This window comes from Lagopus leucura, unplaced genomic scaffold (genome assembly GCF_019238085.1).
Source record: "Lagopus leucura isolate 7727_CA_CO unplaced genomic scaffold, USGS_WTPT01 Super-Scaffold_810, whole genome shotgun sequence".
Taxonomy (NCBI): domain Eukaryota; kingdom Metazoa; phylum Chordata; class Aves; order Galliformes; family Phasianidae; genus Lagopus; species Lagopus leucura.
The window spans coordinates 8,262,295-8,406,473 of NW_024962261.1; the positions used below are offsets into that span (position 1 = coordinate 8,262,295).

General features: G+C 41.9%; 2 protein-coding genes across 5 annotated transcripts in view; both read right to left on the reverse strand.

Moving 5' to 3' along the window:
- Nucleotides 1–15,349: 15,349 nt before the first annotated feature.
- Nucleotides 15,350–96,389, reverse strand: PIGG (phosphatidylinositol glycan anchor biosynthesis class G). Of its 4 annotated transcripts, none has more exons than XM_042866158.1 (13): nt 96,373–96,389; nt 91,763–91,968; nt 90,496–90,705; nt 89,029–89,217; nt 86,701–86,842; nt 83,959–84,171; nt 76,878–77,095; nt 73,679–73,960; nt 63,644–64,101; nt 56,748–56,939; nt 50,986–51,295; nt 39,397–39,560; nt 15,350–16,643 (listed from the first exon to the last, which is right to left on the reverse strand). In XM_042866158.1, the coding sequence occupies exons 2-13, from the start codon at nt 91,853–91,855 to the stop codon at nt 16,418–16,420; spliced, it is 2,697 nt and encodes an 898-aa protein (XP_042722092.1). In that variant the 5' UTR covers nt 91,856–91,968; nt 96,373–96,389; the 3' UTR covers nt 15,350–16,417. The 4 variants fall into 4 exon arrangements, with proteins under 4 accessions (XP_042722092.1, XP_042722089.1, XP_042722090.1 ...); XM_042866155.1 differs by lacking the exon at nt 96,373–96,389 and adding an exon at nt 96,123–96,222; XM_042866156.1 differs by lacking the exon at nt 96,373–96,389 and adding an exon at nt 16,833–16,953 and having other exon boundaries at nt 16,555–16,643; nt 91,763–91,945.
- A 33,756-nt stretch (nt 96,390–130,145) lies between these two features.
- Nucleotides 130,146–144,179, reverse strand: part of GAK (cyclin G associated kinase) — a 67,855-nt gene continuing 53,821 nt past the window's right edge. The window contains exons 23-28 of the mRNA XM_042866223.1: nt 143,896–144,030; nt 143,420–143,539; nt 139,735–139,947; nt 137,917–138,065; nt 136,672–136,848; nt 130,146–135,202 (exon numbers count right to left, since the gene is read on the reverse strand). Coding sequence (XP_042722157.1) covers nt 135,101–135,202; nt 136,672–136,848; nt 137,917–138,065; nt 139,735–139,947; nt 143,420–143,539; nt 143,896–144,030 — 896 coding nt within the window. The 3' untranslated portion in view covers nt 130,146–135,100. The remainder of the gene's footprint in view (nt 135,203–136,671; nt 136,849–137,916; nt 138,066–139,734; nt 139,948–143,419; nt 143,540–143,895; nt 144,031–144,179) is intronic.

Below are 144,179 nucleotides of genomic sequence, written 5' to 3' on the forward strand. Positions count from 1 at the left end.
ACCAGAAGGCCCAACGTATCTACTTGGCTGCCTATCCCACTGAAAAGTGACTGAAAGTTTCTTTGTAGTAAAGAGACACGCAGGGTGGAAGGGAAGAGAGAGAGAAATTCGACCAGGACATAAAAAGGAGGTGAAAACTTGATGTCAGGCACACAGATGACACATCTGTTAGGAAGCTTTGTAGTTTGTTTCCAAGTTGCTGCTGCTAAAGCCTGTGGGAGATGTCATATTCTCTGGCCTTTTGAAAGCCACACTGCACTTCTCAGCTTATACATGTGTTTTTAAGCATCTGCCCTTCAGCGGGTGTTTCGCAGCCTCCTGTGAACTATCCCTTCCCAAGATTCAAGGTATTGTCTGTGCCCAGACAGGCACGAATTGAGATGCAAAGGCCAAGAGATTTCTATGCAGAGGAACGTCAAAATCCCGTGTCTTTTTGAGGGTGTTGCTTGGCATATTCCCCTGTTCTCCTCTGAAGGACATCTCCCACCAGCTGCGGCTGCCTGCCAAAAAGCAAGCAGGGTACAGCACCTGTGTCAGCCCCACAGAAGCAGCTGCCAGGCAGAGCACTCCCATCCCGGGTGGGCCCAAGCTCCACGGGCCTCCAGTGCAACACTGCCTGTCGGGAAGGAGTCCCCACAGCTGGAGAGGCCTGAAGGCTGACAGCCTGCTGCTGGAAACCACTATGATCAGTCCCACCAGAGACGGGGAGGCCACAGCAGGCCTGAGGCTGTGCTTCTTCCCTGACACTGTGCTCGCTGTGGGACCACCGCACTGCAGCTCTCTTGGCACAAGCACAGTAACCAAACCCAAAGGGCTGTGTCTGCAGAGGCCGGCCTTCTTACCGAGGACCTTCAGAAGTTCCCAGCATCTTAGCCCCCTGGGCTCAAGCCAACATTACCCAACTTACACATCACTATGTGAGGCCCCCAGGTCAGATTGCTGGGAGACAAAGCAGCAGAGATCTCCAGGCAGTGCCAGTGCATAGCATGGTACATAAGGGCTTTCTGTCTTCCCTCATGCTCCACGTATGCCAAGGCTTTGCACTTGAAAAATAAGGACTCCCAAGCCAGCATTTACACGCCTGAAGAAACAGTGTATCTTTCTGTACAGAAGGAGCCAGCCGCACAAATTAAGAGCTCTCCACCTGCCATTTTAGTTATCAAGTCTCATCCATTGGCACTCTGGCGTCCTCCAAGTAGTTCCCAGTGAACTGCACTCTCCCCTGCCAGCACCTCATCAGCCAGCTTCCTGCTTGCACCGGCTGTGCTCTGTGGGGCAGTATGCCTGCCAGCACCCACATTGCTGGATTAGACAGTGAAGTTCCATGCACACCTTCAGGTTAGTCTGTTCTGAGCGGACCACATGCCTGTTGTAATACCGTGCAGTTTTTCTTTCAGGCTTTCTCTTTGCATCATGCCATACTTTTGCTCATTCAACACAGTTGTATGAAAACTCTTGCCTTTTCCTCACAAATCGTGTGTAAGATGGTGAGAACACTTGGTCTTGCTATCAGGAAAGACTTCAGCAGCTGGAAGAATTCATCATCACCTTGCCTTATTAGGCAAGAGACATTACGCATGCCTAGACACACTTGTGATTTTCAGACATTCACAAGTCAAGATGGACCTAAGCCCTGCCCCAAATGTCACTCATCTAAAGCCCCTGAAGGGATCACAGAGACCTTCCCTTACCAAGACTTCCTCCAGCCCATCTATGCTGAAGCTTGGTGGCCTCCACCACAAGTCCTTGCAGAAGGCCACACACTGGGAAACGTCTTGTTTGGCTGTGTATGCTATTGTGCCACTGGAGATAGATTGCAGCTTCTCACTGTGGTGTATTTTAGAGCAGACCTTTTGGAATCAGTAAATCTCTTTGCTTTTAGGGAAAGAGCCTTTATTAAAATGCACCTATGGACATCACAGTGGAGGAGTAAATGCTTTATTTCCTGCCCAGTGCTTAACTCTCTTCCCAGCAGTTCCATTCATAGAGCTTTGAGCTTTGCTTTTTGTTTTCCAAGGGGTAACATCACTGCCAGTCACCTGCAGGTTTCCTTCATTAAGTCTTCTGCTGACACACCCGTGGATCTCTGAATCCACAAATTCACTGATGGTGATCAAATGGGATGAAATGATAAAAGCTGAAACTGCACATCTGCAGTTCCCCACAGACCTGTACCAGAAAACAAGGCAGCTCCAAGCAGGTTCCTGTCCCTTTTCCCACTGGTATATCCTTCATATGTACATATAATCCTTTGTGTACACATGCATACAGTAAGAACTTGGCTGATTTTCACCAAATAAAACTCATTATCTCTCTCTTTGAGCCGGTCCTTATCTCTCTCAGCAACACTGCCACAAGTCTTGCCCTTCCTCACTCAGACCTGCCAAACCTGTCCCCGTGCACAAAGACATCTTACCCAGATCCCTGCAGGTCACAATGCAATCTGTGCTAAGGGTAGATCTCCTTGGTTCCCACAAAGACTTTCAGCTTGCAGAAGACAGCTCTCTGTCAGAGCCCTACCTGGTGGAAAAAGTTCTCAGTTCCAGATGCCTAGCTCTTCACTTACAGCCCTCATCTCTCCTCCTGCAGGATTGAAGCTGGACACTGCAAAGCTGTGCTTGCCAGGTAGCAATGTTCCTTCTGCCTCATCAGTTACTAGCCTCAAATACTCATGTTTTCATAAGTCTTGTCTCAAATGACATACAGCAGTTATGAGGAGGCCTGCAGAAAATGCTGAGATGGATCACTGTCATTTAATTTACTGGAATAGGATCCCAGCAGCCTGAGTATGTACATACCCAAAGGCAGTAACTACCACGTGAAGAAAAAGACATGAGCTATCTAAAAAGCCTTCCCTGCTCTTGAATCCAAGCTGGGCTTCTTTCAACACAAATATGTGAAGTACAGAGAGGTGAACAAACGCATGCACTGCACTGAAAGGCAGGGACAAAGCTGTGAGATGGACGCTGGAAGAAGTACAAGACATTGATATTCCCTCAGGCTGGCTTATGTGTACCTGAGTAGCACAAAACTCAGTAGCTGCAGCAGTAACAGCAAGAGAGAGCAGAAGATAGACGAGAAGTAGGAGAGCTGTCAAAGAAGTATAAAATGCGAGCCATTGCATACACTGAGTTCCACTTGCAGTCATCCTGCATGTTCCTATAAGAGAACAAGTCCAAAAAGCTATTGTTTTCTTTCACCAGCAAAACCCTCTCACTTTAAAACAAAAAATTCCCAGCTGCTGTCAAGACTTTGGGTTTGGTCTTTCTTAAAACAGGCCTACCTCCTCTATTTGCATGGGAGGGCCTTTCCTCAAACGTTACCTTTAAGGAGCGAGCAACTCAGTGAAATGAGATCCATAAAATTGCTCTTTTGTAAAACATTCATACATGAAAAAAAAGGAAATTGTTCCATACTATTAACTCTCGTAACACTCAGGATATAATTTCCTTGGATATTGTGTACTGCATTTACAGTTTTTCCAATCCCTCCCTGTTTTTCTACTGAATACATCTGTAGCTGAGAGGGTGACTATGGCAGGATCCCATGATGCTATGGCTCGTCATCAAACCAAGCTGAAGATTAAAAGGCAAGACAAATGGATCATCACGGTAAGAGTGTAATTGTGAGAGAATGCTCATGAGAAATCATGCAATGTAGAAATGAATGAGTATTTCTCAAAATAGGGATGGAGAATAGGGTGTACAGTAAAAGTAGGGAATCTGAATTGTTGGCTCTTATTAATGCTACTGCTCTTCAGACTGGTCCCATTTTCCAGGCCCGCCCTTCTTTTCTAGGTATTTCAATTGAGCAAGATACTCTGCTGAAGCTAGTCACAACAAATCTTTCCTAAACGTCTTGAAAAACAATTTCAACCTAACATTTTCATGTTGCCTTCAGAAGGCTGAAGGATCTGCTCTGACCTTTGATTCACACATGCCCTAGTCCTCCCTTAAATGTTCTCTGTCCATTTGGCTTCTTGTTGTTTTCTCTGCCCTATCTGGCTATTTCTGTTTGATTTCAAATACTTCATCCCCTTTTCTCTTCTTCCTGCAGTTGTCCTCAACGGTCCTTCTCCTTCCCCCTGCAGAACTTCTCCCTACAACCAGCAGTATTGCTCAGGGAGGACACGCTGTATGCTTCTGCTGGATTCAATCTGCTAAATATGGACCACAGCCTTGAATACAAGAATAGCTGGATGCCTGCATCTTCCCTTGAGAGGGCTTTCTCCACATGCTTAAGCATTTGCAGGATTTGGATCTTTGATTCTCAAACCCTTGAGTCAGAGGATGCATCATTCTCTTTGCATGATCAACAGCACTTAAGGCAATTACACTCAGAAAATAATACTAAGTATGCATATGCCTACATAAAAGCAGCATGACACTGACATTTCAAATGCAAAATTAAACTGATTTGGTCTTTATTTTCTAAGAGTACTTAAGACATTTTAAACAATACAGCATCAGACAAGCAAAAGATTTCAATGAGAGGAACTAGAAATGATTTGCATGTTAGGGTTCTCTTGGCAGCGTGAACGCAGCTCTCCTGGTTTCTGTGGGAATGGAGCAAGGCCATTGAACAATACTATTAAAAAGCCCATCCTGGGCAAATTATATCTTTAGAAGGCTTGGGCGGGGGAGGGGGGATGACGCAGGTATAAAGACAGCAAGAAAATCTTGTTGGTCTAAAGAAGAGGATCCAACAATTTGAGTTAAGTATCGCACAATAGGTGAAACCCTACCAGAGAAGTTACACTTGCTCAGTATTCAGTAAAGGCATTTTAAAACCATCACATACAGAAATACGAACTAATTATAATCTCTGCTTCAAAGAGGAAAACTGCCCAATCTCTGTGCTTTTGTTCCAGCTCATCTACGTTCACAGCACTCTTCATGCAAATGAGTGCATTTGTTGCAGATGGAGTAAAATTACTTTGCTAATCATCTAGTATTTTATCATCAGAATTTTGGGCTTTAAATAGCTTGTTTGTGCTGTACCTGTCTGCTAGGCATGCTCTCTTTTGGTATCTAACATTGGTTCTTCCAAATTCACCCAGGGCAAGCAAGCAGACTCTACACGAGAATTTTCCAATGTAGGCAGAAGGAATGATTGACCAGTACTGCAAGTATTGATGATAGGTGGACAGTAGGACTGGATGATCTTGGAGGTTTTCCAACCTTGATGATTCTATGATTCTGTGATCTTTGTGCTTACCTTTAAGGTAGGAGAGCCCTGTATTATAGTCCCTGTTGGTAGCAGACATCCCCCAGGAGCATCCTCACAACACTCTGTAGAGGGGAAGAGGCTTTCACTGCGACTCACATTCAAGTCCCGGCAGGTAGTGTGGCACTTTTTGAGATGAAAGTGTAACGCAGATGTTTACTCAGATACCAGCAGGTGCAGCAAAGCAGAAAAGGATGGAAAAGTTATCTCAGCTCTTACCCTACACCTGTATTCAGGAGGCAAAACAGGTATTGGCTATCCAGACTTCACCACAAGGCTAAGCTATGGACACTGCCCTCACTCTGAGCTAAGCCTACATCACAAGCCCTGTTACTGAGGCACATTTGCCAAAGAATTCTTGCTGCTTTTTTTCTGTCTGGAGTGAATGCGTGCAGAAACTTCTTCAGTATGTATTTAAAGCAAGCTGTTCTAGGGCCTGGGGAAGCAGCAAAATTGGTTTTCAACAACTGTGCTTTGCCCAAGGTATACTTGCATGGTCTGGACAGACAGCTGCTTTTGCCCTGAGTGGATGCTAGCCAAATGTCCTTAGCAAGGCCCTGCCCTGAGATTCTTCAGAGGTACAGGAACTCAGAGTGATCCTAAGACCTCTGCTTTTCTTCAGGTTTGGCTGAAACAGGTCAGCAGTTTGTTCCTATGTCCCCTCTCCCTTCACACACACCGGTAAGACTATTTCTCTGATGCTAGGACAGAAGCAACTGGAAGGCAGCGATTGTAAGTTTATGTATATATGAAGTACTGCTCCCAGTCAGTTTTTTTCCCCTGGGGTTTTCATAAAATGGCTTCATTTGGCTCACTCAGAGATGCTATGTGTGTGACAAGGGCAGATGCGATTTGCTGCACCCTCCCTGCTGCCTACAGTCTCTTACTTGTTTTGTCCCTGCACCTTCCTGGCAGTGCTCTTTCTGTCCCACCTGGTTTTCATCTCAGCTGTCACAGCACTTCCCCAGCCTCCTGCCAGACCTGAAGGATGTGAAACAAGGACACCTTCTGAAAGCTGCCTCCAGGAGCCAAATATGTGAGAGGAGGAGAACAGTTCCCCATGCGTTTGTTTTCAGTGTGTTTCATGCATCAGCCTGCCTGCGCTTTGTAAACCAAGGCTGTGTCCCATGCTGCTATTCACCAAAGGATTTATCACACACAGGCATCTCAGTGCAAGTGCCTACAAGGCGTGCTGTGTTGCAGCCTTCTTGGCAATATGCATGCCTCCCTTCAGTGGTACAGAACCACAGGCTATCTCAGTGAGTTATGGGAGGGCAGGAGGGAAGCTGAGAGTTCCAGCAGACAATGCTGGGCTCTTTCGGTTGACACTCAGAGCGGAAAGGAGGTGTTCACTCCCGCAGAAGCACATTCTTGGCAGGGCTACAGACAGCAAAGAAACTCACTGTACACCTTCAGCTGTGGCAGTCCTTGCTACCATTGGGGAGTAAGATGTTGATTTCTGTGCCCCAAGGCATGCTTCAGCTGCATGTCTTCTTTAATTTGTCCTTATGCCCTGCCACAGAAAGGACCTGCACACTAACTTTACTCAGCAACTGCTTTGCATAAATGGTGGCTAATTAACATGAGACAAACCAACAAGCCTAAACTCTCCAGCACCACCTCTGGCACCAGAGACCAGCTTCTTCACAAACAGCTTTAGCAGCATGACAGATGCTTGGGGTGATGTAGGGTTATTTTGACCCATTGTGAAGTTCTACATCCAGAAAGTGCTGTGCAGTCAGCTTCCATTTTTCATAAAAGGGAAATGCTGAACCATGTAAGCCTTGGTGCACATTTGCTGCATGTGTTCTGCATCACCAGTGGTTTTGCAGTAGATATTGCTAAATACATTGCAATGAAAAAATCAGAGGAATAAAAAAAACCATAACAGATGAAAGCTTTATCATTTATAGCCAATTTAGAGACTAAATGCTATCCTTAGTGAAGCCCGTCTACCTGGAAGCCTCATTCTTGACATGACAACAGCCTTGTGCAAAAAGTGTGTTGTTTTGAGCTATGGATCAAATTTAATCTTCAGTTTAAGCTAATGTGATGCTGAACATGTGTCCTCCTCATTGAGAGGGGCTGGGAAGGACAGCAGTGTTACAGAGTGGAGGAGACACCTGCTGAAAAACACGGTTGCCCTGATAGCAACTCAAGGGTTTTACCAAATACTAGGTGTTAAAATACTAGGTGTTAAAATACTAGGTGTTAATAGGTCCTTCGGGATGACCTTATGTACATTCCCCCTCAGGCAAAATGCAGGAATTAGTGTCCACAGGCCTAGTTCTCAGATGGAAAAACAGCTTCAGAATGTAAATCACCTGAATGTGCACTACTCCATGAACACTGAATTGGGCCTATAGAGATCACAGCTGAGCCAGAGCTCCCATCTCAGGCTTGGTGGGAGAGTTGAACACTTTGGGGGATTGTCTGTTTCACAACAGCAGGACCAGAGGGAAAATGGCATGTTTTAAGAGCAGAGGGCATAGGATCTTTCCTTATTCCAGGGACTCTTGCTTCTTGAATCTAAGGTAAAAGTGCAAAGCTAGATAAAATAAAATCAAAGCCAAGCATGAAACACTGTGTTTAAGCTGCAATGTTGGCTCCTTATTTTATATATATATTAATATATATATATAAATATATTAATTTATATTTAATGTTTTAATTAATATTAATTTTAAAAAATTAATATAATTATATATATATAAGTTGCAGAGTTGCAGAGGCCACTGAAGGGAAAGGCGAATCAAGCCAATTTGCAGAGGTAAAGGCTGTCCAGCTGGCCTTAGATGTCGCTGAACGGGAGAGGTGGCCAATGCTCTATCTTTACACTGACTCATGGATGGTAGCAAATGCCTTATGGGGGTGGTTACAGCAGTGGGAGCAAAATAACTGGCAAAGAAGGGGTAAACCTATTTGGGCTGCTGAACTGTGGAAAGACATTGCTGCCCGAATAAAGAATATGATTGTAAAGGTGCGCCATGTAGATGCTCATGTGCCCAAGAGTCGGGCTACTGAAGAACAGCAAAATAACCATCAGGTAGACCGAGCTGCCAGAATTGAGGTGGCTCAAATAGACCTGGACTGGCAGAACAAGGGTGAATTATTTCTGGCTCGATGGGCCCATGAGACCTCAGGTCATCAAGGGAGAGATGCAACATACAAATGGGCTAGAGACCGAGGGGTGGACTTAACTATGGATGCTATTGCACAGGTTATTCATAACTGTGAAACATGTGCCATCATCAAACAAGCCAAGAGGATGAAACCTCTCTGGAAGGAAGAGTGATGGCAAAAGTACAAGTATTTTTTGCCACAAAATCAATGATAGAAATCTCTGACATCAGGAATACCCTGTAAAAGACTCCATTGAAAATAGGAGAGTCAACCTTAAACATAATAAAACCCCAGAATCCTTGAAGATGTTGTCTGGAACAGCCTCTGCAATTCAGCTCAACTCAGTACAAACACTTGCCCACAACAGGTCCAATTAAATGAAGCTGTTGAAGATCTCTAAGTTAGGGAGTGTTTCAATAGAGCTCAATGTTGGAACTAATAAGGTCAAGTCCATATGGTTAAAGATCAGGGGGAGGCCAACAAGGCTGACATCCTGGTGGGATCTTCTATAGACTGCCTAGCTAGGACAAACAGGCAGATGAAGCATTCTTCAAGCAGCAGGCAGAAGTCATGCAGTTGCTATCCGTTGTTTTTGTGGGTGACTTCAACTTCCCTGATATACACTGGAAACACAATACAGCCCAGAAAAAACAATCTGAGAGGTTCCAGGAATGTGTAGAAGATAAACTTCCTGACACAGCTGGTAAAAGAGCCTACTAAGGGAGGTGGCATGCTAGACCTGCTATTCACAGAGAAGGACTGGTGGGACGTAAGGTGGTCATAAGCTGTCTTGGGCAGAGTGACACGAAATGATAGAAAACAGGTTCAGCAAAACCAGTATCTTGGACTTCTGGAGGGCAGGCTTATGGCTTGGGCAAGTACACTCTTTGCTGTGTGAAGAACAGACTGGAGGGCTGATCCCAGAGAATGGTGGTGAATGAAGTTAAATCCAGCTGGTGACCAGTCACAAGTGGTGTCCCAACAAATTCGCAGATGACACCAAGCTGAGTGGAGCAGTCAATACGCTGGAAGGAAGGGAAGCCATCCAGAAGGGACCTGAAGAAATGGGCTCATGAAAACCAAATGAGGTTCAATAAGGCCAAGTGCAGGGTTGAAACCAGATGATCATTATGGTCCTTTTCAACACAGGCCATTCTATGATTCTATGATTCTATGATTCTATGATTCTATGATTCTATGATCCTATGATTCTATGATCCTATGATTCTATGGTTCTATGATTGAGTGCATTCTCAGTAAGCAGTACAAAGCTTGCTGCCCCAGCGCTTTCCAGGCTGTCTAATGTGGGTCAGCAATGCAGGAAGGCAGCAGACTGTTTTTAGTTGGGCCTCAACCTGTGTGTAGATGGACTATGGGGCTTGTTCTACTGGAGTGTCTTGGGCCCACATGGGGCAATGTTCAGCTCAGCTCACTGCCGCATCCCAGGGAGATGCAGGCAGGATGAAGTGGATGGTAAGTCCAGCCTGCACCCCACAGCCTGCCAGGCACTCAGCTTTCTGGTTCATCCCTGCTGGGGCTGGCTCCAGCAACTGAGCCACACCACCGTGATGCCACATTCCATGGGCTAAAAGCAGCAGATGGGGGCACAGAGCTTTTAATTGCAACCTGTCATCGAGTTCCTTACGAAGTTTTAAAAACAAATCTGTCAAGCTTTGATGCATAAAGCCCCTCCCTGAAGCTCCCCAAGCAAGTTCCAGCTGTAGGTCAGGGCTGGAAGCCAGGGCTGAGGAAATGAGCTCCAATGTTTTCCTCTTTTTCCTCTGCCTTAGCCAACATCCTGGAAAAAGCATCGGAGGCGCAGGAAGTGAGGCTCCTCCTGTTGGCAGCTGGGGTCAAGCAGGCTTGAACCCAGGAGCTGCCCAGCAGAAGTTTGTCTCCTCACAGCTCTCTGCCTTGTTGCAGCTCTCTGAGCCTGTGTAGCAATGAGGAACCCCAAGGGCAGCACATTCTGTGACTGTGGCACCATGTTGGCCAGGGAGAGCTGAAGCAGTAACTCCCTGTCACACCACTGTGGATGATATGTTCCTTTCCTGAGGCTCGGGGACCATGCTGGGGTCACACCAAGGCCTGGCAGGATGCAGTAAGGAGCTGGCTGAGTGTTGTGGAGTGTCATGTCTCAGCTGGGAAGAGAGGGAGTGATGACCATATTTGCAAATCCTCCTGGTTAGATTAAGGTAAAATTAACACTCAAGTTCCAAACACAATCATTAGTTTTAATAAGAATCTCTGTGCTACAATTACATTAAAATATTGGCATTCTTACAGTTCTGTCTATGCTATGAGGCTAAACAACATGATTTTACAAGACATGTAAGTCGTGCATTACTCAGCAACTGCAAGAGAGAAAGAGAAAGAAGAGAGAGATGGGTCTCAAACACTTCAAGATGATCTGAATAAAGCAGATGGAATGAAAGAAGACAAAGAATGAAGAAAGTGGAGAAAAAAGGAAGAAAAAAGAGTATGAGAGAGAAAGAATGAGAATAAATAAATAAATGAGAGTATTCTGGAAGTCACATCACTTATGACTATACTAAATCACTGCAAATAGGAAAATACCTGAAATCATAATTTCAGTATTTACAAGCCATTCTTCCCTACTCCGTGAGGCTTAAAAAGCTGAATGAGGAATCAGTCCGGGATTCAAGGAATTGATCTGAAAGCTGCATAACTTGAAATGGCTCCTTGGTCTTTCTAGGATGTCTCATCTTGGCACAGGCCTCCACACTACGGCTCAAACATCTCAGAATTTATCTTGGGTCATTTTGTACATAATACGTGGAAAGTAAAGAAGAACGAGCAAGCACTCTTTCAGAGTAGAATTTATCCTAATATCCAACCTGAACCTCCCCTGGCAGCATGGGGGTTGGCCTCTTCTCCCAGGTAACAGTAACAGGAGGAGAGGGGATGGCCTCAAGTTGCACCAGCAGTGCTTCAGTTTGGATATTGAGAAGAATTTCTGTTCAGAAAGAGGGGTGCTGCAGTGGCACAGGCTGCCCAGGAAGGTGGTGCAGTCACCGTCCCTGCAGGTGTTCAAGAACCGCGTGGATGTGGCACTGAGTAATATTGTCAGTGACATGGTGGAGATGGGCTGATGGTTAGACTTGGTGATCTGAGAGGTGTTTTACAACCCTAATGAATCTGTGATATCCAAGGGTGGAAGCAAGGGCCTGTTCCTGTCAGTAAACCCCTTTCTATGCAAGCAGGTCTCTCTGGCTCCCCTGCAGTGCTTCACCCTGCCATCCATGCTGTTGCCTTTGGGGCTGTCCCTATCCACTTAGAAGAGTCTCATCTGCCCTGCAAACTGGTGGCAGCCCAAAGGGTCCCTTGCCCAACAAAGCACAGATCTCTGTGAACTCAAGTGGTTTTAAAGACTGTTCACACTTAACACAAGGACTGGAGAGGTCAGATGAACAAAGACACGGTGAGGATCTCTTCTAACCTCAGTGCTTAATCATTAATTTGACTATTAATTTAATCTCTCACTAAGACCTTAGACATTTGCCCCTGGTGTGGAGCCCATCAGTATGATATGCCCCTGGCATACTGAAGGAGGCTGCTGCCTGAAGGGCTCATAATGGGAGGCTCACAATGGGACATGATGGGAGGAGTATGTGGGGACTCCTTAAAACATATTATGGGATACTTTTAGGGGATTGAGAGAACACACAAGAGTTACTGTGTGACACTTAGGGGAAGAACTCAAAGCGGGGAAAAAGAACCATCAAGATTGCTTGGAAAGGAACAAATGTGGGAAAACAGGAAAAAGTGGATAATAAGGCCAGCTGAATGTAAATGTATGTTATGTTTGCCTTACTGCTGGCATCTAGACAGAGGTTTGTGTCCGTGTGTTCCTAGTGCTCTGAACAGGACGATGAACAGGATGAAGAACAGGACTGGGCTGCCAGAGTTGCCCACCGTTTCGCACGTGCTGTGTGTTTATGTGGGTGCTAGAAAATCTCTGCTTTCTTTATTAGTCTATGCAGTTGTGTGCAGCACGGCACTGTGCTGGTGTGTGCCTACCAGAAACACACTGTCTCCCCGCTGGAAAGTCACGCTCCAGTACTTCCTCATACAATAAATCACAAAATGGCTTGGGTTGGAAGAGACCTCAAAGATCATCTAGATCTAACCTCCCTGCCTCCTCATCCCTGTGGCCTCCACTGTATTCACTAGTCAGTGCTACCCTGGGGAGCCCAGTCTGGGTGCAGGGCTCCCTCTGGTAACTGTTTACTATTTGGGTGGGAAGGACCTCTCTGACACACCGGCTGCCCATGCTCTGCAAGAGCAGCCCAAGCCATAATGGGCCCCCAAAACTACAGGGCCTCTCACTAATACACGTCGGGATCCCTTGCTGCTCACCAGGATCCTGGAGCTGTTCTCTGCCTGTGAGCCCCATCTTGCAGCACCATCAGCCTGGAGCAGGGCTGCCACTGGCTCTCCGAGAAGAAGTCTCCCCAGGTTCCTCCAAAGGGTTGCTGCTGCATCCTCTTATTCTATGACATTGCAGTTGTGGAGACAAGTATAATTCCATCTGCATATGTTTTAAGGAAAATTCCAAAAGAAGTGCCCCGAATTCTACTGGTAGCACCACACGGGAGAGTGGCGCAGTGGCATGCCCACTGCCTGCTCCAAGGGCTGGGACACAGTTTCAGTGTTCTGCTGGCTTATGTGGAGAACGTGGCTTTCTCTACAGAGAAGAAATACGGAGGTATACTATGTGAAATACAAGTAAGAGGAATTACTTTTTTGGTCGACTGACCAAAACTGAGGAACACACTGGTCTCCATTAACTGGATGAACGCTGCTCTGACCAGTAAAGATGCTGAGTGGAAAAAGCTACTGTGTGCCAAAACTTCATTGCAGCAGCAAAGTCTGTCCTTGTGCATAGAGCACTCCTGAGGAAGCTGCAGGCTAGGGCTGATATCACACTGGAGCAGAGACCCGCTGAGAACTTGAGCCTCAGAGACCAGAACACTCCGGACAGCAGAAACTGTTCATGTTCCACTGCTGCTTCACTCATTTCTCTTCGCCTGAGGGCTTTGGAGAAGATCAGCATGATGATCTTGGCAATCTTGGCATAATGATCATGACAAGGGCAGCAGGAATTAGGAGGGGAGGGGAGAAGCTAACTACTGTACAATGAGAACCTGTGTGAAAACATCTGCAATCTTAGATGAACTGACAAAACTTTGTTAAAAATAAGATCATTTTTTAGGTGATTGTTCAGTTCATCTGCCTGAGGTGAGAACCTACTCATTTCTTCCCTGCCTCAGCTTTGTATGCAGCCCAAGAGCTGGTTAAGAGTCAAAACAGAATTTAATTCACTTGAGTCGAGAGAGTCGAACACAAAGGTCAGGGAGAAGAAAACTGATGATTTTGAAGCCAAAAGCACCATTTTTCTGGAGGTATTATCTGTACTCGTGTTAACACCTCATAGAATTGTGGTCAAAATTTCTCCTTCCTATCCTGAAGACTGAGATAACAGTTTTTCCAGGCCATTTGTTTCCTCTTGGATTATGTTATGAATATTTTTCAGTTTCAGAGAAAGGAGACAGTATGATTAATTAAGCAATCCAAAGAAATTCAGAATTAATACACAGACCAATTTAGACCCAAATGTTAGATACTGTCCCATAGATAGACTAGGAACAGCAAACAAAATTAGTAAGGAATGAAGGATACTGTGAATGTAACCAATAAATCCCTGATTGCTTTAAGATTGTGCACCCCAGAAGCACCTTCTCCCTAACCCCTCTCATCTCATCATTACCACCTTTGCCTTTGAGGCAAACCACGTAGATACACCTTCTATAGTAGCATTAGGAATTGCTTAGGATTTAACTAAGTAAACAGTGGTTTTAATAATCTCCATCCTGTTGCTAGGCAACAAGTTACCAGACAATTACTGAGAGTGATGACCATGGTACAAGCATAGGACATGCCAAACACAAACTATTTTCAATATTCCATTGTGATGGTGTGCTTCCTACCCCAATGTCCTCCTCTGGCTTTCCCTGCAGCTGCAGTGTGATTTCCATCCATCATGTCCACAAGTTAAATGAAAAACAATTTATCTAAAACACTGAATTTTCAAGCTCATAAGAGGTCACCGTGAATGATGCTCCAGACCCAGCAGATAGGTGAACAGCACAGCACAGCAAGAACTCTTGAATTTTTACTGTCATACAGTCCAAAACAAAATTTCACTAGTGATCAGGATGGCCTATTATTAATATAGGTGCCATGTATAAATACCAGAAAATTGTTTTTTAGAGACTTGCTGAAATACAATATGAAAACCATCTAAGTGCTCCTTATAAATGTGCTGTCACTGACCTAGGGCTTAAAAGCATTTCAATTTCAGATTTTCAGCAAACATGAGCTCCTCTTTTGATATACCTCTAATATATTTAAATCAAATCCTAATGGTTGCTAACATGGACAAAAACATGAGGGAAAAAATAAAAGTAAAGACTGATGATCAGTCTTTCCTTTATCCTGATGATCAGGATACCTATCAGTGTCTATCTTCCTGACAGGAGCAAGGAAAATGCGGTCAGGAGTGTGTGGTGGCTACATATGACACTAAGAGGAAGGTGATGTAGACATACCTGGTATCCCTCTGGTACCTTAGCTCACTGAGCTTTGCCCCTGCTCATGGTTTACAACTCTCCAAACTAGAAAACATGACCAAACCTTCAGTGCAGCAGCCACCAACCTGGTTTACCAATTAAATGTTAATAAAAAGAAATGCAATGTTTTAGCAGTAAATGAACTCTGTAGAAGATTCATTACTTTGTCAGTCCATTACTGTTTCTCATCCAGTGCCTGAAGTACAGAAATGCAGATGGAAATCTATCACAGTTAATGACTGCACTCAAGAAGAAAATACTGCCTTTGATAAAAATGCTGTCTAGGTAACAAAACAACACAAAAAAAAAAACCAACAAAAAAGCAAAAAAGTCTCTTACCTGAGATATCTGTATGAATTATTTAATTATATGTTTGATACACAAGGAACAAAACAAAACTTATGGCTAATGAGCTCTGTTGAACAGCAACAAGACATCTTGCATATTTTTAAGATGCCATAGTCTAAGAAGCTAAAAAAGAAATCACATGTGCAAAATATTTTTTCAGTGCCTGTGATCAGCTGCTTCATACCTACATCAAGAACCACCTTTTGAAATTCAAATTGCATTTATGTGTATGCAATTATTTTAATTAAACCAAAAACATTGAACAGTTAGGCCTTTTTTCAAGTTTCTATGATCAAATCACTTAGTGTTTTGGGGTTTTTTTGTCTACACTCACTGCCTTTACTAGTGCCTTCTTCCTACATGTTTATTATATAGATATGTGAAACAAAAATCTCTCATTGTCAGTGTCTTGGAAAAAAAGAAACCACATTCACATTTACAAATAGATACAGACTTCTGATTTAGGGTTAGCGTAACCCATATATAAGGCTACAAGATTTGGGGGGGGGCAGCATTTAATGAACTTTTGCTTCTTCATCTTCCAAGTCAGTGAAAAGAGCCAGACATAAAAACTGATGAAAAAAAGCCAGAAGCTCAAGAATGACTTAATATGAGACATAGTGTTCATCTTTTTACCAAAGAGAGTATCTTTCTTTAAAACTCAAGAAAGTTCATTTAAATCTAGCCTCCAAATTCATTAAAGAATTGGGGAAAAAAAAATCAGTGTTAGATATCTTTCCAAGTTACATATTAAAAATACAACTCGATATTTGGCATATAGCAAAACTGACTGTCATGTGATAATTGCAAATCAGTTATTCAGGCATCGTCATAATGACAGCTAAGGAACAGAATTATCTATGATAAGTTAAAACAGTTTATTTCAATTCAGCATTTTTAAAGCAAACTGTAACACGGGACAAGCCCTTCAAGCCCTATGTGGAACTGGCTAAAATACACAACACTGTTCTTCACACTCTGCACAACAATTTGAAACCACTGTCGTCCTTCCATTCCAGAGACACACAAGGCATTGCAGTACAGAACTGTGTGCTACACACTTATTTTCAGTCTTGCACCTTCTGAGAGTGGTTCTGGTCCATGGCTGTAAAGAACAAGCAGACAGCGGCTGTGATGAACACATGCACTCCCTCGTAAAGCAGCTTTGGTGAGAAGACGCTCCATATGAACAGGTGGTACCGCAGGCCTGTTACCAAAACGATGTAGATGGCAACTGGGATGGAACGCATCAGCGCATAGCAGAAACACCCATGACCCACTGCTGCAGAATTCCTGCAAGAAAAAGCAGAGGAGCTCATTCTCAGGCAAAACACATCCTGATTCATTCACTATATTCACAAATCTCCACTTTGTGTTAGAAAACTGATTACTGGTGCAGTGATGAAACTAGGAATGCTTTTCTTTACCACCTCTATATATCCTGCTGTGTGTTAATGATGTTTAGTGTTTGCAGTAGTTCACCTCAGATGTAGAAGTTTCTTTGTTTTAACACACTTTGTTCTAATTGTTTAAGACTCCATTAAGTAGTTTCAAGACAGCTTCATCTCTTGTTGGCCTTCCAGCGCCCTTCCACAAGGTCTGCCTGTCAAGGCAGAAAAGAAAGACTTCAGCACCCCTCCACAAAGCTGCCTACCTGTACAGTAGATGATCAGATGGAGCCAGCTCTCCTCATAAAGAGCACAAAAAGTGTCAGAGTGCACCGCTGCCCACAACCAGAAACATATAGAGCAATATAAAAATTGTACTATCAAAAACCTTTGCAAGACCAGCTTAACCACCCTCCGGAGAACGCTGTGTTCTTAGGCTCACATGAGCAATATACTATGTTCCTGTCAAAGGAGATTAGCTAGGGCCACATCATTACAAGGGATGGCCATCCCACATCAACCTACATGGGCCAAATATGCCACACTGAGGTATTCTTGTGGTTGATGGGAGTCAGGTAGAAATGGAAGTGAAATGGTTTCCTGCACTTCAACTGTTCTCCCTCTTCTAAGGTGCCAACATCTTGGCAATGGTACCAGGTTGGCATGTGTCCCCTTTCTCCAAACCACATCTGCTGTGACTAACTCACAGCAAGTTCAGATGCTTACCTGTTCAGACAAAGGGAAGGAACAAAGCTTTTTCACAGGATTAATGCACACAACATTTTTCTTCCCCCAGCAAAGTATTTTACTTCATCAGTCCACAAAAGAACACATCGGCAAAAAGTGGAAATGATTTACACTGAAATTCTTGTCTGAGAATCTTTCTGCTCCTCCCAGTTTCTAATTATGATCTTGTTCCAAATAATAAAAATTTGAGATGACTAGCACTTCTGTGAGATGCAAATTAGTCACTTATAACTAAGCAAGCAACAGAATGCAGTATTTTACATGAACCACTGAACTTATTATTCCTTAAATCAAAATAATTAGGATACAGTCCTGTTTTCCAGTGAAATCAAGAGTAAAATTCCCAAGGCTTTCAGTGGAAGGAAGAACTGAACAGATCATGAAAGCAGAGCTGAAAAATGAACTCAGAACAGCAGGAGCAAATGACTGCAAAGCATGCATTCATTTCACAAATAACCATTTTCCTTGCTGCTTAGCCAAAGGGACTGGGGAGTGAATATGGCTCCTTCCTTCTTCTGCATAACTACTTTAGTCTTCAGTGAGCTTGTCCAGATAACTAGCTTTATGATTAATAAGTGACTTTGCTGACAAAGAGTAAATAAGCTGCATTTCACTCAGTCTTAGCTGTTTTCATGTTGCTATGAGTAAAAGCACTATGTAGTAGTTAGATAATACAACTAAATAAACAAAGGAAATGTTTTTTTGAGTGAGATATGCAAACAGGACATTTTAAAATCCATTTCTTAGAATTAAAAAAAAAAAAAAAGCATTTGATCAAACCTAGATGAAGGCTATTGGTGGTTGTGGCTTTTCCATTTATTAAGTTCCACAATAGGATTTTCAATGCAATTGTAAAAGAGAGAAGTTATATATCTACGTCTTATCAGAACCCTGCTTCTTAAATGTAATTTTCAATTCATATATTTTTCCCAATTCATGCTTACCTAATAACACTGTTAGTACTCCACTGAGAGAAAGCTCCTAATTACAAATCAATTATGACTTTGTGGCATTTTTAGTGGCTCCTTTTAAAATCATAAAGAAATTGGTTCTAAGGTTATTTTGAGTGGAATTTACTTTTTTGACTCAAAAATTAGGCAGATAAAATATTTCAGATACTCACATTTCATACTGGAACAAGAGCTCACAATAATCTTGATCATTAACATTTAAATTCTCTAATTTTGGATTATGATTACTAGCAAGCAATCCCCAAGTCAGTAAGTGACTGCTACTGTTCTTTCTCTAGTTTGATGCAGTAAAAATAATGAACCACTTACTGCTTGGATAATACATTTACTTGCAAAAGGTCTCAGCACTCAATTAATCTCTGAACAAAACACAGTCACCTACCTGCAGAGGGAAATCTCAGGATGGTTTCACAGTACCATGCAGCAGAGCTATTTAGAGAAGGCAACAGAAGCAAACTGTTTCCAAGTTAAACTGTTAGTGAGGTTCAAGAGCGAGATAATTAGGTGTACGTAGCAGCTGGCATGGCAAGTCACAGGCCCGTTGTTACACTGGAATTTCTTAGCACAAGCAGTTAGTACCACTCTGCTACCCTGATGCTAAAGCAACACCTTAGTTCTTCTTAGGACTGCACCTGGTGCCTCTGCTGGGCACCCACTTTGCTGAACATCTAAGTGTCATGGCTTTATCAGCTCCTTCTCCTCTTTACACACACAGAGAGTGACAGCAGGGTATGTAGAGGGCTTAGCAAGGCTACAAGGAAATCAGTGCCCAGGAATCAGGCTGTGGCTACTAATGTGACCAAGGCAATCCAGTTATTTCAGCTGGATTCTGTTACTCCAGAAGAGCCACTAGGAGAGCAGAGAAGGATGGCTGCAGAAGGTCACGCACCTGCCCTACCATTTGGCAGCTAGATTAGCCAGTAATGAATACCCTGGTAATTCCTCTGTGCTTCCAGAGTGAAAATAAAAGCAGGAAGCAGGACGCATCTAAAGCATCAACCTGTAATTTCTCCATACTGAAATGTCTCTGCAGCAGTTAGTTCCTTTTCATATTTGAAGAAGAGCAGGAAGAGAGGGATATAAATTAGATATACTAATCCCATGTTCTAATAGAACCAGTTCAATGTCTAGACATACATAGTGCAGGAGGTTTGTTGCTTTGTTGCAAGCCCAACCACTAATATAGAGCTCATTTAGCAAGCTTAATTGAAGAGGCTGACAATGCGTACCCAAATTTCATATAAGATTGATGCTCGAAACTGTTAGATCTATAAAAACAAATGCTTTCAGAGACTTAACTCACATAACAATACAGATTGACATTATCAATCTTTCTGTATATTGACTGCAAACAGTAAAAATAGTCTAGAGCATATAACGGCTTCCAACAAAATCCCTTTCTTTTAATTGAATATTTATTAAACAGAAAAAGATCGCCAAGGAATTATACTAACGTTTTTCCTGCTTCTTTGTATCTCCTAAATAATGATTGCCAATGTACTGCCAACAAATCTTTCACCTCTCAATCCCCGTGTCTAACATACTATTAAAATGGATTATATAAGGTCTGTAAAATGAAAAAATATGGTGTCAAAATCACGAAAGAAAAAGCACCCCTCCTGGAAAAGCACGTTTCCCATTTATACAGAATATCTGGCAGATGGAACCACAAATTTTGTAGTTTTAAATAAAGCTAAAAAGCTCCACAGGCAGCCCTATGAATGCTTCCACAGGAATTCAGAAACGCATTACTCTACACTGTTTTCATATTTGACCACAAAATTAAATAGACATTTTAGGAAAATGCACACATATCAGTGAGGAATACCACAGTGTTATCACTGTTTGAGATGAAGAATGTATGTCAGGAGGGTTCACTAAGAATACTTTCAGCAGAAGTCAAACCCCAGCATTTCTGTCCTTCCATCTCCTGTGTTCTGGATGCACTTCACTGCGTTGATTACCTCTCACTGGGGATACTGAATATGCATATTTGTAGGTAATTTTTACTGTATTGGATTTTTTATTATACTAGTGTTATTTTCTAGTCTTCCTGCAGTTTCACATTACGAGATCTCTGCTCAGTGCTCTCTGAGAAACAGTTGGTACTCTGTTAACCTGTCTTCTACATATTAGTTAAAGGTTTGAGCCAGAAATAAACTCCACAGCACTCCTCCTGTCAATTTGAATGCAGAGTATCTATAATCCCCAAGAGTTCCAAGTTCTAACCAAATACCCATTAGTTTTGCAAGCAAGAATAAATGTGCCATGTTTCTCCCACATGCCCTACTCTCATCTAGTATGATTCTGGGCCAGGACTGAATAGCAACTCTTAGGGCAAGACACCAACTGTCCCTTAATAAAGCCTACAAATTCCTTCTAAAAATTGACCAAACAGTCTTGAAAGATGCCCACTTTCCCAGTTCATGCCTTGCATGTGCTCATTTCCCCAAATACTGATTCTTCATAAAGGAATGGACTTCTTTTGAACTTCACTGGCTCAGACTCTACCTTCTCTTAGAGGAAAGAGAAAGCACTTCACTAGCACAAATGTCCAGGTCTGTTTCAGGGTTGCAGTCAAAGAGATAGCTAACCAGTACTCTAGACAGCACTGCAACACAATCCTCATTTCTACAACACATAGAAGCCACTCCTTTCCAACAGTTATCTTCGACTCTCCAATCCCCCTTTCTCCATTTAAGCTGTGACAGCCAATGATGAATTCCATCCCTCCTTTAAGAGGGAGTCACATGAAACTGAGTGCTCTGTTTGATATGTCTTCTCTGTCACACTACTTCTGTGGTGTATGTGTATCTAGTGACTGTATGTGCCTGTTGCCATGCTTCAAGTTTCCCCATCAACCTCTACTCAGGTCAATCCTTAGGAAGTGTTAACATGTTCAGCTTCAAGAAAACCAACAAAGTTAAATCAGGCTGCTCTTGTCACAGGTTCAGACTTTAAAGCAATAAGGTATAAGCAAATAATTAAAATTCCTAACAAGCAAAACAAAACTCCTGATTATTTTGAAGCTCAACATTAGTCAATTTTCTGCAAGTATCCTCCCAAAATCCACTTAGCATTTCTGAAAACTCCCAGTAGAAAAGAGCCTGAAGCATTTTACATCAGCATCACACAAGCAGGGAACAAGAAGGAAATTTTTAGCTTGATTTTCTGTTAAGGTGCACCTTCAGGCTTTCCTGTCCCCGTTGTAAACAAACAGCTCTTTATCATCTCAGCTGAAGGTGTAAACAAGCATTCCATCCAATGACTGTTCCAGACAGGCAGGCTATGCAGAGACTTAAAATAGTTTGTTACCGTGTTAATTGAATTCAGACTGACCAGTTTAGAATATACCGTCCAACAGGGTAAATGAACAGTGGCACAAGGCATTTCTAGGGAGAGGAGGCACAAATTATTTAATACTCACTCTTTCGCACAGAGGACAGAGTCAGCTCTTTCTTGTATTTTTCCATTACAGTAGCTATTTTTAATCTTGTGGCTTAACTAATATAACAGCTCCCTCCTCAAATTACTCCTGCCGCCCCAATAACAACAAACACATTTGAGAAGAACTTATGCACTTTAAGAAGTAGTGTGAGAAAAGTAGATAGGAAAATCCTGGATAAAAGCAGGAGAGCATCCCACGTACAGTCCTATCCACAGCTGCCTGAGCCAAGAAGTCCATTTTTGTTGGCCGCAGCACAAAGACTGAAAACTAATGGTAAAAAACAACAACAACAACAACAAAAAACAAACAAACAAACAAAAACCCTGCAGCCAGAATAGAAAAAAATTCTGCTCAAATATAAGCAAAAGTTCTCTTACTTTTTATAGTTAATGTTTCCTGCTGACCAAATGCTGTGCATCAGACCAGAAGGGAATGTCACTTCTGAGAAGCTCTACAAGTACAACAACTGCTTCAGCAAGCAGTGCTCAGCTGATGTTATGCAGATATGGAAGCCACTATAATTCTTCGCAGGTTGTCACTGTACTCTGGAATTTGTATCGTCAGTGAAAGGAAATTCAGCCAAGACTTCTAACCATCAGCCAGCACAACAAAGGAGAAACCTTCAATAGCACGGAATAGAGCAGACCACTGCATACATCAGCAGATGTGGTCCAGAAGCAGAAGCTGCGATTAGCCATCTTGGCTTACCACGGTCAACATCCATGCATTCCCACACCTCCTGCATGCTACTGATTAGACACATCTGAAAGCCTCTAAACCTCTAAAAGAGAAATGGAGCACTAAGTGTTGGCAGTTAGAACCATGAACAACAATGGACTGAGGATTTTCTAAGTTCCAAATCATATCATTTTCATTTGCCATATTCTTTCATGTATTACTTCTACAGCACGTATGACTAGATCATTAGACAATGTGGATAAGTAACTAGCACACTGAAGACAAAAGCATAAGCATTTCCAAAATAATTCATTTTAATTCTACCCACAAATGAGTAGTATACATCCTTGTTCTCCAGTGACTACAAAGGAAGTTTATCCACTTGTGGTTTTATCTTAGATCTGCCACAGTTAATTCTAATATTTCAATATAAAAGCTGAAATCTGCTTTGAACTTGGATTTCAAGGCACTTTCCAAACATGATCTACTTAAAGAAAGACGTGAAAAATGTTCTTTCCTTTTTGCTTTGTTCTGAACATTGTTTCACTCATCCTATCCACCTGAGAATTAATAAGAACAAAATTTTAATACTTGTCTTATTAGAAGAACAAATAATTCTTCAGAACAACTATCAGACCCAGTAACAACTCGAGATTATCTCATGGAAGAAACTCAAGAAAAATGAGGGAAATGCAGGAAGATGCTATGTGCAGTCTGTTTGCAAGTTTCTTGAATCCTGCCAGACTGACCATGCTTTGTAACATTAAGCTTTGTTAAGGACTATAAGGACATGCTCTGAGCTCAAATCCCTAAGTATCAGAGAGTACTGTGATAAAATTTTGGCTGCTCATATCCCATGCATTTGACAAGCAAAATCATACCAGCTAGCAAAGAACACTGGACCAGAAGGAAACAACCATGCTGACCTGTCACACATATGTGCCAAGTAAAACTGGTCAGAGAAGAAGAAAAGAACTCAAAGCCTTTCTGCCATATGGCTTCATGTAAATGGCAGCAAGCATAAATTGTATTTTCTTAAAGAACCTCATCACATTACTTAAAGCAAAGACCTGACAGTGTTATTCATAAGGTTGATTTCACTTTTCACAATACCTAACAACAATAACCTGACACACACGTAGCTTAAAACCTCAACATGATTGTAAGCGTAGGCTGCTGTCTGAATTCTTGCAATGTGATTTAAAATTTCAGCAAAATCTCCAGCAATGTGCGAATATACAAACTCAGGAAAAATAGCAAGGCAAGACCATGAACAACAGCTAACGTACAGCTTACATCTAAAAACATTTCTATGTAAGAGGAAATGTACAAATATGGCTCTCTACTTCAGGAAGCACCCTTCTGGATGACAACATTTCTGCCTCAGCAGGATTATAAACCACCGAGAATCCAGCAGCATCACACAGCCCCTGCTAATCGTAGGGAAGAAATAAAGTTGGTACTATGCTTCAGCAGAATATTTCTATTTCTGAATTATGAGGAAGAAATTTCCAAAGTACCGAAAAGAGAGATGAATACAGCTTCCAACTTTCTTCAGTTTTCTCTTTGGTGCAACATGCAGTAGACTCCTCTGCATAGCCTCATTATTCCTTGTAGAGCAAGGAGACATACTCCTGGGATTATGCAACGATGTCACTATTAAGCCTGAGTATCACACGTTCTTTTCCTTTGGCAAGTTTACAGGAGTGTTGGAGTTATGAATAATTTGCATGAAGTTGAATAATTAAAAACAATGCTCAACAGTAACATAAAGATTGTAGGGCCACACACTCTCTCCTGCAAGCAGAACGGAGTACTGCAGGATCTGTAAACCCACACTCTAGCATTTCTGAAAATGATGAGACAGTTCTAATACCATGGAGCACAAAAGCAAGAGTAAACAGAAATTTATTCAATTAGGCAAGAAATTAGGTGCCAGAGCTCTCTGACTTTGGAGGAAGATGCTATACTCATTACAGACATTGTTCCTCAACAGACTCAAACTGAGCAGAATGCAGGAAAACAGCATGGGATTTTTCACACCGTAGCTTTGGTGATACTGTAAAGCTCTCACCTTGGGTTCCAATAAAAAAATGTGGAGTACAGAGGACACGACTCTTTGAAATGTGAATATGCTCAGTGACGAAGGAACATGAAGAAACAGCTCTGAAGAGATCTGAACATCATCTGATGGACAGAAGGAAAAAAAGAAATGGGGACAGAAGGAATAAGAGTGATAGAGGGGAAATGGAGTAGGGAAGAGTGACGGGAACAAGAAACAGCTATCTGAACAGCTTTCAGAGGGAATAACAGAGACCAGAGAGGAGGAGAGGAGGGAAATGGGAGGAATAGAGAATGTGCGTGGCGAGAACTGCATGTACAAGGGAGGAGGGCTGTGGAAGTGAGAGAGAGGAGGGAGAAACTTGTGCAATGGCAGGAGGGGGAGAGGCAGTATGGAGAGATGGTGAGATAGAAAAGAGAAAGAGGAAAGAAAAAGGAAAGAGGAAGAAAAAGGAAAGAAGTACAGTGGGCAGAGAAGTGTGGAGAGGGACAAAGGGAAGAGCATGAAGGAGGGATGGACTGGCAGAGTGAGTGGGAAGGGAGAGAAATGATTGGGAGGGAGCGAAGAGACAAAGGTGGAGCGCAGAAAGAAGCGAGGGAAAGGCAAGCAAGGAGCAAAGAAGGAAAGGGGAAGGCAGGCATGAAGAAAGAAGTGCAGGGAAGGAGAAAAGAGAAGGCAAACAAGAGGATAGGAGGACATAGGAAAATATGAGGAAAAGGAGAAAAGATGCAGAAAGAATGAATGAGCAAGGTAAAAAATAGCGAAGAGTAAGCAAGAAGAGAGGTTTGGAAAAGAGCACAGACAGACCATTGAGGCAAAGACAGAAATAGAAGCAGACTAAAGAAAGCAATGTGTGGCTGATAGGGGGAAAAAGCAAATAGCGTCAGGCACACGGAAATAAAAGCAAAGGTAAGACAGCAAGCAAACAAGAAAGGAGAGGGAGATGGGAATAGCACACATAGATATGAGTGGCAGAAAGTGAAGTAAGGGAAGAAGGCAAAAGCAAAAAGGCAAAGTGAAAAGACTGAGCAAGAGGTAAGGAGACACAGTAGGACAAATTCAACATTACAGAGGAAAGGAGGAACAAGAGGGGACACAGATTAAGAGCATAAATGGTAGAAACAGAGGGGAAAAGAAGAGTGAAAAGAACAGGGGGCAGAAGGCAGTGGTAGGGACAGTGAGGAAGGGGATGAGAGTCTCAGAAAGAACAGGAAAGAAGGGAAGTGAGTCCAGGAAAGAATGATTAGGAGAGACAGTAACGGGGAGGGAAACACAGCAAGGGGTAAATAGGAGGAATAACAGCAAGACAAAGGAAAAAGCAGTGAATGGGAAAGAGCACAAGTGAGCAGTGGATCATGGAAGAAAGAATGACTGGCAAAGAGTGTGAGGCAAAGGAAAAGCAAATGCATAAGCAAAAACATGCAACAGAGGGAAAGAGCTAGTAAGGGAAAGAGGGAAACAGCTAGTAGAGGGAGGGAGAGGGAGAAAGAAGTGCGTGCAAGTAAAAGAGAAGCCCCAGAACTCAAGAAAAAAGTAGAGAGAAAAAGGGACAACTGAGAAAATTGTAAGAGAGTAAGAGGGAGAGAACAAGGTGGTGTGAAAAAGCATGCAAGAGAAAGGAGATGTACATGCAAGATCCAGAGAGAAAAAGCTTAACAGTGAGGGTATACTGGCTCTGGCTGGGGTGGAGTCAACTCTTCATAGCTCATATGCTGTTTTGAATTTATGACTAAAAAAGTGTTGATATTATGTCAGTATTCTAACTCTTGTTCAACAGTGGTTGCTCAACATCAGGTTTTCTATGTTTCACATGCTGCCCCTCAGCCAGGGACTGCATGAGTGCACAAGAAGTTGGGGTAGGCAAAGCCAGAACAGCCAGCCCAGACTGACCAAAGGAACATTCCGTGCTATATGACACACTCAGCAATAAAAGCTGAGAGGTAAGAAGTGGTTCTGTTTACGGAAAGCTCTAGAGAGCGAGGAATAGCATGTAAGCACATGAGAAAAGGGGAGGGCCCCAAAGCAAGACAAATGGAAAGAACATGACAGAGAGAAAGGAAAGATGACTGAAAGAGAAAGGGACTGTGTTTGCATGACAGAGAGAAAAAAAATTTCCTCTTTATTCCTTCTAAGATAAGGAGGAGAAGCATGAAAGTGAGGGAAACTGCATGCAGTCTAGAAGGCAAGCAGACATGAGAGAGAGGTGACAACAGCACATGCAAGAGAGAGAAGGAAAGCATGCAAAAAAGTGCATGCAAGAGGGCAAAAACAATATGCAGACAAAGCCTGAGACAGTGTGTAAAATGGGTGATAAGTAAGAGTGCACGGAAAGGAAAGTGCAAGGCAGTCAAAGCAAAAGGAGAGAGAAAAATGCATGTGAGAAACAGGGAAAATGGAGAGGCAAGAAAACAGGCAAGGGATAAACAGAATGCATAAAGAAACAGAAGGCACAGGGTAAAACTGCCAGAGGGAGAAAGGTAAAGGGCAACAGACAGGGACAGTGTCACAAGAACGGCAAAGGAAGCCTGCATATGTGAGAACGTGAGACGGACTTGCGGCATATGCACATACAAAGCAAAATTAACTGGGTGATGGCACATGAGAGAAAGAGGAAGAGCAAGGCACAGAAAGAACAGGGAAGTACATGTATGGGAGAGTAAGAGAGGAGGACATGTGGGAACGTCCATGTGACAGAGAATGAGTGCATGAGAAGTGAGCAAAAGGAAAAGCGTCAGTGCAAGAAAAGTCATGCAAGAAAGAGAGAAGGCACAGGAAAAAGATATAAGCCATGAGAGAGAGAATGTATGAAAGAAGAAGATGGTATGCACACACAAAAGAGAAAAATTGTGACAGATTGGGCAGAAAATTGCACAGAAGAGAGAGCAAGCATGCAAGATAGGGCTAGTATGCAAGAGATGGCAAGTACGCAAGAGACAGCAAAGAATGTAGGGGAGAGGAAAAGACTAAGAAAGAGGAAGGGAGAAATCCATGAGGGAGTGGGAAGAGCAAGCACCAGAGAAAAATGGCATGAGGCAATTGAAGAGGAAGAGCATCCTCTCCTTCCATCATGGAAAGGGAAGCTGCACTACAGAGGGAAAGCATGTGGCTGAAGGAATGCAGTGAAGGTGGGGGAACATGCACAAGAGGGAAGAGAAAAGCATGAGGATGAAAAGGCGCATAAGAGCAAAAGTGAAATGGGAGAACCCATAGGAGAAAGGGGATGCGTATGACAGAGGGAAACCAAGCAGAACAAAGGGAAAAAGTATATGAGAGAAAGAGTGTAAAGGAGGACATGGAAGCTTAAGGGTAATAAATTTGCAGCAAGAGAGGAAAAGCATATATGAGAAGGGTTATCATGGGAAGGGAAAGTTCACTAAGGAAGAAGGGAAAGTGCAAGGGAATGAGTGCAAGAGAGAGGGACTATACGCAGGACAACACAAGCAAGAAAGGGAAGGGGCTGCATGAGAAGAAAAGTGTTCAATAGTCAGAACACATAAACGGAAGGAAAGTGAAGGAGCGAGGGGTTTGCATGAAGGATGGAAACCTGCTGATGTGAGTGAGAGGAAGCATACAGTACAAAGAGATGGAAAGTGTGTGTGCAAGAGAGAGGAAAACTTGAGGCTGTGAGAAGGAAAGGAACATGAGAGAGAAGAAAGAGAGAGGCTGCATCTGTGAATAAGAAAAAAGTGTGCAGAAAGAGCAAGGGAAACCATTTGACAGATGGAGAAAAGCACATGCAAAAAATAAAAGCATGCATGAGAGAAAAAGCATGCTAGAAATGGGGAGCTTGCATGAAAAGGAAAACATGAGAAAATGAGAAGTGAGAAAAGGTGCAAGAAAGAGAAAATGAGCGAGTTTTCATGGAGGAGGAAAAGTGAAAGCAGGAGTTAACTTCTGTGAGAAGCAAAATGTGCAAGAGAGTGCACAAGAAAAGGGAAACGCTTGAGTGGGAAAAGGCATGTTAGAGAAGGATGGGATGCAGCAGAGATTGTAGTTAGCACATGAAAAAAGGGAAAGAATACATAAGAAGGAAAGCATGATACTTTCCTGAGGGAAAAGGGAGGCCATGTTAGGAAAGAATGGTGGAGCGTGCAAAAAATGAGAGAGGGGAAATGTGTTGACAGAGGGAAAGCCAAACAAAGAGAGTGAACATAAGCATGAGAGAAGAGAGGGAAGTGTGCCAAGAACTCCAAAGTGAGGGAAGCCCAAGATATGTACAATAGTGAGTGAAGGAAAATAAGAGAGAGGTACAGAGAAAAAAAACACAAGCAGAAAAGAATGTGATTCATGCATAAAGAACAAAAAGAAAAGTACAGCATCATAGAAGAACACTTACAGACAGGGAACATGAGCAAGTGGGACATGCAAGTGGCATATGCAGTTGAGCTAAATCACACACACATTCAACACAGCAAAAATTTATTCTGTATTTCTATTTTATATCTCTTCTTGTTTAGTTTAAAGCCGTTTTTATTCCTTATCCCATCCCTATGCTCCCTGATAAACAGCCCCTTCCCATGGGAAAAGAAGCATGTGCAAGAAAGGGAAAGTGTACGCAGGCAAGAGGAAAGCACACATACAAGACTAAGAAAGCAAACCCAGGAGAGTTAAAGAACAAGAAAAAAAGCACTGGAGAAAAGGCACAAGAAGAAGCAATGGCATGAAATGGATTGCACAAATGAGAGGTGAAGCACATAAGAGGGAAAGTGGACAAGCCAGATCACATGCAATAGTGAGGTTGAGAAGAAAAGGATGAGAGAGATGAGAGAGGGCAATGCAGCCAAAGATCTGTCTGATCTGTTCTGTTAAGAACCAAGAAAAAAAAAAAAGGCATTAAATGTCATCACATTATTTACTAGGTGACCACCTTTACCAAGTGAGAGAATCACAGAATCATAAGGGTTGGAAAGACCAATAAGATCACCTAGTCCAACGATCAACCCATGACTGCGACCACTAAACAGAAGAAACAGGCATCAGAGATTCTAAAGTAGGAAAGACCACAGAGACAGAGGGAAATCAGATATAGACAGAATCATAGAAAAGGTATGGGGTGCAAGGGACCTTCAAGATCATCTAGTTCCAACTCCCCTGCTACAGGCAGGGACATTTCCCACTAAAGCAGGTTGCTCAAAGACCCATCCAGTCTGGCCTTGAATACTTCCAGGGAGGGGTGACCACTTCTAGTGTCTCACTACCTTCACAGCAAAGAATTTCTTCCTAATATCTAGTCTAAATCTATCCTCTTCCAGTTTAATGCCATTTCCTCTAGTCCTGTCGCTACCTGTACTTACAAAAAGTATGTCTGCAAAAGAGAAGCAAAGAAAGGGAGAAATTGCAAGAGCCCGGGAAGGACTCAATAAGAAAGGAGGAAACACTAGGAAAAGTGCAAGCAAGAGGGAGAGAATCCGTGCAAGAGTCTCCATTTACGAGCGAGAAGCATGGAAGAGGTGAGGGAAGTGAGAGACCATGAGAGAGAAGACCTGATGATCCTTGAGATCGTTTCCAACCCAAGCTATTCTGTGATGATTCTGTGAACACATGCTAGAGTGTGAGCACCCAAGGGAGATGAGGAAAGCAAACAGAGGAAAAGCACTTGCAGCAGGAAAAGTATACCAGAGTAGGAGCACACGGACAAGGGCAGAAACATGCAACTAGAAGAAAACACAAGTAGGTGAAGAAATACAAGCAAGAAAAGAAAAATGCAAAAGCAAGAGGAATAAGGGGACAGAAGAACAGAAAATGGGAAAATGAGAGTGTGACAGGAAAATGCAAGAGAAAAACACATAAGTGACAGACGGAAGGCGTATCAGAAAACACAGGCAATAGAGTAAGCACTTCAAGAGAGCACAAGTCAGAGAGGAAAAGTGTGTAAGGAGATTAACACAGAGGGTAAGTATTTCAGAGAGAGAGAAAACAAGAGCCAAGAGGGAAATGGCATGAGAGAGGAAGAGAGAAGAAGGAATGGGGAACAAGAGAAGGTATAGAAGGAGCAGAGAAAGAGAGAGAAAGTGTCATCTGGTGGAGGGAGCAGTAAAGAGCGAGAGAAACAGCAAAGGTACACTGCCAAAGACATGGGAGGGAAAGCGCAAGCAGGTGTGAAAGGGAGCAAGCAAGAAACAATGCTGAAAAACAGCAAAGGGGAAAGCGAGGAGCTCTGGGACAGGGAAGTGCAAAAGAATGAAGGAACATGTGAGAGCAGAAGTGTGCAACTGAAATAAGGAAAGCATGAGAGAGGAGTGTAAGAGGGAGGGAAAGAAGGAAAATATGGTGGGCAATGTGTGAGGAAAGTGAGAGAAGCGGAGGGAGGGAGGATGAGTGGAGCGAGAGTATGAAAGAGACAAAAGCAGATAGAGTAGTATAAAAGTCCCAAAGAAAGGTGGCACAGAGCATAAGAAGTAGACTGACAGCATGACCAAGAGGGAAAGTGCATTCAAGAATGCTTCCGAGATGGAAAAGTATGCAAGCAATGGTGAAATGATGACAGACCGAAAGAAAGGGAGAATGGAAAAAAAGCAAGCATAACAGGGAAAAGAACGTGCAAAAGAACAGCAAAGCTGGGGGGCATTATAAGGAGAGGTGCAGGGAAGAACAGAGAGAGGGAACAGGAGGATGGAAAGAAGAGAAGCAGGAGAAAGGGGAGGAGAGTGTAAAGGGAGAAGTGCAAGGATGAGGCAAAGTGAGAGAGAGAGAAGCAAAGCAAGAGTGAGGCAGGGGAAATGCCAGCCAGAAAAGAAGCAGGAGAGAGGAGGAGAGCGGGAGATAGAAGAGGAAGGCTCAGGTTACAGACTGAAAGTGTGAGGGGTGGGGAAGAGCAGAGCAAGAAATGGGGAATTTGAGAATGTGAATTTGAGAATGTGAGAGAGATTGGAAACCATGTGAGAAAGGAGAAAATGGAGAAAAGGAAAAGGAAGACAGAAGGGAAAAGCAAGGGACAATCAGAACATACAGCGAAGACATACAAAGGAGAAAAAGTGCTGCAAGTGAGAAGGAATGAAATAGAGAAATGGAGCACATGCAGGAGGTCGTCTATGAGAAAGGGAAATTATACACAAGGAAAGGGAGCAGAGCACATGTGCGAGTGGACAAGTGCCCAGAGAAAATGTGTGACAGTGGGAAGCAGGGGTGTGACAGGCAAGAGGAATGTACAAGAGGTGGGGAGTGGGTGAAGCCCGTGCACAGGATAAATGGAGACAAACCATATGAGAGATGGGAAAAGCACGGACTGTGGATAAGCACCCGTGAGAGGGTGGGAAAACAGGAGAGAAGAGAAATAAGCTGTGGAAGGAGGGCGTATGTATAGAATGACAGCGCAACATAAGAGGACAGCAGAATAGAAGAGGGAAAGTATGAGCATGCAGGTGAGGGGGCATACCCAGCAAGAGTACTGGGGACAGCGAGAGAAAAGAGTGGAAGTACAAGCATAACTTCATTCTGTAGCAGCACCAAACCTCAGGGCTCACCCTCCACTGAAAATGGCTGCATGGGCTAATCAAAGAAAACATCTTAGATGTGAATATAGAAACACCTAATCCCTTCCATTAGAATTTACAACAATAGTTTTTATTGCACCTCTTATATTTACATGCTGATGTTTTTTTTAAAGAAGCATGCTCCATTAATGCTTGCTTGGAACTCCAAGGCAAGCTAGCTTTGCTTTGTCACTCTCAAACAGCCCCAGTTCATCAGCAATAGGAGGGATTACCAGAAGTTTCTTTTACAGTCACAGAAATTAATTAGCATTCTTTTCATCATCTTTTCATGTTTTCAGAAAGTTCTTTTCAAGTTTTTCAAGTCTTTCTAAAGTCAAGCTGAAAGATCCAATCTAGACTATCTATACTCTTTGAAGAAATTCTGTTTTTCTTATCACATGATTCAAAAATTTCTGCCTGAAACTGATGTTCTGAGGCTATTTGTGCCCAGTATTTTAACTGTTGATTCTCCTAAAAGCCTATAACCTTAGGTGTATATTAAACATAATAAACAGGCTTCTATAAAGGACGTCAGGAAAATATGGTCTCATCGTGCAGTGATTCCAAACAACAATGAAGGTAAAATACTGCACAACAAAGCAATAATGCGCATCTGCACTCTCTGCAGAGCAAGAAACAGCCAGTAGCTCTGCAGATACACTGAAACCAGAAGGCTCTACAGCCAAGCACTTTTGAACCTACTTCTATAGGTCAGACAGACACCAGAAGATCAAAAGAGGAGGAAGACAATACAACTCTTAATTGGAGCTTTGACAGAAACAAAAATCCGTAAACTTAGAACTCTTTCCTTTCCATTCAAGATTACCCACAAAGAAAAAGCGATAGGCTATGCAAAAAATCAAAAAACATGCTTGTTACACTGATTTAAAGTAGACTCTAAGCCAGTAATTCTGTCAATAATAACAGTCTCATAGCAATAATGGCACTACACAGCATCAGTAAGACTATCTAAAAGCTGCGTGGTCAACTCTATAATGTACTTGGGCAACACCTAACACAACGAAGCATGTGTTCTCAATTAAGGTCAGCAGTCATTATTAGAAAACCTCACGCTTAATATATGAACTCCACCAAAAATTAGATAAGTTTTTAACTTCCAAATCTGCTTAGATGCTTACTTTCATCACTTAAAGCAAAAAAAAACCCAACAAAAAAAACCCAACCCACTCCAAATCTGTGTGTTTATAATTCTGTGCTCACAACTTCCTTTAACATTTACGTAGAAAGTATTTCATCTCCTAGAACACAGCTGCACAACTGGTCCATAGAGGAAGAGGATGACATTTATTTTGCAGAAGGCTTTCAAGTAACTTGTCATTTGTCTCTAACACTGAGGCAACTGATGAAGAAGTCTCCATCACAGAACTTTAATGATGACTAAGAGAAATCTCCAGCTCATACTGACAATGACAACATGTCAGGAGATGCCAAAGTGAGTACAATAGTCTTCCAGCCTGCGGCAATAAAGCCACATTTCTGCTTTGAAATGATTTTCAGATTTCTCTATACGCCCAGGAAGGAATAAGATACCTTCTTCTACATTTTTTATTTTAGTCAGAGAGCTGGATTGCTGGCAAACACAGCATAGAGCAGGTATTACCATTCTAGACAATGTAGTTGCAACATATTCATAGCTGTAAACACTTATTCATCTTTAATTAACCTAAGGGAGAGAGAATGGAGTGAAACCAGAGGAATTAAATACTATTTACACACAATACTGAAGGGTTCAGAAAAAAAAGGGTTGGATTGTTTCTTTGTCTTTTGGGAGGACTGCAATTTCTACCTAGAACTCAAGAAAGAAATAATATTAAAACACTCTCTGCGTGTTCAATTTATATAAGAAAGAAAAAGGATTAATATGTTAGCATGAACTGTAAATGGAGGACTCCATAAATGAAATGGACTGAAGATGGCAAAAGCTGAAACTTTAACGTTAGATATTCTTATAACAAGCATGCTTTTTAAATCAGCATCATAAAAAAAGTCACAGCAAATCTTGAGCTTACTGTGCAAACATTCTATATTAATAAAGTTCCAGGATAACAGTAAGCATTTTGCAACAAACATCCCCTCATTGGGCATAACTTAGATTTTCAACACCTGAAAGCCTGAAAGGTTGCTAATCCTGAAACGAAAGCATTACTAAAACATTTGATCAGTAGGGAAGAGAAGCCAACAGGCTTGCAACTTTCTTCTAATGTTAGGAGACATCCAGCATTGACACTGAAACCTGGCTCATTAAACCAATTAAAACAGAGATTCTAATGAACAAGTAACCTGAAAACTACAATGCTGTCTATTTAAAGAGAGCTAATTACATAACACCGTGACTGTCACCCACAAGACAACTTTGTTTGGGTAGGAATGCAAAAACTGAATCCATCTGGAGTGAGATGAGTACAGTGAGGCCATGTAACACAGGTCTGGTTATACAATAACATGGCCCTTCCAATCATAAGAATCCCCAAATGCTAAGTTCTAATTTAAAGTACAGCAATACACTCCAAAAACTACTCTTTACATGACTCATGTGCTCTCTGGAATTTATGCCGATCACAAAGAGAATGCTTGTTTAAGTTTAGGCATCTGTTTCATCAGTGCTCACTGCCTCAGAAGCATAGTCAAGAGTTATTGCAGTTTCCATGGAGACTAAAGCAGAAGAGTTCTTACTATTTCTGTCTGTGAAAATCCCATCACATTCCAGCTGCCAAGCTTTTTATGAGAGCATGAAGGACAAAAAGTGGCACTAGTATCCACATTCCTGTCTATCACATGCCAGTAGTTATTTTAGAAGCATATTTACCTTTGCACATGAGAAGGAAATCTTATTCTTCCATGTGCCTGATTAACGGGATGCAAATTGTTTAACAACTTCCAACCAGATTTCCAACATATTATTTCAAGTCCTTATATTCTTATTTTTTTTACAAGAGAGCCCTGATTTCATATATCCAACGCACTTGCAGTTCACAAGGAGGCTCTTGCCACTGTAAAATCCTAACAGAAAAAGTGATGCAGTGCAGATCAGATAAGTGGACAGAGAGGTGGACTGAAAACTGGCCCAGCTGCTCAACATGCAGGGTTCTGATCAGCAGCACAAACTCCACCTGGAGGCCACTCACTAGCATCCAACCACAGGGCTTCACACACTGGGACCATCTTCCTTAAAGAAGCATGGCACAGACAACATCCTCACCAAGTCTACATGCAGTGCCATTCAAAGGGACCGGAGCAGGCCAGTAAAATGGGCTGACAACAAACTCAGGAAGTTCAACAGCAGGAAATGCAAAATCCTGCATGTGGGGAAGAATCAACTCATGTGCCAGGATGGGCTGGGGGATGACCACTGGGAAAGCAGCTTGGTGAGAAGGACATGTTGTCCTGGGTCAAAGACCAGTGACACCTGGGACTGCAGTGGATTGCTAGCTGTCCCAAGTTGATGCTTCATTACCTCTCTTTAGCAGTAGTGAGATTACACCTGCAGTCCTGGCTCCAGTTGGGCTCCCCATTGTAAGAAAGACATGAGTATACTAGAGTGAGTCTACTGATGGACCACAAATACGATACTGGGAATGGAGCATCCGACAGAAGAGAAGAAACCAGGAAAACTGGAAATATTTAGTTTTGATAAGAGAAGGCTGCTCTCAATATACATAAATATCTCATAAGCAACAGTAAAGAAGACACAGACTCTTACCAGCTGGGTCCCAAGTAAGGATGAAGGGCAATGGATACAAACTGAAATAGAACAAATGACACTTAAACATCAGAAAACCATTTTTCTGTCATGGTTGTCATCTACAGTTTTTCCAAGTAGACTGTTGAGTGTCCAGCCTTAGAGATAATTAAAGTCTGACTGGACGTGGCCCTGAGGAACTTGTTCTGTTTGGATAGTACTGTCCTTTGAACAGAAGGTTTGGCACAGATGATATTAAGAGATGCCCTCCATACTCAAGCATTTTATGACTGAATAAGTACAAAGTGCAGAAGGAGGAAAAGTATGCATGTGTACTTCTACCTTAGAAATTATAGCCACAATAGAGTTCAGCTTCTAAGAATTTCAAAAAGACTAAGCAAAGGCATCTGGTGCACCTTATCAGTTATATAGGGCTCCACTAAGTGTCTGGAATTAACGAAGACAGCTAGAACTGAGGTCAGGCTTCTCTGTACATGTAGATTTCCCCAGATGCAAGCAGCTCCAAAACAGATTACAGGATGCTAGAAACTGCAGAAAGGACAGCATTGCTGTGCTGTTCTGAACACATCCAGTCAAACTGTGACTGTTTCAGGGTGGGTCAGCAGTCCTGATGGCAACCTCAGCATATTCCACAAAAGTACAGCAGATGAATTTTTTTAGACTTTCCTATCAGGAGTGGGGAAAAAATCTTCATTCAGGATCTTTCAGGGAAAGACTTTGAATTATACTGACTGAGGCACTGCATATAAAGCATTTAATAAGAAGTCTTTAAGAAAAACATCTCAAATTTTGCTTTTTTTTTTAAGAAACTCAATCATCTGTGTATTTAAGAAACAACATGAAGCAGCTGGCCTGTTTGAGATTTTGCTCCAAGGAATAACAACAAAGAAATATGGAAACCATTCAGCCAGCTACAAAACACAAAAGCAAAATAAAGAGCATGTTGACCAAAGTTCTGATCACGATAAGATACCAACAGAAACAAGTCCCAGGGGCTTGAGAGATTTCAATCCAGAGTTATTCACTGTTCAGGAGAGCAAACAACCTTACCAGTTGACCCAAATGAACCTTAAAATTTCTGCACTAGAAAGCTGCTTGACGGAATCTACTTACGTAAGTGATGTGGGTATTACAGGTCACAGCTACCCACGTGATATCAGTTTAAACCATCACTGTACCTGGCAACACTACTAGTTGAGCTTTTAATCTGCAAAAATTCAACCAAGAAAATATGAGAACAATCCACACTACTATGGAGGTACATTATTTGAAAAAATACTAACCATGTAAAGATCTTCAAAGATTTTGTTACAGAAAGTTTTTCATTAATTTGTTAGAAGTGCTTTCAAACAGCATGCCATGTGATATCATTTTTTTCTTAATTTTATGTTAGTGCTGATCAGTCTGCCATCTGGAGTCTAAACAACATTAAAACTTCAACTCTTTGAACACATTACAGTAGCTTTTATTCTCCCTCCTCACACAACAGCTATGAGGCTGCTTGCTCCTCTATACTCAGAGAAAATTTCTAGCTCCAAAGCTACAGTAGGTGCTACAGTGTAGTAATGAAGAACAGAAAGTGGAACAAAAAAATCCAAAAAACAGTGCAACGTGGACATGAACAGACGAATCACTTTCAACACAGCACGGTATAGCTGAACAGAGATGTAAAGGAATTAGAGAAAAAAAAACCAACCAGTACATTAATAGAGCATAAGTAATAGTCAAGGTCATGAGTCACATATTTACTAGAAGACAAGAGGCAGGGATTTTTGTATGTACATGGCAACTCTGTTTTTAAAGAGAGTATAAAGAATGGAAGTTGAATGGAAGTTGAATGCTTGAAGAGCCTGAGTAAGGGGAAGATATACTGATGGATCACAGCAATAACAAAAGAGTGCTAGAATAAAACTCAGTACAAAAAAAGAGTGTTAGAAACAGGGAGTTAATGTTGGGTTTCATATCAAGACATCAGATGGTAGGGAGAAGTCAAGAGGGGAGCATGGTGGTTACACAAACCCAGGCATCAATGGATACTGTATCCACATGTACTTAAGCCAAAAAAATATCAGAATGAACAGAGAAAAGACTGGATTTCAGTTGTACTATACATAAACACCAGTATTTAGACAATATCAGCCAACATAAGATCAAGGATGACTTCAGGGAAATAAGCCTCAATCTAAGAGGTGACTGGCACAATACAGATCCAGCACTGGCATGTGCAATTCCACCAAGACAAAGTACAGAGAGCTGTGTCTTTGAAGAGCAGTACGGTACATAGGCAGACCAGTGAGTAAGGTGTATCCCTGTCCATAAAAGGTGTTTGTTAATACACAACAACACACACAGTGCAGGAATTTAGGCCACAAGAATAGGTCATTTCTGGCACAAAGGCCTGCACAGCTGTATGCAGCTGTGTGAGTTGAGGATCCCATTTCATTACACATATAATGAAGGCACGTGTGCCAACATGAGAGTTCACAGTGTACATATAGCCAAAGCAAACAAGTAAAAGGAGAAGAGAAGCCAGATAACAAAAAGCACAAACAAGATGAGACTGGACAGCAATGCAGATGAAGGGAAGTCAGATATGTTTACAGAATGACTATGCATAAGGCAAAGAGTTGTCATAAACAAATACTGTCTAAAATCCCATTTGCTAGTCCTGCTCCAATGTTTGGTTTCTAAATTAGAAAGAAAAAAAGCATAAATTTAAATTCCAAAGATTAATAAAGAAAAGATATGTAGCTGGTGAAAGTTCCGGAATGGTAAGAACTTGGTCTCTGTCAAATGGTATTCCAGTGAAAATACATCATGTTTTTGTATTTGTAGAATAATGTGATAGGGTACTGAACTTACAGTCACTCCTGTTAACATACTGCACCTCTCGAGTGACCAAGAGGATGAGTTAAATGTAATAGTAGAGAGTCCAGTTGGCTATTTCATGCACACTAAGATGCGTAACAATTTCCAACGACGTCTTCTTGAAATTCCAAATGCATTAATTTATTTTGCATTCCTTAATGCCTATGCTATACAAAATATCCAAAAGTACAAATATTTCAGCTACAAGTGACAGCAATAATCAGTAACATACAATAAATAAAATTGCTTGATCTGTATAGAGTTGCATGCCACTATGCCAAGCAAGGAGAGCTGTTGAAAGAACAGTATATGAAGTCTGAATTCCATGTCATTATTTTGAAAAGGCCTTCTCAAGCCTCCTTCTTAACAGATTCTAAAAAGGATGTTTTCAGACAGCACACCTTGTTACAACAAAATATAATAAAATTTTAAATAATTTAGCACAGCAAACTGAGAACTCATTAAGAAACAAAATTACTAAAACAGTGCAAATAAAATGAAAACTGCAGATAAAATGAAACCAGGAGAGTGAGGTGACACAAACAAACAAAACAAAATAACATGCATTTTCTTAATGGAAAACTAACTGAAAGAATGGTGTAAAGAAAAATACTTGTTTGAAAAGGTGTATTGATAAGGATGGTATCTGCAATACATAAGGAAGCATTATTTTAGTTCAAAACATGATTACCTGCTGACTTCAGAACTCAAGTAGCACAGAAGATGAATGGCCCAAAGCAAAGGTCCTGCATATGTTGCAAATGCTGTAAGGAAGATTGCTGGTATCTCCACGTAGCTTTCTAGTCCCACAAACCCTGCTGAAACATCCACAGTAGCAATGCCATTTGAATTTCCCTGAAAACAGGAATAAAATCAAAAGATTCCATTATCTCCAAAGAAACATCTAGGATACATTCAATTAAAAAAGAATTAATTATTACATCAACTATTTGTACCAATTATTGCATCAACACATCGAGCCACTTTACAGTACAGTCATATTATTTACAGTCTTTACACTGGATTTTCAATACAGAACCTTACCAAACAACAGCTTCAGTTTAAGATTCAACGATTACTTCAGGCATGAACAACATCTTCTGCTTGTCTTTTTTTTGGCTGCAAATACATATGCCTGATGTTTAATAAATTATGTCATGAAAATATATTAAAACAAACAGCTACATTATCTGATTTCAGTCATACTGATGACAATATACATTTTTTACCACTCATGGCTCAAAACCAAGATTTTAGGTTTGTGGCTTAAAATTACACCAGGATATAAATATTTTTTGCTCCTGGAGACAGCAGGGCTCCTGTTTGGAGCCTGTAGTAGAACAGAAACCTCCCCTTCAGCCACAACATAAGTTGCATGTAACTGAATTAAGACTCACAAAAGCAGAGATGTTTCTGATTCCCGACTCTCTGCACCACAACAGCTGGTACTGAAATGGACAAACTGCCTAGACAGCTTAAATCATCAGTAAAAGGCATTTTTAAGAAACATAAAAAAACATACAACATTCACTGTGTAGCTCATCCCAGCATCTATGAATTTGTTTGAAGTGATGTAGTACCAGGAGAGTACTGGGAGAAACAGGTAACACCTCATACAACAGCTGAGGTTACAAAGGGTCTCTGGAGGCCATGTACTCCAACCAGACTGCTTCCACAGGGCCACTCAGAGGCCTCACTCAACCCCACATCCATGTAACTTCTGAAGATCTCTGAGAGTTTCCACAACCTCTCTGGGCAACCTGTGCTTGTATGCCATCATCTGCACATTAAATAAATGCTTCCCGATACACAGAGAGAACCTTCTGTGTGCAACTTTGTGCTTGTTGCCTCCTGTTCACTGAAAAAAGCCAGGCTCTTTTCTCTTTCCACCTTCTTCAGGTATTTCTAAATATTGATGAGATGCCTCCGAGCTCTCTCCCACACTCAACAGCTCCAGCTCTCAGTCCCTGCTATATGTGAGATGCTCCAGTCTCTCAGTCACCTTGGTGGTCCTTAGTTAGGACTATCTTCATTAGCTCCACATCTCTTTTGTACTGAGGAGATCAGAGCTAAACACAGTTGTCCAGATATGGCCTCACCGATGCTGAATAGACATGAAGCATCCCCTCCTTTGATGAGATGGCAATATTTTGGCTAATGTAGCATAGGACAGCATTACCTTCCTTAGCAACACTGATGGTTTATGTACAAGTAGGTGCTCATCAGGACCTCAAGGTCCTCTTCTGCAAAGCTGCTTCCCGTCTGGCTGGCACCCAGCACGTACTGGTGGTGGACTTCACCTTGTTAATCTTCATAACTTTCAGGAATCCACAGAGTCTCATGGGTGGCTCGTCAGCTAGTATTGGAAGAGCTCTGCTGAAACATTTGTTCCTTGTGGCAGATACCTTTCTCCAAGACTAGCTCATATATCTGAATTGCGTTTCTGTAGCTTACAACTTCTAACACTCAGATGACACATAAATAACTGACAATTTAGAGAATCTCTATTTAAAGTACCACTGAAATATTTCAAACAGTAATAAAAAAAAAAAAACAATAAAAAAATAAAAAACAGACAATAAGCAATAGCTTATTGTCGTAATGGCAGAAAGTGACAGGAAACAATTCAATTTTGCATAAAAGCATTCCATGGCAGTTCCTAATGATCCAGATCAATGAAGAACAGATATAAAAACACTAGCTTGGGAAAACTAACCAGGGTATCTGCTGCATAACAGTGAAGAAGGTCTCCATAGACAGTAATGGAAGTAATCAAAAACTCTCCTCAAAGCTGCAATGATTTTTCTGAAAAAATTTCAGTTATATCATTCATCATATAGAAGTGATTAACAACAGTATCTCAAATGACTCTCACTGAACTGAAAAGTACAGAGGTGAAATACAAAATTGGCATGCTCCTGGCTTGCTTAAACACTGAACTGATACATTACATTGCTGTATTTCCACTGAGCCCTTCCAGTAATTTTATAGTAACTGGAATTCTGTACATAAACAAAATGAGAGAACTTTAATTACCTGAATCAAATAATTTAAGGTGAAAAAATGAGGTAACTGGAGAAGGTTGCCCAGAAAGGTTCTGCAGCCTTTATCTTCAGAAGTTTCAAAATGCGTTCAGACAAAACACTGAGCAACCTTTTCTGACCTCACAGCTGCCCCTGCTCTGAGGATAGAGTTTGACAAGCCAATTCAAAGTCCCTTAGTCCATCTTTCTACCAAAAGGTAATATCAACTACATACAAACTATTGTGAAAACATACAAGCCTATGCTGTTCTCCTCCAGAAATAAAAAATGAGTATAAACAAGTCTTAGAAGTTTTGAGACTGTACTTCCTTTCCCTTCTCCTACAGATACATTTGCTTTAAGGACGCAAAAAAAAACAAAAATAAAACCAGTAAAGAAACACACCATTTTCTTTTCTTCATTTATGAGCTCCTGTCCAACGCAACTAAAATAGCTTAAGAAATACTTATAGCAACATATATACTTTTTAAGAGCTGCTACAGCTAAGGAAGATTAACGTAATTATTTATATTGTCACCACATGTTGAAAAACAAGTAGCAACAACAAAGACATATAATACTTCTGGGAAATAAGTGATGAGTTAAAAGATATGGACAATTCAGGGCTTAAAACTAAGCAATCAAATCTATTGTTCGAACCTGTGGACAAATTCATCACGAGGTTCAGAAACTTGCAGTAGTATGACACAGGCAAATAAGTATGGCGCTGACAATATACATCAGTTCCACATCTGTCAATACTGAATTCTTTTTAACTTCGGGTTTTTTTTCATTGAGTTACACAAAGTAATGAATAAAGCAATTATCCTAACTACTAAAACAAGACTGAAAGACGAGGTTACGTCTTAGCCAATTTCACACAAATAGAACAGTATCAACAGAACGAAAGATAACCCAGTTTGGAAGGGAACTCGGAAGTCTTCAAGTACTACCTTCTGCTGAAAGCAAGTTCAGACACAAAGGACTTCACAGGTTGCTCACGACATTATACAGCCAGAATGGGAAAGTCTGTAAAACCCGTGTAAGCAACCTCTGCCCATATTTAGCAGTCATAAAAATCTTTAGTAAAGGACAACAAAAAGAAGTTAAAAGAAATTTGTGAGTCACATAAGTAGTTTAATAAATTAGCCTTTTTAGGTTCCAATTGTCAGAGAGCTGCAAGGGCCAGCTGCTCTGCAAAAGAATGTAAGCTGGGAAACGAGCATGAATACCGGGCTGATGGCAGTGATGGATTCATCAACAAGGAATTGAGAGGCCAAGCACCACGTGTGGATCAGAACTGCATCTGGAGACAGCAATCAGAGTCAGATGCACTCCAGTGATCACTTAGTAAAATCCACAGTGATGAGGCAGGTGCAAGTGAAGGTTAAGAAAAGCAACCAGCAGGTGGTTCGGGTCCAGATCAGGACTGAGATGGTCTGAGATGGGACACGTCACAGGAGCCAGCAGTAAAGTATCAGATTAAAAACAGCTCCCAGAACAAAGGGCAAAGCCACTGCTTCTGCTTTTTTTCACAACAGTTCCTCTTGGTGTAGGAGATGACTTTGAAATCCACTAAAGAATTCCTAGATGACGGATGCATTTAGGGCCCCACCACAAATAACACGTAGAAAACAAACACAATTACAAAATCTAAGCATATGCATTCCATACTTTTTTTTTAAACCTCTACTCAAAATTAAAATATTAGCTTACACAAACGACAACTTTATCTTCTCCCCCCATTCTTGAAATGACTGATTAATAACAGTAATAAAAAAATATCTATTCCTACCAAACTTGCCTTTGTGCACACCTAGGATTTTTAATGCTATTGCTTCATAAAGACTTCAAGGATCCTATAATACATTTCAAAAGAATCCTGCCTCATTCGCTAAATACGCAGCCCTGAATAAAGCTATTTTTACTCACTATGCTATTCAAAAGGCCATCACTTACATTCCACACATAGTGAGAATAAGTTCCCGCTTTTGTCATTACATATCATTTAAACGAGATTTAATAAAAACTCAGAAACATAGGGAAGAAATCTCATTCTTGTCATAGTCATACTAGTACATATGAAAAAAGTAGCTTTCCAAATCTCTCTCCTATTGCCAGATGGAAGAATTTTATACTTACTTTATACTTCTCTTCTCCTGCCTCATTTAGCTAGCACAGTTTAAATTTATTATACAATCTGATATACATGAAAAAAAATGTTAAAGTGTTTATAAATTTCTATATGTCAAACACAGATGCATGAATATTTTGATATGCTACATAAGAAATTAATGCTGGCCTGAAAATAAAACATCCAGTGTGCACGGAATGCAGCCAGTTCAATAGTGGTAGTCCATGTAGCCACAACATTTGAGGGAAGAAAGCCAGAAAAGACACTGACATCTGTGCCAGCAATGGACCTCGTGCCCACACAATAAAGATCTGCTTCCCTTCCATCTCTCTCCCACTCTACAGCCATGGCTATTGATCAGACCAGAGGTGGTAAACGAATGATTAGCTGTACCAAGGCAGGCTGGTCACAGGTCAATACGGAAGCTGACAATTTGATAGGCTTGTCTTGCAGAAACAGCCCAGCGGTATTTCCTCAATGCTCGTCTTCTTTTTGAGAATAATTCTTCTTCTGGAATACAAGCCTTTTCTGAATCGGTCATAATCTAAGACCTCACTATTGATGGTCATCACCATGACACACAGTTACTAATTCTAGGACACCTGCAGTTCGTTCCACAAGAACAGCGTATCTTCACTGGAAACGTAGAAAGGAGGGGATCAAGAAGATGTCAGCAAGCAACGCTCTTCCCCTGCACAGAATCGTTAAGGTTGGAAAAGACCTCTGAGATCACCAAGTCCAACTACCAGAGAGAAACACGAGCTTTTATTGAATAAACCTTCTTGCTGCACATGCCTGGGGCTGTGCGCCATGGCCACAGCGACCTGATGGGGCCCATGGGAAGACGTGGCCAAGGCCCTGGGGACTGGTGAGAAACACTGATGCCAAGCACACCAGACGTGGGGAACGGAGTGGGCAGCGGCACCGGGAAAAGCCCAGAAACTTGTGAAACTTGTGCCGGCGCTGAAGCCCGTGCTGCAGGTGAGGACAGCTCATTGGGATGGCCCAGCCATGGACTGCGGCATCGCTGTGGGATGGGCAGGGACGTCCCCAAGAGAAGGTCGAATAAAGGTGACGCCCAGCAGCTTGGCCAAGGCACGCCTAGCGACGTCTCCAGGCAACGGACTGTGACTCCATAGCCCGCGGATGCTTCACCGTGGGCGCAGCGGCTCAGCCCGGCAGTTCGTGCCTGGCCTCCGACCGAGCGTGTGTGCGAGGACCGGAGTGTGGACAGCGCGAGCTTTGGTGCTGGAACGTGCTCTGGGTGCTGCTAGCGCAGCTCTCTGTGGCCGTCTCAGAGCCATTTGTTCTTTACCCCGAACCCTGCTGGGAGCAGGCAGACGGGACATCCCAGAAAGACGCGTGCAGCAGCTCAGGTAGGCGGCACGGGGACTGGCAGTGGGGGGGAGGAGGAGTGGGGCATCTTGAGGGAGCCTTCCCAGGCCGGTGTGTGACTAGTGTCTCTTGTCCTCTTCCAGCGTGACTGACACCTGCTGCTGTAGCGTCAGTGCTGTGGAGCGAGTTGCCATCTCCCGCTCCCCCTAGCCCACCACAACCGGTGGAAGCATGGAGGCAGCAGTAGACACCCGCTGCCCCGTGTGCCTGGACAACTGGGACAGCGCAGCGTACACCATGCCGTGCTGCCACCAGTTCTGCTTCCCCTGCATCCAGCGGTGGACGAGCACCAGGCCACAATGTCCGCTTTGCAAACGGGCTGTGGAGTCCATCATCCACGCCGTGCAAGCGGACAACGACTACGAGGAGCTGGTCCTCCGACCAGCTGCCGTGGCATCCATCGCCACACACAGCCCTGCAGGCCTCCACGCAGCCCGGCCGTGGCCTGCAGTGCCCAGGAGTCCCGTGGGTGGCCTCTCCTCTGCCACCTGGGCTGCCCTTTTCAGGGAGCACCCGGCCCTGCTGCAGCCCCTGCGCTCCTGGCTGCAGCGGAAACTGCGCCAAATCCTGGGCACTGAGGAGCCCCATGCAAACACGCTGGCCAACGCTGTCATCTCAGCCCTGCGCCACGTTGGCCTGGAGGAGGAGACCCTGAGAGAGAGGCTGGATCTCGAGCTGCAGGGCCAAACCAGGAACTTCGTAAGGCAGTTCATCGCCTTCACTCTGCAGAGGTGCGGCAGGGAGGCTCACCGCTTGCTGGGCCTCAACGTCGCCCCTGCTGCTGGGGCACGGGAGGCCGCTGCAGCACAGCCCAGAGCTGCCCCACAAGAAGAGGCTCCTGTCCCTGGCCCAGCACCCTCCTCCAGCCATCAGGAGCCACGACAGGCTGCGACAGGGCCCTCCGGCACCAGCCTACCTCAGCGGCCCCGGCGAGCCCCAAAGAGGAAGGCCAGCGACTGCCAGGCCTCGCCATCACCCAAGAAGAGGCCACCCCGCCGGCAGGAATAGACCAGGGGCAGAGCTGACGAGACCGGCGCCCGGCAGCAGCTGCGACGCACACCGGCCCCAATGGACCCTTGCCATCAGTGTCCAATTCCACCACGGAAATAAAGTAAAAAGAAAGACCGCAAAAATACGTGTTGGTGTTGCTAACAGCACAGGGCCTGTTGCTTCCCCGTCCTTGACGCTTTCTCTCCTTTCTCCTGCTGCCATGCCACTGCTGCGTTCCAGGCAGGAACCGCACGGGCTTTGCAGAGGGGAAGGGCAAATTTCTGCACCTACGGGGGGAACACCCCCAGAGCGCGCTACAGCTGGCGTCAGCCCAGGATGCCCTGGCAAATGGTGTCCGGGCCTGCATGGGGCCAGGTGCTGCCGGCACCTTGAAGGGTGCTTCTCCTGCCCTTCCACTGGCGTTAGACAGCTGGAGCAGACCTGGGAGTCCTGCTATGCATCATGCTGAACCAGCAGGGTGTCTTGAGACTGTGCCTTTTTCTTTTTACTTGCTTACTCTTTTACTCATAGCCATCTCGCCTACAGCATTAGAATAAGACCTTAAGTTTTGGACACTTTCTCATTTGATTTATTAGCTTCATTTTCATTTATATTGGATTCCATTGTATTATCTCTCATTCTGCTATCATGTTTAGTAAATTAGCTTCCTTTCTTTTCTCACTGCCACTGCTTTATTCCCCATCTAGGCCCACCTCCCCACCTTTTCCCTTCCCCCTTTCCTCTTTTCTTAGAGTATAGGACTGTGGGTCCCTTCATCCCATCACAGAACCAGTCCAAACTGCTTTAGATCAGAATACTACGTATTAAGTGAAGTTTCTTCAGCAAAACTGCCAGAAGTTTTTTCCATCCCTGAAGCTATAGTTCCAAACAGGAAGTCTTATTCTCAATACAGAGTGAGAGCTACCTTCCAACTGAAGAGTCGCCTTTGACTAGATTCTGAGTTATGTTTGTAGCCTATGTAATTTCATGAGCTACCAACAGTTCTTCTCTGCTTTTCTGCAGTAATAGCTTGCACATCAGATAGCTGCCTTTAATTGTGAAGTTGGAAAAAAATAAAAAAACCACCACCTGTTAGGCTTGTATGATTCAGTTCTCTCTCATAGCTACAGAACAGTTCCTTCATCAGAGAATAAATGAAACAAGCTATTATCCTGAACAGAAGCATTTTGGTCCAACTTTTCATCTCCATCCTATAAAGAGAATCTACTTTAAATGCCATTAAAGCAATTTGAAATGATTACTGAAAACTTTTTAAGAGTGAGGAACAGCGGAGAATTCCACCTACCTTGAAAACTTTTTTTACTTAGCATAACTGATTGCTCTATTTTCAAATCATCTCTAGGAATATGAAGGCCACAATCAAAACTGGTATTTCTAAAACCCTTCCTATTCCACTGCAATCCATTTGACATTTCACTCTGCCTAGGACATACAGTAAAGTACACGCCTTGGTTTTCAGAGTAGATAGCAAAAGAAAAATCTGCTAGAGACTGCTGTCAACATCTTCCAGAACGGATACATTATTTTAAGGATACCATGCTAGAAAGATTACAAATTAAGGAATTACTTATCAAAATTATGTTAAATTCAGAAGAATTTCTTCAGAGCTGGAGTTTACAGACAAATTATCAGACACAACATGAGAGCTCCCTATCTGGGTCTGTTCTGTTTCATACATGGAACTTAATAATAAACCAGGCTCAGAAACAAAATGGCAGGGGGAGAGTGGGAAGCTTTGGACTGCTTCTAGTAGAAGCTTTAGGAATTAACAATCACTCTCCATTCCTCATTCTTTGTTGAACCAATAAAGGAGGCATAAAGAATGGTCAAGAAATCATAGAACTACAATGCATGCAATACCCTTCTGAGCTTTGAATGCTGTGATTCAGCAGCATGCCTACATACATTGAGGCTTGCTGTATCATAAGAGCTAATTTTTAAAATACCCTCAGGTTTGCTGAAATCCGTATCATGCTAAATGTAATTACTCTCAAAGGAAAGACAACTAGAAGATATGTCAAAACTGCCAAGAGGATGGTAGGCAAATGCACGATATCCAACAGTACAATATGCAGCTAATTCGAATGGAAGTCACTTATCTTCTTGAAATCAAAAAGCTCCTTGATTATAAAAATACTAAAAAGTGCAAAAAATAGTCAATAATGTAAGAAGAAAAATCTTAAAACAAATATCTTCTCAGTAACACCAGTATAAAACCACTAAAAAAAATCCACATGTGCTGTAAGATCTGTTATCTTACATTGGTATAGGAAATACATTTCATTGGTATAGTATAAGTATAATCACACTGATAGGAAAAAGGATGCTTGGCACAACAGAGACACATGGAAAGACACATTTTTCAAACTTATTGGAACTTCTTGCACAAATGTTTTTTCACAATTTTTTTTTACAACCCTCAGATTGGAGAAAATAAAAAAGTATTTCCACAGCAACTATAACATCCCAAGAAGTTCTTATTTTCCTTGTAACATCCTAACTGGAAAACTGATCAGATAAGTGGACAGAGAGGTGGACTGAAAACTGGCCCAGCTGCTCAACATGCAGGGTTCTGATCAGCAGCACAAACTCCACCTGGAGGCCACTCACTAGCATCCAACCACAGGGCTTCACACACTGGGACCATCTTCCTTAAAGAAGCATGGCACAGACAACATCCTCACCAAGTCTACATGCAGTGCCATTCAAAGGGACCGGAGCAGGCCAGTAAAATGGGCTGACAACAAACTCAGGAAGTTCAACAGCAGGAAATGCAAAATCCTGCATGTGGGGAAGAATCAACTCATGTGCCAGGATGGGCTGGGGGATGACCACTGGGAAAGCAGCTTGGCTGAGAAGGACATAAGTTGTCCTGATGGACACAATCTTGTCTATTAGCCAGCCATTTACCATTGGGTCACAGACAACCAATAACACCTGGGACTGCAGTGGGGACTGCACTGCTAGCTGTCTCAAATTGACATTCCATTCCCTCCCTTTAGCAGTAGTGAGATCACACTCATGGTCCTGGCTTCAGTTCTAGGCTCCCCAGTAAAAGTCTGAATATGTCCCTGAGTAACCTGAACTTGACCCACTTGTTGATTGGTGGACGTTGGACTGAAAAATCTCCAGAAGTGCTCCTCAGCCTCAACTACTTCCTGATTCGATGGTTCTGTGAAATTCTCAGCCAACTCCAATAATTCATCATCACTGAAAACAGAATCATAGAAGCGCCTGGGTTGGAAGGACCTTTAAGATCATCTAGTTCCAACCTCCCTGCTACAGACAAGGATATCTCCCACTAGAGCAGGTTGCTCAAAGCCCCCCCCCCAGTCTGGCCTTGCATACTTTCAGGGAGAGGGCATCCACAACCTCACTGTGCAACTTGTTCTAGTGTTTCACCACCTTCACAGCAAAGAATTTCTTCCTAATATCTAGTCTAAATCTACCCTCTTCTAGTTTAAAGCCATTTCCTCTCATCCTGTTGCTATCTGCCCTTATGATAAGTTCTTCCCCAACTTTACTGTAGGCTCCTTCAGGTACTGGAAAATAGATGCTTTACAACAACATTAAAATTTTTCTTTGTTAGTCTCTTTTCCATAATTAGGACTTTCTTGTCAGGCTACCCACCATTTCTGACAGGTGGTTTTGTTAAGTACCTCAGTATGCAGAGGCTTTCAGCCTCTTTCCAGTCCCTCTCAGAAGGCAATCACTGGAGTTGGCTCTGAATTGTAATGCTCTATACATGCAAAAGACTTTCAATCAAAAAACGCTACCTCCTCGGAGCAGGAGGTAGAAGCAAAACTGGTTAGGAAGGGATGAAACACGATGGTGGTATGCCCACCAATGATCCTCTGTCCTGACGTGCTCTCTCAGATGAAAGTTAAGCCAATACTCAAACTGTACTAAAAGAATTAGCAAGTATCACAAATACACTAAGCCTGACTACAATTTAACATTCTTAGCCATGCCTGGAAGTTATATCCACCACACTCTTTACCTTGAAGTTTGCAGCAATTCAGAAAGCCTCTCTTCCTAAACCAGAATCTAACAACATGATTTCCAGCTTAACTAATGTTCTCTTAGGACACTGTTACATCAAGTTCCTAGCACTAGCAGAAGAGCAAAGAGCCTCTCTTACTTTGATGCTAAAAAAAAAAGTTTTTGTGTAATTGCAACAATGGGGACAACAACGTGGCTGAAATCATTAGATCCTCCAGGAAATATGATTCATTGTAATAAGAACAGCAGTTAGTTTTGACCCTCCTAAGATGCCTTACATCGACAAAGAGATTCCCTTCAATTGTGAACTTCATATAAATATACTGTGATGCTACCAAAGGTTTTGGAAGTCTAAAGATCCAGCCACAAAAAAAAAGCATCTTTCTGTTACTGTTATTAATCAACTCAGCTTATATATTTCAGTTTACAATCACCACAATAGTAGCTACAAACAGACCAAAGCCCCACATTATACATAGCTGATATTTCTGACAATTGTGCAGCTCTGCACTGAGGGTATCACGTTATCAAGCACATACTGTTCCCTGATTCTGAGACAGAAACGTTAATCAGAAACATTGTTAGAAACATAATAATTCTGAGAACTCAGTGAACTCTCCCACTCCATGACTTAGTTGCCACTTCACATTCCATAAACATTTCTTTTGAAAAATATTCCCCTCCCCGCCCCACAGCAGGGAGAACATTCAGCTTACCTGAAAATAGAAGAAAGCCTGGCCAAACCAGTAGTGCATTATGGTGATCTGTGCTGCATCAAATTTCAAAGGTCTCCAGATGTATTTTGTCATCATTGTCTGTATCAACAGACAAAATACCAAGACTGGTAAATTGTGTGGTCTAAATAGAAGGGCTGACAGTAGAACTAATCCACTATACACTTCCCATAGTCCTGTACTCTTCATACGGGAGTCTGCAGAAATAACCTGTGACTTCAGCAAATCTTTAGTGCCAGTGAAGACTATTCCAAGAACAAAGACATAAACAAAACGAGCTTCAGTAATCCCCCTAAAAAGAAAAGAAAATAATATATGTATCTGAAAAAGCAAACTAGAAGCATAAGTTACTCACTAGTATCAATTTCATAGGTCAAAAAAAGTCTTTTTCAAGAGAGATGCACAAAGTCTGTTCAGTTCCGCCAAACAGACCAAGTCCTAATGCTAGTAATAGTATGGGCCCTTTTGTTTTTGTTTAATCAGTTGGCTTTGTCAAATATGCAGAATTCTACAACTCATTCCCATTTAAATGACAACAACTTCCAACGAAAGTCAAGCTTCTGGAGAACAGGTACCTCATTCAAAAAAAATCTGCCAAAGGTAAGGACCAGTAGGTTTAAAAACTGGAATAAAATACTATGATTTTTTTTTTAATTTTAGAAAAAATAATACGTATTATGTACACATCCAAAATTTAGAATTCGTTATTCCCAGGAATTATTAAGATCTTTGTATATGAGTGGTGAATGAACACAGTCTTCTACAAAGGTAATACAGTTCACTCAGAAGTGAGAATTCTTGAGTCACCTGAACTTAAAAATACATTATCTTGTAAAGCATAAAGAATTGTTTCTTCATGGAACAGAATAGTAAAGTTCACAGAGTTCTTGTGTTTCTGGCTCACGCAGAAATTAATCGCCCTATTTCAGTATTTCCGTTAATTCTGATGTAATCATTACCAAAAAGTGTTCAAATGCATTCATGCAGCTTCATGGACTGACCTTTATCAGAGGGTGTAGCGAGAGGACAAGATGTAAGGGCTTTAAACTAAAAGAGGGTAGGTTTAGATCAGACATTAGAATAAATTATTTACAGTAACAGTGGTGAGGCAGTTGCATAGGCCGCCCAGGGAAGCTGTGGTGCCCCATCCCTGGAGGTGCTCAAGGCCACGTTGCATGGGGCCCTGGGCAGCTGAGCTGGTGGGAGGCAGCGCTGCTCACAGCAGGGGGTTGGAACTCGGTGGGCTTTATGGTCCTCTCCAACCCAAACTACTCCATGATTCTATAAACTCAGAAGCAAAATTTTAGGTAATTTTTGAATACTAGTCAACATTGAAAGGAGTTAAGTGAAAAAATGAGATTAACTGGTTCATGGAATTAAAACTAAAAAAGTTTTTTAGCAAGAGCACTACCCTCCACATCAATATGGCATATACACATCTTTTTTTATTGTACAAATCATCAGTATAAAAAAACTCTAAAAAATTGAAGGCCACATTATTTCCTTACATTTTTTAATTTAGAGGTTATCTAAGCTCAGGCCACAGAAGAAGGAATATTCTTCAATTGTCTAATCCATCTTCCAGCAAGTGTCACAGCAAGAGAAAACTCTTGTTTTAGGTAAAAGGGAAACAGATGGGACATCAGAACACTGATTCTGTCTTAAGTAAACAAGAATTAAAGATGCAGTAGCTACATACAGATGAAAAAGCATCTTACACAAAGCTATCCTTCTATCTGGATCTGTCTCCACTTTATGTCACACACATGATAAAGATACCTCCAGACAAATTTGAAGGACATTCCTGGTCATTTACCATATCAGCCATCTAATCAAGAAGAGTTTAAATTGCTATGCTAACATATCAGCTAACATTTGAAATGTGCTAACATGTCTGCTATCTTAATTGGCATGCTGTTCAGGAAGTTTTGCAAGAGCCACTGTGTTTAAAGAGTCAGTGATGCTGGACAAACAATGCTTCCTCTGTTAGGCCCTGTATTGCAGGCTTAAGAAGCCCATATCCTAGCATAACTAGCTCACAGGTAAAAAGTTCTGCTTCCTTCAGTAGGAATGGTTTGGGGTACATTTCATAACTGCAATGACCATTCTAATCAGAGATACTACTATTTCATTAAATGTACACGGTAAAAGAATATGTAAGGACCATCAAGCCCACCCTGAAAGCATCTTGTTTAAATAAGAATCATAGAAAATACAGACTACAGCGTACACCTGTCCCAAGATGTATAAAATGAGTGTCTGGAGTCTTGTAGGGTATTTGCACTCAGAAAGCACAAAGATATTTCAGTTAAGATAATAATAAAAAAAACCTCTCGTTATTTGCTCCCAGATAAACTGCCACTTCATTTCAAGCTGTGCTTTAAGTACAATACCACTATACCTGCCAATAAAGCTTTATTTTCTAAAGCTTTGTTTCATTAATCTTGAGAGCATCTTTTAAACCACTATATAATTGGAGATATATAAACATTTGACATGATTTAAGCACATTATCATATTCACTATTTAAGGTGAAACAATATAAAAGCCCTTTATCTTTCTTCTTGTAATTAAAATCACTACAGTGAGTACAGAACGAGAAAATTCTCAGAAAAGGCTTTTGTCTTAAGTACTCCACTTATTTCTCTAATTGCATTCCATTTGTAGCTCAATTGCTGTATTTAATGCTCTGTCCCATATTGCAGTTCTTTTTCACTGCAACTCCAAGGACCTTACTCAAGCACACAAATGAGGTTAAACCCAGAAATCACACATGCTTTCAAAAATACTTTCAATCACAGAGCAAAATTCTGCAGAATACAGTTTACCATCGCACCCATGAGTGCTGAAGGACCCAGCAGAATTGTTTACCGAACTACTCTTTATCATCTATGAAAGCTTCCAGAGAATGGGAGAGGTGTCTGTAGACTGGAGGAAAGCCAGTATCACCCCAGTTTTCAGAAAGGGCAAGGAGGACTCAGGAAACTACAGTCCAGTCAACCTCACCTCTGCTTCTGGGAAGGAAATGTAATAACTTATGTCATCTCTGAGCCAGTGGAGAAGGTTGTCAGCAGTAGTCAACAAGGGGAAATCATGTTTGATCAATCCTGTAGACTTCTATGACTAAGTAAGTAAGCAAGGGGGGAATGTCATATACCTTGACTTCAACAAGGCTTTTGACACTGTCTCCCATAACATCCTCATAAGTAAGGTCAGGAAGTGTGGTCAAGAGAACTGACTGGTAGAGCTCAGAAGGTTGTGATCAGTGGCGCAGAGTCTAGCTGGAAGCCTGTAAACAGCGGTGTTCTCCTCTAGCTACAGATCACAGAGCACTGGAACAAAATGCACAGAGAGACTATGCAGTTTCCTTTTCTTCAGATGATCAAAACCTACCTGGACACCTTCTTGTGTAACCCACTGTAGGGAACCCGTTTTAGCAGGAGGTTTTATGCTAGATGATACTCAGAGATCTCTTCCAACCACTACAATTCTGTGATTCTTCCATTACTTTCACACTTAGCAGAAATAACATACAATGTCAATGCTGGTACAGAATTCATAGAATCCTAGAATAATTCAGTTGGAAAAGACCTTAAAAATTATCGAGTCCAACCACAATCTAACCATACAACCCAACTAACAACCCTCTGCTAAATCATGCCCCTGAGCACCACATCCAAACGGTTTTTAAACACATCCAGGGATGGTGACTCAATCACTTCCCTGGGGAGCCTATTCCAATGCTTAACAATCTCTTCTATAAAGAAGTGTTTCCTGTTATCCAACCCAAACTTATCCTGGCACAACTTGAGGCCATTTCCCCTCATCCTGTCATCTGTCACCAGTAAGAAGAGATCAACCCTGCTCTCGCTGTAAGCACCTTTCAGATATTTGAAGAGATCAATAATGTCTCCTGTCAGCTTCTCTTCCCCAGACTAAACATTCCCAGTTCCTTCAGTCTCTCCTCATAGGCCATATTCTCCAAGCCCTTCACAAGCCTTGTTGCCTTTCTTTGGACCTGCTCCAGCACCTCAATGTCCTTTCTGTACTGAGGTGCCCAAAACTCAACAGAGTACTCAAGATGGGGCCTCACCAATGCCGAGTACAGAGGCAGGGTTACTTCCATAGTCCCGCTCACCACACCACTCCTGATACAAGCCAGGATGCCATTGGCTTTCTTGGCCACCTGGGCACACTGCTGGCTCATATTCAGCTGACTGTCCATCAGTACACCAAGGTCCCCTTCTGTCAGACAGATTTCCAGCCACTTTTCCCCAAGCCTGTAGGGTTGCCTGGGGTTGTCGTGACCGAAATGCAAGACCCAACATTTGGCCCTACTGAAACTCATACCTTGGCCTGTTGATCCAGTCTATCCAGACCCCTCTGTAGAGCCTTCCTCCCCTCAGGCAGACCAACACTCCCTCCCAACTTGGTGTCATCTGCAAACTTACTGAGGGTGCACTCAATCCCCTCATCAAGATCATTAATAAAAGTGTTAAATAGAAGTGGTCCCAGTACCAAGGTCTGGAGGACACCGCTCATGACTGACTGCCAACAGAATTTAACTCCATTGACTACAACTCTTTGGGTCCGGCCATCCAGCCAGTGTTTAACCCAGCAAAGTACACCCATCCAAACCTGGGCAGCTAGCTTCTCCATGAGGATCTGAGGGGGACAGTGTCAAAGGCTTTGTCCAGGTAGACCACATCGACAGCCTTACCTTCATCCACTAAGCAGGTAACCTTGTCACAGAATGAAATCAGGTTTGTCAATCAAGATCTAACATTAGAACTATCTTCAATATTTGGAAAGATTGACTGTATGTAAATGCATCTGTATGTATATGTATATATATATAAAAATGTGTGTGTGTATATATATATATAGACATAAATTCAGTTTATAAAGATGCCTTATTAGCAAATCTGATGTATGTGTCCTAAAATCTTTTCCTGCAGGACTTTTTCCCATCTGCATATCTTGTGAATTTCTGTCTTCTAATTAAAAAGCCCCAAAAGAAACCACTTATATCAAATTAAAAATGAGTGTGAAAGTTTACTGCATTTGTAAGACAGTAGTTATACTTGTCTTCCACGATCCTCCTCTTCTCATGCTCTTACTAACTCTGCAAGTTTTCCACAGCTCTGATATTTACAAGCCAGGTACAATCCAATGATAAAAAGCTCCATGAGAAAACTGAAGTCACTTAGCTACATTCCATAAGTAATCACTGGTAAAAACGCCAATAAATTCCTTACAATAAAGTGACTAGTTCTTTAAGAAATTTACATCCACATAAAAGTCCTCAGTACGCACTGTGCAGAACAATTCTGTTACAGTCATACATTACAAAAATATTCAACTGAGAAAGAAATGTATAGAAAAGCAACACTCTCAATTATTGTATAATCATTCTTCAAAACTAACAGCTAAACGAACTTGACATGTTCTCTGCTAAATGTGGCAAATCTATCTAAAACAAGAGGAGATGGTGTATTCGGAGCTTCTTTCTAGCAAAAATACAGGGAATGACTACTGGATTTTCCTCTGATTAGTTGCAGGACACTTCACAAGGCTTGAAATTACACATCACAAGAACTGTGTGTCAGCCACATACAAAATGCAGTTCTATTTGTAAGAATTTGATTACAGTCTAAACATAACATCCATCTCCACTTCATCCCGATACCGAAAGTGTTAATACCTTTCTAGAAATAGATTTACATATCTGTTGATTAACTTACTTTGAAATATCTTTGCTGTCATGTTGCCATGGAAATACGACATTTCCAATGGCTGCCCGGTAACTGTAGACTCCCAGGAGCCCAAGTGCCATAGCAATTTTTGAAACCAGTGAGCATCTTCTTTGAACCAGAACAAAGATCATAAGTAGGGAAACTGCAGCCAAGACGGAGAGTTCAGACTTATGCTCAGAACTGCAGAAAAAGAAACATACAAACATACAAACAAAAAACCTTCAAACTACTGTAATTACTGTGAAGCACATTTGACAGAGCCTTAGCTACAGTAGTCTATTGCCAAATTAATTATTGCACTGAGATATGTTATAAATTTTCCAAAAGGTATTGTAAAATACGTTAGTAGTTTCAAAAAACTGATTTTACTAATGAGGCTTCCTATTCAAGAATGCATGCTTCAGGAGGGATTGTGTTCCACCATATGCTAGCCATTCTCTTAATTATATAAAGACTAAGCTGCTTAATAGAGTAGAAGCTTTTAAACTTGAATTTTCTTATTTATGCATTTTGAAACAGTACATTTTGATTACACTACAGCATTTCGTTTCCTGAGATAAGGCATAAAAAATTCTTACATTATGAAATTAGTATTACTTTCCATTTCTAAATAACTGCACATGCATTTGTTTTGTTTAATTTTAGTCATATGAAGTACTACCTAACTGTAATGACCAGAAACATACCTACTTACTTTTAAAAATATGTACAAACAACACAATATGACTCTCTTACACAACTACACCCCCTTGCAGTGGATCAATACATACAAAGAATACAGACAGAACTTGCATCACTCTTGCCAAGAGTACCGATAGAGTCCCCTTCATCCTAAGTATCTATCAGTCATTACAGACCTAAAAGCATTTCATTAAGCATGCTGCTAAAAGCTGTATGTTTAAATCTATAGTGATATTACTTGGTACTGCAAAATCTAAGGGGGTAAGATAAAGATCTGCTCTTCATGCCTCCTACAGATAGATACAAAATTTTAGGAAAGCCTTTATAAACCAGGAGTTGCTAAAATTTGCCCACTGCAAGTATTCTCAACATCTCAAACAACTCAGAAACATTAATCTTATTAATTTATCTTTTTTTAAGAACATTATTCAGAGCATGATAACCACGTGTTCCATCTCTGTCTTCCACACTTCAAAATGTCACAATAAGAAATCATCAACTTCAGTAAAATGACACTAAGCCAGGGCTGCATTAACTCTGATCACACTTATGAAACACCAGTTTTACCTTTGATATAATTGGAATTACAGTACTTCCAATAGGTCTACCCTCCTATTTGATGGTACATGCTTTATCAGGATTTTAACCAATAATTGTGACAGCTATTGTGCTTCGAAATGTCACAGATGAAAGGAAACAGGGCAGAAAAATTGCCCTGTTAGCCTGCCCTGCAGGACCCAGTTCACAGAAGCACTTCATGGACGACTCCCAGGAGCTGCACTGCTCTCTGCAGAACAGTAGAGGGAAGTGACATGAACCAGAGCATTACAGGATATATTATGTGCCCTTGGTGTTTCTCCTCAATAGTATTTTTCTCCTACAGGAAGCGACTGAATAAGGAGTGAATGGATTCTTGCAGCATCCTGTGAAGATAGCGTATGCATAATTTCTTATCATCAGTACATAAAGAACTAATTCAGTAACCAGTACACCTTTTAAAATTCACCACAAACATTCATTTAAAAGAAAACCTTCAGGACATATCCTCCTTATTTACTGCATGACAGTGAGATAAATCAAATCAGGCAAATTATTAAGAATATTCCTACCTGAAAGATGTAATAAGCATGCTATATCCAGCAAGACTTTCAATAACATCTGCCATTCCCTACACTGAACACTGCAAATCATAGTCTACCGGGGAAATTTAAAAAAAGAAAAATAAAATAAAATAAAATCCTTAGGAAAGGCCCAGTGAAAAGGAAAGGTATTTTTAAATACATGAGCACATCAGTCACTAACGGCACATTCCTTACTGCTAGCACAGGGGTTTATATCCAGCCTGTGTCTAAATGTTTCATAGAGTCTGCTGAAGAAACAAATAAAACAGGATTTATAACAAGCTATGTTGAGTCACTATAGACCACCTACAGTTTCCACATTTACCAATCAAGGTTCTTCTAATTAGGCTGCTAAGCACACATTAAATTAGCATGTATTCTGAAAGAGAACTGTAGTTGCTCAACACAGAATTCAGCCATTTAGCAAACTTCTCAATATCAATCCAAGAAACCCATGCAGAAACATGCTGCTCTAGCTCAGCTGAAATTTAGTGGTGCTTGCCTAAGCCACACAATGGAAATCAAAGTGCCAAGAGTTTCATAATAGAAAGCCCAAATTAAAAAAGCAGCTTTGTTCTTATGCTCTTACTATCACAGCCGGTGGTCTACACTTTCGTACTTCTGGTGTCAGAGACATTTTCTTTGACTTGCTTCAACCTCACTTAATTCCTGCAAACTAATGGAGTGAAGGGAGTTGTAAATACTCAGATGAATCTCATTTTAAACCCTTTTTAACTGTTCACTTCCATACTGCTAGCATAGAACAAAATACAAACACGTTTCATTGCATGCTAATGTTCTGGAGGAGAGCACTTGGGGAATTAAGTACGTTATTTGAAGGAATTATCATCATCTTTACATGCTGCTGCTTCTCGTCAGTTCTCCACAAGCTGATGCTGCCACTGACTACTTCACCCCCTCCATAGTGAGCCCTGTAGCAGCTCTGACACCTTTCGAGTATGAGGTCTGACCAGGATTAAACATATGACCAAAGTTATCTGAATGCTACCTAATTGAAAAGAAAACCTTTTTACTATCAAATTCAAAATCTGCATGTTCTCTTTACTTCACCTACGGTCTATTTTTCCGATGCACTTATTCTCATTAAGGTGCATTTCTTCTTTCCAGCAGGTTTGCAGAATCTCTCCGCAAATATCAAAAAATATTTCCCTAACTCCTGCATTATTCAATGTATGCTGAACAGCTAAATTCAACATGTTACTGGTAAACTGATTTTTCTGTTTTGCTTCTGATATATGTCCATGCACAAATCTGTACAATAATCTTTTTTGCCTTAAATGAATGGTCAGCCCATTATGCATTGTCCAGATAAGCAAAATATTAGTTTGAGCATGACAACAGATAACCACAGGGTCAATACAGGAGGAAAAGAAGAAAGGAAAAAAAAAAAAGAGAAAAGACTGAAAAGACTGTTCATCAATTTATCTGAAAAACAAGAAGTCTGAGCAGCTGTAACTCAAACTAGCAAGATACAAATGATCTGAGAAAGGTTCTGATATTACTAGGAAATATGCTATTAAGACACAATGATGCAAATTAAACACATACTAAGAATAGATCAACAATCAATCTTACAGGATCACAGTGCATTTCGGGAAGAGGAATGAGTGGTTTATGCAACTCAGCCTATCACTATCTTTTAATTGAGGCCATAAAGAAAATCCATCATCTAAATCCTGATCAAAATACTAGGGAAACAGACACCTCTACCACACTGTTCTCTTGTGAAAGAGAAGTAACAAAGACATTGAAATCTCTAACCAAAGAAAATTCAAGCATGTTCACCTAATAGGAGTTCGGATCCTCACAAACCAGACGATGTGCAGAGATTTAGTTGACTCATTCACTAATCATTTGGAAACTCATTCCGTGAGGCCTTTCAGGCCCAAGACAGAACTTATTCCACCTGCATTTATCACTTATGTCAAAAACTGTGCGCTTTAAATGCTGCTATTAGGGTTAACTTTTAACCATATAAAGCAACGTAAGCATATGTCAGAATGATGACACATATTATATCCTCCTGTTAGGCAAAAACTGCTCCTGTGATTCGTGTCAGGATATGCCAGCAGCCTGTGTAAAGCTGTAAAGCTGTTACAGTAGTGAAAGGAAGAAGGCAGAAAGGTGGCAGCCCCAATTACACATTGTCTTCATTCCCATGGTACTGCACTCTGGACTTAGGTTTTTGTTTGTCTTTTTTTTTTTTTAAGGCTGAAAAAGAAGCTTGAGAATCATTAATTCTTTTTCATTTGACAGGCAAGTTGGGTTTTATAAACAATGCTCGACAATAACAGAAAGAAAAAAGTTTACAGATGCTGCATTTCAGAAGATGCAGATACTGCTGCTTTTTTTGTTTTTGTTTTTTGTTTGTTTGGTTTTTTTTCAAATGAATTTTGACAGCCCACAGTCCTGGCTTGCAAATTCATTCTTTCCTTTACTAATCCAGTCCATATATTGCGGCAGAACATTTGCCAGTTAAGCTGCATGGTAAACCAGAATGGGACATGATCCATCTCATCTAAAAGATTAGTTTTCTGCACCACAATGGGATATTTTACTAGCCATACCAGTTCAGTTATTTCACCATACAGACAAAGCAACAGCTTTGATGGTAAAACACAGGGCTTGTGATAGGAAACACATGACAACAGGTACATTGCCAGGTAAGGTAACATATATATATATATGAAAAGCTCTTTATATATCTTTTATATCAAGTGTATATATATATATATATATATATAATATCAAGTTTTATATATATATATATATAAGTATATATATATATACTTGCTACAGGATCAAAGCAAATACACCCAAATATGATGCTATAATTAGGAGAGAAACACAAGAAGCAGCCACCAGTAAGTTTCAGTTTTGATATCTAGCTGCCAGTACTTCAGCTCTTCTCACCAAGGAGTCACATAGCTTTAATTACATGATTGTTATGGATTTATGAAGGGGAAGGTTACTGTCAATCAATCTGATAGAATTCTGTGACGACTAGCTCACTGAAGGGTGCAGTGCAGGCAAGGTTGTTTATTGGAATATTAACAAGGCTTTTACTTCTACAAGATCCTTACAGGCAAATCGATGCAGTCCCCAGATCAGGCAAGTGGACAGAGAGGTGGACTGCAAACTGGCTCAGCTGCCCAGCATTCTCATCAGCAGCACAACCGGAGACTGCTCCACCTAGAGACTACTCACCAGCATTCAACCCTAGGGCTTCACACACTAGGGCCATCTTCTTTAACGGCCCAGAGGGCAAGCTTGCAAATGCAAATAATGCAAAAACTGAAAGAGCAGCTGGTATAACAGATGGCTGTGTGCCATTTAGAGAGACCTCAACAGGATGAATAAGTAGGCCAATAGAAATCTCAACAAGTAGAAGTGCCAACTTAAATTCACAGAAGAAAAAAATGAAACAATACAATAAACTCCTTCTCTCACCTTTCTACTCAAAAGATACAAAAAGATTAAGCCAAAAGAGGTATAGACAACCATCAATCTATTAAGAGTATGAGAGCTGAACTTAAAGGATTTTCCAGCTTTCATTACTATTCAGGAAGCCCTAGAAGCATCTTATCTAGCTGCAGACTGCATTCCACCTGTGATGTCCCCAAGTCCCCTCTACAGTAGGGTTTGCTGCTCTACACAGGCACACTTTGCACCATGAAATCAGAAGTGGCGAGGTGAAGGTGCACCTAACTGGTACAGTATCTTTGGTGATAAGTCCACAATGTTTAGAAGGTCGGTAATATTTCCAAGTGTCAGTAAACATTCCTGGGGGATGATACCAGCAATAGCACATCTTTGGAAAAAATGCAAATTTTTTTTAGCTGCAAGAATATCAAGTCTTCTTCCATGGCATTATAATAGTATACTCCAAAGAAAAGAGTTGACACCTTGAAGAAGACATCTGGACCAGAAAGTTATTCAACAACTAAATCTTTGGAAGATACCGGGGTTAATCTTTAAAAATAATAACCAATAACAATAATAGCAATAATAATAATAATGATAATAATCTTCCCAGTCACACTGAATCACACTTAATCCTGTATTTACCATAGGGCTGGTCACATAGTGACCTACCTTACAATGAAGGATTCTCCTGTGACTAGCACTGTATATAACACTCCTTCCTCAATCCCTCACTGCACTGCAAGAAGAAGTACAGTGAAAGCTCTGGTAATGCAATAAACTTCCTCATAAGTCATGTCTTTCAGCACTCATGCCTGTCATAGCAATTGACATTTTATCTGTGGGGCTGCCAATATGTAACGAGTTTCATACTGGTTGATTTACTCATGTCTCTATTAATGAATGATGAATGACATTTCATCAACACACTGTAAGATACTGGAAAGAAATCTCTACCTTACAAAAAGCTTCCCCATCTGCTGTCTGCAAAACACTGACTAGTCAGTTGGAAGGTGCTGCAATTCCATCTACCGAACAACATCCAGAAAACAGTTCAAATATTAAGTACTTTCTGTCACCAAATAGTGGCCATAGTTCTTCACAATACTAATAGGCAGTTGAGGAAATAAAAACTTCAAGTTTTAAGAAATTCCCTATTTCCCATACTACATTCGAAAAATTCCTTCAGTTTTCCACCCACACATTAAATGACTGTAACAGATGAGGAAAAACTCTTTTGTGCAGTACCTTTTTCTACAACTTAATGAAATCTGGAACTGAGCAGAACCTTCTGCTTTTAAATTGAGTTTAATTCTATTACGTGTTTTTTAATTTCACAAACCAGCCTCTGTTGACATAGGCACAGAAAAAGTTTATTTTTGCCTATGATAAACCTATCGTGTATAACTGACATTAATTAGATAAGTTATGGTGCAGGGCTAAGACTACAATCCATTGATAGTACCTGAGGAATAACTCCTGTGCTGAAAAATTCCTCATGCTGCTTCACTATTTACTCCCTTCATATTTTAAACACTTTCTAATACAGAGATTGTAAAGAAATGTTCACATACTTTAAAAAAAAATAACACACACACATTAACTTCTAAATAACACAGAAAGTGTGAAAACACCCACCTTGTCAACCAGTGCCCAAAGTCTGGCCGATGAGCCCACTGGACCCCTGTCTGATTCAAGGATCGAAGGAGTCGACAGCAAATAAGAATGATCCATGGACTTGCTAAGCTTATCCACTTATCTGATCCTTTTACAGATTCAGCTGAAGATGCAGCCTTGCCTAGTTTTGAATTACTTGCTGCTTGTACATCTATATTCTTGCATTCTGGGGCTTCTCCAATACTGTCAAAGTTTTGTTTCATAGAGGTGCCAAGCTGAAGGTCACATTCTTTCAGAAGAAAATGATTTCTACAGAGTTCCTGACACAGAGCCAAACATAGGGTATTGATAAGAAAATACCAAGTTTGATGTTCTTCTTCAATAAAACTGCTTGCTCCCAAACTCAAAACATGACCAATTGTTCCAGCCAGGATCAGCACATCTACTTCAGACCAGCTGGAACTGGATGCACCAAGATTCTGCAAATGAAAAAATGCAACAGAGTAAAAATGCATTAAAAGCTGTTTAAGCATGCAAAGTGTGCTTACTGCAATATCCTACAAATAAACCAAATAAACAATGAGACCAGTTATTTTTACCTTGACAAATCCTACAAATTTATGAGAGGTTCATTTTATTGTTGCCTATTCAGTTAGCATTACAGCAGAACATTGTTTAAGACAGCATTCTGTTTAAGGTAAATAAATAAAATCTTCATAATTACAACTGAACAGATTAAAATTCCTTACCACCCTCTGACAAAAAAAAAAAAAAAAAAAAAAAAGTTATTTCGCTGTCAAAGTGAAAACAGAAGTCTTGCAGAAATCAAACTTGAGATGCAAATAACCAGCAGTTTTCTAATTGGTTAAGTCTGTGATGTTCTCAATTCACCACAGTGACAGCTTTCACTACTCTAATTAACAAAAGTTACTTGCAGACACAGTCTGATGTATGTCTTATTCCTGTTTATCTTGAAACATGTCCATCATCATAAAATATGCTATCAAGCTATTATTTACTTCACACGCTGTGGTTATCCTGTGGTTATCTCAAAAAAAAACAAAAAACCAACAGGAGAATTCTTTGTCTAATGCCTCCATTAGTTCGATTTCTTGCGCAGCAGCTCCTTCAAAGTGCTCCATCATCACTGCCTTCAACGATATTGCTAAAAAGAGAGTGTAAGGGAATGGGGAATGTGGGAGCATCTGGTTCACTAGAGTCATCAGATTAAAGGCCTTCTCACCTCATAGGGAAGGGGAAATAAAAGAGAAAGCCATTAACAAAACACACAGAGACAGAAACCTGATAAGTAAGCACTAAGGGAGACAGTAAGTGGGACCAGAACTCTTCAGCCATTAATTGATGGGCCATTAAGAAAACACAGGCAGAGTCTGAAGAGCATCAATCTGGCCTTTGCAACTGATAAGGGGGAAATAAGCTAACACCAGTAGGATGGGTATCTGAGGGGGCCTGTGGAGATATGCATACTTACTAGTAAGGAATGCTTCAGGAACATGTCAAAGTTGGCAGAGATGGGATGCAGAGAGGCAGGGTAGAGGAAGGGAGAAGATAGAGAAGGGCCAGTCATATAAGAATACAAGCCAGCCAGCCATCCCTCTGAGAACCCTATGCCTGACTGCTGCAGTCTGTTACATCTTGCCAGAGCTTGTATCTGCCTTCCTGTGTAACTTCACCCTCAGTCCACATATGAGCACTGCAAGGCCCCACGGCCAGCAAGGCCTTGAGCCACACAATTCATGAGCCTTGTGTCAGCAACTGGAGAGACTGGCATTGTGTATGGCTATGCGAGAGGTCAAAGGCACGTGGCTGGAGAGGCATCAGTGTGTTTATCTTTCCTTCTGCTAAATATAATCCTCTGCATTATGAGACTGTATTTAATTTGACAGAAAAACCCAGGCCAGGGTTCGAGCAAGAGGAAAACCTGTCCCTCAGAAGACTTGAAGTCTGATCTGAAGGTTGGCAGGAGAACCTGAGCACAGTTCCAGCAGAAAGGAAGAAGACATGCCCAAGCCCAAAGGCAGCACGGGCTTCCAAACACATCTTTGTTAATAAAGCCATATATCTGTGAGGCATTCTGACAAATGACAAAATCATCAAAATCAAAAAGCATCATTTGTCATTTTATGTTCTCATTAATCTTTCCTCTATGAGTGAATATCAAGCAATGTGTCTTACGCTGATATTAGAAATAAATAGACAAATCCAAACCACCCCAAGTCCTATTCACTCCAGAACAAAAATCTGCCATCACTTTCACATTAACCTCAAGTACATACTTCAACCATGCTTCATTGACTTTGTGAATAAACTTAAAAAACAGCCTTGAATATTCATAGAAATAAATTGCACATATAACACATAGATGAACCCAGAATACCACAGTTTCTCAACTGTTTAAACCATTTACACTAAAATAATATAGAAACTCAGTAAGCAGGGAGCAGGTAACCAGAATGAGGATATAAACACATTAAAAATGCTGAACATCTACATGCAATTCTGAAGTCTCACTTACGCTTAAGCTTTATAGACAGTAGCTTAGGTTTTTGTTCAGTAATCGAGAATATGGAGAGGACAACAAACACACTTGACCCAAGAAGCTCATTAATGCTGCCTTGATTTTGCTTTGAGGAAAACAACTTCAGGCTGGATATTAAGAAAAACTTTCTTTTCAGAAAGAATTGTGAGGCGTTTTGAACAGGGAGGTGGTGGAGTTACTGCCTCTGGAGGCATTGAAGATATGGCACTGAGGGACATGGTTGGTAGGCATGGTGGGGATGGATCTTACTGATTTTTTCCAACCTTAATTATTCTGTGATTCTATGAACTTCTGTAAAATCAAGACTGAATAAGATTTATGAAAATGATTGCAGGAGGTACAATTAAACTAATCACCTATTCATATAATCTCCATTTACTGTGCTGTTAAAGAGATCTATTATTCAAAACTCCTTAAGAAATAAAACAAAACAACAAGAAAAATAGGTAACTTAAAAAATTATCAAAGAAATCATCATCATTATCTCAAAAACTGTATATACCCACAATCTGAATTCATTAGTGTTTGAAATTTCTTTGGTGCAGATCACTCCCTTCTATTCAGTGTTCTACTGTGAAAATCAGAAACCATAAACTACATCTTGGAACAAAAGGTCCAGGTAGAGCTGTTGTCTGCTCGGACCATGAAGTTCACAAAGACTGACATATGATGGGTGCATCACTGAATTATAGAAAGCTTAAACTCCAGTAACCTCACTATGCTGACCTTAGAAGTCTTGACTAACTGAATGATGAGTGAGAATGTACGAACCATCTGCTTGCAGAGACAAAGCAATACAAGATCCTCAACTAATGAGAACGAACCAGTCTTCAATACTATTCATCTGTTTTATAAGGCATAAAGTCTACAGAAGGATTGCTGTATTGTATTGGATGGTTGTCAGCACTGACAGGAAAACAAGTTCTTCTGGCAGAACAGTAGGTTCATAAGCTGAAGAGAAAATGATGTATTATCAACAGGAGAACACAGCAACCTCATAAAAATTACTGTATTAGTGAGAAATGTCCCAGTGTCAGAAGTCTACATTTTATGTCTGACTAATAATTGCAGTGAAAAATGAAGAAAAAAAAAATACTCCTGCATTGATATCAAAAGGTTAAATCCAACAGTATTTATTGATAAGCCACATTTCAGGCCAGAGTTAGGGACCTGAGCAAATGTATGCAAGTTGAAAAACTATTCTGCAAATGATTATCTCCTGAGCCTTAACGGTTTAAGAAATAATGAAAACACCTTTATTGAGGTTTTTCTCCTGTGACGTGTTAGGAGCGTTATCATTAAGGCTTTTGCTGTTGTTTATAACGTAGACTAACAACAGATTACTTGGATTGTGCTTACTTTCTGGACCTGTTTTTACAGGCACAGAAAAGTAGGTCTGACTTCAATATACACTGGTCTGAGCTCCTAGTTGCTTAATACCTCCAGCTCTCAGGAACCCTGTAGGCACTCCAGATAGTAAATAACTAATTATTTAGTTAATTTTTATTTAATAAGTAAATAGTAAATAAAGATGACTCGCACCACTATCCTGATACACAAACGTAGTATGAAATCTTCAGTTTATGAGATTTCTAAATGCCGGGCTTTCAATTTAAACCTCTCATTTGCCAACCCAGGATGGATTTAATATTTCACGTACAGGCATCAGTAACTAAATAACACAGAAAGAGATGCCTGAAAAATCTTTTGCTAGCCTACACAGGTGCCAATAAACGATGCAATATATGCACCCCGTCCATGCAAATTAATTTTTTTTTACTTTTAAATAAAACATCCAGTAAATAATCTTCCAGGTCCAATTCCAGTTACATTCTTTCTGTTCAGCTCAGAGTAAAGATCTTTTTCACAATAATTGACTTTCCATATTTAATGGCTGGGAAATCCTAAAGTCACTTTCTAGACATGAAACATTTTATTTTTATGTCCACCATCACCCAAAATTTAAATACTCATCATTTAATTCACTTTGGATACTTGAGCTACCTGCATCCAGTCTTGTTTTCTAATGATGACTATTTCCCTATAGCAAAACTCTACAGACCACATCTATTCCTGATGCTCTATCACAGCAGGCTGAGGTCATTTTTAAGAGCGACTCAGTCATGGCATCATCTAATCACTCATTTCCACCCCCCTCAAATAAAAGAAATGCAAACATACGTTTAGGTACAATTGTATAAAATGTTTTACTTTTCAAGTCAGTGGGCAATACTGCACAGAGGAAAAAAAAAATTTAAATGAACAGAGTATTTTAAAATAAAAAAAAAAAGGGACATTTTGTCTAAGTAATGAAAAAACATTACAATACTGCATAATACAGCTTCTCAAAACTGTATTTGACAAGCTTAAGCTTTGGGTTCTATTTTCATAGAGCTACTGATTCTGATTTATATCAGAAATACGGGGGGAAAAAAAGCATTTTTAAGTAGTAGTAAATACTGTATTTAAAAACTGCCATTAGAGTAATCCTATGAAGAAGTAGTTAACATTTTTTAAAGATCTGCTGCTGCTGGTAAAGGGCTGCGGAATTATTTAAAGCCGTAAGTGTCATTAAAAGAAGGGACTAGCGCTGCTAGAAACATAGTAATCAGAACCTATAAATAACAGTCAGGAAGCAGATGCTAACACTGCCTGCACTGGGCTTCAGAAAATTCATGAACTTGGTAATCAGTTTCTATATTCAGTCACAGTGGAAAAAAAAGAGCATTACAAATGAGAAGCACTTGAAAAAAATCTTTAGATGTGAACGGAAACAATTTAAAGAAAAAAAAAAAAAAAGCTCTGAAGTCATTAACAGTAGAATTTATCTTAATTGCTTTTAAAATACCTGCAGTTTACCATACAGCATGAGCTTAGGAAATGCTTTTAGCGTTTTTAAATGGCAAGACCTTAATTTAGCATTCTTCTGACATCTGAAAAGCAGGATTTCGTAACTGTTTCAAATGTGGAGAGCACATGCAGATTCACAGGTCATGGCCACTTGGATTCAGACAGTTTAGCATAACAATACTCCTAATTCTAATAGAAGGCACTTCAAGATAGACAGAGAGTATAAACAGACAGTTTCTTCCCTAAAGTCTCAGTATTCTGCTGGAAAAAAAAAAGGATGGAAAATGAGATGCAATTGTGTATGTATTTTACTGATTGCCCTCCAAATACTTGTCAGTAATCTCTCACGCCCACAACAAAGGCAGTACTGGATTATTTTCTGCTCCCTTTCACATTCTCCAGGCTCTATCTTTGCATCAACAGCTACCTGCAAGAAGCCACCAGTTTCTTTCCTGCAACAGCCCTGAAACTGGAAAAATGTAAATCAAATAAAGGGTCACTGCTTTTACAGATCAGGAATAGAAGCAATTACTAACTAAACATGCAGGGCATTCTAAGTTGCTCTGGAACACAAACAGGGATAGAAAAGCTTATTTGACAATGAGATGAGATATGCACCCACTAATCCAGTCATTTATGGAGTGGGATGAAGATGGGTTGATGAAAATCCATTTCTAGAGGTCTGCCTTCATAAGACGTATTTCAGCTTCTCACATCCTCAAATATGCCCTACGTATGAAATATAAATACAGCCTAGAATGGAGAACCCAGTACTTTTTATCTGTACCTGCCCTCATCTGGGAGTGAGGTAATCCTGAAAATATTGCTGAAAATGTCCTCGTTCATTTATTACCAGTTAGAAGCAGCTAATCTTTTGCTGGTATGTGCTGATCTTCCATTTAGTTAAAACAGTAGAAAATGTGTATGATTCATGATGCACCAATTTCACAAATTCCCTAACCTTTCCAGTCTAAGAAAGAAACATTTGAGTTGATAGATGTTCTATTACAAATGCACATATTTTCCAAGGTGAGAGGCAAATAAGCACCTTCGTGTCCAAGAGACACTATACAATCACTTTCCTAAAATGACAGAAGTGTTACTGCCAGTAACACCAGTTTTCACATGTGAATAAAGTTTTTCCCACTTCCTAAGTTCCAGATGGGCCTGAACAACTGGTACCAAACAGGAAAAGAAGGCAAGCTGCTGCTGAATCCTCCATCTTCAAGTAAAAAAGTACTGGGCTTACAGTTCTACATCATCCAGGGAGAAAGCTTCAGCTGATGAGCTCACTTACAAGCAGAACGTAGGGTGCAGGAGGCAAGGACACAAACCTAGAAACAATATTTAGCATATTGCATCCCATCGGTCTATTTTTGCTCAATTAGTTCTCAAAGACAGACGTAAGGGGAAAACAGGATAAGAAAAGAAGACAACTGAAACAGAACAAAAAGCTTTTCACACATACTTGATGTGTTCCTTGGCAAAATTATTTGTGTCCATTAGAGTAATAACAATTAGTTTGTTTCCTAAGGAAAACCATTCCATCCAATTTTGAATACTAGGCGGCATTTTGCAATTTCTGCTGTCATCATTGACAGAGCAGTTTCATTAGCAGTATATAAGCCATCTGCAGGAAGTTCACCAGCAGCTGCCTCTCACCAGCAAGGATGTAAATGTGCCAAAAACAGATGGGGATGATACCCTAAGACTCACGCCAAACTAGAAACACAGAACTCATATCTGCATAGCAGTATGTGGTAAGAACCTGTTCTAAATTTATCACTGAAAGAAAAGCTCACCCATGCTACGGAAGGAGAAAAGAGTGTGCCTTAACCCTTTGCTTCAGATACCCTGAAAAGCTACCACAGTTTGGGAAGCCCCAAAACATCTGGGTCAAAGCCACTCAAAGGAGGACTCAATGACTTCTCTGAAGTTTCCTGCGTCACCCCAGATACGCAAAGGCTAACAGTGGTGAAAGACCTACACCGTGTTCACATACTCTTTGATCAACTCAATGTGTTGTTGGTTCTGGCACCACTGCTGCGGTTCGTAAAGCTGAATGCCTTTGGCATCCAAGAGACCTCATGATTTACAGTTCACAAGTGTTTCTTTTCGGTAAGGAGCCCTAGTAAGATCCTGTTATTCCCTGACAGTTCCCCAAAGGAGAGAAATGCAGGAATGGAAAATGTTACATAGCAATACTAAGGCAATGCCATCTTCAAAATCAGCAAGCTGAGATGGACACTACCTGTCCATTTCAAGTATACATGTAGATGGTTAGCTAACAGGCATTCAGTGGCCACAGAAACAAAACTCTGTAAGAAATTACAAGCCATTAACTGTCACAAGAGAAAGCACGATTCAATCCCTACCACACAGAACGTTATCTCATATGAAGAATTCATAATTCCCCGTAATTCTGAGGAAAAGAAAGTAAATAATAAACAGAAGGAAGATCGGATCAGACTGCTAAAAGGCAGAAAACTCAGAAGAGAATCATCAAAATTACAGACAAACAATACTGTGCTAACAGCTCTCCAGGTCAGTCTCATCTCAAAAGAAAAAAAAAAAAGAGGAAAAAGAAAAAAGAAAAAGCCACACAGCAAAAGGTGTGACAAAATTAAGCAAAATGAAGGAATAACAAAGGCACAGAAGCTGCCCTATTACAGAGTTTAAAGTTTCCCTAAGGAAGTCCCCAGCAAACAAAAATTTTGAAACACAACTTAAGCAGAATCTCTTTCATAACAATTTTGCAAAGTACTTCAAGCTTACTTGTTATTCCTTGAGTATGAAGGAAGAAATACAAACGAAAAAAACAGTACAGAAAACAGGTCTTCAGGCATCTGAAGCCAAATGCAGAGCACTAGCCTCTACTGAGATAAGCACTTTTATGTGAAGAATATTTGCACCACATCCTCTCCTATAGAGGCTTCAAGCTTTATCTTAAACCTGTAAGAAAAGTATTGTGCTCATTTTCTCAACAAGCTTCAGAGACAGACAGAATGCAGTTTGAAGCGCAATACCGCTGTGTGAAGACTAGTTCTCCTTTTATCTTTAACGAGACAAAAGATAAGAGACCATTAAAGCCCACTGCTCCTATAGCGGTGGGTGTCACAGAGAATTAACTCTTTTCTAGGTATATAAGGAAGACTTCAAGTCAAAAACAGACTGAGTTGTTCTGAGACTACCATCACTGTTCTTGATCAAGTTAAAGAAGATTGTGTGTAAATTTTATGTAGGTATAGGCCATCATCACTGTAAGGTTCTTACTGTTGACTAAAATTAGGAAAAAAATTAACACCCAGGATGACAAATGAGCTTGTTTCCTGCAGTTGCTTTTCCTTACTGTTGCACAGCAAATAAACATTAAGATTCTACGCATTCCAGTAATCATTAACAATTATTTCAAGGTCATACGATTTTCCTTCCTACAAAAGAAAACTTCCATCTCATTATGTAACCCAGAAAAGGCTAAACTGAATCCATTTAAAGACAAACACACTCCTAGGTACTAACAGCGCTAACAAACCATAAGACAAGACATCTTCTCCAGCAGATTTTTCCATTCACACTGATTAATTTTGTGTTCTTTTATTTGCCTTTAAAAATAATCCACAGAAGCACCACTAGGCTTGGTATCAAAACATTACAACTAGTTTGATACGATAATGAAAATTACTGCAGAACTACAAGGAAATTACCCAGTCAGAAAGACTCATGCTAGGAGTTATACTTCAAATGAAACTTCTTTCATCATTAGTGATGAAAGATATCATTAGTGGCATTTTACACTATTTCAGCCTAGATGTTCAACACACACACAAACTTTACGCTACCAGTAAATACGAGCATAAGAATGAAACGTCACGACCTACTACAACTCTCTTCCTTGATCCCTTTTAATACACTAAATGGCACAAAATAAAACTGAGAAGGAAAAAAAAAACCGCTGCCTTCAAGAAAGGAGGATGGAATTACTTTTAGCGCAAGGCTTCTCTCTCAGAAAAATCAGATATCTGAGAGAGAATGGCAAATTCAGAAGTTACAGACACAAAATGATGAATTCCAACTTGCATAGCTCGAATCATAAAAATCAGCAGCCTCACTCAAAGACTTTAAATGTATAGTTAAGTTAAGGAATTCCGGCATATATTTATAAATACTGCAGTACTAATTCTGCTAAGTATTGTCTTTTTTCAGTTACTCTGAATACAGCAATTACATACTTATGCAATTCACAAATCTACTTTTTGCTTGAAAAAAATGTTCTTACAAAATATCATACATCTTGCATCAGTTGCAGTTGTGAAACATCTCTGTGTACGAGTTTATAACTAGTTAAACTGTTTTCTGTAACAGTTGAACTGCTTCTGACATCACTAAAGTCATCTGTAGAGTAATGTAACCTGATTGGAATGTTTCTCAAAGTAAAGTGAAAATAAGCACTTCTGTCATCTTCTTTACAACAATCTTTTATCATGTCACAGTGAACATGCCACATTTCAACACTAATTTTGAATGATTCTAATTACATTACAAACAATTCCTCTATGTAAACATGCACAAAAATCTTCCACAAAACTTTACTTGGAAGTATGCCACAAGGAGCAAAACTGTGAACCATAATTAATGCATGCTCTCACCTTCAGTGGAAGTCTGGAATTCTCAAGAGTCTTTCCAACGGCAGATAAAATACCGCACATGAGTGCAGAAATCAGCATCATCACTCCAACTGCAGTTAACCAGGACATACTGCAGAAATAGCATAAACTTTCTGCTGATGTGCATACAATGACGTGAACTGCACACAGCATCAGACACATCAAGTAAAACAGCAGAGAGAAGAGTGGAGGAGAGAGGGGCACTTCAAATTCTGCCCGACTGCTCAGAGCTTTTGGTACACTGAGGAAGAGTAGGAGCAAAACCTACAGGGGGGAAAAAAACAAAAACAGAGAACCGACAGGTAAAGAATCAGAATTAGCTAAGGCATACAGCCAGAATTCACACACACAAAACTCATGCTGTGTCATCCGTGTAACTCTAATATATATACTTCATCTTTAAAAAGCCATGAAACACTATGCTGGGTGGTCCAACCAAAGCAAGACTTCACCATATAAAGGGGCAAAGCAAAAATAGTGCTTTTCTTTATCAGTTTAAGGGGTTGGACTCACAGTTTATCAGGTTTTAATAAATAAACAAGTGCCTCCTGACCTGCTGTGACTGACGATGTGCATGATCTGCTTTCACTTTAAGAGTTTCAGTGCTCTACAGAATTAAGTGTTTTAAGTCTCAATGCCAAAATAGCTCTTGAATAAACAAATCTGACTTATTATTTATAGCCTACAAAGGCCTGAAGTGACATGCACACTCTAACAATGGTCATTTATCTCAGATTTCTTGCTGAGCCAAGTAGCTTCCCGGACCAGGGAAAGTGCTCATCTTATCATGTAAGTGTATGCTGTTTTCAGAGCTTAAGAATTCTCCTGGTGCTTATTTTTGCCCCCCTCCTTATCTTAATTTGATTTACTGATTTCACTTTGCTATAGCCTGCACACTAATCACTTAGAACTCCAGGCTTTTTCCCAGGTAACTGTACCAGTGAAGATGAATACCATCATTAGCAATTTCTGCTACGTATGTGCATGTAAAGAGAAAGTCCAGCCACATACTGTAAGGATGCTCTGCAAGAGGCACACACATACCTAGTAATAAACTAGGCTCAATCTGCTTGTGATAGGGCAAGTTTAAAATAAATTTAAATAAAAAACTATCAGAGGACAGCCAATCTGTAATCATTCACTTGTGAAGACCTCTACCTAAAACTCACCCATCATTACGGCTACATATAGTAAAAATTAAGACTTTAAAAAATTTTGTTACACTGCAGTAGTCTATTCACTTACATTATACCTTCCACAATTCACTTACATTTGGAAGCATGAGGTTTCACAGTATCATATTGGCTCAGGTTTTACTTTTTAATACAGGACTTAAAATTATAACAAAGCACTCAGTATACTAAAACGCTCAAATTGTAGTTATCTACAAATCTATATTTAGCTTTTTTGAGTAAATGAATGGTTATTAATGTACTAAATGTATTCCCCTCATTTAAAATATAGGATTAATAGCACTTGTAGATTCATGTAGTTTGAAGCCACTTGTAAAATTTCCTGCCTTTATTTCTACAGCAAGGATGGAAAATACATACAGAACTGAAGGGGACTATGTGGAGCTTGCTGAGGGTCCATCCCCATGGGGATGCACAGTATAATAAAGGACTTTCCTATGACAGAGGCCTCTGGTTGTTGAACTGCGACATAAAACAAAATGATCTTGGAAAGTAGGCCAATTTCTTGAGTTTTGAATTGGAAAAAAAATAACCACACAAAAAACCAGGCTGTACTGTCTAGTTTTCCAGTGACACCAAGCAGGCTCTCATCAGGCAGACTTTTCACTGTTAGAGCTATTAGGTGAAGGTTTCCATTGATAAAGAGCCATTAACTAAAATACTGAGATCTGTTTTGTTGAAAAACTAAGCATCAACAACCGCAAAAAAAGAAATCCAGTGCTTCAGGTACAAAGTGACTGTAAAGGCTTGAATCCTTACGTTCACAAAACAAAGGAACATGAAAGGACTATAAGCACTTCAGCTTCAGAGTGGCATTGGCCATCTCTAGATTTGCTGTCCTAGAGGAGGCACAGAACCTACCATCCTGTGCCCTGTGGGGACTGTGGAACTAGCTCCTGTCAAGAGGTATGCAGTGATACAGCCCATTGAGAAAGCCATCTCAAACGTGCTCTGTGCACAACATGAGGAATACAGCCTGCTAGGGCTGAGAAGACTCAAATACAAAACAGCTACTTATCACCTGTTAGCCATTCCAGCCACAGAACACAAGTAGATGCACAGCTATTATACAGCCTTGTAGGTGTATATGACGCTGTATGTAGGCCAGGTATATCTGTCATAGAGAGCTAATTCTCACAGAAGTTGACAAAAATGCCACCTAAACTGTAAGTGCACGTTTTTGTATATGTGAGTGCAGGGTAACTCACCAGCAAACTCACTTCTTCAAAGCATTACCACAGAGGCAATTTCACAGAATCACAGAATCACAGAATTGTAGGGGTTGGAAGGGACCTCCTGAGATCATCGAGTCCAACCCCCCTGCCAAAGCAGGTTCCCTACACCAGGTAGCACAGGTCGGCATCCAGGCAGGTCTGGAACATCTCCAGAGAAGGAGACTCCACCACCTCCCTGGGCAGCCTGTTCCAGTGAGACCTCCCCAAACTATCAATTGCAAAGAATCACTTAAAATTCCAGAAATGTGATATCTTATCTTTACTCCTACAAGAGATATGGAATGGCAACTCTGCCTCTTCCAGCAAGCACTTGTTTCAGGACTACTGACTTATCAGTACCAAGAATTCTCAGAATGGTGGAGAAAAAATTGGGCATATAGGGTTTAGCTTGTTCTGAGCAGCTGTGTTTGTTGTTAGATAAAGGTGAAAAAAGTAGGAACTTCACTGAAGATTTTTTTTTTTCTTTTTAACACAGGGAGTTGGAACTAGATCTTCAAAGTGCCTTCAAATCCAAGCTATTCTTTGACTTGTGATGTGCATATATACCGTTACACCAAGACACAGACATCATATGTTCTCTTGAATCATTTCAAAGGGTAATAATTTAAAAAAAAAAGAGTACTACGTTAATTTTTCAAATACGGACAAACCCTAAAATACTTAATTCTGAAGAACATACACTAAATAGTCAAACAACAGGAAATTTTATGCCTTGCATTTAGCTTTTTCCATAAAAAGACATTTTTTGTTTACCTCCATAATGATCACAGTCCCCACCATCATTGAATACATATCATATTGTGCCACTTGTTTGCTTAGCGAAGAACTCAACGTCCTCAAGGCCTCCAAGTATTGTTTCAGGACCTTTTTGCCAAGATTTAAGAGTATTTCTGAATTATTCCCCTCTAGGTACAGTTTGATCCAATTACCATGGGATTTTTCTGCTATCTTAAACTGCTCGTATCCAAGATCTATTAGGGGGGGAAAAAAACAACAGGTTAGAGGATCCATGGACAACGAAGATAATTAGAGATCTAAACATACTTATATATTTTTTTATGTTTGCTTGTGTAATCTACAGAAAAACTGCTACAACAGTTGAAACTTATTTTGCACACAGGAAGTAGCATTACCTTCCAGCAAGACCATAATGTTATGCTGAATAAAAGCAATTAATCCCCAAACAAATAAAACGTCAAAGATTCTAAAAGTGACAAACACATTAAAACAGCCATTTACTTTTACAAAAGGTTTCCAAGATAAACATACCCAAATGCTTTAAATCCTTAAAACAATCTTTCTTTTTTTTTTTTTTTCCCTCCACTGGAGCTACTTACTCTCCAGGCCGTTATTTCACAAGTAGGAAATCATCAGATTGCTGAAGAAACTTTATTTTTTGAAGAAACCACTGAAGGACCTACACAAAGCAGATTAAAGGCCCTGATTTTGCTGCAAGTGATGAGAATCAGGTGGTAACACAAAGTGAAACACAAAATAAGCTGTATTTTGATGCAGGCATAGGAAAGTTAACAACTGAAGTGCATGGTTTGGCTTCACTCATTTGGATTAACAAGCTGGTGCAAAACAATCCTCCTTCCACAAAGCTAGATATTCTTCTATTTATAAGGGCTGACCACTGTCCAAACTAGATTAAAAAAAAAAAAGAAAATCTGATACTGCCACTAACCCACAGAAGTAAAAGGCTTGTAACAGAAGGTGATTTCATGATGGCCTAGCCACATTTAAAAGCATTCTGTCCAGAAGTAAAACTTGTGGCAGGCAGGAACACTAACCTTGAGTGATGACAACAGGCGAAATAGGGAAGAAACAAATATCCAAATCCTATTTTAGAAGTCCTTTGCAATTACAGCAGCAGTGGCTTTCATCCTGCATGTATTTTCCCTCCCAGAAGTACTGGTTATTCCACAGAATCCTTACTTTACACTAAGTTAGAGTTGATATATGACACAGAGTGTCCACATTATGTGGATAGGCAATGAATGTTACAAGACAATTCAAAAGATGCAAGAGAGCTCCACTACTTTACTCTCCCATAACTAATGCTGTTTTCCCACTGCCAGCTTTCCCACTGTTAAATATTCACAGAAAAAGCTGCAGCACAGTAATTCCTGACCAGTCTTGACAGCATTTTTACTTCCCCAAAAGATGTATTCAGCAATGACAATAAGTAGATACTGCAGGCAGGCATGAAAGAGACACAATTTTGTTCACACATAGAAGAAAATTAGAACAATTCATAATCATAAACATGAAATTTAAAAAGAAATCTGCAAAAAATTAATAGTTTGAGACTTATATCCACTTCAGCATTATACTCACTTCTAAGTTTAATTTCAAGAACATGTATTCACAACACAGCAAATTAGATTAGCTGCTGTGTTTTACTGTAAATGTTGACAGTGGTATTGTATCTTAAAGCACTTAAGATATCCTTTTCTTTATCATTTTATAGGTGCTTTGCCCCATACTCCAACATGCCCTACAACATTTAAAAATTGGCCATTGGGAATAATGTGCACCCACAACACAATCTCAATTTAGAACAGAAGAAAATGTATTTCAGTAGGCACTATGCTGTGTGAACATATATACCAACCTGCACTGTTTACAAGAAATGTTTCTTTTGCTTCACTTCAATAATTATCAGAGAACAAGAGAACATCCCAAGTCAGGAAGGAACCACATGGATCAGTGAGTCCAACTTGTGGCTCTACGAAGAACCCTTCCTACTTCCATGCTATTTCACACTATGAAATTAATAACAAGGGCAAAAAGAACAACCTGGAAATGGTTATTTAACAAGCCTAACACTGTCCTCCTAACTTTAATTTCTTAACTTCCTACTTAAAAAGTAAGCTAAACATTTACTGTGGTGTTTCAAAAAGCAAGGGTTAAAGTAATCAGTAGTTGGTGTTTCGCAGAGCTCAGTCCTAAGGCCAGTTCTGTTCAACATTTTTATGATGAATGATGCATGAGTGGAGTGCCTTGGCAAGGTCACTAAACTGAAAGGCATTGTTGACTTCCTGGAGGGACAAGAGTCCTTGCAGATGGATCTAGATACACTGGAGCACTGGACAATCATCAGCACCACAAAATTCAGTAAAGAAAAATGCCGGGTTCTGCACCTAGGACAAGGCAATGCCAGACGTAGGCACAGATGGGAGATGAGTGCCTCAAGAGCAGTACAGCAGGAAGGGACCTGGCAATGCCAGTAACATCAGCTCAGCGCAAGCCAGCACTGTGCCTGGCAGCCAAAGGGCAAACCGCATTTTGGGGTGCAGTAAACACAGCACAGCTATCCAATTAAAAGAGGTGAATGTCCCCATATTTTTAGCACCTTTCTGAAGACTGTGTGCAGTTCTGGTCTCCACCATATGACAAGCATGTTGAAGTCCTTTAAAGTATCCAGAGGACACAGGCTGGATGACATGTTCTATGAAGTGACCTTGAGGACACTTCAGCTATCTGGTTTAAAGAAAAGGAGGCCGAGAGATCTCATCATTGCTCTGTGCAATTTTTGAGGAGGGGAAGGGGAGTGGGAGATACCAGAGCTCTCTTCTCCTCTTCTCTCCAGTGACTCATGACAGGATGCAAGGCAATGGCACAAAGCTGTACCAGGCGAGGTTCAGGCTCAGCATTATGAAAAATTTACAAGGTCAAACAATGGAACAGTCTTGCTAGAGAAATGGTTGGAGACCCATGGATGACAGACTGCAAGAGACAATTGGACAATGCCCTCATTAATGTCCTTTAACTCTGTTTAGCCTTGAAACAGTCAGACAGTTGGAATTAATGATCTTTTCCAAATGAACTATATTAAAAAAATACAATAGTTATACTACACTGGAGGCTTACAGGTATCTGCTGGTGAGTACAGTTCAATCAGCAGCAAACACTTGCATATCAAGAGAGCTGCCAGTGTGCACTAAGACTTTCACAACATAACTCTTAAACAGCGAATTCCCTAGAAAGTTTTTCTTCTGGTATGTAAATTCAAATAACTCCTACTTGAAATGAGAGTTAAACATTCATACTTTTGAGGAAATCCAGAATGGATTATCTAAAATGAGCTTCACTCAAACCAAGATTTGGCACAGCACCATTATATTATACAGAACACTAAAATTTGCCCAAGTTATATTTTGAAATCTAAGTAATTTCTGTCTACAACTTCTGTTCCTGATCCAATTCCATTTCTTTTTTTTTTTTTTCAACCCCCCCCCCCCCCAGTCTCCTTCTGTATTCCTTTTAGCATACTTATTTCACTCTTCTGCATCTGTCTTGGTTATGCTTCCCAAGCACCTGGTTGATAGTTTTATTTAATTATAGTCACAGGCAGCAATCGTATATTTATCAAAGTTCTTAATGAAATGAATTTATGATGTAGAGGCAACTTCTCCAGTTTCAGTACATAAATCTCAGAAATCAGCAAATTATTTTGTTCAATATAAACACATAACACAAGCTTAAGATTGGGACCAAACTAAAGCGTGGACATTCATTTTATTAATATCCAACTTGTACTCAAGTATGGCTTTTTGTTCTACCATAATGTGCCTTGTACAGAAACAGCCCTAGTTGTGTAAGATAATTCAGATGAATGATCTGCAGTTTAGAACAGGAAGTAGTACTATCTCCTACAACTGCCCACCACACTGAGATATGAACACTGTCACACACTCAAGAGTGCTCTTCTAGATGCAGTGGACTGCATGGACTGTTCTAAAATTCTATGAATAACATTTAAAAAAAAAAAAAAAAAAACCATTTCTGCTCAGAATTCAACTGAAATTTCATCATCTGCCAGTTGTCACTAACCAAGAATCTGAAATAGAAATTTTCAACTTTTAGTTTGCAAATGAGTAAGATGTTTAATTGGGTAATAACTGAGGATTCTTATCGTCAAAAAACTTGATAGCACACTCCACCCACAGAACTCCGAAATAGTACGGCCCAAGATTTGTCAGCACACCTCAAATGAGTATGCAGGTGGTCCACAAAAAAGAACCAGAAGGCCCAGAACAGAGCTAGAACACTGTTTAGAACTATGCCCAGACACATCTTGAATGGCTGCAAATACAGAAACTACACAAATTCTACATGCAACTTACTCTAGTGTACTACTATCCTTACAGAAAAATGTTTCCTTTCATTTAAGTTTAATGCCTCTTATTCACTCACTAAGCACCAAATTTAGTTTGGTTTAGTCTTTTTTATTTCCTTCCTTCAGGCATTACATACATTGCTAAAGTCTTTCCCATGTCTTCTTTTCTCCAAGCTGAACAGCCCAAGCATCCTCTGCCCCTCTCCTACCATATGACAGATGTTCCAGTTCTCTCACTCATTAGATTACAATGTCCACATCCTCCTTACACTGGGGAAGCCAGAGTTGGGTCAATGACCCCACACGTGATATGACTATAACTGAGGAAAGAGAAAAAAAAAGCCCTGTATACTCTTGGTCTTCTTTTCACAATGATGTATTGCTGGTTTACATTCAACATCATATCCACAAGACCCCTTGTGTTTTTCCATCAAGCTGCTCTTCAGGCACTCAGCATCCAACCTGCATTTTCTTCTCCCTGGATGCATTTCTCTTTGCTGAACTTCATGAGGTCAGGCCATTTCTCCAGTTTGTATTAATAGCACTAAACTCATCTGCTGTATCTTTCTTCAAGTTCTGCACCATCTGCAGTATTGCTGACGGATGCTCTACCACATCATCTAGCTCATAAATGAAGATGTTCAACAGTACTGGCCTCAGTACTGTTGGGATCTGCACTAGTGACTGGACTTCAGCTTGGCTTTGTGACTGATCACAACTGATCACAGCCCTCTGAGCCTGGCAGTTTAGCCACTTTTCTGCATTGACCATTCACTTATCTAACCTGAATGCATATTCATCTCAAAGTATATTATGGGAGACAAACATGTTACCAAGGCTATTGTGACGACACAAACGACATCCAATTCTCTCCATTTATCCGCCAAGCCAGACATTTTGTAAGGTGGTGTGAAATGTGGGATAGTATTTACCCTCAGTTACCAAACAACCCAAAGCTAAGCACCATGCATCCAACTTTGGAAGTACAGGCAGCATTAGTCACCAATTTAGTGACTTTTCAGTATTTCTATGGACTGAAGTATCCACATTAATGAACCTTACCACTAAATAAACAGCCAGACATCTTTTATTCCCCTGCCAGTCTCAATGGTACTCAAAGTTTCCTACAGTTGTGTATTAAGATAAAGCCTTACTTATCTAGGAACCTGTGAGAACAGCAAGACTCCTTAATACATGTACAGCAACATAGAAAATTCATCTTAAGAAACTGCACAAAAAACTACAGGGACTTAGATCTGATTCCATCTTACAGATGCTATGTTACTGAAAAGAGAGAACCTAATCACAGAGGCTCAGCTGCCTGCTACCGTCCTATCTCCAGTAGTATAGCACTCATAGCAGTTCACAGTCACAAGCAAGTAGCATAAAAAACTTTACATTTCCTCCAACTTGAGTAATTTTTATTTCTTTTCTCAAAGGAAAGCTACAAGTTGAAATAATGCTGTCCCTGGAAAAAATGAAGTAAAAACAGAATCTGGAAGAAACTTCAGCCTGCTTCACCAGTGCTTGAAGAAACAGTCAAATTGAGTTTCGTGTTGGAATTTTCAATTAAAAAAAAGCCATATTCCAAACTATACCAACATAGTGAGTTCCTTTATTTGACCCATTTGCTGGAGAAAAAAAATATCAGTATAGGACTTTATTATCATAGCATTATCTACACTAACATTTCACTACCATGGGCAACATTTGTTTTAACAGGCTACTGGACAGGGTTTAATTATGATTAGAAGCCATGACGTTGAAAGCTAATTATTTCTTGATCTACAGTGATCATTTTGCTGAACTTCATGTTGTCTTCCATTTTAACTATTCATACTTGTATTACAACTTCACATTCCTGTGCAGCTATTTATGCGATTCAGACACAGTCAAGCGACAAGGACTTCAGGCTTCACAATCACTTTAAAATCAATGCTTTCTAATATCTAGGGTAAAATATCCACCTGCAACCTCTATTTTAAGTTTTATTCACATATTTATATTAACTTGCTTACTTATGCTGCTTGTCTGTAACAAGCTTCTTAAACAAGTATTATGCTTTGCTAGGGTAGACACATGATGTTTTGGTTATTTTCCAACCTTGTTTTTTGTTCTCTCCACCTAACATATACAAACATGTAATTGTACATCTAGATGTACTTTTAACTGGCAATTTTGCATTTCTTTGAGTTCTCACTCCCATGTAAACTCACACAAAAGAAAAAAAAGGAAAAAAGGAAAGAAACTCATCATAAATTATTTCTCAACATTATTGGACATAGACTTTCTAAACCAGAAAATTAATTCCGTTGTGCTATTCCTTCAAATAGTGCTCAGAATCAGTGCCCTGTACCTCAAAAATACACAGGTACACAAAAGTATGCATGAAAACACTGAGATTTAACTACACAGGTAGTTTTTACTTTAATCTTACCCCTCCATCATTATTTCTGCTCTTTCATCTACTAGTAGGAGTACTGAACATTTTTATTAAACAATGTTCATTCAGAAGCAGTGTGCTGGAATAAATAACAGTGAAGAGCAAATTCCACATTATTACTCTAAATATTGCTCTTAATTAAATGGCTAATTTGCAGTGTCACACTTAAATTATTTAGCGCAAAAACCCCAAACTCTGTTAGAAAGAACATCACATTATTAGGTAAATATCCTTCTTTTCATTCATTGTTTTTTTAGATTATTTACCTTTTTCATAGGCAGGTGTATTCTCTTGCAACAGTGTGCTAAGCTGGAACCCATTCATGTGTAAGAAACGTAGTTGTTCTCTCATGGTCTTGCTTCCCACAACTGGTAATATAATGTTCCCAACATTGTTTCTTGAAATTGGTAGACCAAGACCTACTGCCAGTGTACTAGCCAAATCAGTTTGTTGCACAAGTTCAAGTTGGGTTAGAGGACCTACAATCAACAAAAAAACAAACAAACAAAAAAAAAAACCCTTCAATTACTTCAATGGTTAGTTCAAAAAATGGCAAAAGCTGGACATCTTAGTTAAAAAGTATTTTCACTGCTGTTACAACTATTTCAAGAGAGCTACAGAGTGATCTTTTTTGTTGTAAAATCAGAATTTATTAAATTCTCAGAAAAAAATAATTCTTCAACGTGTGCAATTACTAGAAAAAGAACACGAATGTTACACAAGTATGTATAAAGATTGTCCAGGAGACTACTTAATGGTATCAAGTCTCAGTTAAATCCTGAGTTTGATGACGTTCAGATTAGAAAGAACAGAGAACATTACAGTAGACTGATGAATGCATAAATGAAGAATGAGAATCTAATGTAATGCTGACAGTATTCTAGATTCCTCTTGATATTAATTAATATCAAATTGCTGTTGTCATATTAGCTCGCTGGACAAACAGAACTGGAGGTCAGGTAAAGGAACATTGAGTCCTAAGTCCTGGAGCTCCATGCAAGCAAAGGCTGAGAATTTAAAGTATAAAGATGCCATTATCTGACTGCAGTTCTCAGTCTTCTGTGCAGATGAGAGATTTCATTCAATGTATGTAATTATTTAAAATTGAAACACCAGTTGTTTCTTCCTATGCTTTATTAGTTACATAACAGAGTCTTTAACCATGCTCTTAGTTCTCTTTGCAAATCCTGGCAGTGAGTATTTTGACTTATACATGAAAATAAATGATATACAGTGCTTATTACTCTCAAGGCTCCCTTTAAGAGAATTAGAGTTTCATCTCTCGTTTCTCATCGATTTGTGATTAATCTCATACTTGTTTAGAATGTCATCTATAATCCCTAAATCCTCTTTGCATGAGTGTTTGTATGTCAGCATATTTCAGATTTCATCTTTAAGGCAAGCTTTTAAATAGTTATATAAAAAGTAAAAGAAAGACCAGCTACCTCTAGTCAGTCATGGGTGGCATAACTGTGCAGAAGACTACAAAAATTAATATTCAGATCACACATTAAAAGTGAAAGCCTGAAGGATTACTATTTTGAGGTCTGTTGTTTCAACCACAATACATTTCATTTTCAGTAGAATTATAAGCAGCAATCAATAGAATTTTGCCTACTACAGCAATAAGGAGTAAACTGTTGGATATTAAAAATATGATAAAAATCACACTTTAATGTGACTTGCTCTGAAAAGACAGTTGACTAGCTATATTTTATCATATTGTAAAAACTGCATGTTCAGTTTAAATGTAACAAACTAATCCAAACGAATAAGAAATTGCATTTACAGGATCAACACCTGTGGCTTGGTTGTCAACATATATCAGTGTCACTTATAAACCAAAAACTTACCTTGCTTAGTCAGCTTCTGAATGTATTTTGCTTTTCTATCTGAAGAGTCCAAGGACATTTCAGGCAATCTTTTCTACTACTGCTGGATATGGTCTTTACAAGTGATAGACAGATAAATGTACTTTAATTGTGCTGCAGGAACCTCCAGAAAAATAAATAAGGCAAGGTTTGGCAAGCAGGAAAAGAGATGAAAATGGACAAGAGGCGTAATGAAAGGCAGAAGGGAAGTATTATTTTGAAGAAAATGTTCATTCCTAACTATGCTTCACTTATTAACTCAGTGTGTTTATTTCAGAAAGATATTTTAAGCTACACAAACTACCACACCATTCCCTTCATTCCTCTTAAGCCGTATTATACAACTAGAGAGTGAGCTTCAGAAGCAGACAAGCTCAATGTAACAATAAAAAAATGAACTGCCTGTCCAATACAGGAAATACACTCATGTTTCATATTCCTTCCTTAGATACTTCGCAATCAATGGTTCTGTTTCCTTTGCTGTCATCTCCCTCCTTTTAACAAGAACAATTCTTCTTCTTTCCTGTTATTCCCAGCACACAAAAATGGCATTTATTCTTCTGTCTCAGCTGTTTGAAATGGAAGAACGGAGGCCAGAAAAAGGATTGCCAGAAGAGTTCTTGAAATCTTCAAACGTTTGGTCATGGAGCTGACCAAAGCTCTCAGGGAAGTTCTCCCATTATAAATGTTACAGATATACGTTGACAACCAGATGACAAAAGCGATTATTCTAATGCCAAGAATGACAAAAGTTAAAACTCACTTCAAGCAGGACTTAGGTTCTAATCATATCTATTTACCAGTACTCTGTGATCCAGACAAGAGATCTCACTAGTACTGAACATTTAAAACTTCTGCAGCTCTATCCTGCTTTAACCTGAGAAATACCTAATTCTGCCTGTGGTTACACAGCTTAAGCCACACATTCAACATGCCACAGACGAAAACTCTAAAAAACAGATCACAAAGAACATGTTATCTTGACAGATGTGTAGAACTAATAGTGAGCTAAATTCCACCACCAGGATGATAACATGATAAAAACACATTATTTTCCAGGAATAACATAAATTGAAGATAAATCAGAAACGTTCTAACAATGGCATCCTAGAAAACCAAGGTTCTTTTGATCCTTACCACTTCTCTTTTCAAAAGCAGAGCTGATAAATAGCAGCGGTGTGTGCACTTCACCTTCTGAAGAACCACCGTGACTGCCTGTTTCAGACATCCCGTGATCCCCACAAACAACCAGCAAACTGGGCAGAGAAGCCTCTCCTTCCTGCAAGCCACAGTAATAAAGTTTAATACACGAACAATACATGTTTGTTGCTCTGAAAGCAATGTTTCCTATTTCGTTACGTTGGCCCATGCCCTCAAGAGGTGGATGTTAACAGGATGGCAGCAGAGGTTGAACCTTCCCACCAATACCCCGTTACATGTTGTTGCCATGTGACAGATGGCAGCAGAGGGACACTGACACAATGGCATCCAACGTGGAAGCGTAGATGAAGCAAAGGTGAGTCACTGAATTCCAGCCTGTGGAAAAAGGTAATCCACTGACATTCACCGACGCTTGCTGAACTTCATGGAGACCCAAGAGTGGATGTGAGCACACTAAGGCAGTGGGAGGTGCATTTCAGCAGTGGCAACTGCAGCAGTGGGTCACCTCTGCTAGTGCAGATTGTTACAAGCGTGGTATGCACGCTTTTGCTCATCCCTGGTGGAACTATGCAGCTACTGACAATGACTATGTGGAAAAAGTTTTCTGTAGAGGAGAATTTGCTCTATGAAACAGTGTTATTGTGGTGTTTGTACCCATTTTATTTTCCATGGGAATGAATAGGAGACATTACACTTCTGCCGGATCTGTTTGTGTGTGTGTGCATATGTGTATATATCTATCTATATATGCTCCATCACCTCTAACACCTTCAAGCATGAATATTTACTGAAATGAATTCAGATTTCAAAACTGGCTGTCAACAGCCAGAGCAGATCACCAGGAAACATCTAAGCATTAAGCAGCAAATATTTATTTATTTTTAAGTTAAGGCAGAAGTATGTATCATTATAACACTACCATGAAAAAGACTCTGAAATAATGAATATAACCGATTTACAAAGTCAGAAGAGTCTGACTTTTTGAAGAAAATCAGCAGTACAGGAACGGTAACACAGAAAGAAGTCTGTTCCCGCCAGCTGAACTCCGTCTTCAGCTTCAGTGAGACTTTAATTAGAAAAATATTAACACTAAAAATATCAGTAAGTGTAATAATAACTCTATTTTATAAATCTTACTGTAAGCAATGTGCTAAAAAAGATTTGAGCAGGGTCAAAGGAAATTAGTTAATTAGTAAAATGAACAAAATTAATTCTACACTTCAATTTTTTCAATTTTAAGTTATAACATTTAAAGTTTTAAATGATAAAGAGAAATCTTAGATGGTAAAATTCAAATTTTTTCTCTAATCTTTCAAGTGTTTTTGGGTTAGAAATTTGTCATGACTGATATCAAATTATGTCTATTTTTGAAAGCAGAGAAACAGAAGCATAAGCAAGGCCTGTCCAGCACTTCTGAGCTGTCAAATAAAAGACAACAAATGTCGTCATTTCATAACAAAACAGTTTTTTGTCATTTCCAGTACCTGTTACATTCAGAAGAAAATTGCTTTCCTTATTTCCTTATTCTAAAACTGCAAGAAAGATCTGCAGATTGTCAGCAAAATCATTGCATAAAAAGTGCACCAAGATACATGTGATTATAACCTTCACAAACAGCATTATAACTTTTCCTTTAATTTTACGCTACCCATTTGTACAGATACACTACTGAAGTTTTATGAGGAGCTATCTGAACTGCAGCTGTCTAAAAAAATTAAGCTTAAGGCCACTTGGAACTAGGATTGTACATTTCAACATCCAGACTATTTAGATAAGTTTCTACCTCCAACTTTAAAAACAGACTCAGATTTGCTAATTTGATGTTCTATGTTGAGAAAAAACGTCTACAAACTCCACTTGTATTTGATACTTTTCAATATCTGAAAATTAGGAATACCTTCCTAATTATAAAAACAAGACACATAGCTACATAAACCCATTACTGCTCTGCTAAATTAAATTACTACAAAGGACATCAACTACCGTTTTCATTCATGAGCAATAAGAATTTTTGCTCATATTCCACTTCTCTTCCTGCAGATCGAGCAGAAATTATTTCCCACAACTATTCAGTAGTTGCAGTTAATAGATGTTACTTATGTCAGATAGTAAATCCTTTAAAATGCTATCGACAATGCAATCATTGTTAACTGGAGAACAGGCAGGAAAGGAAAAAGAATAGAAAAACACCCACCTCCATCTAAGAATAAACTACTACTCATGAACAGGCAATGGCATTGAATACTATTAATGCAATACAATTCTATAAAAGCCAGATTTTCATCCAAAAACAAGATATATTACCTTTGACAGAAGAGAAATATGAATCTTCTTCAAGACATTGTCCATTTCACGAAGTTTTGGTCCCACTAGTGGGCTGTTTGGCCCAGTCATATGTCCAATATGGTCCAATCCGAGGTAATGTAATATTAAGAGATCCCAGTCTTCTCTCTTCAACACTCTATCCAAATGTCTAGTAACATTATCATCAACCTCAGAAACAAAAGGAAAACAAATAATAATTTCCCTTTTGTAAAAAGCATAGAATATTTCCCTTCTGCATAAAGCATAAAAAGATTATTTTGTACTGCTCATGAAAGTTCTCTAAAAGATAACGAGGATTAGTCATTCACAAAGTTAAAAGAAAAAAAAAATCAGATTGATCACTTCATTGCTAGGTAAAGACTACCTTAAAAAAAAAAAAAAAAAAGATTCTTCACCCCATTTCAATCCCTCTTGTTTGTCAAAGACCAGATTACATAAAGCAGAGAATACAGAACTGACAAGCTTTCACAGACACTTCTGAAAACTCTTTCAAAACATTTTTAATCACTTTCACCTTTCACACCTCTGATTTATCGCTTCTGAGAAGCAGGTACAGGGAACAGCCTTTCTTTGGAGCTAGGAAATACAGAAGAGAAAAACAGTGCTGACAAAAAAAAAAAAAACTGTCTGCATAGCAATAATTAAATATTTAAAAAAATTCTGTTTGGTGTCTATCCCAAGTTCTCCTGTCTAAGTTAAAAATTCATTTTAGTTGCATGCAATTCCCCTGAGCATTAAAAACACTTAAACATTGCATCTGCAACATCAGATCTAGCAACACATTTGCTTCATTTCACTCTGCAAGCTTTGAATCTTCCACAAGGCTTATTAAGACAACCAATTAGAAGTATTTTTCATTCACAATAGGCCTATCTAACTTCCTTAAACATGAAAAAGTATATATGGCAGTAGCATTGTGTTAGTGGCACGAGATTTCACAAATCAGTTTCAAAACATGAGTTAGAACTGCTAGCCCATTTACTCTTTGAGTATTCTCAGAAAAAGAATTTTCACAATTTGTTTTGTTTACTGTTTATGTTCCATCTTTTCCAAAACATTGCAACACTGCTCACCTTAAACCTAAAAAAGCAATACTGTAGAAAATATGCCTCCAGGAGAAGAAGACAATCTATTAGCAGGCCTTTTAAAGATGGCCTGTTCTACAAATGCACTAGGAAACCAGAACCATGGATAGTGACATTTTTAAACACGGTAGGTAACGCATCACCCATTACTGTATGACCCAAACACTTCCAATGCCCTGTGCATGAAGAATTGAAGTCTTTAGTTCAAGACTGTCAATACTGAAAAGACACAATTCAATTTCTATTTATTTGCCAGGTTAGTGTTTCAAAACAAGGATAGTCTCATTCTTCCATTTTCCGAAGTTGTCACTACGTGTTTGTACACACATTATTTAACTTGAGATTATAAAAAGCCTCTCACCTCTGTAAAATCTGACACAAAAAAGGACGTTGTTCCATCATATTCCACAAAATGCTTTGGAAACAATTTTACCCAAGTATCATCACCATAAAAGATTATTCTTTTCCCAGCTGCTTTTGCCTGCCATATTAGATTGTCACTCATTAGAGCTGGAGAGTTGAGGTTCACAACAACATCAATGAAACCAGGAATGCTACCCGTCATCAAAGCCTACATAAAACAAGAGATGTATTAACAGAAACTGAAAAGTTTACAGTACCCAAAATAAAATATTAGTGTTAGAGAAAATAATGAAGCAGAGAGGAAAGAGATTACTGTATGTAGTCATTGAAACTATAGGGCAAAAGAACATATGAGCTACCATGCCACATCATACCAACTGTCACAATATGATGCCAAGAATTGGCAAATGGCATCAGGAATACTACCTGCTTAGCAGGAAATTAAAAATTACATTTTCTAATCAGTGGGAAACAAAACCACTCTGTATCCCAGTTGAAATTTCCTTCATTTAATGGCTCAATAAATTACCAGTAAGACTGTGTAGATGGCTTAAGTAAATTAAACTAACACAAAACTAACAATGGTAGAATGCTCATAACAGAAATAAGAAACTTCTGGAAAAAAATGAAGTCCACCTATGAAAAGCTACCAGACTGTGTTCTCCTCCGTCTCTTTCTGGCCTTGCTATTCAGATCCATTACTAACAGGATGACTAAATATTTACAGACAAAACTCAAATTTTAATTATGTTGAGGTTGGAACAACATAAATTTACATACAACTAGACTTCCCATCAGAAGTTCCCATCAGAACAGAGTGAGAAACACCAACAAAAACGCTCTTGCAAAGAAGACAATAGGAAAATTTGCTAGCCATGTGGCCGCCTTCCCAAGATTACAAATGAAAAGACTGCGCCCACCATCTAAGCTGGCACCAGGGCCATAACTGTCCTCAACTGATTCTCACAGAGCTTTCTACCGCTGAGCTATAAAGTAAAGGAACAAAACAAGGCAAAGTGCCGTAAGTGAAAGCTACCACCACTCACTTATCCTCTCTACTTTCTTTGCAGCCCGAAATTTTCTGCAGGAAGCACATTTGGGTCAAGGCAAATAACAATCATATCACATGCATTACTGCAACAAAGTAAGCTCCAGCTACAGATTAACAGTAATATCACAAAACCTCTTTACACCAATTCTTAGCAAATGAAACAAACCAATCTTTCCAGTTTTCTTCAATGAGGCAACCCTAAAGGGAAACTTACCTTAATTCGAGGCATAGTCACAGTGGGTGGCTTTGCTTCAGCAATGAAACTGTAGGATGTCCCTTTTTCAATAACTTGTGTAGTGTAAGGCATGAACTGTTTACCTTTGGATCCAAAGACAAAATCATCTCTCAAAGCATCTATCAGGACAATGACAACTTTTTTGAAAAGTGGTGGTGGAATTTTGGTCCAGTTGGAAACTATTCCTAAAGCACAACAACAAGAAGAATGTATTTTAAGTCATCAAAAATTTTAACATTTGCTAGACATAAGGACAGCTGCACCACAGAAATGTGTGCCTCAAAGTTGTTTTATTAACTTTACATTCCAAAGCAAGAAGTTGCAAAGAATGGCAAATATTAGACCTAATCTGAGGAAGTTGAGTTTTCAGGTCATCCACCACAAGAATGACACAAATTCAGTAGTTAGGAAGAAAAACACAGAAGAATGAATGCAATGCACTATGAAAAATGGTAAGAATTGAGGAAAAAACTCCATAACAAAAAGTTCAAAGGGATAGAAAGGAACAGTTTCTAATTTCTCTGGTTAAGTTAACTAGACTGAACTATATATATCCAATTTACAGTTACTGTAGGAAAAAAAAAAATACTGCACTGACCTGTGCTAATATCCAGGCCTGCATAACAGAACATAATTCAAGCAGTGCCTCTCAATCAAATCTCACCATCAGAGAGCAGGAGTAACAAAGAAATAAACAGAACTTCATTGACATTGGAAGTGAAAAGATTTGTACACACTCACATCCTTCTGAGTTGAAGTTTGCATGCTAGGATAGTTAGGTAACAGCAGCTGTTGGGCCAAAATCCAATTCCAGAATACCCTGAAAAAACTAGTTTGTGCTCAGAGAGCACAGCACAGCCATGCCTCCAGCAATGGCCCATGACACGCCTTCAAGCCCACCTCTTTTCTTCTTTTGCATTCAGCTTAGTCATACAGCAACATTTCCTTTTTACAGCAGAAGGCTTGGGCCAAACCTCTACAGGCCTCATGTGTCTACCAAGAGACAAAAGAGGAGTACAGAGATAAAAGCAGAGTGGATCCCATTCACAGATGACTTCCTAGACAACACAGCGGTTGATCAGTAATATGCATTACATAAAGTTACAGCTTCCGTGTTCTTTTAGAGTAAAATGCGTTTCTGATTAAGTGGTTGATAAGCTGGGAAGACCACAGATAGTTCTGTGTCTAAGAATTTAAAAATAAGCTCAGAAACTGTATTTTAGGTGCATGCCTAAGCATCACTACATTGACATTCAGGAACTCACTAGCGGTACTGATTTTTCCAGGTAAAGAAATTAAAGACGGGCACAGCAGAGGAGAGAGGGAAACTTCAACAACAAAAAAGTAAATCCCAGTCACTTTGACAAAAAATAAAACGTCGTTTCTGAATGACTTGAATTACTAAATTGGCAGGCTTGCTCTGGCATTCATGCATTTCACATAGGTAAAAACAAGAAGGCAGAACTGGATGCACTGTGCCTTTAAGTTTCTCTCATAACTGACTTTCCCCCACTTATCTAGGGAAGGAAAACTTGCTGAATACCATGTGCACCTCTTAGGATGTGGCATGCTTATTTATGTCTGCTACAGTTCTTTATAAAAGTTACTTTACGTGAAAGGGAATGTTTGTAAGCAGTGAACAAAACAGAAGGTTCTACCACAAACTTTTTAAAAAGAGATTAAGACTGGAGGCAGTCAGATTTCAAGGAATAAGGAGCTAGCAAAGACCAGAGTCAGGCTTCTGAACTTCATGCAAACAAACCTCAGACTGGTTAAGGAATTACCAGATGGGATCTGCTGGGAAACTCTCCTTAGGGACATAGGAATGGAACAGAGCTGGTAGTTCTTTGAGGACACCTTTCCAACAGCACAAGAGCTATCCATGTCTCAGCAGAGAAAATAAGGCAGAGGAAGCAGGAAATTGGCATGGCTGAGCAAGGACTGCTGGTCAAATTGAAGATAAAAAATGATATGTACAGACAGTGGAAGCTGGAATGGGTGGCCTGAGAAGAAAAGATCAGGGCCATCCAGACATGCAGAGATGAGATCAGGAAAGCCGAAGTGCAAGTGGAAATAAACTTGGGGAAGGATGTGAAAAATAACAAAAGGATTCTATAGGTATATTGGTCAGAAGAGACAGACCTCCCCTCTCCAATAAATGAGAAGGGAGAAATTTCAACAAGACATGGAAAAGGCTGAGGTACTCAACTAGCTCTTAACCTCAGTCTTCACTGGCAGACAGGCTTCCCATTACTCTCACATGCCTGAGCCTCTAAGAAGAGACTGAGGGAGCAAAATCCCTCCCACTGTAAGAAAAGAGCAAGTCTGTGACAACCTGATGAGATTGAATGCGAACAAGTCTATGGGGCCTGATGACATGCATCTCAGAGTACTAAAAGAAGTGCACAGTGAAGTTGCCAAGTCACTCATCACCCTAATAGAAAAGCCATGACTGTCAGGTGAAGCCCTCAGTGACTAGAAAAAGAGAAACATCACTCCCATTTTTAAGAAAAGGAGAAAGGAAGATCTGGGGAAATACAGGCTGGCAAGCCTCACCTCTGTGCCTGGGAAGATCATGGAGCAGGTCCTCTTGGGAGAGATGTTAAGGCACACGTGAGACCAGGAGGTTATGAGACACCCAACACCACTTCAACAAGGGCAGATCATACCTGACCAATCTAGTGGCCTTCTACAATGGAATGACAGCAACTGACATAATTTACTCGGACCTGTGTAAGGCCTCTTACATACTCCCCCATCACATTGTTAACTCTGTATTGTAAAGCTATGGATTTGAAGGGACAGTATCAGTGGATAAAGAATTGGATGGCTGCAGTCAGATGGTTGTGGTAAATAGCTCTATGTCCACGTGTAGGTTGATCACAGGAGGTGTTGTCTTCCAGGGGTCTGTCACTCTTCAACATCTTTCACTAATGACATTGATGGAGTTGCTGGAGCAGGAACAGGTGAGGCCATGAGGCTGATGCTAAGGCATCTGTCTTTTAAAGAAAGGTTGAGGCAGTTGAGATTGTTTAGCATGGAGAAGAGAAGGTTGTGTAGAGACCTCAGTGTGGCCTTCTGGTACTTAAAGAGAGCTTATAAGCAAGAGCGGGATGGACTTTTTATATGGTCTGATGGGGATAGGATATGGGGGAGTGGCTTTAAACAAAAAGAGGGGAGATCTGGGTTACACATTAGGAGGAAATTCTTTACTCAGAGAGCAGTGAAGCACTGGCACAGCTGCCTAGAGGAGCTGTGAGTGCTCAAAACCGGCAGGCATTCAAGGCCAGGTTGAGCAGGGCCTTGGGCAGCTTGGTCTGGTGGGGGGCAGCCCTGCCTATGGCAGGGGGATCAGAATTAAAGGATCTTTAAGATCCTTTTCAATCTACACCATTCTTTGATTCTATGATTGTCTAACACAGGTTAGGAAAGCAATGCAATGGCTTTAAGTGCTTATTAGTGAGACCAAGAGATCACTCTGCACTCAAGCTCTAACACAAGAACTCCAGAGAGGAAATAACCATTCCCATCACTGTATTTTTTTTTAGGATTACAAACACATCTAAATTTAACCTAAGAGTTTGTAGAGATGTCTGCACACATTTATACTCTCCCCAGGTCAAACCAGACTTTTCAAAGCCCAATTGTCTGGTCCCTCTTCCCTCCCCAGCATCTACAGCTAACGTTCACATGGGAATACAAAGTTTCACTCATACTTAAACCCGATATTGAGATCTCTATAGCACAACCTATCAGACATCCCTGACACTTTAGGTAATCTCCAGCTAAATACTTAACTGCAGTTTAGCAGCCTCAGCTTAAGCCTGTAAGATTAGAGCTTTACAGCGCTCCTGCTCCACTAATGTTGTGATGCCGCACTCTGAATTAGGCAAACGTCTCTTCCACCCACTGCCTCTACAAAGTCAGTGAGCCTGTCCCAAGGCTCTGCCTTTGTATAACTCAGAAATAGCAATGACAGGAGGCAAAAAGCAGTGGGTCTCAATAGGGCCGCCACAACCTTGCTCCAGCAGACAGATGTCCTACCAAGCAGCAGACACATGCCCTACCAGTCACCTCGCCTGGCCGAAACACAGCTCAGTGCAGCCGTTCCCTGGAGGTCAGGGGTTCACCATCACCATCCACAGTCGATGATTAAGGCTCCTCGCAAGCAGAAACTGCAGACAGCGACCAACCCTACACCTACAGAACTACCTCTGTTCTAAGCTACTTCGGAAGCAGGCTCTGAAACACGACAGCGCCTCGGAACGGCACTGCAAAGCACAGAAGCCCTCGCACACCGGAGAGCACCGTGAAACCGCGGACCAACCCAGCCTCCTACCTGGGCCGGGCGGGGCCGGCTCGGCGGGAGGCTCTGCGCGTGCCTCCCCGCGCGGCAGGGACCGGACGGGCAGCGGGAAGAAGCCGCGGAGGAACAGCGCGACCCCCAGCGCCTCGGCCAACAGGCAGCCGGCGGCCAAGGCCCCCGAGCGCAGCCGCAACCGCATCCTCCCCGCTCTCCGGCCTGCGCCCCCTCCGCTCCCGGCGTCCTCCGCCCCGCCCCCCCTTCGGCCAATCAGCAACTACCGCACCTGCCCGCCCGGCCCTCCTATTGGCCAGCAGCCAGCGGCTCTCCAGCCCCCAGCCGGAAGTGGAGCCCCGCACGGGAGAGGGCGGAATGTCCCAGCAGCCTCCGCGCCGCGGGCCCGGGAGGCGGTGCGGTGTTCTGGCTGTGACGGGGCTGGTCTGAAAGCAGTGGTTTAGAGCATTGCGGGGAGATTTTGCACTAAGCTGCACCAAAAGGCATCAGGCAGAGCAGGAAGGGAACTTTGAAGTCAGTTTGAATGTGTTGGGCGAGTGGAATTTTCTTTTGTCTTCTTAATACCATCGTGTAGGATTGTGTAGATGAAGGAAGATGAATGAGAAGGAAAAAAGGCTCTAAAAGTTAATTTTCTGGAAGTGGAAGTGAAGCTGTTGTGCAGAGATGAACTGATGGTATGCTCACTGTGCTCCTTGATTCAGAGGGGCAGCCACAGAGGTCAATACTTAAAGAGATATTACTGCTTCTCTGCCTGTCGAGTTTCTGTGTACTGCACGTTTTTGCTAGAAAGATATTGGAAATCTAGAGAGGATCTGCAAGGCTTTCAGCAAGTAGGAAGGGGCAAAACGAAACATGGGTTTTACTCCAGGCTAGTGTGTGTATGCTTCAAGTATGCATCAAGTGTCTATAGATCTCACTTCCAAAGTCATATTATTTGCATGTCTAAAAAAGGTGTATTTTTTACTTTCAGTGAATATTTCCTGCTGTCTTCTAAATCTTGAACCCAAGTGGGACTGTTCAAGCAGAAAATTAGAAAGGTTAATTCTCTAGCAAATAAAAGGCACACCAATGTAGGCTGTGTTTATAACACAGAGCAGCAGCTAAGAAATGTCATTATTTTTATTTCCTTAGCAATAATTCAGCTTTTTCCATTTTAAGAGGAAAGCAGGAATTCCACAAACACTGAATATTTCCATGGTTCATACCTTCTGATTCTTACATGAGATTAGCCATTTCTGTGTTCATTCAAAGGACTTTCTCCACAGATAAGGATGCACTAACTGGCATATGTTACACTCACCAGCACCAACCTCTAAGCATGTTGAAATCTCACCGCTTTTTTCCCTAGAACCTTTTGGTCTTCTTTTACAGCAACGTCTTTTTAAGTTCAACGGTTTATGGGCTGGTCCAGCCCAGTTCCGTGACCAGCAGGGCGGAGGGATCTGCGGATCCGCGCCTCTGGGAAAGGGGAAGCAGGGGACCCCAAAATACTTGAAAACAACAGCACTGATCTGAGGTGGAACAAATGATTTTACTAAATATAGTATTAGTAAAATACAATGGGAGAGAGAGAGAGAGAGAGTCTGTTTGAATTGTATAGACCTCACCACAATGCTGGGGTGAGAAGCGCAGTCCAGTTGGTGACTGAAGTACAGACGGCGAAGCGCAGATGGCGAAGCGCAGACAGCAAAGAGCAGGCGAAGAAGAAGGATCAGGTGACCTTGCTTGGAGTTATATCCCCTTGCTGACCGCAAAGTCTCCTGGGGAAATGTAGTTCTTCTCCGACGGACGAACATTCAGCAGATATCAAACCCCACCCCCAGTGCATTACATGATGTTATGGTGTGGAATACTGATGACCAAAAATCATAAAACCATGACAGTTATTGTGTTCCACTGCAGTCACAAAATATCTAGAAAGAAATCTGAGTGCAGCACAGGACTTTAGGTGTGGCTGAGTAATTGTCTGTGAGTTATGAGTCTATTGTAGTTTGATGTACTCACATTCACTGCTGTGCATTTCAAGTTTGTTCATTACAAACCTTTGGGCATCACCTCTTCTGTCATGCATAACTGGTTTATATCCTGTATCAGTTGCTCATCTTGTGCAACCACAGATAAAATGCTTGGGTGCTCCCCAACTTGTAAGCACAGGAACAGCATTGTGTTCTTCAATTTTCCTGAAGTGTCCTGACTAATTGAAATAGACAATGGAAGTATGTCTATTTCCTTATTTCTTTTGCTGCTAATTCTTTCCCTTCCTATGTATCACCTTTTGCATAAGGAAAATCAATAAAGCCCAATTATTTATTTTATTCTAGTTTCAAAACACAGCCACAGTTTACACAGTTTCTTCTTTCCCCTTGTCTAATGTAGCATTATTCTGAATTATTCCCATGCAGTACTAATCTCAGATCTCTTCACCTGCTGCTGTGTTAACGACTTCCGGAGATCTGCAGTTTATCAGCTCTTTGAACTGCCCCAGGAGTACTCCCACTCTGGCCTTAATTTAACTGGATCCCACATGTGTATGTATGTATCTGTGCTTATAAGTGTATTTGTGTAAAACCTGTATCTTTTTACCAAACTTGACAAGGTCAGATGTGTCAGCTACTCATGCCAGTGGTTTAAACAAACACTCCTTTTTTTTTTCCTAAACAGAGTGATCATTCTTAATCTTGTCCCTAATGTATTCAATACTGCATTGGGAGCAAACAGGAGGACCAGAAACGAGGTCAGTGTAAATAAAATCCACCTTTTTAACGTACAGAATGAGTGTCATGTTTCAGTTAAGTGAAGCTCTATAAAGACCCAGGATTTTTAAAGATGAGCTGATGCTCTGAGAGTGCTGCCATGCACTTAGAAATCTAGAAGGACACACAGTAATTTTCTCTCCTATCTTATTTCTCTATTTGTCAGTACCTGGCAATTTGAATGTATGTCAGGTCTCTGCTGGCTTAAGCTGTGGCAAAACATCAGAAGAAGTTATCAAAGACTGTCCACTGAAGTGTGAATCTTCCTCCTCCATGCTGGTGCTCTACAAAGTCTCCAGAGGTATGCAGATGCTGAGGTGAAAGACAATGCAGAAGCAATGTCATTTTAAACCTCGTTTCTTAGATCAGACAGAATGGAAAATTTCTGCACACACAAGAGAATTGGACAGCAAATAATTATTCAAAAATAATTCATAGCTTTAATTGTACTGAGTAATTGATTGTCCATCTTTACACACACACACATAAAAAGCACAAACGAAGAAGATAACTCCAGAACACCCCTGAGGTGGTAAGCTATAGGAAGTCAAAGCGTGTTTTATTTCTGCAGGCTGCAGACTTACTCTCTACTGCAAAATGAAATTCTCTGCTTTCAAAGAGGAAGTAAAGCTGCAGAGAAAGGACTAATTGAAGAAAGAAGGTGCTCATTAGTTGCCCCCAGAGCCCTGCACTCAAAGCTTACATTGCTTAGTAGCAGTATTTCTATCCCTCTTTATCTACACAGGGTTGTACAGATAAGTAGCAGTCCTCCCTGCCTAAGAAAGCCCCAACCTTAGGATTGCATTTGTGCTCCCAAAAAGGAGTTCCTCTGAGAGATCCAAGCACAAGATAGGATTGCTCTGCCTGATTCCCACATGTGCTGCTGGTTAGAACTGATCTCAGGGTGCTCTGAGTCAGTTTTAGTTTTCCACTGAGTGTAAATGGACTTCACATAAAACAGAAATGGAAAGGAAGAAGCCCCTTGAGGAAAATTTCCAAGGCTTCTTGGGTGACTTGAATGATTCCGGTGGTATAAGTGCCTGAGCCCCCCAAAACCAAACATTAGCAGACTCCTCTGGCTACAGAGTAATGCCAGACATCTCACCTTTAGGACAGGCTCTGGCAGAAGGATCCAAATCAGAGAAGTGCTGAAAACATAATTTCACTTTTTGTGTGAAAACTGATTAACACCTTCCTTCCACTATTTTGTCCCCTCATTTTACTGCTTCTTTCTTAAATCTCGATCCTTTCCTGCTCCGCTTCCTGTAGTAAAAGCTTATACTCCCACCAAAAAAACCCTCTGTGGTGTAAGCCAGTGCCTTAGTAGGTGCAAGAGAGCCCACTAAGAGGTAGGAGTAACAGAGCATGATATGAACAACACAGGCAAAGCAGAAACAGCAACACTGCTTGCATATCATTCCCAGGGAACCCAAGGACTGCACCACTGCCCCCAGGGAAGAGGATTGCTCCTGCTCAGCTCAGTAAGACACTCTCCATGACACTAGTGTATTTATCTCCAGCATGCAGGTGTTGATTTTAACACCCTCCAACACTCACTGTTTGTCTAATGTGCCTAGGATTAGGTGAAATTTTCAGTTATTTTGTCCTTTTCCTACTGGGAAAATCCCTCACAGTCAGAAATCCTCTTTATTGTGGTACCAAAGTGAAAAAAAAAAAAATGACCAAAATTGATAGACAATTACAAATCTAAAGTATTAAATGTAATAAAATTCTTCCATGAAATAGGAATTAACTGAAATAACATTACTAGGTTTAAAAGACAAACAAACAAAAAAAAACCTAAGCCTTTTTTTTTCCTCTTTCGTCTTTTTTTGCCCCATGTAATTCCCCTCTCTGAGCCCAAGTCTTTGTTTAAAAAGGGAACCAGCTGCACATGCCTGGTGTTTAGTAACTGCCTTTGATTAACTTTAAGCCTGGATATTTATTAACAGTTAAACACCACACTCCTTATATTAAAAAATACCAATGTGTAATGTAACATATCTTGTTTTAGAAGCAAGACTCTTCTCTTACACCACTTACCGCAAATATGTATTTCCAGGAGGGAAGTCTTTATGCACTGCTTTTCACTGCTGGCAGGTAGCTTGCTGAACTAAGCTGGCATCAGGAAGCTACTCATCTTAACACATAGACACATTTGAGCCATTTAGATTAAAATGACTAAAGTAAGAAAGGCTAGCAGACATGAGTAGAGCAGGCTCTTTGCCTATTTGTGCTTTGTTTATCAAGTCTGACACAGAATAGCCAAACTGTCACCAAAGGAGAAGCCAAAAGAAGGGTCCTTGCTCACATCTGTCAGAGGTCAGGATATGTAATGAGTATTGTGGCATCAATACATTCTCAGAGAAGACAGCAAGCACTATACTTCTAGGATAAATCTCTTCCAATACCCTGTAGCTACAAGTTGTTATCTTGCTAGCAGCCTGCCAGGCCAGTGTCCCTGCTTCTTTCTTGGTAAAGAAGAGATGGTTGCCCATGTACCAGCCAGTGAGCAAGAGGCATTCTGTGTTGGGCCTGGGCCTACTCCTGTCCATGCCCTAACGCAGCCAAGACCCCAAGGCCATTGCTGTGAGTGCTGCTTGTGTTCAAGAAACTTTTAGATGCTGTACTGAAGGACATGGTTTAGTGTAAAATATTGATAAAAGTGGACATTTAATCTTGATAGTCTTGAAGGTCTCTTCCAACCTTGGTGATTCTATGATTCTATGATTCCCAGCTTGCCTCTGCCACGGCAGGGTTGTGTGTCTTCCATGGGGTGAAGCTGAAGGCTAGCAGGTGCCCTGAGAGGAAGACAGGCTGAACAAGGTAACTTGGCATGTGTCAGATGGTTGCAGAGAGACTGGCATGTTGTGGGTTCATAGAAACCAGCCTCCAAAACAGACTCATACAAGTAGCACCTCATACGAGTTACTCAGTTCTTTTCTGGAGGAGAACATGGGAGCAAATCAAATATGTGCAAATTCAGACCATCTAGCACCAAGATATGGGAGCTGGGTTTTGATCAGTGCAGATATTCCTGAATATGGTGCCTGGGTAAGGAGTGCCCCAGCCTCTGTCCCTCCATTCATATCTCCCCATCACTGTCCTGCCAAGAAGACAGTATATTGCCAAGCAGAATAATGAAACCATCCAATTTTCACTTAATCATAGAATCGTAGAATCACAGAATGCCCTGAGTTGAAAAGGACCACAATGATCACCTAGTTTCAACTCTCCTGCTATGTGCAGGGTCACCAACCACCAGACCAGGCTGTCCAGAATCACATTCAGCCTGGCCTTGAATGCCTCCAGGGCATCCATAACTTCTTTGGGCAACCTGTTCAGTGTGCCACCACCCTCTGTGGGAAAAACTTCCTCCACATATGTAGTCTAAATCTCTCTTGTCTCAGTTTAAAACCATTCTCCCTTGCCCTTTCACTGTCCACTCTTGTAAAAAGCCATTGCCCCTCCTGTTCATACCCTCCCTTCAAGTACTGGAAGGCCACAGGTTGGAGAAGAGAAGGTCTCCCAGGAGCCTTCTCTTCTCCAAGCTAAACAATCTCAGTTCCCTCAGCCTTTCCTCATAGCAGAGGTGCTCCAGCCCTCTGATCATCTTAGTGCCCTCCTCTGGACCTGCTCCAAGAGCTCCACATCCTTCCTGTATTGGGGGCCCCAGCCCTGAATACAGTACTGCAGATGGGGCCTCACAAGAGCCGAGTAGAGGGGGACAATCACCTCCCTCTCCCTGCTGGCCACCCTTTTTTTAATGCAGCCCAGAACACAGTTGGCCTCCGGGGCTGCCAGCACACACTGCTGGCTCATGTCCAGCTTCTCATCTACCAGAACCCCCAAGTCCTTCTCCACAGGGCTGCTCTCAAGGGGTTCTTCTCCCACTTTGTATAAATACCTGGGATTGGCCCAGCCCAGGTGCAGCACCCTGCACTTGTCTTTGTTGAACCTCATTAGGTTTTCATGGGCCCACTTCTCCAGCCTGTCCAGGTCCCTCTGGATGGCTTCCCTTCCCTGCAATGTATTGACTGTGCCGCTCAGCTTGGTGTCATCTGCAAACTTGCTGAGGGTGCACTTGATGCCATCATCTGCGTCATTGATGAAGATGTTCAGGAGCAATGATCCTGATGATGAATGATCCAAAGACCAACCCCTGAGGGACATCGCTTATATCACAGAACCATTGAACACATCCAGCCAACCAGTTCTTAATCCATCAAACAGTCCATCCTTCAAATCCACATCTCTCCAATTTAGAGAGAAGGATGTGGTGAGGGACCATGTCAAAGGCCCTGCACAAGTCCAGGTAGATAACATCCATTGCCGTTCCCCCATCCACTGAAGCCATCACTCCATCATAGAAGGCCACCAGAATTGGTCAGGCACAATCTGCCCTTGATGAAGCCATGCTGGCAGTCTCAGATCACCTCTCTATCTCATATGTGCCTTAACAAATCTTAACAAATCTTCTAGGAGAATCTGCTTTGTGATCTTCCCAGGCACAGAGGTGAGGCTCACCTGCCTGTAGTTTCCCAGGTCTTCTTTTCTCCCTTTCTTAAAAATGGGAGTAATGTTCCCTTTTCCCACTCACCGGGGACTTCGCCGGTCAGCCATGATTTTTCAGATATGATGGAAAGCGGCTCAGCAACCACATGAGATTAATAAGATATCTGGAGCTCTTGCTTTCTCTGCTGTAAGAGGTGAGATATTTATGGAGTCTCATGAATTCCCAAGTCTAATGAGACAGAAGTTTGTCCTACTGCTTCCAGTCTTAATGAGCTTCTTTCCATTTTACTAGCCACCAGTTTCCTCAAGACAAGTGGATTGAAACACTAAAGCGAATTGATGTGGACACATGCAGATGCTGTGAACCTGTGTCTTATTTCTAGAGGATAACAGTCAAAGAGTCCTTACATCTGATTGCAGGCTGTTAAGCTTACCTGCATTTGTAAACTGACAAATTTTCCTTGTCAGAGTTTTTTCCTTTCATTTCTAAGTCAGCTTCTGGAATTGGCATCAAGTGAAACAATGTTTAAACTACCTCTCTCTCTTATTTTAGCTATTCATAATGACTAATTTTTTTCCACCTGTAGTTGGAGAACTAGACTTGGATCACAGCAACATGGAAATTGCCTGAGCTTTTAGAAGATTTTTTAAGGTCGACAATTTCTGATATCAGAAAAATCAGAGAAAAAAAGCTAGCACTATTTGTGTTTTCAATTTTCAATTGTGTATTTCAATTACTTTTGAAACTTTTCAATAAGCACAAGAATTACTCTAACTAAGAATTGGGAATTGTCAAGGAAGTTGAAGTTTCTATATAGTCCTTAATAAAAATTGTTCTTCATTTCCTGAAAGCCTCTACTAATAGGACAGACATCTAAGTGTTTCCTTCTATTGAAACTGAAGTCTTCCGTTACCCACTCCACTTAATACTGCAGCAAACAACTGTGAGTTTACTTGTCAGCACATCCAGATAGCTGTTGTCGCAAGGAGGCAAGATATTTCTCTTTACCCCCACTCTTTTTTTTTTGCATGTTTTTTACGTGTTGTAATGATTAAACTAAGCCCCCCAGAACTATCTGATTCATAGAATCATAGAATTATAGAAGTTGGAAAAAACTTCTAAGTCAAGTCCAGCAGTCAACCCATCATCTCCTGCCCACCACACCCCAAGTTCCACCACTGCAAGTATCCTGAGCTCCTCCAGGAACACTGACTCCACCATCTCCCTAGGCAGATTGTTCCAATACACTGTCACTCCTTCTAAGAAGACATTTTCCTAATATACTAACTGAACCTCCCCTGGCCCAACCTGAACCCATTCCTTCTCATCCTATCTCTAGTTACATGGAGGAAGACCCCCAGCTCACCACAACCTCATTTCAGGTAATTGTATAGAGCGATAAGGTCTCCTGTGAGCCTTCTCTTCTCCTAGAGGACTGAACAATCCCAGCTCCCTCAGCTGCTCCTTGTAAGACTTCTGCTCCAGACCTTTCACCAGCTTTGTTGCCCTTACCTGGACACACTCCAGAACCTCGATGTCTTTCTTACATTGAGGGGCCCAAAACTGAATACAGTATTCAAGGTGCAGCCTCATCAGTGCTGAGTACAGGGGGTGATCACTCCTCTAGTTCTGCTGGAGACACTACTTTTGATACAAGCCAGGATGTCATTAGCCTTCTTGGCTAACTGAGCACACAGCTGTCTCATGTTCAGCCAGCTGTTGACAAACACTCACAGACCCTTTTTCTCTGTGAAGTTTTCCAGCCACTCTGCCCCAAGCCTGTAGTATTGCATGGAGTTGCTGTGACCAAATTGCAGGACCAGCATCTGGTCTTCTTGAACTTCATGCAATAGGCCTCAGCCCATTGATCCAGTCTTGTCCAGATTGCTGTGTAGCCTTCATTCCCTCAAACAGATCAGCACTTCACCCAACTGGTGCATTCAATTCCATCATTGCTGTGGAAACCAGCTTCAGGGCAGGGTAGCAAGAAAGGAGATAGCAAAAAAGACCATCTAAAAGCTCTTTTTAGGGCTGTTTTGAACCAGCAAAAGCATGGTGCTGGTGCTGGCAGCAGCTGGCAGCTGGTGGGCAGGCTGCTGAGACAGCAGGGGTGGAGCTGGCACCGCTCACTCTTATCTCTGTGATTAACCCTGACCCTTTCCCTGTGAGGGTATAAGCAGCCCCCGGGAGGGTGGGAGGGAGCTCCTAACTGCCTGGTGGAAAAAGGGTGTTGCTGCTAACTGGTGTGGGAGGTGGGTCTTTTAACAGGACACATCAGCGTTCTTGTCCTTGCTCAGGTGACCGCTCTGCCACTCGCTGACCCGGAGACTGTAAGATCAAATAAGATCAAACATGGTCTCTAGCAGACGGCGGGCTTGCTCCAAGAAGACTGTGGCGACCCAGACGGAGGGACTGCCCAGAACTGTGGCAGCTCAAGTCTCTGGCTGCAGGGAGTGCCTGAGTCTGCTGCTGCCGGGGACGATGGGAGGGATGGCACCTGCGTGAGGTGCGAGCAGGTGGATGAGCTGCTCAGCCTTGTGGTGGAGCTTAGGGAGGAGGTGGAGAGGTTAAGATCCATTAGAGACTGCGAGAGGAAGACAGACGGGTGGTGTAACTCTCGGCGAGAAACAAGCAGAGATTGCAACCCCCAGCCTGTAGTGGACTCTCTCCCTTGCCGTTGTCAAACTGAGAGAGCTGACTTGAGAGGAGAGGAGGAATGGCAGCAGGTCCCACCTCAGCGACGCAGGCAGCGCCCTTTCCGACCTTACCTCGGTTCCTCGGTTGCCTCTGAGTAATTGGTTTGAAACCCTGGAACTGGAGGATGAGGAGGCTGAGAATGAGGTGGTGGAACAGCCTCCGAGATTTCCTAAGGAGAGGCGGTCAGCTCCATGCTTGAAGACCGCCTCTTCCGGTAAAGAAAGGAGGGTGATAGTTGTAGGTGATTCCCTTCTACAAGGAACTGAGGGCCCGATATGTCTATCTGACCCCACCCAGAGGGAATTGTGCTGCCTCCCTAGGGCACGGATAATGGACATCTCTAGAAAGCTGCCTGAGCTTATTTGCCCATCTGACTATTATCCCTTATTGGTAGTTCAGATTGGCAGTGATGATGCTGCCAAGAGAAGCCTAAAGGCTATCAGGGATGACTTCAAGGGTCTGGGGAGGGTACTGGATGGTGTGGGAGTGCAGGTGGTCTTCTCTTCTATCCCTTCAGTGGCGGGGAAGGACACTGAGAGGATCAAAAAAAGCCCTCCTCATCAATAAATGGCTTAGAGGCTGGTGCAGGCACAAGAACTTTGGGTTTTTTTGACCATGGGGCAATTTACTCGGCTCCTGGCATGACGGCTGCAGATGGAGCTCAACTGTCTACAAGGGGTAAAAGGATCCTAGCCCAGGAGCTGGCGGGCCTCATTGAAAGGTCTTTAAATTAGGTAAGAAGGGGGAAGGGGACAAAATGAGGGCTGCTGAGGCTGTGCGGGTAGTTCGAGGTTCAAAAGTGAACTTGATGGGTGATGAGGGTGGAGTTCGAAGGGATGGAGTGTGGCAGGGGAATGCTGCCTCCCTGAAGTGTCTATACACTAATGCGCGCAGTATGGGAAATAAACAGGAAGAGTTGGAGATCTGCGTGCGGTCGCATGGCTATGATCTCATTGCGATCACAGAGACGTGGTGGGACAGCTCACATGACTGGAATGTTGTCATGGAGGGCTATGTGCTTTTCAGGAAAGATCAGCTGGCGAGGCGGGGTGGTGGAGTTGCTCTTTATGTGAGAGAGCAGCTTGAATGTATTGAACTCCACCTGGGGGAGAGCAGTGTAGCAGTGGAGAGCTTGTGGGTGAGAATCAAAGGGCAGGCTGGTATGGCTGACACTGTTGTGGGAGTGTGCTACAGGCCCCCTGATCAGGAGGAGGAGGTTGATGAGGCCTTCCACAAGAAACTGGAAGCAGCATCACGTTCCCAGGCGCTGGTGCTTGTGGGGGACTTCAATTATCCAGATATTTGCTGGAAAAGCAATGTGGCCAGGCACACGCGGTCCAGACGGTTCCTACAATGTGTTGAAGACAACTTCCTGATGCAGGTGGTTGAGGAATCGACGAGGAGAGGGGTACTGCTGGACCTTATTCTCACCAATAGAGAAGGGCTTATCAGGGAAGTAAAGATCGGGGGCAGCTTGGGTTGTAGTGACCACGAGATGGTGGAGTTCAAGATCCTGAGTGGAAGAAGTAAAGCACAAAGTAGAATTGCTACCCTGGACTTTAGGAGAGCCAACCTTGATCTCTTCCGGGACCTACTTGGAGCTATCCCATGGGCTAGGGTGTTGGAAGGCAAGGGGGCCTGTGAGAGCTGGTCGGCATTTAAGCAGCTCTTCTTCCAAGCTCAGGATTGGTGTGTCCCTGTGAGGAAGAAATCGGGAAAGGGTGGCAGGAGACCTGTGTGGATGAGCAAGGAGCTCATGCGCAAACTCAAAGGAAAGAAGAAGGCCCATGGAATGTGGAAAAAGGGTCTGACTACTTGGGAAGAATACAGGAATGTTGTCAGGGCCTGCAGGGATGCAACGAGGAAAGCTAAAGCCCGCCTGGAATTCAATCTGGCGAAGGGGATAAAGAATAATAAAAAAGGATTTATTAAGTACATTAACAGTAGAAGGAAGGTGAGGGAGAATGTGGCTCCCCTGCTAAGTGACGGGGGTGTTCTGGTAACGGGGGATGCTGAGAAGGCGGAGATACTGAATGCCTTCTTTGCTTCTGTCCTCAGTGAAAAAGCTCCCCCTCGGGAATCCGAGACCCTGGAGGTTAGTGAGAGGGTCTGGGGAATGGAAGACCTCCCTTCAGTCAGGGAAGAGGTGGTCCGAGAGCGCCTAGGCAACACCAATGTTCACAAATCCATGGGACCCGATGGGATGCATCCACAGGAGCTGAGGGAGCTGGCAGAGGTGATTGCTGAACCGCTATCTGTTATCTTTGAGAGGTCTTGGAGGACGGGGGAGGTGCCTGAAGACTGGAAGATAGCCAGTGTCACTCCGGTCTTCAAAAAGGGCAAGAAGGAAGACCCAGGTAGTTATAGGCCAGTCAGCCTCACCTCTGTCCCTGGAAAGGTGATGGAACAGCTTGTGCTGGATGTCATCTCCAGACAGCTGGAAGAAAAGGAGGTTATCAAGAGTAGTCAGCATGGGTTCACCAGGGGGAGGTCATGTTTGACCAATCTGGTAGCCTTCTATGATGTTGTCTCTGGCTGGGTGGATGGGGGGAGAGCAGTGGATGTAGTCTACCTTGATTTCAGCAAGGCATTTGATACTATCCCCCACGACATCCTTATAACAAAACTGAGGAAGTGTGGGATAGATGATTGGACAGTGAGGTGGGTTGAGAACTGGCTGACTGGCAGAGTGCTGAGGGTCGTCATTGGCAGTGCAGAGTCCGGTTGGAGGCCTGTAACCAGCGGTGTTCCTCAGGGGTCTGTGCTGGGTCCGGTCTTGTTCAACATCTTCACCAATGACCTTGATGAGGGGATAGTGGCCACCCTCAGCAAGTTTGCTGATGATACGAAGCTGGGAGGATTGGCTGACATGCCTGAAGGCTGTGCTGCCATTCAGCGAGACCTGGATAGGCTGGAGAGCTGGGCAATAAAAAACTGGATGAGGTTTAAGAGAAGCAAGTGTAGAGTCTTGCATGTGGGGAGGAATAATTGCATGCACCAATACAGGCTGGGGGATGAGCTGCTGGAGAGGAGCTCTGTAGAGAGGGACCTGGGTGTCCTGGTGGACGACAGGTTGGCCATGAGTCAGCAGTGTGCCCTTGTGGCCAAGAGGGCCAATGGCTTACTGGGGTGCATTAAAAAGAGCGTGGCCAGAAGGTGGAAGGAGGTGATCCTCCCCCTCTACTCTGCCCTGGCAAGGCCTCATCTGGAGTACTGCGTCCAGTTCTGGGCTCCCCAGTACAAAAAAGACAGGGATCTCTTGGAAGGAGTCCAGCAGAGGGCCACAAAGATGGTGAGGGGCCTGGAGCATCTCTCCTATGAGGAAAGGCTGAGTGAACTGGGTCTGTTCAGCCTTGAGAAAGGAAGACTGAGAGGGGATCTGATCCAGGTCTATAAATATCTGAGGTGTGGGGGGCAGAATGGCGAGGCCGGACTCTTTTCAGTGGTGATTGGAGACAGGACAAGGGGAAACGGCTGGAAACTGCAGCATAGGAAGTTCTGCACAAATGTGTGCAAGAACTTCTTTACAGTGAGGTGACGGAGCACTGGAACAGGCTGCCCAGGGAGGTGGTGGAGTCTCCTTCTCTGGAGATGTTCAAGACCTGCCTGGATGCCTACCTGTGCGACCTGCTGTAGGGAACCTGCTTTGGCAGGGGGTTGGACTTGATGATCTCTGGAGGTCCCTTCCAACCCCTACAATTCTGTGATTCTGTGATCATCCAGATCATCAATAAAGATGTTAAAACAGGACTGATCCCAGTACTCACCCGTGTGGAGCACCAATCACGACCGATCAGCAGCTGGATTTAACTCCAGTCATCACTTGATGTTCAGGTTAATGTTCAGTCATTACATTGAGTTCAGTCTGACATGCCTATAGTTCCTGGATCCTCCTTCTGACCTTTCTTGTAGATGGGAATCACATTAAAAAATCTGCACTCGTCTGTTACTTCCCAAGTTGACCAGCGCTGATAAATGATGGAAAGTGGCCTGCTGAGCACTTCTACCAGCTTCCTCGGTACCCTTGGGTAGATGCATCCAGTCCCACAGACTTGCGGTAGTCCAGGTGGAGTAGCATGTTGTTAATTGTCTCACCTTGAATTATGGGGTTTTATTCTGCTGCCCATCCCTGTTTTCCAGCTCAAGAGGAACCCTGAAAATAACTGATCTGACTTTTAAAGATAGAAGTAAAGAAGGCATTGAGTACCTCAGCTTTTTCCTCTTCCTTGATCGTAGTGTTCCCCACCACATCCAATAAAGGACAGGCATTATTCTTTACCCTCCTTTTCCTCTTAATATATTTGTAAAAGCTTTTTTTTTTTATCTTTTACAGTGCAGACAGATTAAGTTCTAGCTGAGTTTCTGTCTGTATAGTTTTCCTTCTGCATATCCTAGCAACATCCTTGTACTCTTCCCAGTTGCCTGCTCCTTCATCCAAAGGTGGTGAACTCCCTTTTATTCCCCTTTCAGCCAAGTTGGTGTTCTTTCCCACCAGCTCGTCTTATGGTACACAGGGACAGCCTGCTCCTGTGCCTTTGAGAGTTCCTTCTTGAGGAATGTCCAGCCTTCCTGGACCCCTTTGCCTTTTGGGACTGTCGCAACCCAAGAGACTCTCCCAACCAATGTCCTAAACAGCCCAAAGTCTGCCCTCTGGAAGCCCAAAGTATTGGTATTGCTGAGCACCTTCACAAAGAATCAGTCTAGAACTCTATCATTTTCACTATGCCCAAGACTGCTTCCAACTACCACATCTCTCATGAGTCCTTTGTGTTTGTAAACAGCAGGTCTAACAGGGCACTTTCACTGGTAGGCTCTCTTACCAGCTGTGCCAGTGAAGTTGTCTTCCACACAGTCCAGGCACCTCCTACAATTCCTCTGGGCTGTACTGCATTTGCAGCAGAGGTCAGGTAAGTTGAAGTCTTCCACCAGGACAAGGGATAGTGATTGCATGACTTCTGCTAGCTGCTTGTAGACTGCTTCATCTGCCTCTTCGTCCTTGCTGTGTGGTCTATAACACACTCACCAGGATGTCAGCTTTGTTGGCCTCCCTCCAACCCTTACCCACAAAAAATTTGACCAGTGTTGAGCTGTACAGGATCAAAACATCCCTTAACATACAGAACAAGGCTGATTCAACTGTTTCAGTCTGATTTGACTCTAAATCTCATCACAACAAAGAACTGCTTATGGCAGCTTACATCTTTTTTTTCAAGCACAGAATAGCATACGGAAAGGGCAATCCTTCAATCACTGAAACTGTCCCTTTCCCATCATGCACATTACTTGTCACATTACTTCTAGTTATTGGGGCTACTTAAACTATTTGAAGATGACTTGCAGTTGCTAAAAAGCAACAGTTTCCACCCTCAGCATATTGGTGATCTCTTGTTCGTGTGCCAGCACTGCATGTCATCCAGCTTAGCTCATCTCACTCCCAGCTGTTTTTCCTTCCCTCTGCATGGATTCCTTTGTGGAGGACACTGCCACTGCACATTATGCTGCACCTGCCATGATCATGATTTGTCATGCTGGGCCACTTTCTGACACTACAAGTGACCCTGCATTGCGCATCGTGTTTCAAAGGAGGGCTCAGTAAATGATTCTTTTCTCTCTGCTGGGAATGGCTGTGACATAAATGAAAAGCTTCTTCATACCTGTATCCCACCAGTAGTCTGATCACGTGTAATTGGCATGGTCTCACTCATTTTGTTACTCCTGCATCATCTCTAATGCACTTCCACGTGATTGCAAGGATTTCTGCTGCTGGTTCTCAAGGGCATAATCTTGCCACTTTGTTACTGAAACTCACGCTGTATCATCACTCTCATCTTTTCAAGTAATCCAGTTCTAATTCTTGTGCCAAAATAACTAATAAAAAGGCAACTGAATATGCTATCACAGTCAGTGCCCATCACCTCTTCCTTCTCTGCTCTAGGAGCAGGTATTCTTCAGAATCTAAACCAATTAATGTCTTCCTCATTTTTTGCTTTAACATGACTTTCAATTCAAACTTCACCACTTCCCTTACTAGATGAGGGAAAAAGTATGAAAATTACATTACGAAGAAAGATATCAGGCTGCATTATGCTCCAGAATATACCACTAGTACAGATACAGTTACTTCTTGCTATTAGCTTCTTGTTGCCTGCAAAAACTGAGGAGCATTCAATGCGAGAGAGGGGATTTTTTGTTATGGGAAAAGGAGGTTTGAGGAGGGCAGAGCATAGGTAAACACTGATATTGAAAAGGAATGGAACCATTTCTGTCCTGAGATTCCAAAAGCATCAAGAAATTATCAGGTCAGTCAACAAGGCCTAGTTCCTAGGAAGCAACTCTTCCTTATATATGAAAGAGCACAGCAGATTGTATGCTGCCTATAAACTTAGAAAGAAAAAAAAAAAAAAAAAGAAACAAGACTCATATAAAATGGCCAAACAGTGCCATCTGGGGACTGCTGTTGTAGAATAGGATGAGAAAAAGACAAAGTTAACCAAGACCGGTTTTTCCCGCTCACAATGGGCAGAACTTTGTTCTGTGGGAGGTTTCAGTTGATTTGCATGGAGCCAGTCTTGGAGTTGGGTCTGACTGACAGTCAAGACTGCTGCAGGAAGTCCACACCAGCATGCCTCTAGATGCAGAACAGTAGTCAGCATCAGGTCTATTGTGTATTCTCAGTGCAAATAATTCTTTTCATTTGAAGTTTGTAGGAAAGAGAAGTCAAGCGAAAGACAACACGTCATACAATCAAGGAAGAAACTTTCACACATTTCCTTTTTACTGCTTTACTTACCATTTTATTTTACAAAGCCTCCAAGAATCAATGTTCCTACACTTAAACCAAATATTTTAAAACAGGTACCTGCACTTACTGAAAAGAAAAGTAAGTATCTGCTGAAAGACAGATTCTCTTAGAAATCCTGCACTCTTTTACCTGGGAGAAGCTGCAGTAAATGGGGTCTACTTCTTGCACAATGTACCAACATTTTGCAGGGTATGTTTGTTTTTCAGGCTAGCACAGCTGATGTGAGTGGGAGCAGGGATCTCCTGGAAGAACAGTTGTGATTTTAGACCTGGCACAGGGGCGAAGGATGGTGCAGAAGTAAACCACCTGGCAGTACTGCGGGCCAGCCCACATTGCTGGAGGCAAAAGCACAGCCTGACTGCAGCCCAGGAAACCCTGGGGAAGCTTGTAGGCTGCTCAGCAGAATGTGGAGACCCTGGAGTTCATCCAGCTTTGCTGATCTGATGTGCAAATACAACAGAGTGGCTATTCTTGTCCTGGAGGAAATTTCGAGAAGAAGTGGAAAAGCAGTGAAAACAATCCTTCAAGGGCCTTTGATTTCTTTGAAAGAGTGTAAGTATTCTGTTAAGACTTTCAGCCTAACACAGATGAAAGAGGGAAGAGGAACCAGAGGACATGGTCTTCAGCAAGAAGCTGTGGAAGTAAGGCAGGCTTTTTATGTGTTTGATTTATTGTATAGTACTTCAGACTGACTGTAAGATGTAGAACCAGGCTAGACGACGTAGAAACAGTGACAAAATGAGGCTGCATCAGAAGTTTGTGCAATGCCTGACTACCCATCTGTGGTATTTTAACATCTTCTGGCTTTCAAATGTTCAATAAAACTATTCCCTTCTGTAATTTTTATATAATTTATATCACATGATATTATTTGTTTGATGTCTATATTGTGTTCATTTAAATTCAACTGCTACACTACAGTTTGTTTTGCATAAGTAATTTCTAATTTCAATTCCTTTCACCTGCCTTCTAGTGAGCTAAAACTTGGAAGACATCTAAAGACCAGGAACTGAGAAATTTGCTTGAACAACAGTACACTGTCTGTCCCTTCCTCAACCGCAGAGCTGGTGTTATGTTGCTGTTTCTGGAAGGAAACAAAAGGCACCAAATTATTTCCCTCTTACCTATGCAGAAGGAGCAGAATACAACATCCTAACTTTGCTGCTGGAGTGAGCCCTGCTTTTAAGAATGCTTTGCTGCATCCTTATCTCTGACTTATGTTTTCCTGCACATACCTTTCCAAACTCCACTTCTCAGGGCTCCTCCCACAATGCAGTACATTGAAACAGTTGCAGCCAGAGCCCCCTCAGTCTGTGGGGAGAGTTTTTCACACTGCATCGTTGCTGAGGCTGAGCTATGGGCCTTTCCGCAGTCCATGTCTGAGCCCACCTGTGCCCTCAGCAGCTCACTTGCTAGGAGCAGCATGCCTTCCCTGCCAGCAGATATAAGGACCTGTGTTTCCAATCAGTGAGCATCACACATGCAGAGAGTAAGTGGTCTCCCAGGGCTAAATGAAACAATTTTGGGGAGTTATTCCACCTACATCAATAAGGCAGACATTTTTTTTTGTAAGTTGAGGACAAGCCATTATTTAAATATATATGGCTTCCCTTGCTCAGAGCTGTTCTGCTGGTGATGAGATGACATCTATTAAAGCAATTTCGCTTTAAAAATGTTATTTTTGCCCTTACCTGTCACCTGTCACATGTGAGAATTTGTGTTCTGGATATGAGCACTGCTTTAAGACAGTGTGTATGAATCTGCTGAGAAACTGCTGTATCTCGCCTCTCTGTAGACTCTACACTTGCTCTTGTTAAACCTCATCTGGTTTCTCACACTGCCCAGCTCTCCAGCCTCTCCAGCTCCTGCTGAATGATAGTACAGCCTTCTGTGGCCTACAGGCCACTTCTCCCAGCTTTGTATCATGGGCATGCTTGCTGAGGGTGCACACTATCCTCTCGCCAAGGTCATCAATGAGGATTTTGCACAAGACCAGGTCCAGCACTGAACCCTGCGGAGCACTGCTGGTCACAGGTCTCCAACCAGACTCTGCACCACTGATCACCACCCTCTGAGTTTGGCCAGCCAGTTCTCAACCCACCTCACTGTCCACTCATCTGTCCCACATTTTCTCTGCTTCAGTATCAGGATGGTGTGGGAGACAGTATCAAAAGCCTTGCTAAAGTCAAGATAGATGACATCCACTGTTTTCCCCCCATCTACCCAGCCACTGATGTCATCAGAGAAGGCTGCAAAGATGGTCGAGCACCATCTCCCCTTGATGAATCTATGCTGACTACTCCTGATAGCCTTCTTCTCTTCCAATTGCTCAGAGATGGCATCCAGAACAAGCTGTTCCATCACCTTTCCAGGGGCAGAAGTGAGACTGACTGGCCTGTAGTTTCCCACATCCTTTTTCTTGCCCTTTTTGAAGACCAGAGTGACACTGGCTATGCTCCAGTCTTCAGGCACCTCTCCTGTTCTCCAAGACCTGTCAAAGATGACAGAGAGCAGTCCAGCAATCACTTCTGCCCCCTCCCTCAACACGCATGCATGCACCCCATCAGGACCCATGGATTTGTGCACAGTGATCCCATGCAGATGCTCCTGGACCACTCCCTCCTCAACCAGAAGGAAACTCTTCATTTCCCAGATTGTCTCTCTTCCCTGAAGGCTCCAGGAGTACCGAGGGGCAGTCTTAGAAGCAATGGCCAAAGCAAAGAAGGTGCTCAACACCTCCACTGTCTCAGCATCCGCTGTTACCTGTTACCCCCTCCCTTATTCAGGAGGGGACCCACACTGTCACTAGTCTTCCTCTTGATGTTGACATACTTAAAAAAAAAACATCTTATTATCCCTTATTTCCTTTGCCAGCTTCAACTCCAAGTGGGCTTTAGCCTCCCTTGTTGCATCCCTGCAGGATGGAGGAGTTAGATAGAGCTGTATCACTATCACTGCCAACATGCTCTCTAGCAATTTGTTCTAAACTTGATGGTGGTAAAAGATCCTGTTTTAATTTCAGTTTTTAAACTGTCAAAATAAATGCGGCAGAGCAATAACAACTGATGAAAAGGATGGATGGAAAGTATTTTTTATTTTTGTATTGGCTCTTGGAATTTTTCCCGAAGTGATTGGGAATTGAGCAAACAGTAATAACAAACTCACAGAATGTTTGAGATGATGGCAGGGGTACCCAGAGCAGGCTGCCCAGACTTGTGTCCAAGCAACTTTGGTTACAAAGCACTCAGGAAAATGATTGCCTCTCTACCTACTGGTCTTGCTTTGCCTAATGTAGCAAAAAATGCCATTAGTCTTCTTTGCATCAAAGGCATGTTTCTGGCTCCTGTTCAACTTGGTGTCCACTAGGAACACCCAGGCCCTTTCCTGCAGAGCTGCTTTCCAGCTGGGTGGCCCATTGCTGAACTCCATGAGGTACTTGCCAGCACATTTCTCCAGTCTGATGACATCCCTCTGGATGGCAGCACGGCTCACTAGTACATCGGGCCCATCTACCTGTTTTGTGTCATCTTCACATTTACTGAATTCACTCTATACATTCATCCAAATTATTAATGAAGATGTTCAACAGGACTGGACCCAGTATTGACCCCCTGTGGTCAATGCTGCCTCTTAGCAGCCTCCAGCTAGTCTTTGTGCTGCTGACTGCTATCCTCTGGATCCAGCCGTTCTGTAAGTTTTCAGTCTGCTTGCTGTCTGCTTATCTAGCTCATCCCTCCAGCAGCTCCTATAGGAAGATCTTATGCAAGGTAGTGTCAAAGCCTTTCAGAAGACCAAGAAAACAATATTCACTTCTCTCACCTTGGCCCACCATCAGACCGTCAGGCTGATTGTGTCACTGTAGAAGCTTACCACGCCTGTCAGGCATTATTTCCCCTCAGGGAATCTATGCTGACTACTTTTATGATTTTCTTGTCGTTTTTGTGTTGGGAAATGGTTTCCAGATTAGATCCTGCATCACCTTTCTAGGCACCAAGCTGAGGCTGAACAATCTGAAGTTCCCCAGGTCCTCCTTCCTCAAGATGGCAATGACATTTGCTTTCCTCTAATCTTTGGACACCTCTTCCAGGTGCTGCAGTGAGCAAATGTTATCTAGCATGGCCTTGCAGTCACACCCTGCAGCTCCCTGAGCACTTGTAAGTACATCCCATCAGAGCCCACGGTCCGGTTTGCTCAAGTGTTCCCTAACCTGATCCTCTTCCTCACTGCGGCCCTTCAGACTCGCCTCTGGGACTGAGGGTTCCTGATGGTCAGTCTTGCTGGTAAAGACTGAGGCAAAGAAGACAGATGAAGTCCCTTGTGGGACGCTGCCTGCTCGATGGCAACAGTCACAGGGTTGGAACGTGGGCGGCAGGGTCTCCCATGGAGCACTTCTCCTGTCATGCCCCGCATTTCATCCCTATTGGAGCTGGCAGGGTTGCTGGAGGCGCGTGTCACAGAGGAAGTGTCACGTTTTAATTAAAAAAAAGCCACCCGCATAATAATGTAGAGGCCGTGCGCGGCTCGTGGTGCAGATACTGGAGGGCATGTCCCATGTGGGTGGAGGACGGGCTCCTCCACAAGGCTGGGGACAAACCCTGCTCCTCATACCGAGCCCTCCACCCCTCCAAATGCACCACATCCCACCAAGCCCAGCTATCATGGGGCAGGGGGGAGAGAGAGAGTTTGCAGTCCCAGGGCTACGGACGTGCAGATGGAACAGCACCACCTGGTCTCCCTTGCGCTGGGGAGCCCAGCTCAGGGCCCAGAGCTCCAGCCGTGGCCTCCTTTGAGCTGAGCAGAGGGGCAGGAGAAGCACCCTTCAAGGTGCCGGCAGCACCTGGCCCCATGCAGCCCCGGACACCATTTGCCAGGGCATCCTGGGCTGACGCCAGCCGTAGCGCGCTCTGGGGGTGTTCCCCCCGTAGGTGCAGAAATTTGCCCTTCCCCTCTGCAAAGCCCGTGCGGTTCCTGCCTGGAACGCAGCAGTGGCAGCAGTGGCATGGCAGCAGGAGAAAGGAGAGAAAGCGTCAAGGACGGGGAAGCAACAGGCCCTGTGCTGTTAGCAACACCAACACGTATTTTTGCGGTCTTTCTTTTTACTTTATTTCCGTGGTGGAATTGGACACTGATGGCAAGGGTCCATTGGGGCCGGTGTGCGTCGCAGCTGCTGCTGGGCGCCGGTCTCGTCAGCTCTGCCCCTGGTCTATTCCTGCCGGCGGGGTGGCCTCTTCTTGGGTGATGGCGAGGCCTGGCAGTCGCTGGCCTTCCTCTTTGGGGCTCGCCGGGGCCGCTGAGGTAGGCTGGTGCCGGAGGGCCCTGTCGCAGCCTGTCGTGGCTCCTGATGGCTGGAGGAGGGTGCTGGGCCAGGGACAGGAGCCTCTTCTTGTGGGGCAGCTCTGGGCTGTGCTGCAGCGGCCTCCCGTGCCCCAGCAGCAGGGGCGACGTTGAGGCCCAGCAAGCGGTGAGTCTCCCTGCCGCACCTCTGCAGAGTGAAGGCGATGAACTGCCTTACGAAGTTCCTGGTTTGGCCCTGCAGCTCGAGATCCAGCCTCTCTCTCAGGGTCTCCTCCTCCAGGCCAACGTGGCGCAGGGCTGAGATGACAGCGTTGGCCAGCGTGTTTGCATGGGGCTCCTCAGTGCCCAGGATTTGGCGCAGTTTCCGCTGCAGCCAGGAGCGCAGGGGCTGCAGCAGGGCCGGGTGCTCCCTGAAAAGGGCAGCCCAGGTGGCAGAGGAGAGGCCACCCACGGGACTCCTGGGCATTGCAGGCCACGGCCGGGCTGCGTGGAGGCCTGCAGGGCTGTGTGTGGCGATGGATGCCACGGCAGCTGGTCAGAGGACCAGCTCCTCGTAGTCGTTGTCCGCTTGCACGGCGTGGATGATGGACTCCACAGCCCGTTTGCAAAGCGGACATTGTGGCCTGGTGCTCGTCCACCGCTGGATGCAGGGGAAGCAGAACTGGTGGCAGCACGGCATGGTGTACGCTGCGCTGTCCCAGTTGTCCAGGCACACGGGGCAGCGGGTGTCTACTGCTGCCTCCATGCTTCCACCGGTTGTGGTGGGCTAGGGGGAGCGGGAGATGGCAACTCGCTCCGCAGCACTGACGCTACAGCAGCAGGTGTCAGTCACGCTGGAAGAGGACAAGAGACACTAGTCACACACCGGCCTGGGAAGGCTCCCTCAAGATGCCCCACTCCTCCTCCCCCCCACTGCCAGTCCCCGTGCCGCCTACCTGAGCTGCTGCACGCGTCTTTCTGGGATGTCCCGTCTGCCTGCTCCCAGCAGGGTTCGGGGTAAAGAACAAATGGCTCTGAGACGGCCACAGAGAGCTGCGCTAGCAGCACCCAGAGCACGTTCCAGCACCAAAGCTCGCGCTGTCCACACTCCGGTCCTCGCACACACGCTCGGTCGGAGGCCAGGCACGAACTGCCGGGCTGAGCCGCTGCGCCCACGGTGAAGCATCCGCGGGCTGTGGAGTCACAGTCCGTTGCCTGGAGACGTCGCTAGGCGTGCCTTGGCCAAGCTGCTGGGCGTCACCTTTATTCGACCTTCTCTTGGGGACGTCCCTGCCCATCCCACAGCGATGCCGCAGTCCATGGCTGGGCCATCCCAATGAGCCGTCCTCACCTGCAGCACGGGCTTCAGCGCCGGCACAAGTTTCACAAGTTTCTGGGCTTTTCCCGGTGCCGCTGCCCACTCCGTTCCCCACGTCTGGTGTGCTTGGCATCAGTGTTTCTCACCAGTCCCCAGGGCCTTGGCCACGTCTTCCCATGGGCCCCATCAGGTCGCTGTGGCCATGGCGCACAGCCCCAGGCATGTGCAGCAAGAAGGTTTATTCAATAAAAGCTCGTGTTTCTCTCTGGTAGTTGGACTTGGTGATCTCAGAGGTCTTTTCCAACCTTAACGATTCTGTGCAGGGGAAGAGCGTTGCTTGCTGACATCTTCTTGATCCCCTCCTTTCTACGTTTCCAGTGAAGATACGCTGTTCTTGTGGAACAAACTGCAGGTGTCCTAGAATTAGTAACTGTGTGTCATGGTGATGACCATCAATAGCGAGGTCTTAGATTATGACCGACTTACATTTTATATATATATAAATATATATAAAGTATATAAAGTATATAAAGGCTATGGCCTGAGGGTTGCCCTACTTGCCCTCAGTGAGGTTCTACAGGGCTCCATTTTAGGGCTCGTTCTCTTCTGTGTTTTCACTGTTGATTCCAATAAAGATGTGGAAGTTGTTTGAAGTAAATTTGTGGATGATGCTGAAGTGGGAGGAGCGTTGACTCTCTTGAGGGTAGAAAGACCTTGCAGCAAGATCGGGACAAATTCGAGGGTGGGCACCATCTGTGTGAAGAAGAGCAAGTGCTGGGCTGCGCAGCTGGGATGGGGCAGCCCTGCCTCTGTGTACAGTGTGGGGGGCGAGGGGTTGGAGAACAGCCCTGCAGAAAGGGATCAGGGCGTTCTGGTTGGTGGCAAATTGAACCTGAGCTGGCAGTGTGCCCTGGCAGCAAGGAGGGCCAACTGTACCCTGGGGTACAGCAGACCCAGCACTGCTGGGCGAGGGATGCTCTGTGTGCTGTGACCTCGCCTTGTGCACTGGGTGCAGGTTTGAGTGCCACTATTTAAGGACATGAAGCTATTAGAGAGTCCAAAGGAGAGCTATAATGGTGGGGAAGGGTCTGAGGGCACAGTGGAGAGCGGCTGACATCCCTTGGTGTGCTCAGAGCAGGGCAGAGGAGCTGAGGGCAGCCCTCATGGCGGCTGCATCTCCTCACAGGGAGCGGAGGGCAGCGCTGAGCTCTGCTGTGTGTGACAGCGACAGGGCCGGGGGAACGGCATGGAGCTGCGTCAGGGGAGGGCAGCTGGGGGTCAGGGAAAGGGGCTGCACCAGAGGGCAGTGGGCATGGAACGGGCTGCACAGGGCAGTGGGCACAGCCCTGAGCTGCTGGAGCTCAGAGAGCATTTGGACACCACTCTCAGACATAGGGTTTTAGTTTTGAGCGGCACTGTGCAGAGCCAAGGGTTTGACTTGGTGGTCCTTGTGGGTTCCTTCCAGCTCAGGATATTCTATGATTCTAAACAACTTTGCAAATTGTCCAGTTCATCAGAGATGTTGCACTTGGGCTGCCAAAGTAGTGGGAACTGTGTTGCCATATTCCAGGGTGCATTCAGTGAATATTCCCTCCTCTGCAGATGTTGTTTATCTCCCTTCTGTTCATCATAACAGGGGCTTGTATGAAAGGCCTGGTTATGCTTGAGATCAATTTTTAAAATAAATTTCAAGCACTCCTATGGTAATGATAGCTACAGGTAGCCAGCAAATAAGGCATATTTCAAGGCACATTTGCATTTCTATCCAGCTGTACTGCACCAAAAGCCTTTGCATCTTTCTCCCACCCACCAGCATCTTGCTGATCAACATGCCATGCAGGTGCACCTGGGATGGCAGTGTGTTGTGTAAGTTGCTGTGTTACATCAAAATCAGTACAAGAACCGCTGGGATTTCGGTTTCTGTGCAACTTACTCCACCTAGAAACCTATTTAAAAGAGAGGGAAAGAAGCACATTTATTCCCACTAGCAGAAAGGAAATTTTGTGAGCTACTAGGTGACAGGTGTGAGGGGGTGGTGAGGAGTTAGTGAGTTCATAGAATTGTTTTTAGGGGCTGCTTGGTTGTAGTGCCTGCTAGCAACAACTGAACATAAGTGTCATCTCTGCTCCCTGAGGCCTCCCATGATCAATCCACATACCAGGATCAAGAACAGACCTAAAGACTTGTCAAACAGCTTTAGGCTTTTCCTATACAACGAGTAGGAACTAAAAGGAATTTTGTCTTATGGGCTATTGTGTTAGCAGCATAGTACTAGACTACTAGTGAGCTGTGCACTGGCCCTCATAGAAATCTTCAGGTCATGAATAGGCTACAGCGCTCAAGGGAAAAGCTGCCCAGTGGGGTCTCTGCAGGAGGACTGATTGGTCTGTATCGTTCAGCTCTTCTCCTCTATGGTGCAGAGAGAGTCCTTTCCTGAGAAGAAGCTGTCTGTGTCTGATTAATGCAATGATGATGGCCCTTAGCCCACTGGAGTTCAAGGAGCATGTGGACAATGCTCTCAAGCATTGGATTTGAATTTGGGGTAATCCTGTGTGGAACTGGGAGTTGAAATCAGAATCACTGTGGGACTCAGGGTATTTTATGGTTCTGTAATTCAAACAGTGTTTTAGGCATGTGGTGAGAAACATGCTGCCTTGTGTAGGCCAAAATAAAACCTGCTGTTGCCTGGTTGTTACAAAGATATCCAAATCTGTCTGTCAAACACATCTCATCAAGCAGGGAGGAAGAGGAAGCTGTGGGTTTTCCCTGGGGTTTTTGCTCCACCAGCCTGAAGAAAAGCCTTCTAGCAGAACCAGTTCCCAGTGGTGGAGGAGCAGGGCTGTGTATCTCAGAAATACTGCTGTGCAGCACTCAGTAGTATCAGCTTCACAGGATCACAGAATGGCCAGGGTTGGAAGGGACCTCAAGGATCATGAATCTCCAACCCCCTGCCACATGCAGGGCCACCAACCTCCCCATTTAATACCAGACCAGGTTGCCCAGGGCCCCATCCAACCTGGCCTTGAGCACCTCCAGGGATGGGGCATCCACAGCCTCTCTGGGCAGCCTGTGCCAGCACCTCACCACTCTCACAGTAAAGAACTTCCTCCTGACATCCAACCTCAATCTTCCCTCCCTCAACTTAAAACCATTTCCCCTTGTCCTGCAGTTAATCTACCCTTTTAAACAGTTTATTCCCATCCCCTCTGCAGGCTCCCTTTAGGTATTGATAGGCTGCAATGAGGTCACCCCGCAGCCTTCTTTTCTCCAGGCTGAACAAGCCCAGCTCCCTCAACCTGTCTTCATAGGGAGGTGCTCCAGTCCCCTGATCATCTTGGTGGCTCTCCTCTGGACCCTCTCCAACAGCTCCCTTAAGGGAAGCTCCAACAGCTTCACTGTTGATTATCTGCCCTCCTCCTCAGCTGAGTTGCATTGAGATGTGAGTCTTAGAGGAACAGTGCACAGCTGAACCTCTCTGAAGAGGCAGAGGTCCTCAGCTCTTGCTTTGAGTAGGGTGGGACCTGCAGAGCCACAACCTCCAATGCTGATGCTGGTGGTTGAGTGCTTTGCAGAGAAGTGAGTTGTAGTCAGGCCCAAACTGAGCATTAGCCAAGAGATGTGCAGGCAGCATGTCTTATGTCTGGTATGGGAAGGAAGTAGTGTAACATCCCCCTTGGGAGCTGCTGAGTCTTTTTCAAGTCCTTTTCAGTTAAAAGATTCCCTAACAACCAAAGTTACAGAGTGGAAAAATTGGAACAGTGTAAGTAATAGCAGAGAGGACAGTGACTGCATGGGTAAGAGTATCAGAAAGACTAAGTGTGCATATAGGGTTAGCAGAACTGCAATCAGTGGAGAAGGAGGAGTTAGGAGTGAGTTGCTTTATGTGGGAGTGTATGAAGCTAGGAAAGGGGAGGATGAGGGCAGCAAAAAGTAAGATCCTGAAAAAGGAGTACTATTGTATGTGATCATACATACAGGGACAACCGCCATGCAGCTCTGCACCTGACCACTGCAGTCTTGTGCAGAGAAATAAAACAAATTTTGTTCACATCACGTGTAACTGACTGCAGCCAGGAACATGAGGAGCAGAGCAGGCAGCGGAGATGCAGCAGCCTCAACTTCCTCCAGGTTCCTAGTGTTATAGCCCTAAGTCTCCACTTTTTACTGTAGGCACATCTGCATATGAGGGAAAGTATGCTTTTCGCCTCCATATGAATGCGTAGTCCCATGTCAGCTTCAAATACACATGCAGGGAGGCAGGGAGACCTTCACTGTGTGAGATGCTCCTCAAAGTTCTCTGGTTAGGTTGAATGTATTGAACATTTCCATGATAGAAAACCATTCCTCTCATGTGAAACTTCAAACTGAAGCTCTAAAATTGGATAAGAAGAAAAACACTCACCTTTGTCAAACTCAGCGGGAAAGTTTAAACACAAAGAAGATAGACTGAGTTTTCCTTGCATTAGCCAGAAGGTGCAGGTAACCAAAAGGAAACCTGAAGTCAAAGGCATTTTCTGAGAGGGGAGACTGAAGTGGATCAAAATGAAAACTGAAGTGTTAGCAGCCATGAGTGCCTCTGTAAGTTGCCTTCAAACATTCCTATTCTCATACAGTTAGCCCCACTAGGGCAGCAAGAGCTGCCTGAAGTCCCCTTCATGTAATCACTGCTTGTGGGAAGTTTTTTCTTGCATCTCTGTTGTGATTTCTCCCACAATATTTCTTTCTGGATAGGTGATCATTTCTTTTGGAGTGGGAGTAAACATCTGGATTTGTCTGGTTCGGTTAAAGTGCTTTGTTGCAGATGAAGAACCTATCATTTTCTGTCCATCTTGTTGTGTTTCTCAGTTTTGTCTGAAATGAGAGCACACTTGGAGATGCTAATTATTTCGTGAGCCATCTAGCATCATACTTGATACTCCTGGTTTTTGTTATGCAGAAACCTTACTCTCCCTTCATTTGTCCACTCACAGCAATGTAAGTCTGCTTGGTTTACCTTATTTTGCAGCCACCAAAGCCCTCCTTGCAGTGTAGTAGGTAATGCAGCAGGCAACGTGCCCTGTATATTTCAACCATCCTGTTAACAAATTCAGTCTCTGTATACTCTGAGGGGCAGTCAGAGAGTGTGGGGAGACACATGATTCTGTATGCAAATGTCAAGTGGAGATGCTGCCAGCCAGATCCCACCACCCAGACCCTGCAGGACACATCACCCAAGGTCTCTGTGATATTAGAAGCTGAACAAGCACCACACCAATACACAAAGCCTACTCTGTGGCCAAATGGCTCTGAGCAACCCTCACACTCAGGGGAGCAGGAGAGAAGGGACCAGACTGCCTAACTGTAGGAGGCAGAGGTGCATCTTGCAGAATAGCATGCAGAAAATTTAACACAAGAAATGCAGCTTATGGCCATGTGTAGAATGATGTCATCCACTTGCAGCTGTTGTGAGAGGAGGAGCAGCAGGGGTGCTGATCACCTCCCTCCCCAGTATGTTCAGCCAGGATTTGCAGGACTTCAGCAAAAATGGACTCATTCTTCTGATCTGTCAAGCACAGAGGGAAGCACTGGAAGCAGGAGGGCAGCTGCCTGCAGAGGGCTGGATGAAGGCATCTGATTCCACTTAGGCTCTTGCCTCATCACGTAAAAGATCATGCTGCCACCACATTGATCTCTGGAGACACTTCCCTGGTGCTGACCTACTGAAACAGTGTTTGCAAGGTTAGTTGTTCCTGTGCCAATGCTGCTGTTGTCACAGATTATACTAGCGAATTTTCCAAGAACATCAAGGTCTGCTCTGTGCTGGTGCCACCGGAGCAAATGCTCTGAGCTCTGCCAGGTAAGTGGAGCTAGGGCTAGGTGAACAGAGTGCAGGCTACCAGGGCCACACACTGCGCATCTGCAATGCATGCCTCAGGTTCAGGGCTCTGGGAGCCCACTCGGTGAGTGGTACCCAGCTTCTGCACACTGCCCCACTTCTGCTGCAGTACCAGCAAGTCCTGGAACACACTGCTGCAAGCAGTACTCCCTGCAAGTTGCTGAGCTAACTCTGTGCCAGATGTGAGTGTGCCCAAAGCAGCAGTAGAGGTGTCAGTTCTGCACAAAGGCATTTCTGCACTTCCAGTGCCACTCTGCACAGATGCAGCCCCTCAGGCTTATGCAAAGCCCCGTGGTTTAACCAGCCATCAGTATGCACCTAGTCCTGGTGACTCTGCAGATGTTGCAAGGAGAGGAGAAGGAAGAGCTCATGCTACCTTATCCTCAATGCCTGGAGGGATGAAAAGTCCATTTCAGCAAATATGAGAACAGGAAAGATGCTTAAATGAATGTTATTTGCTAGGGATCAGTTATAGTGCAGTGTAAACAGCTGATCTACTGAATTCATTTTCTTGTTACATAATTTATTAGAGGATTATTTGGGCAGCTCAGCTGTATCTTTGTAGCCCTACAATATTTATTCTGCTCTTCAGCAGAAAGGGGAAGTGTAAAACACAAAATTCTGACTTGTCTCCCAGGAGGAGAGCCCACTGCTAACGCCTTAGAGACCCTCAAACCCTTCTCTGCCTCACACCTGCACCAGGGCTCACCCACTCTTTCAACAGGCCCTGAGCTTTAAAACAGTGATTTACCACACTAGTCCTGAGAGTTTGTCAGGCTCTGAATGTAGCTTGATTTGGCTTGATTTCAGCCATATCTACAACTTGAGCTCTGATTCACCCTAGGATCAGGGAATCATGTCCCATTTGACCTATGTGACAGTAACACTGCCTTGTGGCCAGGGGCCTGCTCTTTGTCCTGTGGTTTTGAACTTCTTTTCATTGCACTATTGCACACCTTCTTTAGCTTAAGTGTTGTTTATCTTGTTCTCTCTTCCTAAGAAGTCATGCTATATGCAAAGATACAGCAAACCTAACCATTTATGTTAACCTCATGGACCTACAGGAGAGAAGGAAGTGTACTTATTAGCAAGTATGGAGTTGAAGCATATGAAGATAATCTTAGCTGTACCCAAGAAGAAGGAGGAAATTATTTGTCATCAATGCTGCGTTTTTCCTGGCAAAGTACACAGGACACCAGTGAGCAGCAAAGAGAAAGGGCTAAGGCAAGCTGTTGGTCAGTTCCCTAGTACTGGAAGGGAAACATAATTCCTCTTGGGGTAAGCTTTTTGCTCTGAAGCTTCAGGTCCTTCCATTTCTTCCTTTTCTCATGCTGGAGAGGCATCTGAGAAGCAAAGCCATGCCCACACATGAAGCCAGGGTGCACCCAGGCTTACACAGGGCTGCAGCAGCGCTGCTGGTATGCACGACTGCCTGCAGATGCTTTGTCATGCTTCCTCTCAGCCACACACCACTTCTCCAAGCTCTCCTAAGCAGGCTCCAGGAGAAGTTTGGTGGTGAGCCTTGAGGTATCTTCAAGAGGAGAGCCAGGTGCTGGATGCAGGCAGGAGCTGTGAGGGAGTGCAGGCCTTTTCCTGTAAATGGTCCGATGAAGGGATATAAATATTCTCCCCCCCAGTTCTCTCTGGGCCTGAAGCTGACTTTCAGATTCTCAGACGAGACAGTCTTTTTCCAAATCCTTCCTTGTACACTTCTGAACAAATAGCAAACACTTGTGCTAGGAAAAAAAAGCCTTTGGGATATACATTTGCATGTCAATCTCTTTGTAGTGAAAAGTAAGTATTAAATATCATTATGGATCACGGTAGCAGATTTTTTCCAGCCAATGCTCGTCTTCTAGCACCTGCTGTTCTTCCAGCATCAAGAGTAATCTTCTAATACTGTTTGCACAGAACTGAAATTAAAGAAGAGCGTTTATCATTTCTCAGTAGAAGCAGCTACGTTACACTTCACAGCAACAGAATTAGAAGTTGAAGTTCCTCTAATTTTATTTACCGTACACAAGATTTTTTGATCACATTAATGATGCATTTTCCATCCGTTCCTGAAAGTAAATCTCAAATTTAGCTTTTAAGGCCTAGTTGATATCAACTTCCCATGAGCTGCTGTAACTTTTACACCTTCTTGCATAAAGGCAAACATGGAAAAAAAGATCTTACTAACTGGTGTCCTTCTTGAGACAGGAACTTTTCCCAGACAGAACTTAATTCAGCAGTTAAGTACTTCACATTCTGAGAGGATGAATTTTGTGGCATTCATGATGGAGCATAGGAACAATGGCACTATAATGTCTGCTAACCATGTCCTTCAATGCCACATCTACACGGTTCTTGAACATCTCCAGGAAGGTGACTCCCTTGGCAGCCTGGTCCAGTGCATCACCGCTCTCTCTGAAAAAGAAAATTGGCAATTTTGGGGCTCACATGAATAAGCCTAAGTCACTGATCAGTGACTGATGATAGGCTTATTCATGTGAGCCCCAAAATTGCTGATTTTCTGGACTGCTATTAGCATTACAGACCAGACAACATCCCAACTGTTATTTTGTTTGCATCCCAAACTTTGTTTAGGAGCAGAGGCCACTCCTGGAAGACTGTCATCCCTGTCTTAGGGATGACAAGAGACATCAGACAAGCTGAACTGAGAGGGATCTCTGGAGGATATCTGTTAAACCTCCCCGTTTCTATCAGAGACACCCAGAGGAGGTTGCCCAGGAACCACGTCCAAGGAGAAGACTCCATCACCTCTCTGGGCAACCTATGCCAGTGCTTTGCTATCTGCACAGCAGAAAAGTGCTGCCTAATGTTCATAGGGAACCTCCTGTGTTCTAGTCTGCGCTCACTGCCTCTTGTCCTGGCACTAGGCACGCACCACTCAGCAGAACCTGGCTCTGTCCTCTTTGCATTCTCCCTTCAGACATTCACACACATCGGTAAGATCCCTTTAAACCTCCTCTTCTGCAGGCTGGGCAGCCCCAGCTCCCACAGCCTTTCCTCAATGGAAGGGTGCCCCAGCTCCTTGGTCATTTTCACACCCATTCATACAGTTGGGCCTGTTCCAGTGTGTCCCTTTACTGGTCTCCTACGAAGTTTTGCACCACTTACCACTACCCTCTGGGTCACACAGTGCACCTGGATTTTGACCCTCCTTGCTGTCTGCTCATTCACCCCACACTTCAGCAACTTCTCTGTGAGGATCTTACGAGGAGCACTGTCTACCTGGACTCCAGTAAGGCCTTCACAACAGTCACTGCTCCCCCCTCACCCATCAGGGTGGGCACTTTACAGAAGCTTATCGTGCAGGTCAGGCATGGCTTTCCCTTTGTGAATCCATGCGGACTACTCCTGATGATTTTCTTGTCCTTCATATGCCTGGAATTGTACTCTCAGGATTAGCTGTTTCAACACCTTACCAGAGATTGTGGTGAGGCTGACACAGGAAGAATCTCTTGCAGTTTATATTAAAAGTTATCTTGCCAGTAGAGGCCTGTGCATATTTACACAGTCCATTTCCCACAGAGCTTTTTGTTCAGTTCTGCCAAAAAGGAGCTAAACATCTGCCAGAAGCCTTCCTCTGGCCTTCAAGGAAGGCTGAGTCAGGGTCAGAAAGGGGCCTGTGGTGTAGATTTGGAATGCTCTGACTCAGACTGCAGCAGGCTGCACTGCATACCACACTACAGCAGTGTACCTTGTTTTAATGTTATTTGCTCATGCACTTCCATTGTCTGTTTGGTATTAAATGTATGGACATGCTGTTGCTCCACAATCCACCCTAAGCCTGACACTACAGGATTTCCATCTGGCATGGATTGCTTTACTAATGCAGCTTTCCTAAATACTGTTAGTGCATCTGTATGTAGAGAATGAAGCAACTTGCTACCTTAACCATCAGCGCTGTATCAGTAAAGAACACATCACTGTTCTCAACTTGTAAAGATACTGAAACATTTGGGAAGTAGCAGCGTGTTCTATGGAAAGCAGGGGAAGATTGCTCAGTGAAAAAGCCCTACAAGACCTGGCTTGAATTCCTACAAACTCAGCAGACTGTTGAAAGTAGTAAGCAGAATATGAGCAATATCACCAATAATGGGCCTTACCAAATGCTTTTCTGCTTGCTTTTCAACACTTCTTTTTCCTTACCCTATACTCTGCAATTCTCCTTTCCTCTTCATCCTAGGTCAGATATCAGCATCATTCTATAGTCTCCTCCACTTTACATGTCTGGAACTTACTTCCACCCCATCCATCCTCTTTCAGTCATGTCCTGTACCCTCCAATACCCTCCCTGTTGTCCAGCTTTCTCCTTGAAGAAATCCTATGATAATCCACCTTGACTCTGGCTTTTGTTCTGTTTTCTTAATATAAACTTTCTCAATGCAACCAAATGATTTCTTCTTAATTATGAAAGACCCCACATTTTCGTCCTGATGATGAGCACTATGGCAGGCTTCTGGGAACCTGCTAGTACTGTGCTAGCTCAGTTCTCCCTTCTCCAGTATTCCTGCCATCCACACTGCTTCACCACATCCCACCCATCCCACCTCCCTTCCCGCATGCTGCTCCATTCCTCTCTTCAGCCTGAGCCTTGTCCCTTTGTTCCTGGTCCCCTCCAATTGCTGCTGTGCCTATGCAAGAGCTCCCCTCAGCAGCACTGCATGGGCACCTTGTCACAGCCCAGCTCAGACACAGTCATACCGCAGGAGATGCTGCAGTGACCTCCTCTCTATCAGGAGAGAGAAAACCCTTCTGAAGATGACATTCCTCTTTTGCTAAAGAATGAAACAAGTCAAATCACTTTGTTTGTTTTAATTGATCACTGATTAAGTCATAATACATTTCAAAGCAAAATATTCTGTTCAAGAACGTTGTGCCAAACATCAAATCTATTTTTCAACAATGTTTAATTTGATTATATTGCCTTTATATACATACAGGTATATAGATTTTCATTTTACTAGTAGCAAAAGTACATTGCATTTCCTGAAAGATGCCAAAACAAAAAGGACTTCAGTATCTGTTCTGTCCTTCCACACAACCCAAGCCGGAAAAATCACAGGTATAGAAAGTACAATCACAAGTACACGTAACTACAGCAAGGACCTAAGTCCTCACAGAGAGGTGACAAATGCTTCTAGGAGTCTACACTGCAAAAATACAGTACATTCCACTAAAGAGTTTCAGGAGTTCTCACAATGCCTCTCAATCCTCTTTTGGTAATAAAAGCTTCTGTGTCACAATGTATCCTTCATAAAAATGACTGAAAATTTCTGGAGTGTATGTCTGAAGTTTGATGCAGTCTAAGCTGCAGCTACCAATAATGAGCTCACCCGAATAGAGCAAACGAACACTGAGATTCCCCAAGATGAGAACCACACCTCAGCTTAGTCCGTCCTTACTCCCAGTCAGCACATGCTGGTAGCTGGAACTGCTCTGCACCAGAGACAGACTCAGGTGATGGGAAATCATACATTCCTTCAACAGCTTCTGCAGGTCAACCACCTGCAAGTTCTTGACAGAAAATGCCAGATTCAGAGCACAGGCAACTGTACAGAACTATTCTGAATCTATTTACAAAGCATTCATTGCAACTGTTAAGACAAAGAGCTAAGGAGCAACAAAGTTCCACAGTTAGGTATCCCCTGAAAATTTCTTGTGAGCAGCAAAGAGAAGTGATGGCCAATAACCACTGAGGCGTATTGACACTGCTGAGAAACTGCAGGCTGGCCGTGGGAGCTGAGTGCTCCGTGCAGCCCAGCAATCCCAAAGGGCAGCTGAGATTGCAGTTACGCTCAACCTCTGCTTTGGTTCGTGCAAAATGTTAATCCCTTGCATGCAGCTTTGAGATGGCCCGCATTCAGGAAGGAGCTGTTCCTTTGTGCTTGGCAAACAGCTTTAGAAGGACTTTCTACAATCAACATGAAAACGGAGGTAAAACAAGGCATTTTTCCATGCACACTAATTACCTTCATGGGCGCAATGCCAAAGACTTTGCCACTGTTTCAAGGAAATGTTCTTAATCAACACATACAGAATGGAGAGGCTACAACAGTGCTGAAGGAAGTGATAACAACGAGCAGAACTTCTCCTCCCAGACTCGATGCCTGGAAATTCATATCCACTCACAACGCTGAGCTCAACTCTGTGATTTTAATAGGAATGTAAATGCTTAACTGCTTGCTTTCATTTCTCTTCCCTGCTGTTAAGTTCAAGGAAATGTGACAGCACTAGAAAGCACAGGACAGGCATGCACAACGTTAAAGACACCAACATGGACAAAATGTTACTCTTCTCCATTTGGCAGATCCTAACCACATGCACTCTTCACGCCAACTCTCTTCTTTGCAGATTTCTGTTCTAAAAGAGAAGTTATCAGACTCTCCAGACCTAACAACAATGTAATATAAGCAACTTAATTCGGAAATAACTAGTGGAAATCTACCCTACTTCATAGAACCCAAGCACCTGGTTACTGCCACCTGCCCATAACCAGTCAGGAGCACTTCTGAAAGGATTGGAACTGCAGGCAACAGACCTACTGTCCTAGACCTGTCCTTACCAGCGTTCAGTAGGGACAGGTCAGAGAATTAGAGAACATCTGTGATACAGTATAGTTATAGCCCAGGCATCCTTCTCTATTCTTCCTTTAATTTCTGCTGCATTGAAGACTGCAAAGAATGAACTGCATCAACAGTCTGTCATCGTGAAGTAACAACAAACATGGGCCAGAAGGCATCAGGACCTGCTGGAAGAATTCAGGAGATGCTTCACAATACAGGGTTATAACTTCAGCATACCCCACAATACCAGGATTTACCTCAAACTTTGTAATCAGCAGCAGCAGACAAAAAACCTAGCTTTCAAGATGCACCCCATACAGCTCTCAATAAACAAGGAGCATGAGGAAGGGAAAAACCCTCATTCCCAGTCTGAGCTTTTTTTTTTTTTTTTATCTAACCATTTTTTATTACTGCTTTAAGACAAATTAAAAAAAGAACTAGATATCCTTCTTCCAAATTATCTTCTCATTTAAGACTAGTATCAGGAGCCAGTGTAAGCATACATACAATTTAAGTTCCTTCTTCCCACATTCACATAATTCAGAAAATTTAGTTTAGGCTTCAACTACGAGGCTCCTTTTATGGTCTTCCTTCTCCTTTATCTTATACTGAAAACACTATTTCATTTTACTGCATTCATCACTTAAGTCTTGACAATTTAAATATTTTGATTTACTTTTTAACTGTGTCACTTAACTGAGTTGAATATAAGGATGCATAAGAGCCACATTTCAGTAAAATCTTAACTTCAAAAGTTTACTGAACTCTGAGCCTCTCCCACATTCCTCTCCCTAGAAATGAAGCAGAAAGGAGCAGGATAGATAAACCAGACAGCTCCTTCACCAAAGGCCAGAGATGAGTAAGCTGTAATTTAAGCGTTCCTGTACAAATGGCTGTGGATTATTCCAAGAGCCAAATTGCATGAGTTTCCATGATATTTAAAAGGGGGAAATCAATTTGCAGAAATCTTCAGTTCCATATAAAACATTCACACATTTTTCCCTGCTCACTTGAAATCCTAAGGTTCTTCTCTGATGTTCAAGAAAGCTTTTCCAAACAAGAGTGGACAAAGAAAACCAGAGAAATGTGGCTACCATACAAAAAACACTACCAAGCAAATAGAGGAAGATATTTTCCTCCAAAACTTCAGGTTTTTTTGTTTGTTTTTTAATAATTGTACACAGTTCAAGAAGAGCCCAAAAATGTCTCAGTCTAGTTTCTTGTATGTGTTGAAAGTGATATGGACATTTAAAGTAGACTTCACATTTTTTTTTCTTATGAGAAAGCAGCTCTTCAGAAAGATTTTCTCTCAGCTCCACAGTACTCCAGTCATTACATGTCTGTTTTTAAACTTATTACTACAGATAGTTTATCTTAGAACTGTAAAGAACCATGCAGGCCTCTGACATTTATCCTGCCACAAGCCTTTGATTTCTAATGATGCAGATCATTATTGTAGAAAGCTGAAGTGTCCCAAGGGGGAAAAAAAAAAATCCTAAATCTCATCAGATTTCTTGCTTTCTGGCTGCTTCAAAACTGCAGCTGAACTACAACTGTTACTCTGAATAACATATAACCTTCCTGATCCATTGCAGGTGTCCAACTTGAAAAACAATTACAGCAGCTGAATAGATACGCAAATACACATACGCTGTTGATGAAAGGCTGGGTAAGTAGTTAAATGTGTCAGAGCTTAGAGACTGAATTGTACACTGCACTGCGTAAAAAAATATTGTGTACACTGGCTTGGCAGTGGAAAACTGCATCCAAGACACTCTCCAGGTGGCATTAGTGTATTCTTTTTTCCTGTTCAGATGCTGCTCAGCTGATTTTACCTTTGGTTGTTACAGCGTCCCTCTCAGTTAAGCATGAAAACCAGACAAAATGTCAAGATTAAAATTTTTTTTTTACCATTTGAATGCCAAACTACACTGTTTCAAGAGACTGCTACCAAGCTTTAATACAACAATACTGATTTTTGACATTTTCAAACTTGATTTGAGGATTGCATTTTGTTATGCTATGGAGCATAACAGTCATTGGTCAATTGTATTCATCTACCCCAGATCAAGTGAATAGCTGCTATCTGAATACAGATGAAAAAACATGGCAAGTTCTGTTCTCAAGTTGTACTAGCTCATCTTGTACTAGCTGGTGCATGGAAGGGGGATGAGCAGAAATACACCACCAATATATCCCTGTTTGCACATACACTGATGTCATGCATATCTCAGAAACACAGAAATTCAGACATGCAGCAAAGTTCGAAATACTCTCTACGTGATAACAAGTAATGTATCTTTCTCATAAGAAATCAAAGCAGAGCAAAATATTTTGTGCTTCCACATCAAGTCTTGAAAAAACATTACTATCAGAGCATTTTAAGTCCAATGGAAGGCATGCTCCACTGAAATCAGAAGAAAACGATATTTAAAGAACTAGTAAAATAAGCACTGGTAAGAGCAATGCCTTCCAAAGGTTCATAATAAATAACAAAATAGCAAGAACATGCAGACTTTAAAGCCAAGATTTGTTTCTAGATTCATAAAGAATAATTTAAAAAATAAGAATAATAAAAAAAAAAACATCAAGAACAACCCTGGTTGACTTTCCTCACAATTGAGGTCTTTTTGGCTAACCTATTAATTTATTGTAAAGAAGAAGGTATTGTCAGAAAATATTTACAGAATGATTATCAGATTGATTACATACAATACAGATGAAAATATACACCTTCAGATTTGAAACAAGCCAAAGAAATTCACTGTTGATAACTAAAGCACTTCAAATAAGGCGACAGGCACAAAACAACAAAACTGAATCACAAAACTACTGAAAAAATAAATGAAAGTGTGGTAGAGTAAGGTAAAGCAAAGATCAATAGAATTGGAATGATTTAGAATTGATCCGCGTGTACCAGAGACCATGGAAAAAATCCGTTTTGCTATATATAAAATCTGAAACAAAATGTTTATCCCCAGGCCATGATTTCTTCAAGTACTAAGCAGTTGTTTTCTTAATGCATCTACGTAATGCTTTGTACTTATGTCTTACAAAATACATCATCACATTTAAGTGTGCACTGCAAACTGTGCTGAAATCATGGAAAAGCACTTCATAAACCATAGGCAAGCAAGTCACATCAATGCTCAGCTCCAGTTTTTGGAAGTAGTTTGAAAAAGATGAACTTTAGAAGAGGGACTTGGACCCCTGGTTTTCAAATTCCGACCACGCATCGCTCAATTCCATGAAGATCATTTTGGCATACTGCTCGTAAGGTTGTCCTGTCGCCTGAGAACAAAAAGAACATTAAAAGCATAAAGCATAAAGGAATTTTGTGGTTTGTGAAGCATCTCAACCTTTCTTTTTGTTATTTACTTGTTTTGTTGTTTACTTGTATAGCAAACATTAGACTACAGTGTGAGTACCATGTTCAGGCACAGAGCACTGCCTTCTTTTACCCAAATTTTGCTACATGTGTCCTTGTTTTCCTAACATTACTTCAAACTCTAGCGTACTCTGTAAGTAATTAAGACTTAAAAATTATTTATGAGAAGAACAGCTTAGAAAACGTTTCAGCTAACAGCTCAAAAAAAAAAAACCCAGCCATTTTCAAAATAGCTTCCTGACAGCCCTAGTGGTATCATACAGTAACGTTTGAACTTGAAATTGTTTGCAGTCAGCGTTAACTGCACATAACTGCCTGTCTGTTCGGCTCCATGCTTGAAGGAACAGAGACAGCATGCTTCTGATTCCCTGCCTCTGGGCCAGCCCAACCCCATGGTAATTAAAGATGCAGTTCCACACGATGCAGAGCAACAGATTCTTTACAACACTGAAGTAAAGCCTCAAAGGCACCTCTCCATGTCTCTGCCCTTATGCTGCTTGGCTTTTGCCAGCAGTAGCACATTGACTCTTTTGTGTGCTGCTGTAACTCCAGGCGTCTGAAAAGATAAGGCCAAAAAAAGAATGCTTCAGAAAGGTCTTGCAGAAAGCACCAAGAATAGCACTAAGTTGTAGGAAACCATGCAGCCAGGAACAGGAAATAAAAGAGGGAAGGAAAGAAAGATGTCCTGTTTCTTTGTTTTGGATGCAACAGACACAGGACTTTGACATCTACTCCCTAAACCATTAGAGGTAATCTTGAAAAGTCAAACTAGGTATTATTTAACACTTACCTTTCATACCTAAAGCACAGCCTAGAACAATAACTCAGAGCAAGAATCTATCTTCTTGTACTGGGATACAGTAAGAGAATGTACTAAATACTTTCAGAAAAGTGAAATGTCATTATGTTTATTGCATTCTTTTTTTTTTTTTTTCAGTTGCTGAGTAATTTCCAGTAAGGATGTTCCATGGATGTTCCACAGTTTTGCTGTGGCATTTCCTTGGTCTTCATGCACTGGCAAACACCCTAGAAAACCTAAAAACACAGCTGGCAGAAATAAAGCAGAATCTAGTAGTTATCATTAGATCTGCGAGAAGCCAGTCAAGCTCAACTGATTTCATTGGCTAATTACCTTCTGGGAATATTGTATTTGATAAAATTTTATCTGTTGAATTCTGTGCCATGTCAGGATTACATGATTATCATGCACAACGTGGATGCAGCTTCAGAAGACAATGGAATTGAAGCAAAAAGCATCTGGAATCCCAGTCAAGAACTAACACTACAGCATCCATCAGGGACTCATATAGCACAGTAAAAAGAGCTTCTGTTCCTTCTGTCTACAGAGAAAACACCAGAGGAAAACACTCACCTTATCTGGATGAACTACAAGCACCGCTTTCCTGTAGTATTTCTTCACTTGTTCAGGCGTTACCAGATCTGCCATGCTAACTGGCTTCCATTTATTTTCCCCTTCCCAAAGCACTGTATGAAGAGTAGATATTAATGCTCTGATATTTCTCTCCTTTCCTTCAATCCATTCAAGAATCTGGGAAAAACAGAACGCATAAAAACTGAATGCAACAATGCAAGCATTCTCTGCCTGTTTAGAGAAGTAGCTCTCATGCTGCACAATATTAAGACCCAAGTACAGTAGTGTTGTTGTATTCAGCACCCAAGTCCAGTTGTCTTACTACATTCATTCTTGAATCCAGATCATTAGCAGCCAGAAGTGATACATTTGCTACTAGATTAACTGGCAGTTAACCAGCTTTGTAGAGAAATTATCATTAGAAAATAAACTGAAATAGCTGTATATTTTAGTGCAAGTAGAACCCTGTACAATTAATGACAAGATAATGGAGAGGTAATTGAAAGGAGTAATTAAAAACATCTGTTGATTACGTTACCTCCCTGTCAGAGCACAATATTCATTTCCTAATATTCTCACCTGATTTGTACAGAACTTTCAGTTCACATACGCTAATAGTTAACGTTTACTTCACACTCTGCACCTCTGCAGATTACTTCTTTCAAATATCCCCACGAGACTCAGAACAACTATTCACTCCACTGACTTCACAACAACACTAAAAATGTATTATATGCAATATTATCAGCAAAAAGTCCGAGCAGGCGATCAGCCCTCATTCTGGAGTGTGTCTCTACCAACAGAAGCAGCACTAGCTAACTGTTAAGTGCAAGTGGTCACCCTCAAGATAGCTATTCTCATTTGCCTGTCCCTTAAAAGTTTTGTGTTACCAGTTAAGTCCATCTTTGCTAAGGGGATGTTTGTGAGACTGAAGATGAACAGTTTTGGTTTCAGAAAGCATACAAGGTATATTCTTAAGTTTTCCAGGCTCAGTTGAAAGAAAGAGGAACTTGTATTACTTACACACAGTTGATGCTCTTGTTCCTACTGTTTCATTACAAGTTGACACTTGTTCATGCTTATCAACTTACACAGTAGTAAAACACAGTTATTTAAATACAAACAAAGCTTCCCCCCTCTGCTTTACCAATTTTTTTTGTCTTTCAATGTATCCTTCTACTTTGTTCTCAGTAGTTCAAAGTACAATCTTAGATATACATTTAAGTTGATCTCTGTTTAACAAACCTTCAGTTTCAAGGGGTCCATATCTTTAGACATTTCTTGTTTCCTCATCTCAGCAATTGTTTTTGGCCCCTTTTTATCAGATTTTGCTGAAAAGCCTTGATTAGATAATAGATCCTCAAAGTCATTGGCTGAAACTTTTGGCTTTTGACCTATGAGAGAAGAAAAACATTAAATAAAATTACATGAGAAAACACATTAGCTGTGCAAACACACTGCACTCAGATACACCTGCATGACATTTATCACTACCATAAATATTCTTCAGTTGCTTAATAAACTCCACAAGGTAAAAAAAAAAAAAAAAAAAAGGACAGAAATAGAAAGTCATTGACAAGTTTTCAGTCCAGTAAAACAGGTAATCTCCAATGCATATTTATGACTAAATGCTTGCATGTTCTTTTCTCTCAAAAGCTGAGTAGATCTGGGGGAGAACATTTATCTATTCATGTGTTTGGAAATTGTTTTGTTTTCCACTATAAAATAACTTCAGATGTGCTGCAGTTTTTCAGATGACTGAATACTTAACGGTTTAGTCAGAAATGTATCATGCATTTAAATACATTGAAACTTACGCAGAATAACAAACCAACCATCAACAAGAACAGTTACAGCACTGTTATAGAACATACATTCTAGAGAACTGCAGGATTGAAGTTGGGTGAGATCTCTGCATATTACCTAGCACAATCCTCATTCAGAACAGGGACAACCAAATGCACTGCTCAGAACTTTATCATGTTGAGGTTCACCTATTTTTGAGGTATTAATCACCTGCTAAAACCATTAATGTTACTCCTGCAGAGCCTTGGGGTCAAGATAGGGCAAGCATCTTGAATGCTTCAGGGGTATTTGGTCAGGGCCTGGTGCTAGGCTCACTGGAAGGTGCTGGAACAGGCATGTGGGGCAGCGTGTGGGGCACCAATGAGGTTGGAGGGCATGCTGTGGTATACTGGGGGCATGGCAGGATATATCAGGGCATGATGTGGTACAGTGGAGCATTTTGAGGGCTCGTGGCCCTATTCTGAGAACTCATAGCCCAGCTGCCAAGAGTTGAACACAACAATCCCTAGGACTCCCTTCCAACTTGGGATATTCTCTGATTCTACAAGTAATCACCACATTCCAGGGCCTATTACAGCTTGCTAATTACACTTTCTGTTCTCTAATTGCATTTTCCTGTGTTGCAAATTGTCTCCACCAGTCTCTCACTGTTACCTCCTCCCAGACAAAGATCGACATCACTTCAGCTAATGGATGTACTTGTTCACCTGTGAGCCAGTGAAAAGACAGCATAATCCCACTATCAGTACATCTGAGATTTATTCTCACTCCTCATAAAGGCTAATACAGAAAGACAACACAACCACTTTAAGAAATTGGTTAAAAGAAATTTATTTGCTCCCCTTCCCACATGTTTGAAACACACAGATTTCCAGTAAGTTTAAGCTTAGTGATGACCTACTATTCTTCAGGTAGGAAAAAGGGGTGCAACCTTTTGTCTACAAGCAATTCTATCAATTATTTCTCCTCACTGCATTTATGCAAATTTATATTCTCAATCTACGGTCATGAAGCTACTACCTCTTTGGATAGGAGATTTATTAGTTTATGCTCAGACCTGCAAATATTTGGCCCATTGTCAGCTTGTCTATGATATTTTAGTGTAGCTTTGCACCAGGTTTGTCAAACTCTCTACTAACTTACACTAGGTATGACCTAAATGTAAACAAAGAAAAAGACTGAGGTACAAAAGTTTGAAGCTAACAGTGAATCTAACTTTATACAGGTCATTATAAGCAATGCTTTCAGAAAACTTACCAAAGCTTGGGGTTCTGACTCCCCTTTCTTCTCGTCCTCCAATAACACTGAAGTTCACTGTGTAGTTAGGTTTAGCTTGTGCACTAGATTTAGTTTGGGACTGCCAAGAAGTATTTTGTGGTTTTGTGGGTTTCTGCCACTGACCTCCTGACTTCTGAGATGGAACAGTTTTCTGAGCGAACCCACTAGAGGAGAATCCACCTGTGGAGGAACCTAAAGGTAATAACTAAATTAATTGCTCAGCTTGATATCTGTCGCTTGTTTAAAGAAAGAAAGACACTTTGGCCTTAATATCTAACCATACACTTCACTGTGACACCTCCACATACGAGAAAGCATTAAAAGATTTTCTTCTCATTAACAACCAGGATAGCAGGAGCTAGAGCCATTTATTAAAAGTCTTCCAGTCTTACATTAAGTTCCCAAGTGTTAGTTTACACCAGAAGCATTCATTCATCTGAATGTGCACTTGCCAGAAAATAGTTCAGAAGTGACAGCAGTTATGCCCACAGATTTACTGTACTTCAGTATCTGTTAACAGTGGACGCGCCATCCCTGGAGGCATCCAAGGCCAGGCTGGATGTGGCTCTGGGAAGCCTGGTCTACTGGTTGGTGACCCTGCACATAACAGGGGGGTTGAAATTAGATGATCATTGTGGTCCTTTTCAGCCCAGGCCATTTTATGATCCTCTGATAATAGACAATGAAAACTAATAATATTATCAAGAATATGTAACATATTGAGGATATTTTCAAATGAATGCTTTCAAAGCCTCCTTAGTGGTCTCTTGCACAACTGCTTTAGAAAGATAGTTAATGTTACAGAAGCATTATCAACAAATGTTACAGACAACAGGAAAAAACACTGAATCTTATACAAGACAATGTAATGAATCAACTGTAAACTATAGGCCCATGTCTTATTAACCTAATATTGCACTAAGTTGTTAGGATTTTATTTCCGTTCTTTTAGCTGGTATTGAGACAGCTGCTTAGCAGCCTTATCGGCTACACACTTCAGGAAGAACACCCAAGACTTCTTTTCCAGTCTACAATACTCATTATGAACAAATTAAGCTGAGTAAAAAGCTCCAACCTTTAACATTATTAGCTCTTTTGTTTAATTGATGAGAATGAATTCTAGATGCATTCTCAACCAAGCTGCCATTAGACTGCCCTTGACTGACTTTGGGAAGACTTCAAGAAATTCAGTTCCTTTGACAAGGTGCAGCACAAAACTTCCTGGCATACACCTGTCATAGGGAAAAAAATAGTGTGACGGCTGAATTTAAACACACCTAAATTTTCCTGTAAGGGAAACATTCCACATTCACACTTATGATACTCCAAAGCAGAAAGCAACTTCTATCTCTGAATAATTTCCTAAAAATAACAAAACAAATTCCAGATCAGTGGTCAAATACATTTACACAAACAGGAAACCAGCCATTAAGCTTGATGTGAATAAAACACTATTACTTCAAAGATGGGAAGCCTTCTTTGATCACTCAGTACTGAATGACAAGCTTATGATCCAGTCTCACTTGCTGAAGAAAGTCAATTTGTATTTCCATCTCTAACTGTCTTTTTAACCAGCTGCTGCTGATTAGAACTTAATTTTCAGCTCAAACCAATTCCAGGCCAGTTTAAATTCACTTGTTCTTGTTTCTCCCTTTTTATTTGCCCTAAAAATTCAAAATTAAAAAAAAAAATAAAAAAAAAATCACCCAAGCTTCTCTGTCTGGACACAGCAATGTAAACTTATCTTCCCAGTGATCTCCCACATCTCTCCTCTCCCCAGTAATACACTGCTGTGACTAGCAGCTACAAGAAACAGCTCAAAAAAACCAATGTCTCCCCAGAGCCAAATAAGAAATACCATCCTATACCTCTGAATAGTTCACCTGGTAAAACCTGTTACTGTAACACATCACCTGACAAAATTCCCCCCACAAGAAGCACCTCACTGAAGAACTGCTTTGAGTTACTCTAATCTTCGGTCACTTCACCTTATGAAATTTACAGAAAACAAGCCCCACAGCTATCAAAGCTCATGACCTTGCACTCTAAGAAGTAAACTCATTCTACTGCTCATTCAAATCATTCTATGTTATTTTAGTCTTCAAGGCCAACCAGTTCTTCCTGTACTGCAAACCAGTGCCTGACTTTCAGCAACAAGTTTTTAAACAGCATATTCCTACTTTCTGATACAAGATCATTACCAGAAATAGAGTGTGTTAAGACCAGTTATCACAGATAACTCATACCTTACTATTAGCATAACACTGTAATCATCCTTAGCTACTGTTTTTTTACATAGCATTCCCAATTAAGGAGTGTTCACTTGCATAACACCTTTCAGACTAATTACTTGGAAGTCCAAAAACTCCTATGAAAAGACAATAGTGAGTTCAAACTGCAGGTATTATGCCTCCTCAAAAATTCATTTCAAGCTTAAGACCAACTAGACCTATTACATCTGGCCATTTTTGTATGTAGTCATTCATCCTATTGAAAACTATCTGCAAGATTAATGAACTAACTCCAGTATCAGCACAGTTTTCTCCACTAGTTCACTGTGCATCATATCTTTAAGTCAAACACAAAAGGAATGTTTTACTCACACTATCATGATAGCAAGTACATATTTATCTGAAATGGCTGAACCAGAATACTTTTGCAAACTGTTCAATGTAGAGCAGCCTTAAGGATAATGCTTCAGCATTAAGAGTTTTGCAAGGCAGCAGAATAGCCAAATACTGCACATTACCTTGTACTTAAATAAGGTAATTTCACCATGGGCATACTGAATGTGCAATACTAACAGCCACAGCAACAAAAGTCTGCCACCTTCGAGCTAAGGGGAAAAGCACATTTCTGCAACTCAGCAACTACACTCTGCACCAAGCCATTTCTTGGATTCTTGGCAGCTAGTCACATTAAACAGCCACCAATTGGCCATTAGCAATGGCAGTGCGACACTGAAAAATCAAAGACTTCAGCTCTTTTCATTGCCTTTATTTTTTCTGCTGTTCACGAATATCCCTGGGCTAATTCATGAGTTTATGTGAATACAACATCCTAGGACAAGTATTACTCTGGGGTGCGTTCCATCTTGTACACAACTGCAAATTGGCAAATGTTTATAACGCTGATGGAATTGCGTGTTTATGACAAACACAAATCAGGCCCAAACATGACTGATTTGAGCAGCAGAGCTATGAAAGCCCACTGAATTCAAACAGAAGTACTGAACTGACTATTCTTTCTTCTTAGTTAGGACCAAAATAAAAGGAATTTGATTAAGCTTTCCATTTTGTATCCTTCACAGCACATTAACCACAGCGTTAGATAAGAAATCCCATGATCAGTTACTGAATCAGGGACACATGGTTTCTGCTACCTTCTCAACTAGATTACACAAGCAAGCTGCATAACGTTTCTAAACCACAGTTGTAGTTATCTTCTGCAATATTTTGTAAGTTTCAAACCATCTCTGCAAAGGCTCCCTCTTTTCCTACTATTTATCTGCTTTCAGTAACTCCATGAAGCTTGTTGTTACCACTGAAAAGGAAACTTTATATAAGCTATCTTTACACAAGCTGCCAATTACACTTACTGGAACAAGGAGCAAATCAGGAACAAGAGAAACATTAAGTTCAGACTTACAAAAGTAAAATCTTACCTGGAAGACTAGATCCAAGATTGGCAAGATCAGCAAAAGGATCAAAGTTCTGAGATTTAGCCTGACTGAAGGATGAACCTGAAGACACACTGGACTGGCTCCCTGTGGTAAAAACTTGACCTGTATAGTGTGAAAACACATAATATACGTAAGAGTATTTGGAAAGTGAGAAAATGAATAGAAGTACTATTTAATCAATTCCTCATATACACCTCAGCAATCTGCTATAACATCTCTTCTCATGAGAGGAATGACCATTGCTACAGGCAGCTGAAGCTATTTGGTTCCTATGCCTTTGAGCTCTGAAAATCTAAAGTGCCTCTACTTTAAAGAGAGGCTTCAAGCACAAGAGCAAAGACTTCTTTAAGAAACAAACCAAAAGGTGCGCAGACATGTTTAGCAGTTTCAGCTCGCTAAAGTGATGAAGTTTGGAGTGTTTCTTATGCCCTCTAGTGGAAGAATTTAATTCATTCTACCTTCAAAAAGAGACTTCAACTGTGGTGCTGATACATTGCTGGCTGCTGAAGAATCTGCCCAAGAATCCCATCCACCTAAGAGATCTGGATGGCTTGTAGAAGATGATATTTTAGGTGGCTCTGGTGCCAAATTTCCTGTAGAAGAAAATATCCATTTTTATTCTTTTAAGAAAACTGCCACAAAAAAAAGAATATTTTTGCCAACACCAATAAAGCTTACAAGTTTTTCAGCTGGCCAATTACAAAGCTAGCTTAAATCCCCATAACAAATTATGTGTTCTTAA

Excerpts from the sequence above, each read along its gene's own strand:
- PIGG (XM_042866158.1), bottom strand. The coding sequence starts at position 91,855 with ATGCCTTACACTACACAAGTTATTGAAAAAGGGACATCCTACAGTTTC. Across the intron at positions 90,706-91,762 it reads TGACTATGCCTCGAATTAAG|GCTTTGATGACGGGTAGCAT; the intron begins GTAAGTTTCCCT and ends TGTTTTATGTAG. Across the intron at positions 16,644-39,396 it reads TTGAGTTCTGAAGTCAGCAG|GAATTCTGCAGCAGTGGGTC; the intron begins GTAATCATGTTT and ends TTTTTCTTGCAG.